The sequence below is a fragment of the Pimephales promelas genome, chromosome 22, assembly GCF_988280905.1.
Source record: "Pimephales promelas chromosome 22, fPimPro1.hap1.1, whole genome shotgun sequence".
NCBI classification, from domain to species: Eukaryota; Metazoa; Chordata; class Actinopteri; order Cypriniformes; family Leuciscidae; genus Pimephales; species Pimephales promelas.
This window is the reverse complement of record NC_142790.1, coordinates 17697464-17840006: the sequence shown is the minus strand read 5'-3', so window position 1 is coordinate 17840006 and position 142543 is coordinate 17697464. Positions and strand designations below refer to the sequence as shown.

General features: G+C 38.3%; 5 protein-coding genes across 6 annotated transcripts in view; 2 read left to right on the top strand and 3 right to left on the bottom strand.

Annotated features, from left to right (window-relative positions):
* cntnap2a (contactin associated protein 2a) overlaps positions 1 to 30709 on the top strand; it is a 349787-nt gene extending 319078 nt beyond the window's left edge. For both annotated transcript variants that reach the window (XM_039666809.2, XM_089125914.1), the window contains 7 exons: positions 1 to 78; positions 2639 to 2872; positions 5175 to 5308; positions 11244 to 11337; positions 26820 to 27050; positions 28626 to 28697; positions 28798 to 30709. The exon at positions 1 to 78 is cut by the window's left edge and continues 159 nt beyond it. In XM_039666809.2, the coding sequence (XP_039522743.2) occupies positions 1 to 78; positions 2639 to 2872; positions 5175 to 5308; positions 11244 to 11337; positions 26820 to 27050; positions 28626 to 28697; positions 28798 to 28997 (1043 nt within the window). In that variant the 3' untranslated portion in view covers positions 28998 to 30709. The remainder of the gene's footprint in view (positions 79 to 2638; positions 2873 to 5174; positions 5309 to 11243; positions 11338 to 26819; positions 27051 to 28625; positions 28698 to 28797) is intronic.
* A 9456-nt stretch (positions 30710 to 40165) lies between these two features.
* On the top strand, positions 40166 to 99615 carry cul1b (cullin 1b). Its single transcript, XM_039666805.2, has 22 exons — positions 40166 to 40278; positions 43240 to 43582; positions 46297 to 46474; positions 46867 to 47034; positions 47690 to 47740; positions 47848 to 47938; positions 48097 to 48260; positions 51355 to 51517; positions 51641 to 51771; positions 52008 to 52115; positions 52784 to 52890; positions 53256 to 53304; positions 57002 to 57133; positions 57712 to 57829; positions 57964 to 58040; positions 58156 to 58287; positions 58391 to 58483; positions 58726 to 58773; positions 98416 to 98498; positions 98651 to 98756; positions 98832 to 98945; positions 99028 to 99615. Exons 2-22 carry the CDS (start codon positions 43443 to 43445, stop codon positions 99106 to 99108), a joined length of 2334 nt encoding a protein of 777 aa, XP_039522739.2. The 5' UTR covers positions 40166 to 40278; positions 43240 to 43442; the 3' UTR covers positions 99109 to 99615.
* Positions 99616 to 99682: 67 nt separating this feature from the next.
* On the bottom strand, positions 99683 to 111535 carry ezh2 (enhancer of zeste 2 polycomb repressive complex 2 subunit). Its single transcript, XM_039666806.2, has 20 exons — positions 111166 to 111535; positions 109411 to 109534; positions 109095 to 109223; positions 108690 to 108809; positions 108491 to 108611; positions 108104 to 108283; positions 107660 to 107762; positions 107331 to 107494; positions 107133 to 107230; positions 106338 to 106569; positions 105944 to 106113; positions 105648 to 105742; positions 105478 to 105518; positions 105233 to 105358; positions 102504 to 102682; positions 101480 to 101575; positions 101310 to 101391; positions 101152 to 101232; positions 100991 to 101075; positions 99683 to 100889 (listed from the first exon to the last, which is right to left on the bottom strand). The coding sequence occupies exons 2-20, from the start codon at positions 109525 to 109527 to the stop codon at positions 100829 to 100831; spliced, it is 2280 nt and encodes a 759-aa protein (XP_039522740.1). The 5' UTR covers positions 109528 to 109534; positions 111166 to 111535; the 3' UTR covers positions 99683 to 100828.
* Positions 111536 to 113117: 1582 nt separating this feature from the next.
* On the bottom strand, positions 113118 to 118051 carry pdia4 (protein disulfide isomerase family A, member 4). The gene is made up of 10 exons (XM_039666804.2): positions 117732 to 118051; positions 117285 to 117450; positions 116997 to 117202; positions 116743 to 116881; positions 116421 to 116626; positions 116190 to 116345; positions 115937 to 116088; positions 114304 to 114460; positions 113971 to 114204; positions 113118 to 113745 (listed from the first exon to the last, which is right to left on the bottom strand). Exons 1-10 carry the CDS (start codon positions 117817 to 117819, stop codon positions 113330 to 113332), a joined length of 1920 nt encoding a protein of 639 aa, XP_039522738.1. The 5' UTR covers positions 117820 to 118051; the 3' UTR covers positions 113118 to 113329.
* A 210-nt stretch (positions 118052 to 118261) lies between these two features.
* Positions 118262 to 141570, bottom strand: pkd1l1 (polycystin 1 like 1, transient receptor potential channel interacting). Its single transcript, XM_089125428.1, is given in 51 exon segments — positions 118262 to 119169; positions 119259 to 119377; positions 119542 to 119688; positions 119801 to 119962; positions 120136 to 120348; positions 120439 to 120573; positions 120804 to 120944; positions 121039 to 121140; positions 121409 to 121643; positions 121734 to 121864; positions 122344 to 122427; positions 122525 to 122648; positions 122727 to 122837; positions 122917 to 123035; positions 123139 to 123300; positions 124032 to 124116; positions 124233 to 124365; positions 125280 to 125346; positions 125516 to 125635; positions 125760 to 125933; positions 127175 to 127391; positions 127487 to 127593; positions 127695 to 127902; positions 127993 to 128076; positions 128628 to 128823; positions 128994 to 129094; positions 129278 to 129429; positions 129509 to 129625; positions 129707 to 129952; positions 131212 to 131430; positions 131519 to 131575; positions 131818 to 132010; positions 132087 to 132210; positions 132327 to 132447; positions 132554 to 132696; positions 132830 to 132907; positions 133042 to 133218; positions 133315 to 133380; positions 133493 to 133550; positions 134652 to 135079; positions 135184 to 135347; positions 135434 to 135637; positions 135724 to 135905; positions 136313 to 136516; positions 137336 to 137468; positions 137931 to 138170; positions 138290 to 138458; positions 138562 to 138747; positions 138837 to 138995; positions 139169 to 139317; positions 141479 to 141570. Coding segments are annotated over 51 exon segments (7932 nt in total). The 3' UTR covers positions 118262 to 118775.
* Between the last annotated feature and the right edge of the window lie 973 nt (positions 141571 to 142543).

Here is a 142543-nt window from a genome sequence, read left to right as displayed (position 1 = left end):
GCAAGTGTATGGAGAAATACAACGGCTATTCCTGTGACTGCACCACCACCGCTTATGATGGGCCTTTCTGTACGAAAGGTCAGTATGCATTATGCAAATTATAACTTTTCTTTTAAAGTTTATACAACTTAACAAGCTATATGACATTGAACAACTTCTTCTGTAAACTTGTACATTACAGACTGAATGTGTCTGGACTAAAATTGGTTGGAATCTCTGAGAGCTACTCTTTGCATTTAAGCCCCGCCTCCCTCATTTGAATATAGTAATAGCATCGTTGACATGAACAAGCCTTTTCTGTAGTTCACGCTCTGAGTCAAGACCTCCATCAAACACTACATACCTTCCATTTAAAGATGGCGACTCGCTACAAGCTAGAGACTCGGATGGTTACCCTAGCTTTCAACATCTCCTTTCGGTTTAAATATGCATGGACCTTGTAATTGCAAGGTTTTAACTCACATTTCCATTTCACACATATTTACTTGTGCCATCTAGGGCATTGCAGTCAATATCGAATTCTCTCAGATTCTTGGCCTCTGGATCAGTGCAATTGCTCCCATCTGTGGCTCAATACTACACTTTCACTCCAGGAAAAGAAAACTCTTCTCTGGGCTGCTTCACTTTGATTCGTAGCCATGGATGTGATGCATTCTATATGCTATTTAGTGTTTTTTTTCTGGACTTCAATGGTAAGTTCACCCAAACACCCTAAAATTGTGTCTTCATTATCTCATCCTCAACACAAAAGATTAAATTTTTTCCATACAATGATACTCAACGTGGTTTAAGTGTTTTTTGGGCACCCTTAAATATTATTGTATTTATATTATTTTATGTTCCACAGATAAAATAAAATCGTATGGTACAATACCGAAGAAAAGATGTCACTACTTCTGTTTCATTGCGACCTAAAACCAGTAGTAGTACATTACGTAAAGTCCACTCCAGGGTCTATAAAGTTGTTGGTCCTCAGAACACATAACAGAACTGTAATTCTGTCATTCCTATTATCTGTACCATCTTTACCCTGTCCTTTCATGCTTCTGCTGTGTCGAGGCTTTTGTCCCAGTGGTACTAAAACATGATGCTTCTGTCTCTGTCGTATCTGAACCCTACAGTCCAGCCTGGAAGCAATGTAAAGGCCTCGCAGCAAATAATTAAACCAATCTATAGCCACTGCACTGATTTCCTTCCTGCTCCCAATACAGCATCTGTACAAAGCTCATTTGTACTTAGCGCTTTGTTCCCGGGGGTAAAACGGCTGAATGAGAGAATTCCATGAATAGCAGATAAACCCGCCTCCCCTCTGTGTACATGAGATATTCGGTGCGGGTGCACATTGTCATGTTCGTTCACTCTCTTTTTACCCTTGTGTGTATTTACTTCATTACCCATGTTGATTTCCCATGGTTCTCCCTGTTCCACCCCATATGCAACAAATCCTGCGTTGTTTATTCTGCCTGTGTGTAAGACAAATTTACACACACTTGCTCACATGTCCTAGCAGTCGGGTTAAACGATCCATGTAAGGACCTTTGTTCTCCCCCTCAAGTAAAAAGGTAATAGGAAAGTGTCCTCTTGGTTTTATAGCTGTTGAAGAAGCCCCTCATGAATACAAAACATGTCTGTAATGTCAGTTTCCTTGCCCTTTACTGCAGATTGCCATGCCAGACATCTGACTTACACATTCCCAGTGTACATTTATTGAATGATTTTTGCCTGAAGTATGGTGTGTTCCGGGTTAAACATCTTTTGTTGGTCCTCAAACAGCATTCCTGTAAAGAGTCTTAGTTTAAATAGTTTTAACTCTAGAACTAGGTATCACCTTACAATACAATTCATATTTGATATACTGGATATATACTGTATATATATATATATATATATATATATATATATAATGCCATTTGAAATTTTCTTCTTGAATGATGATTTTTATCAAACTTGTATATTTAAATTCAGTAATTTTACTTAAATAACAATTAATAGGTAATCATCATAGCCATTTAAGTGAAATCACTGAACTTAAATATACAAGCTTGATAAAAATGATCATTCTAGAAGAAAATTTCAAATGGCACTTAGAGGCTTTTGCATCTGAACTCTTCATATAGATATAGATATATATCACAATTGTAGTTTGTGTGCTTCACTTCACTTTTTCAGGCTTAGAATCCTTATGGTTAGGGTTAGGATAGGGTTAGGATATTGAATAGGTATGTATAAAGGTTTCCACAAAAAAATTACGCAGCACAACCATTTTCAATATTATTAATCATAATAAGAAATGTTTCCTAAGCACCAAATTAGCATATTACAATAATTTCTGAATCTAGTGACCGTAATACTGAAAATTCAGCTTTTGGAATACATTTTAAAATATATTCAAATAGAAAAGAGTTGTTTGAAATTGTAATAATATTTCACAATGTTACAGATTTACTTTTTCGACCCCAAACTTTTTTTAAGCAATGGTGTAATGTACATAAATTTAAAAAAGTATCAATACAGTATATAATTGTATTCGCTCAGCCATAATCCAAACTTTAATCTAACCCTCAAAAATGGTTGTTTATAAAATTGCTGTTCTAGGGCCAACAGTGTCAATATCAAAAAACACCTCATTTTTTTCCAGACGTTGGTGGATTCTTTGAGGCGGGAACACTGGTCAAGTATAATCTGGTACCTGAAGTGGTGGCTGCCGCCTCCAGCCTGGATGAGAAGAGCATAATCCACAACCTGCCCGTCGAGACCAACTTGACACGTGAAGACCTGACCTTCAGCTTTAGCACCTCTACTTCTCCCAGTCTTCTGGTCTATGTCAGCTCAAAGACCCAGGATTACATGGCCGTGGTGCTCCATCACAATGGTAAGACGTTGTTTGAGGCATTGTGAAGATCAGATGAACGGCTGAAATCTCATTGATCCAAAGACCCTTTTCACAGACTGTGATGGACGTTTCCACAGTTGTTATATATATATATATATATATATATATTTTTTTTTTTTTTTTTTTTTTGACATTTGACAGCAAATTTTGACATTAGCTCTCTTTTCTGGCCAATGTAATGAATCTCTCAATATTTTTTTTGCTCTTGTGGAAAGTCATGAGCCCCTTTCACACTGAGCATTGATCCCATAAAATTGCCTTAAAATTTCTAGAGTGCCTTCTGTGAGAATGCAAACACATCCCGGGATTGATTCTGGGATGTGGGCGTAGTAACATTGCTAGGATCAGTCCGAGAACGCGGCCTGTGTGGACAAAAGGCAGGACCAATGCCATAAGGGGTGTGTCATAGTGATGTGTAGTTGCAATGACATAGTTATCTTGCGACACTTTAAATACTGATTAACATTCACGTTTCACATTAACAAAGAAGAAAGTCTGTGTTCTTCATCCTGATGTCACATGTCTTCACGGGATCTTTCAATGCTATCTCATGACCAATTCGTACCAATTCGTACAAGTGAGTTAAAACTGGCTAATTTGTATGAATTCGTAAGATTTGTCTTAACCAGGGGTGTCCAAACTCAGGGGTCTGGGAGATAGGACTAAAAAAAAAAAACTTGAGCAACCCAGGAAAAACGGAAGTGCTGACAGGTATGGTTCAGGGGTTGGTCATTCGTACGAATTCAAATGAATTGGGCAACTCATAAAATATGTACGATTTAGCAAAAATCGTATAAATTCGTACAAGTGAGGTCGTATGAATTCTTACAAATAGCCAACTCATAAAATTCTTACGAATTGCCATGAGATCAGGTTGGATCTTTACAGGATGTGTGTGAACGCATGCACAGATTCTAGAAAATCACTGGCAGTGTGAATGAACCAAAATCATACGATCCCGGGACACATTATCAGTGTATTTTCCGGAATCTGTGTAAATAGGGGATCGTGGATTCGTTTCTTTTACTATGAGGGCAGATGGTGCAGAAATTATATTTGTTGTAGTTTTCCATTCACATCACCACCCTAATGTAGAAGTTACCCCACTATGACTTCTGCTTCTGATATCTCCGGAAATGTGAAAAGAGTCTATTGTACCACATGACTGTATATTCAAAATCAAATATATTCTGAATAGCTGTTATTTTACAGCACTGTTACTTTCAGTATGAACGGACAAATTGCGAACCTATTGCATCTTGGGATGGGCAACAATTAATCGCATCCAAAATAAAAGTTTGTGTTTACATAATATATTTGTGTAGTGTGTATAATTAATTTGTATATATAAATACCCACACATGCATGTATATATTTAAGAAATATGTGCATGTATATATTTTATATATATTTATTCACAATTAATATTATATATAAATATTTGATATATTAATAACACATTTTTCTTAAATATATACATGCATGTGTGGGTATTTATATATACAAATTAATCATACACACTACACACACATACTGTATATTATGTAATCACAAACTTTTAATTGGATGCGATTAATCGCGATTAATCGTTGCCCATCCCTAATTGCATCGCATCTGGTTAGTCTTTGCAGTTCATCATTAAGTATGGATGCTGATGCAATACACATGTCTGTATACTTGTTCCACAGCAGTTCTGAAACTGCTCTGTAATAATAAAGGAGAATTTATTGCAGCAGGCTGAATTGCTTTTTGAAGTGGAGGCACAACAGTAAAAGCTAATTATATGACAAATGGCAGAGCGCAGGCAATTACATCCCTGTTTGTTTGGCATAAGCACAACACTGTGATCCATGTTTTTTAGAGTTTAAAAGTAAAACGCATCTGGTGTTTAAAAAAAGACCCTTGTTCCCTTCAGGGACACGATTTCACATTAAACTCAATGACTCAGATGTACTGTTGTTTAATTTGTAGCACGGTATTTTCGTTAAACACCATCCCATAAAACCTAAGGTGGACACACAAGACTGGTGATGCTTATTCTTCGAGTTAAGTTGCCCTAAGCCCACATTGAATTTTACTCTGTAGCCTCTGAGCAAATGTATCTTGCTGGGCTGTGCTGTAACCCAAATGAGGTTCTGCTCTTCCCTGCTGCCTGTAGGGCCGTTGCACAGTGTGTGCAGTGTAGGTGAGTTATGTCAGGGAGTAGAAGTGATGTTTGAGCTCAACTAATGGTTGAGTTCTGGATAAACGTGGTCTTATTGTCTCATCCTGTTCCACTCAGGTACCCTGCAGCTGCGCTACAACTTGGGTGGTCTCAGAGAACCCTTCACCATTGACATTGACCAGAGGAACTTGGCCAATGGGCAGCCCCACACCGTCAACATCTCCCGGGTGGAGAGAGACATAGAAGTACAGGTGGGAAACACATGAGATATATATAAATATATAAATAATATGTAGCTTATACATATGAAGAGTTCAGATGCAAAAGCCTCTAAGTGCCATTTGAAATTTTCTTCTAGAATGATCATTTTAATCAAGCTTGTATATTTAAGTTCAGTGATTGCACTTAAATGGCAATGATAATTACCTATTAACTGTTATTTAAGTGAAATTACTGAACTTAAATATACAAGTTTGACAAAAAATCATCATTGAAGAAGAAAATTTCAAATGGCGTTTAGAGGCTTTTGCATCTGAACTCTTCATATATTAGGATTAGGTAAAAGTGGCAATTAAATTTGGAATTAAATTAAATATCATTATAACACAATTATATTTGTTATAATAAAATGAAAACAAATGCATAGCTTAAACAGTACATATAAATTAAAAGTTTCAAAATAATTTTGATTTAGAAACTATTATAAATCATTTGACTAAAAGCACATGCATAAAAATATTCAACTATATTATATTGATACTTTCATGTGTTTAATTAAATTATGAATAATACAGTTAGATATAATACAATACAGTTAGTTACAGGTAGATATAATTAAAATAATATTCATTATTCTTAGATTTGAATCAAAATTTAGTATTTAAGATTGTAGAATGATGCCTAAAATTGTTGCCTATAAAGGTTGCTTTTCTTAGTTTATGAACAGAACTGACATGTTAAATATGCGGGTATGTGACTGTGCCATGTCTGATGCCCAGGATGCACTGCATTGTCTCACAGGCCCAACTGCAGTACAGAAACAGGATAATTGAAAGCCTCTATTGATCCCTGAACTGAGACTCGGGGTGCACTGTAGTAGATTTCATTATATCCTAAATGGCGGGACACGCAGCATCTCGTGTGGTCGATAAGCAGGGTATTCAGCTAGATAAATATGATAAAGGACTGATCAAGATCACAGGAAGCATGAGCGCTTCCACCCCAGATCAGTAGCCGAGACCCTTCTCCCCCTTCACCATCCTTGTAAGACACGTGCCAAGAGAATAATATTGAATGACAAAGGTGCAAAGATCATGTCAGATATACTGACCTTGTCAGCAAAATTGTGGGCTTTGTTGTCTTGATGCTTTTCTCTCTCTGGTCAGGCTGTGTCTTTGGCTCCTGCTTTGTTCTGAGCTCCTAAATCAAATAATTAAATTCCTGCTGTCTGGACGGATGAGGCACAGCACAGATAAGCCCATGGGCATGAGGCTTAAAGATGGGCTGTAGCTCTCTTTAATTCTGCCTTATTTCTTGCGACATATCTCTGCCAAGCCGAGATCTTGCAGACCAGAGTTAGAAATCTGGCATGGGGTGAAATATATAGAGAGAAAGAGAAAACCATAGGCCTTTAACCCTGTCTTTATGGCCCACGGGAACCCCACTGACATTGCAGCAAATAGAAACCCAGAGCCATCCTTCACACAATGACCAATGTGTGTGAGGGGTTTATGTCACAAGGGGCAACTCTACTTTACTTTGTATGATACCTGTGTGTTGAATGTCCTTTAGCACTGCTTATGTGCGCGCACACACTGCATGACAACCAAGCAGATACTCTTATAAGGTAGATCACGTAGAAGTGTAAATTAAAGGCAGGGCTCCTACAGATAGCTGTTATATTTGTCTAAGTCCGATGAGTTATTTTTAATTAGCCCAGCAGGTGTATAAGGCCAGTTCCTCATAATTACAGATACTATGTCCTTTTGCTTTTGTTGGAAGTGACAATTAATATGAACTTGGGTGACATTTAATTCAAGTCCACTTGTCCACAAGCTTTTTCAACAATAACAATGTTTTTGTTTTGTTTGTGCAAAATCAAGATTTTGTTAAAATGTGTGTAAATATATTCACCGTTCGAAAGTTTAGGGTTGGTTAATTTATCTAATTAGTTAAAACTAACAAAATAACAGGGTTTTTTTCTTAAAATGTAGTTTATTCCTGTGGTGATTTAATAAGCTGTTTAATAACTTTTGTATATTAAAACTGATGTCCTGGCAAGATCCTTAATTAGTTTACTGGGTTTCGTAGCTAGAGAACGACGTTCTTGCCCGCCAGCCAGTACTTGTGATGTCACGTGCAAAGTATGAATATCACGCGTCTTTGTGTGGAAGTGTAAAAGAATGTTTTTTTTTTAAATATTTAACTTTATTGTATTAGCCTATTCAAAGCTGCAGTCTGTAGTTTTTCCTCTTTGTCGCCATCTCTGTTTGAAATCTGCAATTGATATTCGCAGAATTATCAACTTAGTTGTGCCTCGACACAGCACAGCGTGGATGAACACAATGTTTTGAGGAGAATGTGCGGCTGTCAGTCACCTCGCCCGTGTGTATACTGTCATTCGGAATCACAGATTCTACTTTTTGGAAGTATGACCAACATAAGAACTTTCACCCAAAAATGTCACCTGAACAAGTTTGAAACATCCACTTTTCAGATCGACTTCAGATTTCACATAGTTTTGAAGCAAATATTCTAGGCTATGTGATACAATTTTCAAAGGTCTTGTGAAGAAATAATTAGGATGGGTTTCATGACCTTATTTCAGTGACAATGTTTTTTAGTTTTTTCACAAACCACGCATAAACGTCATTATCTCAAAACTAAAAACTGTAAGTGTAATCAGACTCTAGCCATGAAAATGTCACAAGTATCAGAAAAAGTATAAATGTCAGACCATGTCAGAACACCTCCAGGGCCCAGAAAACACATCAGACCCCAGAGGGTTAAGAACTACATTTAATGTCTATTAGGGCTACCTGTAGTTCAGTACTCTGTAACTATGAATTAAGCGAACACGTGCGCTACCGTTACATAATTAAACCGTCTTCTGATCATATTCAATTATTTTTGATGAATCATATTTTAATCTTGCATTTTATATATTTTACCCACCTGTGCATTTTCCAGTAGAGCTTGCTTCAAAAGGAATATGAGATGAGAGACAGTAACAACTGTCCAGATGACCTTTCCTGACACCCACGCCTGTGATATTTCTTTTGAATGAAACATCACACCCTTTTTGAATCAGACAGCGAAAGGTCAAAACATAACTAAGAGAATAGCCATGTGGGCAAAGCAAACAGATGTACTTGATCTTTTAGAAGTTTTTGAAGATTTTTTTAAACCCCAAGGCAAACAAAAGAGCGAAATTTCATTTAGGGATGTATTATTCATTCAGTTTAATGAATACTTTGGGGCTTTCCACAATCCTGCCAGGTCAACTTGCTATCAAAGTAATGTGGTGTATCCTTCACTGCATTACTTTTTAATCCACCCTTTCACTATATCTGAAAATTCACAGGCTGGAAATCATTCATTTGAAACTGGTTTTAAAAAATTTAAATGTATGGGCATTTGTTGAGAAACTGCTCCGAGACTTGAGTGAAGATCCAAATTCAGCATTTGACCATCCAGAATCATAATCAAAACAGTGAACATGGTGTATACATATACAGTCAAACCAAAAATTATTCAGATATAAATTTTTTTACTTTTTTTACTATTGTCATTTTCCCCAAAAATTCTTCAGGGGACAGTGGACTACCAGTAAAATTTGGGACCAAAAATTATTCAGACATGTTGACCTGTCCTTGTTCTTGACCTGTTGAGTGTTTTTTATTTAATTGCTAATGCTAACTTTTTACACCACAGACTGAACAAAATTAAACATTGCTTGGTAATTGATTGACCTACATTGGTGTTTAAATTGTGTACTTAAATTTAACAGCTGACTATTTAACCTACTTTATTTGTTAGACAGTCATACAAAACAAAAGTATGGCCAAAATCAGTGAAATATCAACTGATTTTTTTTTTTTTTTTTTTACCATTTTCTAATTTATAGCGAATAAACTGTGATAATGAGAAATGTAAAAGGTGTCTGAATACATTTTGTTTTGACCTGTAGGCTGAAAAAAATATTATTTTTTCCTTGTTATATTGATTATTATGAATTGATTTAAGGAATACTTAGAAGGTTGATGTCTAACTTTAAAAAAAACTGAACGAGGAGGATGAGGATGGTAGTAAATGACAAAGTGTGTGTTTAAGGGTTCATTTATTATTTAATGATTCATTTCATTTAACTCTTTTTCAGGGGGAAAAACAGTTGATCGTTGCATGACATTGACAAGACGCCAGCAATAATTTAGGTTTTAAATGTTTCAAAATCATACATGAAGTAAATTGACCAGAAAATGCACCTTTCTGAAACTCATTTCATAGAATGACTTGTGTCTATTAACCTCTAACCATGCACCCGCACTATTTCCATCTTTTTATTCCTTTTCCTTCTATCTCCTGTATTTATTTGCTGTAAGTTATTTTCTCAGTGGGGTTGCAGATATAACCCAGGTTGTCGGACACCCCAGGGGACGTGGCTGTTGCCTCCCAGGCCGAGTGTCCCCTCTCTGGCTGTCTGCGGTGCAGGAGGGGCCCTGTCAGATAGGTGGCTTGTTGGATGGAGATTAATTATAGGCTCACAGCAGGACTAATTAGCGCTAGCCCTGTCAGAATGGGGCCACAGCACCACAGGGGACAGTTGCTTCTCGCTCTCTCTCTCTCTCAGAGTCATCTCTCCATCCCTGCTGCCCATTAGTTTTCAAGGTAAACAGGTTGAAAGCAATTTAATTTGGTCACATTATCCTGTCGACGAACAGCAACATACCCTCCCACATTAGCGACGGCAGAAACACAAGCCCACAAGGTCTTCTGAGATTCAGAAATACAATTGGATAAGGTCTGGAGACCATTGGTAGCGGTGAAGGAGGGGTTCCTTTGGTCGATTTACCCAGCAAGTGCACTTGGGTGGCGTCTGAATAAACATGCTTGCATTTATCAGTCCGCCACATTAGTGGAACAAATTAGAGCTGAAATATGTCAGACAAATGCTATTGTGTTGGAGCCTCGGTTTCTTTCTGGGAGCCTAATTTGTATTCACAGCACAGTGTAGCGATGAGAGCGCCACTTTCACAACACAGAGGAGGTTGAGAGACCATCCGTATCTTCAAGCACAAAAAAGTAATTTAGCAGATATAATTCTTTTTAATACCGGAGCTGAGATGCCTCATGCTAATTAGGAATGCCAGTGAATCAGCAGTAACGGGCTAATTAAAGCTGTCACCAAAGTGTGCGTGTGTGTGTGTGTGATTGCCTGCATTCAACAGTTGCAGCCGCATATCAGCAGTATAATCTTAGTTTGGACTAAGAAAAAAACGTAAAAAATCTAATCAAGCCAGGGTTATTATTGTTAACTAAAACTATTAGAACCATTTTTGTTAATTGAAATAAAATGGAATAAAACTTAAACTAAATGGAAATTAAACTAAATCAAAAGGTTGCTTTGGCAACTTACTGAAATAAGTTGAAGTTGAAGCACTAAAATGACTAAATAAATAAAATAATAAAAACTTAATAAATAAAAATGAAAAAGTAATATTATACAAGCAATATTATATGCACCTAACAGAATTACCAAACATTAAAAGAATAATTCCAATGAAAATTTAAGATTTAAAATTCAAAATATGAATAGAAACTTAGTATAATACTTAAATTTTGCTGAATTTGGCTGTTTATGAATCTATAAATATATGTGAATTCACCTTAAACTAATGCTGGTTCAAACCCTAAACTTTTTAAACAATACATGTACACAAATGTTTGAAATTTAATATCTATTTTATATAGTATATTATGTAAAATGTGTTACATTTTTGAATATGTAACAAATCAGAAAACTGTCTCCATATAATAAGTAACTGTTATTAAAATGAGTGAATTACTGAATGGTCAGTGATGTTCTTAGCCAATAGATGGCACCATAGCCCACTATAGGAAAAATGCATTAGCATTACACCACCAGCAGTACACATTTTCTCACCATATAACCTGTTTTTCTTTTAGCTGGATCATTATCCTCCTGTCACCTACACCCTGCCTGACGCCTCAGACACTCAGTTCACCCTGGTCAAGTCACTCTTCCTGGGGAAAGTCTTTGGTAAGTGTCCTCTGTTCCTTTGCAAACTTTCCCTCAGCCTTGGATTAACATGTAGCCTCAAAAAAATATTTGACCTTATTAAAAAATACATACTATTTGTGTGTTTGTTTGTAAGACAAGAGCATAGGTTCTAGTTTTTATAGTATTTATAGAATATTTGAGGAAAAACTCAAACGCTTGAAAATTCAAAAGGAAATGTGCTATTGTGAGACAAGTTGGTGCAGGCAGGCAGAATTTTTTTTAATCAAAAATCTGTATTGCCTCAGAACAGCCACTAGGTGGTGCTAATAGACAATTCTGTGAAAATATGATTTTGGTGCATGTACTGTATGGCTAATCTTTAAAAGCTTTGTTATGCTTGTTCACATAGATTTGTATTATACTAGTGCAGGAAAGGCATTACATTTTTATCATAAAATGCTCAGTGCAACAAATGATTGCAGATACATATTCCTATTGATTTTACAGTATTAGTTGGTTTTAATAAGAAATTATTCCAATACAAAATGTGTGGAAATTCACCATTGGTAGGATCTGAAGGAAATTATATTCCTGGTTTCCAGTGTACTAGGGATACAGAACGTCAGGTATATAATGTCCTTCTGCCATTCCACAGTGTCCTTGAATGCCCTCTAAACATGTCATTGGCTTTAAGTCTATCCTATAAAGGTGTTTTACCCAGAAGCTTTCTTCAATGAATACCGATGAGGCCCCATCCAGACCCCATTATGCTCAATTCAGCTCTGCCTGCTGACACGCGCACAAAAAGAGTAAAGTGACCTGCTGTTGTTACCAGGCAGTTCAGTCTGGCAATTACACCCACAACACAAACACCCAAAACCTTGTGGCATCATCTTTCTGCTTCGCTGCAGTTTTTTTTTTTAAATATATATATATATATATATATATATATATATATATATATATATTTATAATTAAAAAAAAATAAAACAATGGAAATGAAAAATCTGGTGGACTGTCCATCAGAAAACTTCTAATCTTCTTCCCGTCCGCAGACCCATGATCTCCAGGTCCTGACTCCCTGTCAGTCGTGTCTATCAGAGGATGCTGTCTTTCTGTTTATCAGTTCATGCTGAAATCATGAGCCGTCTGCCCACTACCTGCCTCATCAATGATTTATGGCTGGAGACCCTTTCACATGAATAAGCCACACTCTTTCTGCACATTCTGCTTAAGGCAATGTATGCGGTTGACCTGCTAACTGTTTGACATGGAATATTTAACTTGTCATATTCGGGAGAATCTGCTATGGTCCCATCATGGCATTGACATTTAGCTGTGGTCTGGAGTCTCTGGACCTGCATTATCTTCCCAGAATTAGTCCCAAATCATAGCTTGAAGTAGGTTTGTGTCCCAAAGGTGCCCAGGAGATTATGCTTTTCCTGGTAGATTTTTGTGCCCTCCCCACATTCCTCTCTCGCCTCCACTGAGTTGCAAGTGCATAAGTTTTGCATCTAATATATTGTGAAGAGAGTAGTAAAAGTCAAGGCATGAAATTTGAAAATACAGTCACTAATTCTGGTTATGCGAATGTGAATGAAATAATAAGTGCAATTGTGTACTGCAAGTTTGTGTCTATCATTGTATTTTAGTGAATGGCATTTTACACAATTGTGAGGCTACGTGCCAGCAGCTCTAAATTCAGAATACAGGTTTGTGACTATTGGCTGCCTGCAAGTGCAAATCTCAACATTCAACTTCAGATTTTGATATTAAAGGTTTTCACATCGGAGTTGTGAGTGTAAATTTTAGAGTACTAGCCTGTGAATATTTATTGGTTGTGTTGTGAACTTTTGCAGAGCGTTTCTGAATCTGTATTTGGTTGTATTTTGAGTACTTGGAGCATTTGGAGGTGTTATGATACTGATGAAGATGTGTTTCTACTTTCATGTGTATAGTCTGCATGTGATAATTCGAGTCTTCTCATCCTCCATGTCGGGAAAACAAATTTCATATCAAATTTTTGAGATGAATTTAGATCAAATGAAACACTATGAATTAAATGTTCATTCTAATTAGAGCAAGTGGGTGTTTCTCGGCAATGAGTATGTGGTTGATCTGGCAACCTCAGTCTTGCCTACATGCTCAGATTGAATAAAGACAGCTTGTTATACTAAACATGAACTCTTGACATGGAGACCTGAGAAAAAAATAAAGTTAGTTTGTGAACTTCATGAGCGCTGTGACAGGAATGGGCTGGCGACCTTCTGCAGTTGTTCGGGTGGTTGTTTACTCTAGGGTAACACTGCAGAGTGTTCAGTAAGATCAAGCCTGTACTGTACTGTATTTATGAATCAGGCTAAATGGACATTGAGCTGAGTGTGCTATCTGTGTCTCTGGACTGTTATTGTTATTGTGTGTTTTAGGGAATCAGAGCAGCATTAAGACTTGGGGGAAAGACAAAAGTATTTAAAATGGCTGAAGTATTTGTGTCTGCATTATTGTGTATTGCTTTTATTATCCAGATTTGTAATATTTAGGGCTATCAATCATATTATTTATTTGTGATCTAGGTTTCCACAAAAATATTAAGCAGCTGTTTTAAACATTGATAATAAGAAATGTTTCTTGAGCACAGAATCAGAATATAAGAATGATTTCTGAAAGATAATGTGACAATGAAGACTGGAGAAATTTTTATTTTGATTTTTTTTTTTTTATCATATGCATAAATGTGCTTGTTTTGATTAACCCAATAATGCTATAAATTTGTTTAGGTGGTCAGGCAGTGTGTCAGAGGAAGTGCTGAACTTTTTTCATGTGATATGCAGTTGGCAAAGATTTTGATGATACAGCAGTTTGAACTTTCGAGAAACCACTTGCAGTCTCCGTTTCTCTCTCTTTCTCTCTCTTGCTCTCCAATCCTTCCTGTCTTCTAGAGTCAGCCTATTAGTCTGATCAATCCCATTTTCTTAACTAGGAGACTGATCTGATCAATACTGAATCTTGCTATATTAAAGTCCTCTGTTAGAGGATGATTTTGAGTCGAGAAACAGCTTAAGTTTGGTTCAAACATTATTTTTATTATTGCTATCAGAACAAATGTTCTTTGCAAAACTCCTAACACTCCACACACATTAATAATATGTTAAATCATACTTCTTGTTGTGGAAATTACTTTTCTAAGCAGTTAGACTCACTTGGCAGATAATTAATCAGCCAAAGGAATCCAATCGATTTACATTGAAAAATTCTTGGTCCAGTGTCTATATGTGTTTTCATCACTTCTGTCTACCAGAAAGTCAAGCATAAATTTGTATCCCAGCATCATGCACTGCGACCGACATCCATCACATCATCACCCACTCAACACACTCATAGTTTAATTTGAATTTGCAGTAATTGCTGATAAGATAAGCTAATTAAATGACTGTGTGGTTTATGGCCATCTGAAACCACATTATACATTAGTATTCAGCTTTTCATCGCAGACTCCGCCTCCCACCGAGCTGTTGTAACAATCTTTTTAAATTTGTTACAAAATCTGTACCGATAAAGTGGTGTGGTTCACCAACCCCACCACGCTATCAGTCCTGGTGTAATCTCACAGGCGGCTTTGTCCTGGTTTTTTTCATCTGAGGGTTCTGAGTGGCCAGCGGAGCTGATGCGGCTGCTCTTTGTTCTCTCTGGGTGGCACTGCACCAGTGCTGCACTATAGCTCTGAAATACACTGAAGTTGTAGCTTAAATTATTAAAAGACAAAATATAGCTTAAATTATTTAAAGTAAGACAAAAAAAAGGTTTAAAATAAGCTAAAACAGCTAAAAATGCAGATGTAAGCTGAAATAAATTTCTTATTTAAAAAGATAGCTCACCCAAAACTGAAAATGTTGTCATCATTTACTCACCCTCAATTTGTTCCAAACCTGTATGAGTGTCTTTCTTCTGTTAAACACAAATGAAGATATTTAAAAGAAAGAATGTTGTCACATGTGACTGCAGCCATTGACTTTCATAGTAAAAAAAAATAAATCCTAAAAAAATCCTAATGGAACTTGAACGTAAGAAAGAAACTCGTATGGGTTGTAACAACTTGATGGAGAGTAAATAATGACAGAAATTTGTATTTTTGGCTGAACAGAGCTAACCATTTAAGTCATTTTTAAAAGTGTGATTTATAGACCCGGAAAAGTCTTAAAATGTAAATAAAAAAACACATGTAATATGTTATTGACTTTTCAAACTAGAAAGTTGGCAAAAGTGTAAACCATGAAAAACATTTAACTTATTTTAATTAAAAGTAATTAAAAAATAAAAGTTTTAATGATAAGCTTTGTCAGAACTATCTGAAATTGTCTTTGACAATGAGGGACCTTGGAGTCAAAAAGACTGAGAACCACTGCTCTGAAGAAGTCTGAACGTTCCTCAGATGTTTTAGATGCAGGAGTTGATGTGAAATTTGAGATTGAGATTCAACAAGAAAGATTCAGAGGAAAAGAAAGAAGACCATTTTTAGAGGGAATGTAGGACGCCTTTGAAGTATTGACAGGCTCATATTGCAGGATAATGATGAAAAAATGCTTGAAGCAGGAAAGGAAAAACTCCTTGGAGAAAACGATGCAAGTATGATGCATTTCATTTGACAGGTTTTGTAACTTATGCACCCCATCCGCTCTTAATGTCATTCACCCCTCAAAGGAGATAAATTACTTGCTATTATTAGCTATTATAATATGATGAGAGACATCCGATTGGTTAAAATCCCAGAATAATCACTGAAGCTCAGTTGTATCGCTTCGTGTTAAATGGGTTTGCCATGATTCAGCAGGTTTGCACGGGTTGTTTTCAAAGCGAGCATTGCAGGTGGGAGGTAGACTCAAAAAATCCTTTTGTCAGCCGTCACTGAAGGTTATGTGCTTTTTTTCCCTGGATGTCTCCTCTAACAGAATGAGGAGACATAGTTTTTTTCTCGTGGCAGTTTTTCAGTGTAAATCTGCAGGCACCTTGAAAAGATGCAAATGTTTCAGAAGATTTGATCTCTAGCTGTATTTGTTTTAGAGCATTGTTGTGTAGAAGATTTTTATCTTTGCAATTCCCAACAGCATTTACACACTGAATTTCTTTAGGCCTCTTCAGATAGAAATAGTTTTTCCTTGAGGAGGGTAAATGTCTTTCACGGATGCACTTTGAGATTTTAAGAATTTCGAAAATGCAAATTACATTTTACATTTTAAATTAAGAATTCATGTGACTGAATTGACAAAAACAAAAGATTCACATTTCTGCTTTTACAGTGTGAATTAGATTGTAAATCCTGCAGGAGAGAACAAATGATTCCCTCGAGTCTGTTTTGACACAGTCATTAAGTACCAATTATGAAAAGCCCCCTCAAGTCTGGCGATTTAAGACGTGAGTAATGTACAGATTTATAGCAGGCTACACCCTCGAGGGCTGATTTACATTAGAAAAGCGCACAAAAGATTTAATTCAGATGACTGATGGTCTTTTAATATTCCCTGAAGACTAAACACTTCCACGTGTTTACTGTGTGTATCACATACAGCTGACCATACTGAGTGTGTAGTATGCAGACAATTATTACAACAGGCAGTCATTTAGACTTGTTTATCTGTTTAAAAAATGAAATATGCATTTAGAATAGGACTCTTATACTGGAAATGTATCAGCCCAGTGGAACAAAAGGTTTAAAGTCGGCGTGAAACGAAAGTCGAGATTGTCATTTTTTCCTTGTCGTGGCGTATGTAGGGCAGGGCTTGATTTCGTCCTTCGGGAATTGATTGGATCGTTGGAGGTTTTGGCGTTGCAAACAAAATGGAGGCAGATTTGAATGCGATTCTCTGAGAGGCGGTTCACCGATAGCCGCACCCTCATCGGCTCTGGCCGCACCCTTTCGCCATTCTATGTGACCGAAATACAAGAGAGGTTGTTTCAATGGGGGAGGGAAGGGTAATGTATTTGATTAAAGATTATAAGTGCACATGAATTTTTAAAAAATAATGAAGTGCACAGAGAAATCATTTATAAAAAGCACTACAACATTACATATAAAAAGAAGATTTGTCAAATTTGATTTCATCCCGACTTTAATATTACAGTGCCCCTATTATCCTGTTTAACTTATTTATTTATTTATTTTTTTTGGAAGTCTCCTATGAAAGGTTTACATGTAGGTCAAAAATGCATTCCAGATCCCCCAATCTCTCAAAGAATCTGAAAAATGATTGTTCCAAGATTTAGCCTCTCTAAAAGCCTCCTTTCCAGTCTAATCTGTTCTGATTGGTCAGATGGCCTAGTCTGTTGTGATTGGTCTACCCCTTTATACTGCATGTTGGAAACAAATGCCTATTACCATATCTGAATTTCAGCTCCAGAGGCTTCCTCAGCACTTGATAAACAGTAACAATGGTGTCGGTTTTTCCGTATCATTTCCAGTGCGAATCCTCATCATTTTGAAGTGCATCCAAAGTGGATTCTCAGTGCTGAAAACATCTTCTCAACATGCCAACAGCACTAACCAAACTCTTCCAGTCTCAGCTACAACTAGTTTTGGCGTGGGTTATAGACGTTGTTTTCGGCAGCCAATGAAGACCATAGGCTAATATTATGCAAATTTGTTGGATTGTTATGCAAGTATGTTACAGGAAGTGAGACTGGAATTGCTGACGGCTCGCTTCACGAATCAATTCTTTCTTTTAGGAGATGACAACCTTATTTATAGTTCACTTTGATGTTTAAAACTTTACGGACATTTTACATTTACAAAGAGCTAAATTAAACAAAGGTAATTTTCTGAACTTTTAGGGGAACTTTCCAACTGAATTAAATAAATATTGCATTCAATAATATTATTTGAATATAAATGATATGTTGAGTATATTATTTGAATATTTTAAAAATATATATATATTATAGTACGTTTGACAGACAGAGCCAATAGAGCAAGTGTTTTCTTCAACTAAATTTAGTCTTAAGTCTTATAGCAGAATAGTCGTTTGGACTAGAAAGCATGATGTCATCTCAGTGTAATGAAAACAAAATCATGTTACATTACACTGAACAGACTTGCATGACATCTTGATGTAGTCCGCCTGGTCTCCATCAATGCCTTGTTGAGCAGATGGATGATGTCATTGGCTGTGAACATTATTACTCAGCTCTGGGCGCAGTCATCGTCCAGGGTGGGTGCATGACAGTGGAGTTTGACTCCAGATCCAGACCATGGTGGAATCCATTTTCCAGGTGTTGTTGAAGCAGGATATCAATGAGTGCGGAACAGGAGAGGGACTGCAGTCTGTGATCACACAGCCCCAGCTGCAGACGTACACACACACACACAGGCAGGGCATCCGCATTCTGAAGAGAAACACATTGAGAGAGAAGGAGGCTGGTATTTTGGAAGAAGTGAGAAACACCTGATAGCAAACGCTGATCTGGCAGGTAATGTTTATTTTTTTGTACTGCAGCATAAGGAGGTGGACTGTGTTAGTTTTCAAGGGTGAAGGACGCTGTACATCTGTTTGTGTGTTATGTGTGCTTATGTCTTCCAGTGAATCATGCACATTAGTCTTTAATGTATTTCTTTACCTTATATTGTAATAGTGTATTATTGTTTGGTTAATAATTTGCTGGGCAATTTTTCTGCATTGCTGGAATGTGTGTGTGGTGCAGGTAGTGTAAGGTGGTGTTTTCCCTTTCCAAGGGTGGATGATGGAAGAACCAGTAGAAACACAAGGGGGTTATTTCACAAAATGTGTGTAATTTTTCTATTTCAGCACAAAAACCTGCATCTTATCCATGCAATCCAGTTAAAAAAAAAAAATGGTTATTTATGCACTGAAATAATGTTGTGCTGCAAGTATATACACTCTAAAAAATGCTGGGTTGTTTCAAATATGGACAAACCCAAATGTTAAAAATGTAATTTAAAAAAAAATTCTGTTGAAAGTGAAAGTTTAAGTTGGCTTAAAATTTTAAATTACATTTTTAACCCAACATTTGGGTTTGTCCATATTTGACCCAAATTTGGAGTATATATATATATATATATATATATATATATATATATATATATATATATAAAGAGTTCAGATGCAAAAGCCTCTAAATGCCATTTGAAATTTTCTTCTTTAATGATGATTTTTATCAAACTTGTATATTTAAGTTCAGTAATTTCACTTAAATAACAATTAATAGGTAATTATCATTGCCATTTAAGTGAAATCACTGAACTTAAATATACAAGCTTGATAAAAATTATCATTCTAGAAGAAAATTTCAAATGGCACTTAGAGGCTTTTGCATCTGAGCTCTTCATATATATATATATATATATATATATATATATATATATATATATATATATATATATATATATATATATATATATATATAAAATTTAAGCTTACATTTATTTTTTTATATTAATTAGTTTGTCTGCACAACTGTTTTGAACTGCTGCTCAAGCACATTTCCTTTCTATTTACATAAATAATTTCCCCTTATAGACCTGATGAAATTAACCTTACATTAATTGTCCCTGCTAAAAGTGCCAGTTATGATTTTTAAGAGCCAGTTTAGGTACCTTGGCTGCAATGGGTGGAACGATGCTGTACAGTCCTGAAACAAAGTTTGTTGTAATGGGCAGTAAAGACAGCAGCCCCTTACGGATGACTGCTGTCACATATAAAAAAAAAAACACAATATACATTTTGAGAGCTAGGCCTAAGAGACCGGTGCGTCGCTCATCAGTAATCACGTCACCAGCTTCGTGCCATCCTCCCACAGCCCTCGACCTCGTCCTGCTCGCAGACAGTCCCAGACCAGTAAAGTATGCCGGATTGCAGTAGTCTGCTGTATACTAGTAGGGGGAATTGCTTTGTGCAAACTGCGTTTAGCATTTTTTGCATTATTATTTGATTTTCATTATTCCTTTAGTGAAAATAGCTGTGTGTTTCCTGAGGAATCTGCCTTTGCTGTATGTATTTCAGAGGATTCTCTCTGATCCTCTTGTCACGTGACGGCCGACAGGTGTTGTTCTATCCAAATCTGTTAGCACATGGTGCATCATGCAGCAAGATCTGAAGATTGGCCCCTCCCTTTTATCTCACCCAGTCTTTACAACAAGGCTATATAGAGCAAACAATATTTGTGTGAGCGATAAAAACAGGTAAAAATAAATGTTCTGCCATCATATGCATTGACAGTGTCTCATTATAATTCACATTATCACTTTGCTTTGGGTCCAGCACCTCCCACCTCCTCCTCTCTCACATGCTACATCAGCTTCCATTTGTTACCATGGAAACCCTTTCATCCCACCCTTTCTCCTATCTTCCAACCCATCCATCAAAAGACAGTCTTCAATCCCTCGTTTGCACCCTCTTTCCCTGTCTCTCCCCCGCAATAATGGCCCCACCAGGATAGCAGTGTTTACTTTAATGTCTCATAAATAATTCATCATGTCTCTCAGCAGCTCATAGACAAAAGAGCTGTTAAAATGATTGTATAGCTGTTCAAATAACAGTTTTACTGCATTGTTCTACACACTTCTCACCATAAAATGGTGTTTTAAAGTGATGTACTGTATTGTGTTGAGTTGGCTTGTGGAATACAGTATCAGTTGTTTCTGTTGAGCCTTACAATTTGATCAAGTATGTTTCAAGCCTATCTCGTGTACGTTTCCTACACTGAACTGGGTTATAAAACAGGAACAAGCTGATGGCAACAGGTGTGGGTGCATTGCAGCATCTAGTTGATGCTTATATATTATTTAAAAATATATATATGATATATGCTGGACCTGTTGTTGAGTAGCCTACATTTACCTGTTGACACGTTGTCACAAGCACCCATAAGACTTGAGGGAGGCACGATGCGTGAGAGAGGCAGAGACGATAAATAAGAAAACACCACAGCAGGTGTCAATTTAGTTAGTGTTGTAAGAAATACAGTGTGATTTTTGTGGATGGAGATCTGGCAGCAACAGCCCATTTTTCCTCTTGGGTGATCGATTCACGGATAGCTTTCCCTGCGCATGAAATCCCCCACATGCCAGCCAACCAATGAGAATGCGGGATAATGATGACAATACTGTACATAACAACAGAGCATGGGCGCCAAAGCTGCACTAGATCTGTTTACCCGACATCCTGGCAGATTTGAAGAAAATATCCATCGTTTGGCGAATAAATAAATGATGGACGGCAACGCATTCTCATCCTAGGGTGTCATCTAACTGACACTTTTGACCATGCGTCTAAATCCGATGGACATGGCAACCTTTAGCGTCAGTTAGATGATGCGGGTAGGTTTAGGTCTGAGGTAGGGTTAGGGTTCGACCACTAGGAGGCGTGTCTCATATTGACGCTAAAGAGTGCCATGTGCATCGGATGTTGACGCATGGTCAAAAGTGTCAGTTAGATAACGCCTTGGGATGAGAACGAGTGGATGGTTATGTATCTATCACCAAAATGTTATTATGTTAGCTTTATGGTAACCTCAAATAAGGGAATTTATAGTAATTTAAAGGGCCCTATCACTTAGCGATGCAAGTGTTTTTTGCTAGTTTCAGCCCGACGCAGTTATCTTTTTCACGTCCTGCACCACATTGTTTAAATAGCTAATGCATTTGCGCCCATTTGGTTCACCCATGGGCATACTGGTCTGAAAATGAGGTGTGTTCAGGTGCATTGTTGTCATGTTTCTATTTTAAGGCAACTAGACTGCAGTATGTCTTTGTTATTTAAAGGGCGCTTTAGTAATATAATATGAGCCTATAGGCCCTATAGGTCCACAACGCACGTACGCTTGCTTATTACACAGGACACGCAGCATCACTCAAAAATGCCAAATATTACAAATAGAAGGATTACAATGTAAAAGATTATTATTGTACATAAAGATATGGTGGAATCGGGCTTGTCCCGTAGATGGTCTGCTTGCGCTCTTTAACCTCACGCGTGAGGAGATCCGTTTCCTCAGTCTTGTAAATAGCGAATTCGCCATGGCTTTTAAAGGAAATGGGAGATGAGAAATTGGTTGGGTTTACCTTTTGATTGGGTAATTTCACCTATTACTCACAACCCTTTTAGACCATGTTCTGCATGCGCCGACCATTTTCCCCTTCGTTAAACTAGAAAAAGTGGATTCAGACACGCCCTAAGTGCACTTGCGTCCTGCGCTTTAGACCATGCAATTAGATGCAATTGTTAAAATAGGGCCCATAGTGTTAATACTAATCCACGAATGGTTTGGGTATGCATAGCATTTGCAGCTTATATGCCCCTGATATGGATCATATTTTTTAGTTGTGGATGCTTTTGTTTACCTGACATATATGTTATTGTTCACTCCACACAAACACACTTAATGCCATCCGGTGTTGCTTTAGTACAGAGCTGGGTGGGGGACACACAAACACTGGCAGGTCACACCTTCATATCAGACAGATCTTGACCTTGAATCTAATTAGCCTGAATCTTTTTTCTCTGCACAACACTGCATGCACCATGCATCCTCTAAGATCAACAGGAAACAGATGAAATCATCTGCTTTTATTTATCACAAGAAGATAAACAACAGGATTTTGGTGCTTAGAAGCAGGCCATGATGAAATTTTTGTCTAAATTGTAAAAATCCATGTTTGTTTGTTCTTGTAACTATGACTGGGGAGTAAAGTTTGTGGTGTTGAGAAACAAAGAATCTGCAGTGTTCCTCCTCCCTCTTAATGTGCACTGGAGGAAAGCAGAACTGTGTCTGATTCAAGCCATCTGCTTGCAGTATAAAACAATTCATCAATGGGGTTAAAACCCTGCAATTGAAAGTCTGGTTTGCACAAAACAAGGGGTAATGCAAGTGCAAATACTGCAGCACGTCCCTAATAATCAGAGCATCATGAAGAGCTAGGAGGAAATCTCCAGAGCTTTCCACCTGAATTTGCTGCAACAATCAGTCAATTCTCATAAATATTCCAGCCACGTTTCACGCCTCTGAGGAGCCAATACAGCAGAATGTGTTATTATATTTCATACAACAAACATGAACCTGAATAGTCAACGGTTTTATGTTCTCTGCAGTAACCATGTTTTTGAAAATATTTGCAAGGCAGATTTTGGATCTTTATGTGACGAGAATAATAATGTTTTAATTGCCATGTAATTTTTTTTCACGCAAATAATGAAATTACTCTCTCTCTCTCTCTCTCTCTCTCTCTCTCTCTCTCATTTCATATTCTAGTCATTTAAAGCAAAGGCTTTAACAGAATTTAATGAGATAATTCACGTCAGAGATGTACGGTCTCTACAGCACTGTTGTTTCTTATTAGCCCAGTCGTTTCAAATTGAAAAACAGATCATTGACACTGAAGCGGATCATATTTTGTGTATTGGTATTCACAGGCATCTTGTGGAAAATTAACAAATGTTCCCTCTGCCTTGTGCCTGCAAGAACCTGAGATTGAGACTAGTATTCACGAGGATGTTATCACATTTCCTTGCTTTCTACTGAGCACTGAGGTACAAGATTGAGTTTAATTGTATGAGGAGGCTGCATGAGGGGGGAAATCCCATTTTAGGACTTTGAAACCAACTGGCCCATTATTTCTGGATGTAACAAATGTTTGTTGACTTATAGCACATGAACACAGAACTTAGATTCTTTTTTAAAGATTTTCATCTTGCAGCCTTCATCATATTACAGTACAAATTATATAAATGTAATTTTAGAGCATTCTGGGAAATTGTTTGTGAATTAAAAGATCTGATGCATTAAAGTCTTTATATTTAATTAAAGCAACGCTAAGTAGGATTTTTTAACTTTTACCTCCAAAATCATAGATAGATAGATCTATCTTCTTACTGACTCAAAGTTTTGAATTGTAGTGTCCGTATTGTATGTTCTAAACTTTGACTGAACATTGATTACATAAATATAATAAATAATAACTCAATAAAAAAATGCACTTGTGCATCTTGTTTTTTAGTGGAAATCAGTTGCATAATTTTGATTGTGATTTGACATTGACTTTGACATGAAACCAAAGATGCAATAGTCTTTTGTGACATATAAATGAATCTGCTTCTGGAATGAGGAAAATGTAGGGTGGGGATTTGATTCCGACTTTTAGGAATTGATTAGATAGGAAGTTGCAAACTATTTGGACAAAGAATGGCAGCTTGTAGTCAGTTGTGGAGGATATTTAGTCCAACCCTCCACAGATACATACAGTAAAGAGAAGAGATGTCGTTTCAAGAGGGAGGGGAGGTTAACATTTTTGATTAAAGATTACAAGGGTATATATATGATTTTTTATATGATGTGCACAGCTCACTTTTAATAAGCACTGCAACATTCTGAACAGAAAAATAAGATTCACAGCGACTTTAAAAGGAATTCTCACTATAATGGCACACAATCTTGAACCACTGGTATACTTTTGATATGCAAGCACTGTACCAGCTGTATAAAATGTTTTACTGTGATGTTCTGAATTAAGAAAAAAAAAAACATCATCCCTAAGGGGTGTTGATGCACAACACAGCAAGCTTGTTTTGTTTTTATCAATTGTTCTCATTGTGTGTTTTCTATGTAGAGAGCGTGTGTACTTTACCTGTGGCTGTGGTGAGAGAGTGCTGAATTTAGCTGCACACACACCGCAGATGCTTTGAAGAGGTTTTGTCTGTAATGCAGCAGTTAGACATGGCTCTTTTGTCTGTGTTTGGTGCAAGGCAAATCTCTGCTAAACTTTGAAGGTACCAGGATGTCAGTGTGCCTGCAGACAGCAACAAAAAAAGAAGGGGGAGAGAATAGAGTAGAACTGTAATTTTAAGTGTTTTAATTTTATGTCAGGATTACTCGTAGAGTATAAAGATTGGCTTTTGACCCTTGAGCAGTAATCAAGGTTCATGGGGTAGTTCTGTCATCATTTTCTCACTCTCATGTCGTTGCAAACCTGTTTGATTATCTTTCTTTTTTGGAGCATAAATGAAGATATTTTGAAGAATGTTGGTCGATCTTTTCAAAAACGGCACAAAGTGCAATTAGAATAATTCACATTCACAGTAAGTTAGCGTCCTATAAATGGAGCTAATCTCATCAACAGTGTTCCACACATTCAGGGTGAAATTGTTTGGCCAGAACTGTGTAAAGGTATGGGTCTTACTTTTGCCCATGGAGTTATTTTATCGATCAGCAGAGCTAAAGCGATTCCAGTATTCTGAACCGAAGCAATGGTGCAGACAATACTGATTTTAGACCGAAAGTTTAGCCTGTAAGGCGGGCAACTATAAATGTAGATGGGGAGGCCCAGCCTGCTAGACCAATCCCATGCCAGCACTATGGCATCAACTATCCATCTGGATAGGCTCTGTTTCGATGCATCTAGTCCCTTAGCACGTCCGCTGAACGAAACGAAGAGTTGCTCAGTCTTTCTGAAAACAGACGAGCAAGACACATCAGCTCTTAATGCCCTGATGAGCAAAGGAAGCTCGCATCCTTTTCTCATTGTAAACCGGCAGGGCAGACAGGGAAATAACCTGAGCCCTGAACGGTGTGTTGAGGGATTTAGTCACGTATATCTACGTCTTGGTTAGAGTATGACTTTCGAGTCATTTGGCCCAAATTCCAAACACGTCGCGCTTACTGAGTGCGCCATGCGCTTCACTTAAGCAAGAGCCATCAGAAACACTATCTTGAACGACTGATGTTTCATGTCAAATGAATTGGCTCGAACGAGCACTTTTCATGGCTTCCAAAACCGTGGAAAGGTTCCACATGGAGACTGAGGGGGGTCTGGGAGGATTCAGCCTCTTATCTCCTTTAAGGTAGCGGATGACCAGATGGCTCTTCCCCAGTTACTGGCCAGTCGTGGGTTTTGTAAACGCTATGGACGTCGGTAGATGAGGTTATGGGATCCTAACTCTACCCCAGACCTAAACCTACCCCTAAACCCAACCCATCACCTAACTGACGTTAAAGGTAAAGCGTCAGTTGTATGACAGCCCGGGATCGCCATCTACCGACGTTTAAGGGGGCTCTAAAAAGGCGGATATTGACGTATGGTCAAAAGACGTCCCAAGACGTCAGTTATATGACTTCTTGAGATAAGACTGTGTTAAAATATTCACTATAGTGACACGTAAACATTGTTTGCATTTAAAATGTTTAAAATCCCATTGAAAGTTAATGGCGTGAATGAGGAGAAATATTTGTAATGCAAGTGTAAATGATATACACACTACAGATACAGTTGTCCCCTCAAGGTTTTATTTTAGAATGCCATTGTAACGCAGATCTCTTGTGTATGTACATTATACATGAAGAGGCATTGATCTTATCCTTTTATTGCAATGAAATGGAATACATTTCCCGGAACAAGGCCTGGATCAGTTTTCTGCAGTTATCTTGAATTTCAGACTGTCTGTCATTTTGAACATTTAGATGCTGATTATTTTCTTGCTCTTAGTCTAACTTTAGATGCTTATCTGTATCTCTTCTTCCCGCAGAAACTGGTTACATCGATCCGGTGCTTATAGAAAAATACAACACACCCGGGTTTGTGGGTTGCCTGTCCAGAGTCCAGTTCAACAGCATTGCTCCTCTGAAAGCTGCGCTCAGGTCCCGTGGTTCTGCACCCGTCTCACACCAGGGTAAACTGGTGGAATCCAACTGCGGAGCATCACCCCTCACTATCCCACCCATGTCTGCTGCAACCGACCCTTGGCACCTAGATGCAGGTGAACACGCTTAAACTACCCAAATAATACTGCGAAAGCAAATCCTCTTGAGGACTGAGGCTTGAATTGATAAAGTAAAACCGATGCCATTGTTACTGTTCGTATCACTGTTTATAAGTCAGTCCTTCCAGAAAAACGCGTAGTTTTTTTGTGATTATGTGGCCTGTTTTCTTTAAAAATGCGATGGTTATGCAGGATATTTATGCGATGAAATTGCAGGAACTTGCAAAAATGGTGGGAAAAAAATTTGGCTGATTATGCAGTATAATCGCATTTTTCTGTAGGGACTGATAAGTGCTGAGGAAGCCTCCGGAGCTGAATTTCGGATATGGTAATTGTAATTCATTACAATTTTATTTATTTTTCAGTACGTGCTGTAAACCCAATCACAATAGAATGGTCCATTCTGACCAATCAGAGCAGAGCAGACTCAAAAAGGAGACTGAATCGCTTATAGAACGGTTTCAGACACTTTGAAAAGAGGAGTGTACATTCACATACATTTTTTTGCTCACCAGTAACTGTGGTTAGTGGTTTCCTAAGTTACTGACACTCAGCATTTTCACTGGCCACAATTTTTACATTGATACCATGGGGAAAACTGCTATATAGATATTTTTAAATTATAATTTGGAAGCAGGTACATTATATTAGGCTGCTGTCACTTTAAGACCTCATACTGTTACACTTGTGTTCTTTTTTTCAACTGTTTATGTTCACTTAAAACATAACTGACTGTGTTCATATAAACACTCACAAAGACTGGCATTTTGACATTATTTTGTGTGTATTTTTAACTGTTTAAGTGCAATAAGAAACAAAAAAAATACATTTAATACTGAGAGGAATGGAGTGATTGCGTTACACGCAACTGCTAAATTCCACTTGCAGTTGGCAGGTTTTAATGGCAAGCCCTGGTCGTAATGTATATGATAAGAAAATTAAAATGTTTTTTTTTTTTTTTTACCTTGAATGCATGTAAACTTATTGTAGGAGACTTCCAAAACATATTTAGGAACCTTTAAAATAGCATAATTGGGGAACTTTAAAATCTTTAAAAGAATCAGAAATCTCTCAGTCCTTTATATAGTCCATTATTTCCCAGGAATGGCGTAAAACCACTTGCCGTTTCTTTTCCAATTCTATTTTATTGATTGCAGCTCCTCCACAGTGAAGCATTGACCTCAGTGATAAGATTTGTCCACTTTCAGCCTTTTAACTGCTACTGTTATTGTATTGCTTTCAGTTTGACTTCAAAATTAAACAAAATACTGAACAAAAGTTCAATATATTAGCATATTTCCAACTTAAATAAACAGGTTACAGGCCTAACTGCTACTGCTCGGTGCCATTCTGTAAAAAGGCCAATGGCCAGTTAGTGGACAAAATGGCTTCTGTAAAGACCAATATGACTAATATAATTTTCATTTTTGGGTGGAGTGTCCCTTTAACTATCCATTTTTCAAATGCAGAGCCTAAATGTAAAAATCTGGAAAATAAACGTGCGCATTTAAATATCCAATATGGACCAATGCCGATAAATTTAAACTTATTAAGTTTTTGATGATCTCCTAGGTGCTGATTTCCCCTTCAATGAGGAAAGAGTGATACCGGATGGAGTTAATAGGAATTCAGCTATAATAGGAGGTGAGATGTCAACATATTCATATCTAATTCAGATGAACAATTGCTCCTTTGAAGTTATCTGTTCTTAAATGCATTAACCGTAAATGCATTCTCTTTGCAGGTATCATTGCAGTGGTGATCTTCACTATTCTGTGCACTCTGGTGTTTCTGATTCGGTACATGTTCCGCCATAAAGGCACTTACCACACCAACGAGGCCAAGGGGGGAGAGTCGTCCGAGTCAGCTGACGCCGCCATTATCGGCACCGAGCCCAATTTCACAGAGACCATCGACGAAAGCAAGAAGGAATGGTTCATCTAACGGGGGTGTACAAACTCTTTCAGAATCTTTTTTTGAGTATCAGAACTAATGTTTTTGGATCAAGCTCATCACCAGTTTGAGAAACTGTCCTGTACATAGCGACTGGCTTGTCTCTTTCTATTGTGTTTTGGCAAACGTCTTTTAAGTGTGTAATCTCTGGATCACATCTTAATAAATCATTTCACCATGTGTTCTTTTTTACATACAGAAACATTTATTTGCCAAAAATCCTTTTATGAAATGTTGAATCATTTGCTTAATCTTACAAAAGTCCTTGTGTGGAAAATGTTTTAGACAGACTGTAAATGTTAAATGCTCTATATGAATTCGCAGCACAAACGACAGAGATTTAATTTTAAGATGACATTAGATTGTATATCATCAGTGTTTCAGTGAGGGGAAGAAAATCAAGGCATGCACCAAGAATTATGTCAAATCGACACTGTCTATATGTAGCCTTCTGCATACTCATTTATTTCCTGTGGAAGCCTTCAGTTTATTGTTCTTTGCCAAACACCTCCCAGTCTTAAGCATTTGTTTTGCTGAAGGCATGTTTCAATGGCATAAAGATGTTATTTTGAGAGATCGTTTTGTCTGTGTGTCATTTAAATCACTAGCACAGTGACATCTATCTGGCAGATTAACACCCACATTTGTATTATTAGTGTTTGTCATTGTAGACGAAGAAGGTGGGACCACTGACACCCGATTAAATGACTTAATTCAAGGTGCCTTTAGGATTCAATCAGCTGTCAATGTAGATGTTACTTTATCTGGTTAAAGAAGAATCCCAACAAATAAATCGTCTATTTGTATTTATTGATATATTTGTCTGAGCGGAAATCAGACACAATGTTCATGAGTTTAGAAGTGTTCGGAATGCCATTGTTATATAAATGTTCTGAATGGAACATTTTATTTTTTAATTATTGCATTGTGCATTTTGTCAAATTATGTTGTCAAAAGCAATGTTTTTTATTTTTCATTTTCAAGTGTCATTTACTTTTTAAATAAAAAGTTCATTTACATTTACATACAGATTATCCATTCTCACAGATTGATTTTAGAAAGCCGATGTTGCTCACCCTCAGATTTATTTGTGATAAATATCAAGATTTAGCATTATGACGAATCTGCCATGTATTTGAATAATTCCAAAGCACTTCAGTCTCTGATCTGAATAGTTCATTATAATTATCTCAAACTAAATTTTAATGTTGTCTCATCAGCTCTCATATTCATGTGGTTTTGCAAACAGTGAATATGCTTCTTATAATTTAGAATAATACTACAGTGTTATTCTTTATGGAAGGTTTTCTTTGTAATGACATATGTTTGGAAGTGTGCTCTGAGTTCGCAATCACATCTCAGAATATAACCACAAGTTACCTTTCGGAGAGGACAATGAGGGATTGAAGATTCACGAGAATGTATGAGTCATAATATTTCACACTTTCATAATCTAAAATCAAAATCTTCACCCTTCATTTACATTGAAAATTTACATTTTGTTTTGTACACTTTTAGTCAGTTAACTTTCAGAATAAATTAAATATATGAATATATTTTTATGAGGATATTTTGTAGTTGATCTAGCCTTTGTTTGTGTCTCATCTTTATGTGTATTAGGGGAAGCCTGAATGTTCAAAATGTCCTGAAGATCTGAGAAGAAAAAAAAATGTACTTGAATGTTCCTTGTAGTGTAGAAAGAACGCTTTGATTGGTTTAATTTTCATAATATGACTCCTTTTCATTTACAGTATTATTCTTTATACATTTTGAGTTTGTTTTGTGAGGGTGATTTTTGTCTCTTTTCATGTTAGGAGGTCTCTTGTAAAAAAAAATTAAATAATAATAATAATGTTTTTTTTTTTTATTATTATTATTATTCAGCTCAGTTCTGCTGCCTCTCATGTGGCACATGTAGGCCTTTTTTGTTCAATGTAAATATAGGGTTTTTTTTACCACAACAATTCAAAAAGGCATTTTATTGTTTATGAGTAAGTATACAAGTGAAAGTGTAAACAATATAATATATTTACTCATCTGTATCTCATATTATTATTGCATTTTGCTTGTGTGTTTAATTTGTTTTAACGGCAGCATGACCACTGTATGTGAAATTGTACATACTGTACTTTAAACTATTGTGCAATATCACAATTGTATTTACTCCTGGAGGCATATTTTTTACCTTTTGTTATGATGTTGACAAGTCAGGAATGAATAGTAAAATACTTTTTATATTTAGAGCAACTCAGTTCTCGACTGGCTGTTTAGCGTAAGATATTTGTACTGACCTCTTTTCATCCATCTCATTATTGTGTGAGGCCTGATTGCAAAATATGAGAATTCCTCATAAATGTGGCTATTCTTATGGGAAAGGAATAAAAAGAAGTACCTAACAAATTTTTGTCATGTAGTTTATTTAATTCCAAATTCATAACGGAAGGGACCTGTGTTGTGACTAAATATTTTAATGGAAAACCCTGGGGGGTTATTTAAGTTGTCTTTCTGTCCCTATCAAGCAATAACCTATCAGACATCCTATTTTGCATAATTTGATACAACTATTTTATAAATAGGGCCTCCTAAGAAGGCATACTCATCTGAAACTAAAGACAGATTGCTGGGTGAGGATGTTACCTGTATATAAAATTAAAGTCCATATAGGAACTAGGGGTCTCTTATGTTGACACGTTGTGATATGACCCTTATTAAAATGGAATTTAGTCGAGAAACAGACCCTACCTGGTAAGATTAATTAATTTACACGTTTTGTGTACCTTTTGGAAGCACATAGGACAGATATTGAACATGTATAGCAACAGATATTGATTGGAAATTATTTGAATTGGTGGCCATTTTAGGCTTAAAATAACACAGTCTCATCCCAAGAAGTCATTTCACTGACGTCTTGGGACGTCTTTTGACCATACGTCAATATCCGCCTTTTTAGGGCCCCCTAAACGTCGGTGGATGACGATCCCTGTAACAATAACCATTGCAAATTAGGTTTATTGGCTAAACTGACTAAGCTGTTTGCAATGAACAAATCAAACAAAAGTAGGCTAATTTAAATATGTTTCACGTGCTTTCCCCAAATTCAAATAAAAATTCAACTTTTAAGGACTATTCACTGAAAAGTTTTCAGACTGCAATCTAAAAATGATTGAAACCCCTGAAAAGAATCCCTCACAACAGCACAAATCTGCAAAACAGCACAAAACAGGTGTTGTCTTACACAGCATTGTGCAACTAATCAAGAGCTTCATTATTTCACACACTCAAAATTGACAATTTTATTTTGACATTGATTTAATAATAATTAAAAAATATAGATGTCAGATTCATCTGAAAGGTAAAATTATTCTATGACTTACATACAGGCATATTCATATTTTCCCATATTTTTTTTTTCAATTTTAATTGAAGATTTGTCACAACATAGGCTATGCAAATTGAACAATTTTACTCAACTAACAGTTTTTAATGAAAATGAATATGTCTGAAACACATTAAATTCATGGACATATAAATAATAACCCCATTAATTACAATATTAGGCTACATTTTAAAATAATAATGAACAGCAGATCTAAAAACATTACCCAGTCCACAAATCCCTCATTTACACATGCATGAAGGTTTGATATTCAACCTAATCTCATATAGATCACTATTTTCCAGATACACCAGATTAGATGAGCTAAAACAGTTTTGACTAACTACATCTCAGAAATGTTTATCTTTTACTGAGATTTTTTTGTCATGTGGTCAGGACTCATGTGGTCAGGACTCTGGTCAGAAAAATATTTTATCAGGTATTTTTAAAGTTAAAAAATATTCTTATCCTATTTCATTATCCAGACATGAGACCTTCGAAAAATGGTACAGACAACGGAGAGCCCTGGAGTCAAAAAAAAAGTTGAGAACACGAAAGAACTAGCTCAAGTGAACACTGGAGATCGCGGTATCTCTCTATATACACTAGAGGTCGCTGTATTTCTGAGCTGTGGTTTATGACGCTTCACTCGTTCTACGTACCGATTTCCCATCCCAATAATCTCCAGCTACAGAGAGAGACGGACAGCACAGACCTCAACCTTACAGCTCAACATTTCAAACGGGTAAGAATAAGTAGGCCTACATGTCAGCCGCTTGGTTTTAAGGATAATATAAATCTAGTAGGAGGGTTTTTGTCTGAACACGTGAACGTTTAGGCAAAAGCTTAACCACGCTAAAGAGTTTGAATAATATGTTGTTAGTTGTTTGCCACTCGTTAAATTTGCATTTATGTTTCTTAAATATTCACCTCAACGTTACTTTACCTGAGACCTGAAGCTAGCCAGCATTGATTTCATGCAAAACTGTATTGAATGATTTAATGAGAACTGTAACACTCTTTTACCTTAAATTACATTTTTGTTCTTTCACTTGACTACTCTGGAAACATATGAAAAGCTTATGTTCTAGTGTTGCCAATTTACCTTACTACTTCTCTTTGGTTTAATGTAATTTGAACCTTTTGTTTCACTTTACCAAGGGACATGGTAAGGAGACAAGCAAGGGACATTTAGTTTGCTGTTAATATGCTACAAATATCCCACGGTGAATGTGGGGCATTAGATCAGAGAGTCCCACAAGCAGAGATTGATAGAGATACACAGCATATATACATACATTCATGATGAGGAGACCCTTTTGAATTCTATGGTTTTAAGTCAGGACATAAATATCTGGTATTACCAGGTCTTAAAATTAGGTAAACACAACCTCAGATGAACAACACACAACACATTTTCACTGTGACTGTATCATTATTTATTTAACAAAAATAAAGCCAAAATGGAGAAGCCATGTGAAACCAACTAAATTCACCCAATGATTCAGTTATTTTTAGAGACACTTTTAGCACCAATAACCTGAAGTAATAATTTTCTGTATGACAAGCTCTGCTCTCACATTGTTTTGGAGTCTCACATTGGATTTTGGCCCGCACTTCTTTACAATGTTGCTTAATTTATTTGAGTTTTCTAGCTATTTTTTTATGCATAACTCTCTGATGTTCCCGGCACAGATTTTCAATAGGGTTGAGGTCTGGATTTTGATTGGGCCATCCAACCACAGTGCTTGACAGTTGGTATGAGGTGTTTGTGCTGAAATGCTGTGTTTAGTTTTCTTTTTGCCAAACATGGCGCTGTGCATTATAGCCAAACATTTCCACTTTGGTCTTGTCTTCTTGACATTGTTCCAGAAGTCGTGAGGTTTGTTTAGATGCAACTTTGCAAATCTAAGCCATGCTACCATGTTCTGTTTAGGAAGAGGCAGCTTTCTCCTGACAGCCCTTCCCAACATGTCATATTTGTCCCATCTCTTTCTAATTCTACTGTCATGAACTTAAACATTTAACATGGTAATTGAGGCCTGTGGAGTCTGATGTGTAGTTCTTGGGTGTTTTTCAGATTTCTCTGAGCATTGCATCTTGGGGTGAATTTGCTGGAACTTCCACTCCTGGGAAGATTGGCAACTGTCTTGAGTGTTTTTCCACTTGTCTTCCTCACTGTGTACAATGATGGATTTCAATTATTTGGAAATGGAAGTATAACAATTCCCAGATTGATGGCAGCAACAATTGCTTCTCTAGATCATTGTTGATGTCCTTGGCATTGCGTTAACGTCACATACACCTGCATGCTCATGATCAGTCAATCAAAGGCATTTGATTAGCAGCGTCTGACTGTTACTTACCCTCTTCATTCCTATGAAAGCAGTAAGGTACTTAGTTTTTCTCCAATAGCTTCTCCATCTTGGCCTAGTTTTCATTTTATAAATAATGACATGGTGTAATATGTCGTGTGTTGTTGTTGCTCATCTGAGGTTGTATTTACTTAATTTAAAGGGCTGCCAAGGACCAGATGATTTTTTTATTATGTCCTGATATGTAAAACCATATAATTCAATAGAGTGCCCTTTCTTTTTCACATGACTGTATAATATGTGACAGATCTCCACTCGGTTTGTTTGAGTGTAGTAGGTTAAATGAGCAAGGGAGCATTAAAAGCAGAGTCCTGACCTCTTCAACTGTATCTCTTATATGCTGGGTTGATCCTGACGGTGTGACGCTACTCATTCTTGTTTACTGTATATCTCCTGCAGTAAAACCAGAGGAGGTCCTTTATTGCTTGAGAAACTAATTTGGTATTTGTTCACTCACAGATACTTTGTGGTTGGAAGCTGCAGTAACCCTGAATCATCCTGTCAGCTTTCTTAACAGGAAGCATTGCTCAGAAGCAACCTGATTTTGATTCAAATCAGCACAAAGGTCCAGCAAATGCATAATGCCACGATCAAATGAACTTCCTGAAGAGTTCAAAGAAAGGGTGATTTTTCATTACAAGGCAGGTAAGGGGTACAAATCCATTTCGAAGATTATGGGACTGCACAGATCCACAATCAGATCTATAATCTGCAAATGGAAAACGCATGGAACAGTAATGAATCTTCCAAGGAGTGGTCGACCAACTAAAATCTCTCCGCGGACGCAACGCAAAATCATTCAGGAAGTCACCAAAAACCCTGAAATCACATCTAAAGAGCTGCAGGCTTCTCTTGCTTTAGCTAAAGTCAAAGTTCATGATTCCACAATCAGAAGAAGACTGGACACAATCAGGCATCGTGAGAGAGTATCAAGGGGAAAACTGCAGAAAAAGAAGAAAATAAATACTCAACTCATGTTTGAGAAGAAGCTACAGGAAGACTCTCAAGTTTTTGAGGAAAGTCCTGGAAAGACAGAAGAGGCAGAAGTGGAAGTTTCTGTTTAATAAAGGTCCCATTGTGTCTGGCAAAAACATGTTGCCCGCAGTCTTACTCCTATTCTAGGCCTTTTTTATTTACTTGTATTTCCTTCTTGCACCATATTTGTTTTACTTATTGCTGTATCAGGCATGAATATATATTTTTATATAATATATTGAGGGGGTCACTCATTGAAGAGAGTAAAAAGAATATATTTGTGCAATAATATATTTGTACAATCATATGTTTTCCATTGTATGAGGCTAGATAGCAAAATAAGAGAATTCCTCATAAATATAACTATTATGAACAAATATTTTAAAAAAGAAATTAAAAAAACATGCGTATAAAATGTTTGTCATGTCATTAATTTGGGTTATGACTGGGTTGGGTCCTGAAATATTGGATTATCTGTATAAAAGTGTAAATGGGGAGGAAGGGGAAACATAAATTTGAAGTATATTAATGCATATTTAATGCCTTCCTAAATGGTATTTGAGGCAACTGTAAAGACTAAGTCTATCCCACAAAGCTTTGTTTTCATCCACGTTAAATTTGATATGGCTTCTAACCTGACAAAGGTCTATTGGATGTAGACCTTCCAGTAGTTCCCTATGCTCCCTGACTGGACATATTTTGATATCTCTTGAGATTGATTTTACAAAACAGGCTGACTGTCTGTACTGTCAATTAAACTGTGCAAGACTAATGTATTATTAATTTAAAATGTCATTAACATTGTTATTCACCTGTTACAATGTTTGGTTATTCTATGATTCTAACTAGCTGTTAGCTTGCATTGCTAATGTATCAACACAAATATCTAGCCTGCGTGTTTAACATTCCCTCCGGGAGGTTAGCGGGTACCTGTTGATGGCCCATGCATGTAGGGACCACAGCTCTGGGCGAGGATGCCAAATCGAGCCCTTTGTTTGAGAGAGGAGGTCTTTCCTCATCGGTATTGGCCATGGGGCAGTGCTTGTCAGCTGCATCAGAACTGGGAACCAAGCCTGATTTTTCCATAGTGGGGCCACAAGTGGCACTAAGCATTCGTTATCCCTGATTCGTTCTAATACCTAAGGCAGGAACGAGATGGAGGAAAGGCATAGAGAGGGCAGCGGAGCCAGACGTAGGCCAGCGCATCCCTGCTCTTGGAGAAAAATTTTGGACAGTGAGCATTTTCTTGGGACGCAAACAGGTCTACCTGCGCTCTGCTGAATGTCTCCTACAGCAGTAGGACCGTCTACGGGTGCAGAGACCATTCTCTTACTAGAACATTGTTTCTGGACAATGGACAGTCTGTCTGGTCCCAAATTCAATGGGCTGCTCTCAAATTGTGCTGATCCCAGACCAGAAGGCATCCTGTCAGTCTGTAAAGGTTTCGGGACCTGCCACCACCCTGGCGATTTATGTAGGCCACCATTGACATGTTGTCTGAGCGGACCAAGACATGATGATTTTTTATCAGCGCATTGTCGACTGCCATCATTTCCAGACAGTTTATAGAAACTTCTCCTGACCATTGGGCAAAGAACGGTCTACCCTCGAGGCAGCGCTCCCCATCCCGAGGTGGAGGCGTCCGTGGACACCACCTTCACACTCGAGGAAGTGCCCTTGTTTACACCTGACTGGTACCAGTCGATTGCTCTCCAAGGTTTCAGAGCTGTGACGCATTTCTGATCGACCTTGAGGTGAAACAGACCGGAAGCCCATACTCTAGGTGGTACTCACGCTTTTAGCCATAACTGCAGCGGGCGCATGCGAAGCAGACCCAACTAGAGTACTGATGATGCTGAGGCCATAAGACCTGGCATTATCTGAAACCTTTTGAGCAGTACTATAGTGCCGCAACGGAAGGATTTCGTGATGCGCTGAATGTTCAGTCTGCGCTCTGGCGACAGTTGCGCTGTAATAGACGAGTCCAACTAGTCCAGTTCTGTGCCCAAAAAGATATTCTCTGACTGGGAGACATGCCAACGTTTCGCCCAATTGACTTTGAGACCTAGATTCTCGAGATGTTCGAGTAATAATGGTCCTGTGTTTTATGAGCTCTGAGTGTGATCGAGCTAGAATCAGCCAATCGTCTTAGTTCAAAACTCGCATGCCCCGAAGTTTCAGGAGTGCGAGAGCCGCATCCATGTACATTGTAAATGTACAGGCTGCTTGGGACAAAGTGAAAGGTAGGAGAGTGTATTAATATACCTGGCCCTCGAAGGCGAATCTCAAGAATTGCCTGTGACGTGACGCTATTTGTATTTGGAAATATGCGTCCTTCAGATCTATTGATATAAACCAGTCCTCTTGGCAAATCTGTGTGAGGATTTTCCTGGTTGTGAGCATTCTGAACTGGCGTTTCACAAGCACTTTGATCAGCTATCTTCGATCTAGAATGGGTTTGAGACTCCCTTCGCCCAGAGCGTGCAACATGACATCATGACTTTTGCGTAAACATATACGCCACTTTCGAGTCAGGTAGCGTGTTATCTCTACGCATTTTGAGCTATCCGCGTGTATGCGTATATGTCTACGCCATTAACGTCCGTGTCATTCCGCGGGTCCGTACACGCAGTCAAATCTCCAGTCATGTATGCCATTAACCCCAGTGACGGTTAAGTTTAGGGATGGGGTTGAGGTAAGTCATATCTTTTTTTTACCTAGGATGGAAAGGGAACAGTCATGAAAGCCATTAACCCCAGTGACGGTTAGGTTTAGGGACGGGGTTGAGGTAACTCATATATTTATAACGTTAAGTCAACGGCGTTCATAAACACGCTGAAAGGCGATTATGCGTCTTGATAGCACGCCAAAAATGGAAATACGAATTGGCGTGTCATACACACGCTACTTCAGGAGATCAGTCTGGAGCGTGAAACAAAGGCTCTATGGTCCCTTTTGTTTAAAAGTTTCGCTATTTTGGAAGCTACTTTGGTTTTTACCGTAGTTTCATCCCGTGTCGTGTATCTTATTTAGATTCTTATCCATAACGTTTGATCCTTAACCAAAAAGTCTGGTATGGACTACAGAGCTATTTCAAAGTTGATGGGACTTCCCTGATCCATAATCCACAAATGGATAGGATACGTCTCGGAACAGTGATGAATATTTCCAGGAGTGGTCGACCAACTAAAATCTCTCCAACAGAATGTAAAATCATAAAGTAACACAAAGTAACCCGATATAATGGCCAAAGAACAAGCCTTCAGCATCCCAACAGTCAAAGAGTGGAGCCTGCAAATTTTTTGTGGAATTACTTTGAGGTCAGAGTGCAAATTACAGGGGTGTTTGAGGGGGTTTGACCACCCAAAAGAAGGCTTGATCCCAGGACAATGATGGTGGAAGGGGGTTGGGTGTCAAAGAAAATAGTCTACCCATAATATGAAGCCTTATGTAAATATAAAGATACATTTATATCTCTGACTGGTTTTAAGTTGTAAATTTGGCCACTCCTAAAATGGGGCATACCATTAATATTAGCAGTGGAATTAAATGTGCATTTATTGCATGGGCAAAGATCGTAATCTGATGTGCATTTATTGTATGGGCAAAGATCGTATGTGTTTAAAATGCATATACACAGTTCAGTAGAATGATAACATTTGCCCTCTTTAATGCGGTTAAACTTGATGTATGAAGCAAACTGTTTTCTGAAATTGTCCCAAACAGTTTTTGTCTATCTGTCAATCAATTGCGTGTGAAAGTTGCGTTCAATATCAAAATATATCGTGTTTTTACAATGCCCTTTCTGACCCCTCTGAAGGCCTTCTTTATTTTGTGCTAAATATAATTTTGGAGCAGTCTCATTGTATGAGACTCATCTGTAAAATAAGTAAAATGTTCATAAATATTATTATTCCTATAAAAAAGAAATATATATAGTTATGACTGGTTGGGATATTGAAAATTGGATTATATTTTCTGGTCATAAAAAAAATAATTTTATGGCTTTTGAATAATGTGAGGCAAGCACTATTATGTTGTAACAGTAGAATTGTGTGTAATGTTAAGAAGTGGGTGAATACCATGGTGAATGCCATACTATAAATAACAATTATTTAAATCACTGGATACTGAGGGCATGAAAAGACTCTGTATTATCAAAGTTCACAATATATTCCATTCATTGCACCATTACCATACTAAATGAAACCGTTTCACAAAAGTGCCATCCAGTAGGACACAAAAAAACACGTATGAAGGGGATAAAAAGGCAGCTATTGAATAGTCGAGTTGTTTAAAGAATAAATAACAAAGACGTACGTTAATATACATCAATAAAATTGGTAAAATGTAATAGATCATGCTTGGTCGAGTGTGAATATGGACGCTTGAGTCCTGAAGTGAGTGAACACTAGAGGTCGCTGTATTTCTCGGAGATGTGGCGTATGACGCTTCACTTGCTCTAATACGGAATTCCCTATCATCTCCAGTCAGAAACAGCATAAGGCCTCAACCTCATACACCTCGACGTTAGAAACGGGTACAGGTAAGACTAAATATCTTTAAATACATGTCAGCTGCTCCGGCTTGGCGGCACATATAATTACAGAAGGAAGACAAACGTTTTGTGGTATTCAAACGACTTAATGCTTAGAGGCCATTTTACATCAATATCTCAAAAGCTTCGCCGTATTGCCCCATTAGGTTAATACCAAGTGTTGTTTGCCTTTTTTCTAGGTTATATCTTAATGTCATTCGTTTATCTGGCATTAATATGTCTTAATATTTCTCCTACGCGTCAGTTTACCAGTATAACGTTACCTGAAAGCTAGCGAGTTGCTACCTAGCATTGCTAATGTGTTGATACTGTTCTCAAAACAGACATGAAATTAAAACATTGTATATTTAGGATGTTAACATGCTATTAGTAAGGTGTTCTTGGCGGCAGATAAATGCTGAGACCGTCTGAAGTGTGAACAGTGAGTTCACGTTATACACATTCACATGAATTCTGCTGTCTCTCAGATGTCTAAGCTATTTAAATTGCATTGTTTGGCCAAAACAAAAGTGACCAAGAATGGCTTTATTTTGATTTTGAACCCATAGTTTCCTAAACTTCATATGCCAGCGGTTGGTAAGTTTACTAATGACCTCAATAAATGGGTTTTCTAGAGATTACCTTAAGAATCATGCTAAAATTGGCATGCTTTGGCAAAGGAGTCCTCAGATGCCAAAAAAATATTAATTATTTTACAATAGGGAGGATTAAACTGTCATGACAACGATGTAGATTTGTGTGGACATTTTGCCTGATGACTATGCCGCAAAATAGTATAATATGTTCAAGCTTATGATGAATAAGCTGACTGGGGAAGAAAAGTATTTGTATTTGTTGTACTTTTGGTTTGAATCTGTCAATGTGATCCAAAAACCCACAGTTGATGAACCTTTAATGAACAGTCAGCCAAAAATTTAAATTGTCATCATTTTCTCACCCTCATGTCATCCCAAAACTCTATGAATTTCTTATGTGAACACGACAAAATGTATTGCTAATGATCATTATAACTTTTGGTTACCAGTATTCTTCCAAACATCTCATTTTGTGTTCCACAGAAGAAAGTAATATAAATGTGTGTCATCACATTAAGGTGTACAATTGATGACAGATTTTTTTTTATTTTTATTTTTTTATTTTTTGCATTAAATATCCATTTAATGCACATTGTGATTTTCTTTTACCTTAATGGACTCCTAGGCCCTTCTCTGACTGTAATTGTTGAAACTTTGACAACCTACAGATCCTGTCCAACTGATGAATGTGGGTCAGAGAGTCTTGCTTTGGCTGATCTAATAAGATTAAATGTGACCAGGCTCAAGCAGTTTGACGTTCACAAACTGTTTTCCCACAATGATCAATCAAAGCGCTTGAGTTTATTTAATACAGTGCCTTAAAGAGCTAATCGGGTGCAAAATTTACTTTTATATGGTGTTTGCATATAAATGTGTCTTTGACACAACCATCATACAATGAAAAATATCCATTCACTCCTTTTTTTTTAATCCTCAAAAAGCCTTAAGTAAATGCTCTCAATAATCAAGCTGTTTAGATTTTCTGAGCAAAATGATGTCATATTACTCATGCTCCACCCGCAACCATTAACGGACTGTCCCGTATTGCCATATTTCTGCCCTCACCTTTTTGTATACTGTCCACCAAGGCAGCGCATTGTGTCTTGTGTCGACACCCCCCATGGAAGGGAGGGCTTGAGTGAGCAGTTGCTCATTATCAATTAAAGAGACATTCACCAAAAAACGGGTCACTGTGAACAGAGCTGTTTTGATGCGGTAAAAAGGGTATTGTTTTAGACAACAATCGAGGAATTTTAACCAAAGTATGTTACAAACTTTACATGAAGACCCTAAAGAATCATACCAACTTGTATAAAATGAGCATCCGATGACCCCTTTTAAAAGTACTAAAAAAATTATGGGTAATAATGAATGAATCATTATTGCTATTAATAGCAATCCCACCTACTGAGGCTGAAAGAAGAGTTTTTACGCAGCATATATCATAAATCTGTGTTCATTTATGAGTTTTTAGTGTGTTAAATAGGTGAGGGATCATAAAAAGTCAGTGTCCTCTTCAACAGCTGCGCGTCTTATATATGTCACCATAAGCTGGGCTGATCCTAACGGTGTGACGCCACTCCATCTTGTTTATGTCCCCTGTTGTAAAACCTCTCAATCTCTGGGTCAGTGATTTAGCAGGGCTGGGCCAGTTGTGGGACTTTGCCTCTCTTAATGTACAGAAGTTACACAGAAGATGAAAAAAATAATAATTTAGCAGATACTTGAGCATTTACAACTAAACTTGACTGTGATATGTGTCTGAATCCTAACAGAATAATAATAATCCTAATTATATCACTCAAGAGATGTATTTATTGAGAATATTAGCTGTCCTTCTGGCTATAGAAACAACTGTCTGTACACAAGAAGCCCTAGAAAGAACGATGTGGGAAATGCTATTAATAACCCAGCTAAACCCAATCCTGTTGGTCACATGTTCTGATGCACCAACCCTCGGTCACTCTTGCCTCTAAAATGTGGCGTCTCGAACGTCATAACATGTAAACAATGACCAGCAAAACTTATATCCTCTGCACCACAACACACAGTAGACATGCTGCTAAATATAACCCTGACCCAATGCTTGTCCCTTCACATGAGCTCCGCTTAGTATGATGCTTAGTCCTATAAGTCACAGGTGTGTTAGGTTTGCTTTTTCTCTGAAATATGCATCTATAAAAGTTAATTTTATTTAGAAAACTTGAATGAATTCTTTTTTGGTTCTTGCTTTTGTTTTGTTTTTTCCCTATAGAATAATTGCTAGTTCTGCCCTATTGTTAACACCTGTTGTCGTTACATCTGCTTTACGTTGTACCATTTTAAAATAAGTGTGATTTATTAGATTTCAAACCTGATTTGTTTGCTCTCACAGATACCCTACGGAAGTGTTTGGACGGTGCTGTAACCCTAGACCAGCCTGCAGCACCATCTGTTAAGTGAAGCGGTACTCATCCCTGAACTGATCCTGTCTGAATGCCCTCCAGCATGGTGGACTTCATGTGAAGACGCGGTGTTCTGGAGCAGAACGAGGAGAAGAGAGGATTTATCTGACACGAGCAGACCGGCACAGAGACAATGTCATCCAACAGGGGCCAGAACACCCACGGGCTCAAACAGATTGGGCTGGACCAGATCTGGGATGACCTGAGAGCAGGAATACAGCAGGTCTATACACGCCAGAGCATGGCTAAGTCACGCTACATGGAACTCTATACGTATCTTACCAGGCACTGCGGGGTGAATGGGGATTAATGGGGGCAGTAGCTGTGGCCAGCACACTGAAAGTCTTTGTCTTGTTAGGTGTGGTACAATATGTGTGAATTTTGCACTTGAAATGAGAATAAGTACAGCAATTTTTTTCTCACTATTTGGGTAAGCGCTGAAGGTGGAATTTATAGGTTTAGCTCAGGCTCTTAAGATGCAGTCATATTTACCATTGTTCGAAAAAGTTTTGTGGGCGAAATTGTCATAATGGCTGGAATAGCCACAAGATCGGGAGTTTGTTTGAAGGCAAAAGAGTTCCCAGTGTAGATTTCTCTCTTGGTATAGTAGAGCTGCAAGATTAATTGTTAAATGATTGTGATCTTCATTCAATCATCCACTCAATCTCATTCCTAAATGACAACGATTCACCTCTATCAAAATCACAGTGGAACGTTCAGATCTGCGTTTGCCCTACCGCTGACCCAGAGAGAGCAGTTGTCATGTATAGTATGACACCGCTTCACTGTTTTTTTAACCACACGTTATCGTTATTTCTGTTACAAATGTTCATATTATCACAGAAGAACTGAGTTTATAGTTCGGTTAAAAACACTGATGTCTACAGAAGCGATCAAAATAGAGTAAATCACCTTTAAAAAGAAACATTGTTCTTCAAATAATTATTGTATCGATTAAATCTTTTTAAGTGACTTAAAAAATGTATTAGTCATTCAATAATTTATTTAAGAGATTAGTTTAAAAAAACACTGATTCATCCAGTAATGGAACAAGTGGAGTAATAGTAAGTGAGCCATTTGAATAATTTATTCAAACCGATTTTTTTCTTTTAATTAGGCCTGGTTGTTCATAGCACCAAATTTCTTTGTGGTGGGAAAGGGTGAATCAAAAAATCAATGTAAAATCAAAGTACATGGCATTATTACTTTTATTGAATGCATCTCACTGCTAATGAGTGTTCCATTCAGTTTGTGTCGGGGAAATTAAAACTTACAAGGGCCTCTTTCCGCTTTCAAATTAGCAGTTTTGCATTTCACCCACTAGTGCCACATCAGCCACAGAGGCGTAATTGCGCCGAGTTTCATCTGCCACCCACTGATGTCATTCTCTACATCTTCAGTAATGTCTTTTATTTGTCTGCGTTTAGCCCTGTGTGCTAACAAAAAAAAACTTTCTGCTGTTTTTTTCTTTAGCGCTGCTGAGAATCTGAGTCTCTCAGCATGTAGGTTTGTAGTATCAAAGTGATGGATCTCATGGTTGGTGATAAAGGTGTGAAACTTAGCACCCAGAAAAACAAACATGCACACACTCAAACGAAATTGTTCTGGTAATCACTGTTTATGTGGTTATGACCTTTAAGTGAATGCACTAAGCTAATGAGACGCAACAGCTTCCAATAAATGCACACCCATGTAGAGGACTTTTAATATCGTTGACTTATTTCTGTACAAGATGCATAAAAGCTTCTCTAGCATGGCTTCTTGCGTGTCAGGGTAGATCATGATTCATGTCTAGGAATGTCTATTAAAACAGAAGTTTTCTCAAAGCTATGAGGACTGAGACTGAAGGTACTCTCTCATTCTTGTTTAATATTGAGAGGTGACCTTTGAATTTGAAACAGGTCGGTTTAAGCTTCTTGGAAATAGTACAAGTTCCTTTAAAAGATTTATTCTTCCCCATTTATAATTTCTTGCATGATTATTTTAAAGAGGACATGTTATCCTATTTTAAAAGGTCATTATTTTGTTTATTTGGCGTTCTAGAAGATGCTTTTATATAAAACCAAGCGGAAACCTTCCGGTCTCTCTTGAATCCAACATGGAAGTGTCTTAAACTGTAATTCATCGACTGGCCACTAGGACAGGCTCCAAAAGAGTCAATCCCATAAAAACCCATGTTATTTTGCCCAAGTTTACAGCCTAGTAGAAAAAGTGGTTTTGGATTTTTTTTCACAGTCTATGTGTAAAACACATTTTCACATATATTGTACATTATTGCAATTCCTATTGCATCTGTTTTCAGAAGGTTGTGCTTTTGTATTGAAACACACTGCGACATGATGATGACGCTACAGTTCACTGAGGCCTCAGCCTCTTTCTTTGCGTTTCTATTATTTTGGTTGGGGCATTATGTTAATCTAGTTAAAATTGTGAAATGCTTGCAGAAGTAATATCTGGATGTCGGATCAAGGTGTTCTAGGCAGATCTGGAGCAAGGTTCTTAGTTAGCTATATAGATCTCTTATGATGAAGACTATGAGCTTTGAACTGAAGGTCTAATGCATGTTCAAACAGATACTTTACACACTAACAGAATAGGGAAAACATTAAAAAGCATCATATGACACCACAAACTGTTAAGGAAAAAGTGGGTTTTTTCACCGGAAAATAGGTTTGAAGTTGAACTACGTCTGAATTTCATGCTAAGCAAACTGTTTATCGTATTCTTTTCGTATTTGCTTCAGACGTGTTCTAGAAACAGTCACAGAAGTAAACTCTAAGTGTGTAAGAGACATATCTGGCACTCTTAATCCACAGTATGTAGTCATTGTTATACCCTTATACAGCTACAAAGACAAAGCAACTTGGAGGCTGACATTGAAAGCATCATTATTATGGAACGGCATCCTGTCAGTGTAAAGATTGTTGTAATATCTGTCTGTCATTGTTTTCTCATTTGCTATCTTAAGACTTTAACCTACTGTTCAGACATGTGTATAACTACTGTACCAGCGTGCACCAGTCCAACCAGGCCAGGGGTGCTGGCATCCCCCCCTCCAAACCCTCCAAGAAAACTCCCACACCTGGTGGGGCTCAGTTTGTTGGACTAGAACTCTACAAAAGACTGAAAGAGTTTCTGAGGAGCTACCTGACAAACCTTCTCAAGGTAATGGCCTACACCGTGTTTATGTCTGGGATGCATGGTACATTAGGGATCATATTGATGTTGGTCAATTCTAAAATAAAGTTTGTCTTTGATCTTAATTGAAAGAGGATAACTTGAAGGCTTATTTAATTTTAATACTATACGTCTCTTTGTATGCCTTGTTAGAAAAATATTAAACCGTACAGTAAACTATTGTAGTGTTTTATGCCTAAATTTCCTTGCAGAATGTTGGAATTCTATTTGTTTATTTTGGAATTGTAATTTTTTTTTAATGACAGACAATATCTATTTACATTGACTACTGGCACTAGAATGGATAGCAGTTTGAGTTATTGTCAGTTCTCCAGACATCTTCCTGACTTCTCGCTCCTCCATCTGTGTGTGTCTGGCAGGATGGAGAGGACCTGATGGATGAGAGCGTTCTGAAGTTCTACACACAGCAGTGGGAGGACTATCGCTTCTCCAGTAAAGTATTAAACGGGATCTGTGCTTACCTCAACAGACACTGGGTGCGCCGAGAGTGTGATGAGGGACGGAAAGGAATTTATGAAATCTACTCTGTAAGAGAAACATCACATGCCCCCTGCCTGACTGATAGATTCCTGTTTTACATTTACACAATTGTTCATAAGAGTTGGAATAATGACTACACTACATTGTAGTAAGCTATATTTATTGCTCATAATAGTCAATATATGCATTTACCTGTGATCACACAAGATGTAATTAACATTCGCCTCAAGAATTTGTGAGAGATTTGATTACAGAACTTCTCTTGACTTCTCTAACTTGTCAGAACTTCTCTTGTCACTTTACAAATGAGCTTGACTTATTGGCACTAAATCTTGCATTTCTTGTTCTTGTGCATGTATGTCTATGCCTACTGTGGGTCTACTGTGATGTATTCCAGTGATTTAAACTTATTACCTAAGTAGGCTAAACTTTCTTTTCAGTCCTGAACTATAATGAAATAATTCTCTTGGAAAATTTTATATAATTCAGTTTTGTTTTATGGTTGATTGTTGTTTTATTACTTCGATTTTTTTAAAAATATATATTATTATTAATTATTAGTAGTAATAGTATAAAATCCAAATTATTTATTAAATAGTCTTTTATAGTGCAGTTGTAATAAAAAAAGTTAACTTTCTTAAAGCAGTATTCATCTCATGCCTCATTGCATTGAGAAACAGTAATAAAATGTCTATTTTACAGCTTGCTTTGGTCACTTGGAGAGAGTGTTTATTTAGACCTCTTAACAAGCAGGTGAGTCATCTGTTTATATTCTTCATTTATTGGTAATGTTTAATTGTGTGCTTGTGTGTAAATGAGTATATGCATATTTATATACCCCTGTGTTTTGTTTGATATAGGTGACAAACGCTGTGTTAAAACTCATTGAGAAGGAGAGACATGGTGAGACTATTAACACCCGACTCATCAGTGGAGTGGTGCAGTCCTATGGTGAGTGGGGCAGTGCTACATTTGTCCTATTGTCTCTCACAAAACTTGAGACAGATGTCCTGTAAGGATCTGTGCGAGTCATGTACAGTAAGTGGAATAACCCCAGTGCTGTCTGGAACTTTTAACCATTACGTTGTGATTTGGTTTGTCTCTTCCAGTCGAGTTGGGCTTGAATGAAGATGATGCATTTGTGAAGGGGCCGACATTATCAGTTTACAAGGAGTACTTTGAAACACAGTTTTTGGCAGACACCGAGCGCTTCTATACACGGGAAAGCACCGAGTTCCTCCAGCAAAACCCTGTTACTGAATACATGAAAAAGGTAAGCTAGTGACAATATCATGTGTGAATACAGTCAAGCTTGAATTTATTATCCACTCCCCTGGCAAATTCTGACTTAGTTACTTTTATTTAACCAGCAAGTGTTTTCTTGATTAGAAATGACACAGGCGTCTTATAGAAGATAAGATGATGTACAAGAGGCATCATTGTGGAAAAAGTTATTACTCATCTTTTATTTACATTTGAACAAAATGTGACATGTCAAAAATGATTCATACCCTTTGCAAACTGTCACATGGGGAAATCCAAGCTGTTCTAAAGCATCATAATTACCCTGATTCATTGGGAACAGCTGTTTTAATCAAGACAAAGGAGCTCACTGAGGATCTGTGGGCTGCTCACAAGTCAGGAAAGGGCTTTAAGACCATTTCTAAATGTTTTGGAGTTCCAGTGGCTACAGTGCAAAGTATTATTATTAGTTCCACTCTATGAAAAAGGATGTTGTTGGAAGCCAAAGGTGAGTAGTGAGAGAGGTAAAAAAGTCTCCCAAGTATCACCACCAAGGCCATCCTGATGAATCAACATCTCAAGGCAGACAGTCCAACAGACACTGCACACCACTGGGCTCAACGGACGCAGACCAAGGAAGACACCACTTCTCCAGATAAGGCACACAAAAGCCCACTTGGCCTTTGCAAATACTTATCTGGACAAAGAAGGGCTCGTTCTTCGTACGTTGCTTAAAACATCCGAGATCAAATGAGACATCTAAGATGATATCATCGTGCTAATCATGATCCGGCTAATTGGGTTCTTCGAACACTCCTGTTGCTTATGATTAGTATCGCTGAATTGAGTTATCTTTCTCGCGTTGGTTTAAAAGGGGACATGTATCGATAGCAGAAACAATGATCAGCAACGCTGCTGTTGGCTGTTCAGCATGGCCAAAGAACATGCCCAGTTTTTCTCCCAAGCAGAGCAAGCGCTTTTAATGGAAGGTTATCCCGAATATCCGTCTTTAATTAAAACGCCAGGAACACCTCAAAGTGTGCAAAAGCCAGGAGAGAGTGCTGGCAAAAGTAGAAGACAAATTAAATGCGTTTGTGGTGGCCATGTTAGATGTTTTAATAACTTATTATTATTTTATTTTTATTTTCATAATTGCTTTGTTCATTGTAATGTCGAGTCACCACACTGTAATAATGGACATGGTGAAAGTGAAGTACAAAAATATTCTACTTAATGGTAATTTTACTAGGCCTTATAGGCCTACTAGTCTCTTTTAAAAAGGCACTGTTAAATAAATGATTGTCTGTTTATAAAAGCAACCAAGAAAAAGGCTGAGAAAAAAAAATAATGGTTCTCCAGCACCCTGGCAGAAGAGCTGACCCTTGGGTTGAATGTGAATTGCCCCGTTGTCCACATGTACAGAAAGTCCTACAGAAGAGCCTTTTATTTTAGGCTTAATTAAACATTTTTTTTCTTTTTCTGATGTTGGCAATGTTGTGTAATATGGCACATGCAATGTCAGAGGCCCTGTCAGGTGCAACCCTTAGGCTTTTCAGACCCTGAAATCTTCCCTTTAGTTGGCCAAAGCTCATTTCATTGTGTGCCCTTGTCCTAGAGCTGCATTGTATGGAGACAGGAACTGTGACATTGCATGTGCTATATTACACAACATTGCCAACATCAGAAAAAGAAAAAAAAAATCTTTAATTAAGCCTAAAATAAAAGACAAGACAAATTTTGCAAAATTCTAAAAGCCCCCTTTCTGCTCACAAAATCCCTTCATTGAGGCCTTGATGGTAACATGTGTGCAGTCTACAGTGTATAGCACCAATCACGTAAATTAAGCCTGAGGGACTGTGATTCATAATCAGCATGGTCATCATGATTACAATATCTTCATTAAAAATTATAATATACCCTAAGTTGTCAAAAAAAAAAAAATTAAGAGCGCTAGGTAAACTTGCGAATGACACGACAGAAAGCTTATCAAGTTCTTCGCATCTCCAATAGTGTAAAGGAAGAAATAATTTTAAGGCAATGCAAACATTTTGTGCTGTTGTTGAAGCCTGACATCGAATCGAACATTAATGTGCATTTCCAACAAAATAATAATGTTAATGTTAACATTAATGTTAAATGACACCCTCACGACGATCGTTTCATGAGAAAAGAATAAATAAATCTCAGAAATTAGGCTACACTATCGCGCTGCGCTAAAGGACTTCCCGTATCAGTCGCGATCTAATCCTGTTTACATAAAATAAGACTGCTCGCGAGCAGGTTCAAGCTGACAAACCTGTTGCTATGGCAGCAAGTCCAGGATGAGCTTCATAGAACCAAACAATCCAAGATCATGGCAAATCGCCAACAATCAAATCCAGCTAACTGAGTTAGCGACGTACGAAGAACGAGCCCCTGGTCTTCTGTTTTAGGGTCAGATGAAACAAAAATTGAATCGTTTGACCACAATGACGTAGCCTTCATTTGGCGTAAGAAAAAAGGAGAAGCCTTCAACCCTAAGAACACCATCCCCACTGTCAATCATGATGGTGGGAACCTAATGTTTTTGGGGTTTTTCAGAGGGTGGGCTAGGGAACCTAATCACAGTAAACGGCACCATGAAAAAGGAGCAATACATCACAATTCTCAACAACAACATCAGGAAGTCTGCAGAGAAAGAAATTTCACTACGACAACGACCCAAAACACAGCAAAAGTGGTGAAGAAATGGTTTAGCAGACAAAAACATTAACATTTTGCAGTGGCCCAGCCAGAGTCCTGACTTAAATCCCATTGAGAATCTGTGGAGGGAGCTAAAGATTAGGATGATGGCAAGGAGACCCGTGGAGACATGCAAAAAGCTGTTCAGCAATTATAGCAAGCGTTTGATTGCTGTAATGGCCGATACAGGCTTTTCTATTGATTATTAAGACATGACATGAATTCTGGACATGCCATTTTTTTTTTTTCAAATGTAAATAAAAGATGAGTAATAATTCTTTCCACAAGTAATGCCTCTTGTACATCGTCTTATTGTCTTCGTTGGAGGGGATTATGATAGAATATTTAAGCATACATTTCTTCTAGAGTTAAAACTGTATGATTGTGTGTGTTCATGTGTGCAGGCAGAAGCACGGTTACTGGAGGAGCAGCGGCGGGTACAGGTTTATCTCCACGAAAGCACACAAGACGAGCTGGCTCGCAAGTGTGAACAGGTCCTCATCGAGAAACACCTGGAGATCTTTCACACGGAGTTCCAGAACCTTCTAGATGCAGATAAGAATGAAGGTTAGCCAGTGCTGCAATTTCACCTTTTGGAGGAAATACATTCTGACATTTCATTTTGAAAAAGCGAACATTTAAATTGACACATTTAGTTTGACAGTCAATACACTTTGTTTATATTTGCAGATCTCGGCCGGATGTACAACCTTGTTTCTCGGATCACAGATGGATTGGGCGAGCTCAAGAAACTCTTGGAGTCCCACATTCATAATCAAGGACTGGCAGCCATAGAGAAATGTGGAGATTCAGCACTCAATGTAAGTCCTGGTGTTGCAGCATAAAACACAGTGATGGAGTGGGCGATAAATTTGGTCTTCAGCTGCAACTATGGATAGTAATTCCAAATTTGATTGATTAAATTGATTTTCTGAAAATGTGCCAAACCTGTTGGAACCTTTGCTTTATGTGAGCCCTAGGGTCTTTGTTCATGTTTTCCAGTTACTCTGGTCTTTTTAACAACTTAATTTGATCACAGTTTGAACATGTTTTCCAGGATCCTAAAATCTACGTGCAAACTATCTTGAATGTTCACAAGAAATACAATGCCCTAGTCATGTCTGCGTTCAATAATGATGCTGGGTTTGTGGCGGCACTCGATAAGGTTTGTGATCTACAGTACTGTGCAAAAGTCTTAGGCATGTTGGTATTTTCAACAAAAATAATGGTTTTAAGGCAGTTATTTATATACTTAGCTGTAGTTTGCCAGTAGGAAATATCAGTTTACATTTCTAAACTATTCCCTTTGCCATTAATTGTTATAATGCGGTTAGATTTTTGTATGCACGAGGAGTCTTACAACAGCCGGAGCTTCACACGATCTGAACTCGCCATCATTGATTCTGTTTGTGATTACATGAAGACGAAAAAATCCAGAAGAATTGTGGAAAAGCTCACTTTACAGCATTTTTAGAAGTGCCTAAAGCCTTTCACTGTACTGTAGCTATGCAGGTAGGTTTCTTCTGGATTTAGTCTGACTCTGTGTTTTACTGTTTCTTTATGTAATAATCACAAACTAGAGATGATAGACTTGAGATGAGATCTGCGTGTGGATCAGACCGGCTATTGTCAGATTCCTTGTACATACAAAAATCTCACTGGATTATTACAATTAATGACAAAAGGAATGTTCGGAAATGTAAACTGAAATTTCCTTCTGACAAAAAAAAAAAATATAAATAAATGGCTAAAAAAAAATATTATTATTTTTTTAGTTATAGAGTTTATTTACAGCTCTGGTGTAACTTTCACTCTGTGATCTGTGCTCTTCAGGCCTGCGGAAGATTTATTAATAATAATGCGGTAACAAAGATGGCACAGTCCTCCAGCAAATCCCCTGAGCTTCTGGCCAGATACTGTGACTCCTTACTGAAGAAGAGGTGAATTCTCTCATTCATGTTCATGTCATACATTTGTCAGCCAGAAATGACAATGAAATCCAGTGAAAGTCTGTTCACACATCAGTTTATGTTTTAGTATTTGAGGCTTGACTCTTTAAATCCAGTATTCTAGCAGACTTATTTAAAAAAATATATTCTTTAGGATTGACAAAATATGTCAAGAAAGAAAAGTACATTAGCAAGGTTCTATGTGTGAAACTCCACAACATATTCTAGTGCATGGACTCAAAAGATGAAATTTAACATGCAAACAGTCTAGGAAAGGTTGTTTGCGCTTAGGATTCTGCAGTTGCAGGTGTGTACATATACCACAGATGATTTAACTGAGCGTGTGTTTCGTTTAGTTCAAAGAACCCAGAAGAGGCTGAGCTAGAGGATACTCTCAACCAAGTGGTAAGTTTCCCTGTCCTCCACAGAAATTTAGTAAAGTTTAGTGCATTAACAGGGCTTCCGCGGGGCATTAAAAAGCAATAAAAGTCCTTAAATGGATTTTGCTAAAATGAAGGCCTTAAAAGCCATTAAAAATTATCAAATTTGATTCTAAGAGGTATTAAATGTTTTATATTTTTGAAGATAAATTTATATAATTTTTTTTTAATATAGCCTTCATAATTAATTATTTGTATTTGCTTTCGCAAAATGTGTACGTTCGTGTGATAAATATGCGGAACTAGTTTGGTAATTGCTTTCGGCCGGAGCAAAAGTGCCGTGATGCGGAGATGACTGTTGTACATTGGTGGACTGGTCTGAACCTTGAAAAAATGGAAAAGTGCAAATTCCTGCCAAAGTGGCTGAAAAACAAAACTTTTAAGACATGGTTGCAGCCCGTTAGTGGTAAAAATGATGAAGGATTTTGCGGCGTTTGTAAAAAAAAGCATTTAAAGTTGAGGACAATGGGAATCAGTGCCGTAAACCCCCATATGCAGTGTGACGGCCACAAATCGGCGTTAGATTCAAATATTTATTAGATTTAAAAGATTTATTGTGTTTAATTTGTCTTTTAATGAGATTGAATATGTTGCTATATATGTATCCTTATGTGAGAATAGACACAACTTTTACACGCATGTACTTTAATGGTCCATTAGCAGAACTTTTGCCAAGCATGTCAGAGGTTTTGGGTTCTTTTCTTTTTTTTTATAAATTTATTTATAAACTTTTTCAAAGCATTAACAGAGAGCATTAACATTAAGCAGATACAATTAAAGTTAAAGCTTTTCCCCCCATAATAACCTGTTCCACCAAAATAATATAACAATACATTAAATACAAGTTAAGACAACAATAGTAACACAACAATAAAAAAAAAAAGATATATATACAGACATAGCCAATAATGGAATTCTGAAATATTCGTGGTCCATACATAATTATAAAACAAAACCCTAATTGACAATCATATTTAGAGGTTTTGAGTTCTAATCCGCACTAAGAAGTATATTTTTATCCTCATCAAAACCGATTGTTTATTCGTGGTTGTATATCAGGCACTGACATGTTTGTCTGCATTATGTTTTGTTTTACCGTAACAAAAAGAGAGTCTCGCAAAAGAGAGAAGTAGTGTTGTGCACAAGCCACTCATTTTGGTCTTTTGTCATGCACTCTCACCACACATTATATTTCTCAAGCTGAAAATTATTTATAATATATTGAATATGCCGCAGCGCCCCAAATGTCTCTGTTCTCGCCGCTCTCACAATGGAACCAGCAGGAATCAAGCAGCTCCCCAGCAGTTCTTAGTCGAGCTTGCCACTTATCAGCCAAACAAAAAAAAGAAAGGGTCCACACAATAGCCAATCAAAAAATAGCACTGTTGTATTAATTTTACAAAAAATTCACAACTTGTTTGACACAATGACAACATGACTGATGTTGGAGAATGTTTCCCAGATAATTAGCATCAGTTTTTCATGAGTGTCTGTAACTTGGCCAACAGTTTTACAGCCTGTTCACAAAACCTGTCAGAACAAGTAGTCTAGGCCTTGTCATATTTTCGTTATTACACAATGACTGACATATTGTCACATTATAAACATTTCTCTCTCCAAATAGGCTTAATAATTTTATAAGCACTAAATAAGTTAGTGTATTTGTTAGTTTATTTACATGTTAGTTAGTGTACTTGTATAAGTTAGTGATTTTGAATTTCATAGTCGATGTTATAGATCACTTTTAAAATCATGTCATATTTAATAATTATATCCAGGCCACGGATCTGTCTTTCAAAGATGTCAGATAAAGCAATTAAGCATCCTCTCATTCGCCCTGAGAGGAAAGCCCCCTAAAAAGGCCAGGTTAGAGGTTGCCGGCCCAGAGAAGGTGGCGAAAAGGGTAGGCCCATTAGAGGAGGAGACAGGTAGAAGAGGAAGAGAATAAATACTGTGTGTTTGGTTGAATTGTCAGTGTGCAATGTGTCAAATATTCTCTTTTGCAAGTGTGAACAATTATTATTAACAACAACAACAAAAACACTAATAATAATATTACTAATGAAACACCACCATTCCTGCGACCCGTCCTATATGCCGCGGGATGTTTAAAAAATGGTGGGGACACAATCGACATGTCCCACCTGAAAATTACACTGGGTGTTCCAGAAAAAAAGAAAAAATATATTTTTAATATATACGTGGTTTGTCAAGGGTCGTATATGGCATTAAAACATTTTAAAATGGCATTAAATTTAGATAAATTTAATTTTGAAGATACCTGTAGAAACCCTGATTAAGGATCTGGACTTGGAGCAAACATCAATACCTGGTTTCACAGACAAGGCCCAAACTAAAATGCCTTTATGAGCTGGTTTAACTGAAAGAAACTTGCACTTACAAGCACTTGCACTTGCACTTCTTATATGTCACATTGTCATATGATGCACACCAATAATGTTCTTTTTTCTAAGGCAGATTTATAGAAGGTACGTAAATGTCCTAATTTAACTAAGGCCTAATCCTGGCTTAATCTAAACTCTGTCTGTGAATTTTAATGGGTTAGTTAAATTTGAATTGAATTCTTAAAACTGAATGAATTAAATCAATATCTTTTTATTCCAATTTATACCAATTCCTTTACAACAAAACATTGTTTTTGTCAAATAAAGTTTTTAAAAAAAATACGTTTTTATTTATTTTTTATTATTATTATATATTGTAATATTTCTCCTATAATTTCTTTAAGTTATACCAAATGTTTATTATGATGGTTTATAGTGAAGTCCTTTTGATTTTGTGCCACCATTATTTATATAGCGCTTTTTTCAATACAGATTGTATCAAAGCAGCTTCACAGTGATAACATGAAAATATATATTCTATTTGATGATAGATTTCTTCCTTCGTTTTAATTATGAAATGCTGGTAAAGTGAACTTTCAGCGCAGCACTGGAATGGCGTTCATGTGTAGTGCGTGAGACGCTGAAAACACTGAGCATCATGTGTGCTAGATGCAGAACATGACGGCGACTTTTCACGCTTTAATAATCACACTAGTCCATCACTCAGTTTGATCAATTGTCCCGCCCTTATTTTGATATATTAATTAAAATCCTACCAAATTCCGTAACATTCCCTATACAGAAATTTCCATGTTTATGTTTGAATTCTGCAAATCTGTCTGTTTTTCTGCATCACATAAATAATTACCTAGGTAATAAGGACCTAGTTAATCTGTGACAAAGACTGTTCTGAATGGAACACTAAAGTATTGAATACAGCACAGCAATACTGTTCTGCATTATAAAAACTGGAGTACAAGGTATAATAAAAAGTAGTTCAAGGTATGCTGCAAATGTTTAGTATTTTCTCTGTGTGCAATTATCATCTTGAATATGGTTATTTGAATTTGCAGTCTATTATCAAATTTATTTTTCTTTTTACATTGTGCATAATCCAAATGTCAGTCTGATCAAATAACGAGTCAAGGAAGAGATCATGGTTGATTTAATGCTTTTGTTCATTACGCTGGAAATAGTAGAGTGCATTGCATGCTCTGAGTCTGCACAGTATGCATGCCATTTGGTATTATGCACAAATTGTTGAATATAAGTCAATTCATGTAACTGACAAGATTCTCCAACATCCTTTCTCATCAGATGGTGGTTTTCAAGTATATTGAGGATAAAGACGTGTTCCAGAAGTTCTATGCCAAGATGCTGGCCAAAAGACTGGTGCACCAGAACAGTGCCAGCGACGATGCCGAGGCCAGTATGATCTCCAAACTGAAGGTCTGTGCACTTGTTTTGTGAAGAAGATGCTTTTCCTTCTAGGGCTGGGTATTGACACAAATTTCATGTTTCGATTTTGATTTACAAGCTTGCGATTCGATTGAATTCTGATTTCGATTCCATATTGATTAATTGGGCTATGTATCAGGTACAGTCCATGGCAAACTAATAAAAAGGGGCATTTTAATCAAATTCATTTAATTTTTTGAAGTGCTTTGCGCAAAAAGATAATCTACTACTTTATTTATGAAAATATTGACCTGCAATCCAGTAGACTAGAGGAAGCACCATGATGCATGTGTGTTGTTGAATCAAGACCGGTTTTTGTCAAAATGTTTTTTATTGTTTGAATTTCATAATAAAATCAACAGATTTTGAGAGCTGAGACTTGTTAATTTGAAAAGTAACAAAGCACAAAGGTTATTGTGATTTATTGGATGGGAGGCGGGCTATAACGTTTTCATTCGACAACTGAAAGCCACATAGACTAAAAGATTGATTCTTAGGATTTATGAATCGATGTCAGTTTTTTTGAGAGGAGTTTTTTTTTTTTTTCTTCTTTTTCTGCCCATCCTTAGCAAGCATGTGGTTTTGAGTACACTTCCAAACTCCAGCGCATGTTCCAGGACATCGGTGTCAGCAAAGACTTGAATGAGCAATTCAAAAAGCACCTTTCCAACTCTGAGCCTTTGGACTGTAAGTGCTCAACCTGGCTTTACATCGATTCCGCATGTTTGTTTGTGTTTGGAGTGTTTTTATAATATAACCTGCATGTTATTACTGATGAATAAAAATGCAAATGAAAGACTCCGGCTCCATCTGTCTCGTAGTGGATTTCAGTATCCAGGTTCTGAGCTCTGGCTCATGGCCGTTCCAGCAGTCTTGCACATTCGCTTTACCATCTGAGGTGAGACACTCAGACGCTTAACCGTGTAATTTTCTAAGCCCTTCCACGAGCTGAGAACAATGTGTGATTACACTTCCATTTGATGATAGTTTTTCAACGGCTTTGTTTTTCACAGTTGGAGCGGAGTTACCAAAGATTTACAGCTTTTTACGGAAGCAGACACAGCGGCCGGAAGTTGACGTGGCTTTACCATCTATCCAAAGGAGAGCTGGTCACCAACTGCTTCAAGAACAGATACACTCTGCAGGTTTGTTCCTTCTTCATGGCTGTATCATGCCAACGTTTGCTGGGACTCATTAAGAAGGTTTTAGGACTCAGTGTCATACACGTGTTTATGCATGGGTCCGCAGGCCTCCACCTTCCAGATGGCCATCCTGCTCCAGTTCAACACAGAGAACAGCTACACCGTCCAACAACTGGCTGACAGCACACAGATCAAAACAGTGAGTCCAGGGCCATTGCTTTAGACAAACTATAACAAGTCTTATATCAATAAATATACATTGTTTTTTCCATTACATTTTAAATTCATACTTTAATCCACTTGAATTATCAGTCTAAATATCCCTCGGAACACTTTAAAAGTAAAGTTATTTTATACAATTGTTGTATAGGTGAGCCAAGTTTTATTATTATTAATAAAGTCTTTAAAATGTAATCTTTTTCTTCTTTTTGCATTTCACAGGATATTTTGATTCAGGTCTTACAAATCCTCTTGAAATCAAAGTTGCTGGTAAGTGTTGACAACTGGTTGCTTATAGCGGTGTTTCTCAATCATTTTCATGCGAGACTTTAGGCCGTCCCGAAATTCCACCGTCCGCGAACCCACTATTTTTATAATGGGATAAATGCTACGTGGGATCTCAATATCTCAGTTTAGGAAGGGTCTAGAGACCCCATTTTTGCACTCAGGTCTAAGTCTCATAGCCCTCTATCAGAATCCAGAGTTTCAAGAAGATCAGAGAAATTCAAAATTTTGGCCCCCCAAAAAACTAAAAGGGGTACCACTGTCGTTTTTTTTTTTGGGCGAAAAATTAAGTTTCTCCAATCTTCCCAAAACATTGGATTCTGATAGAGGGCCATGAGACTTAGACCGGAGTGCAAAAATGGAGGCTCTAGACCCTTCCAGAGCTGAGATATCGAAACTCAAAAATTCGGCCCGAAAAAAAAACGACAGTGGTACCCCTTACGTATTTTTTTTTTCGGGCGAAAAATTAAGTTTCTCCAATCTTCCCAAAACTCTGGATTCTCATAGAGGGCCATGAGACTTAGACCTGAGTGCAAAAATGGAAGCTCTAGCCCCTTCCAGAGCTGAGATATCGAAACTCAAAAATTCGGCCCGAAAAAAACGACAGTGGTACCCCTTACGTTTTTTTTTTTCGGGCGAAAAATTAAGTTTCTCCAATCTTCTCAAAACTCTGGATTCTGATAGAGGGCCATGAGACTTAGACCTGAGAGCAAAAATGGAGGCTCTAGCCCCTTCCAGAGCTGAGATATCGAAACTCAAAAATTCGGCCCGAAAAAAAAACGACAGTGGTACCCCTTACGTTTTTTTTTGTCGGGCGAAAAATTTAGTTTCTCCAATCTTCTCAAAACTCTGGATTCTGATAGAGGGCCATGAGACTTAGACCTGAGTGCAAAAATGGAGGCTTTAGCCCCTTCCAGAGCTGAGATATCGAAACTCAAAAATTCGGCCCGAAAAAGACCCGACAGTGGTACCCCTTACGTTTTTTTTTTCGGGCGAAAAATTAAGTATCTCCAATCTTCGGATTCTGATAGAGGGCCATGAGACTTAGACCTGAGTGCAAAAATGGAGGCTCTAGCCCCTTCCAGAGCTGAGATATCAAAACTCAAAAATTCGGCCCGAAAAAAAAACGACAGTGGTACCCCTTACGTTTGTTTTTTTTTCGGGCGAAAAATTAAGTTTCTCCAATCTTCCCAAAACTCTGGATTCTGATAGAGGGCCATGAGACTTAGACCTGAGTGCAAAAATGGAAGCTCTAGCCCCTTCCAGAGCTGATATATCGAAACTCAAAAATTCGGCCCGAAAAAAAAACGACAGTGGTACCCCTTACGTTTTTTGTTTTTTTTCGGGCGAAAAATTAAGTTTCTCCAATCTTCTCAAAACTCTGGATTCTGATAGAGGGCCATGAGACTTAGACCTGAGAGCAAAAATGGAGGCTCTAGCCCCTTCCAGAGATGAGATATCGAAATTCAAAAATTCGGCCCGAAAAAAAAACGACAGTGGTACCCCTTACGTTTTTTTTTTTCGGGCGAAAAATTAAGTTTCTCCAATCTTCCCAAAACTCTGGATTCTCATAGAGGGCCATGAGACTTAGACCTGAGTGCAAAAATGGAAGCTCTAGCCCCTTCCAGAGCTGAGATATCGAAACTCAAAAATTCGGCCCGAAAAAAACGACAGTGGTACCCCTTACGTTTTTTTTTTTTCGGGCGAAAAATTAAGTTTCTCCAATCTTCTCAAAACTCTGGATTCTGATAGAGGGCCATGAGACTTAGACCTGAGAGCAAAAATGGAGGCTCTAGCCCCTTCCAGAGCTGAGATATCGAAACTCAAAAATTCGGCCCGAAAAAAAAACGACAGTGGTACCCCTTACGTTTTTTTTTGTCGGGCGAAAAATTTAGTTTCTCCAATCTTCTCAAAACTCTGGATTCTGATGGAGGGCCATGAGACTTAGACCTGAGTGCAAAAATGGAGGCTTTAGCCCCTTCCAGAGCTGAGATATCGAAACTCAAAAATTCGGCCCGAAAAAGACCCGACAGTGGTACCCCTTACGTTTTTTTTTTTCGGGCGAAAAATTAAGTATCTCCAATCTTCGGATTCTGATAGAGGGCCATGAGACTTAGACCTGAGTGCAAAAATGGAGGCTCTAGCCCCTTCCAGAGCTGAGATATCGAAACTCAAAAATTCGGCCCGAAAAAAAACCGACAGTGGTACCCCTTACGGTTTTTTTTTTTTCGGGCGAAAAATTAAGTTTCTCCAATCTTCTCAAAACTCTGGATTCTGATAGAGGGCCATGAGACTTAGACCTGAGTGTAAAAATGGAGGCACTAGCCCCTTCCAGAGCTGAGATATCGAAACTCAAAAATTCGGCCCGAAAAAAAAACGACAGTGGTACCCCTTACGTTTTTTTTTTGGGGCGAAAAAATTACGTTTCTCGAATCTTCCCAAAACTCTGGATTCTGATAGAGGGCCATGAGACTTAGACCTGAGTGCAAAAATGGAGGCTCTAGCCCCTTCCAGAGCTGAGATATCGAAACTCAAAAATTCGGCCCGAAAAAAAAACGACAGTGGTACCCCTTACCACTGTCCTTAAAATTAAGTTTCTCCAATCTTCCCAAAACTCTGGATTCTGATAGAGGGCCATGAGAACTTAGACCTGAGTGCAAAAATGGAAGCTCTAGCCCCTTCCAGAGCTGAGATATCAAAACTAAAAAATTTGGCCCGAAAAGAAAAAAACTACAGTGGTACCCCTTATGTTTTTTTTTTTTGTCGGGCGAAAAATTAAGTTTCTCCAATCTTCTCAAAACTCTGGATTCTGATAGAGGGCCATGAGACTTAGACCTGAGTGCAAAAATGGAGGCGCTAGCCCCTTCCAGAGCTGAGATATCGAAACTCAGGTCTAAGTCTCATGGCCCTCTATCAGAATCCAGAGTTTTGAGAAGATTGAAGAAACTTAATTTTTCGCCCGAAAAAAAAAAAAACGTAAGGGTGTCGTTTTTTTTTTTCGGGCCGAATTTTTGAGTTTCGATATCTCAGCTCTGGAAGGGACTAGAGCCTCCATTTTTGCACTCAGGTCTAAGTCTCATGGCCCTCTATCAGAATCCAGAGTTTTGAGAAGATTGGAGAAACTTAATTTTTCGCCTGAAAAAAAAAAACGTAAGGGGTACCACTGTCGTGTTTTTTTTTCGGGCCAAATTTTTGAGTTTTGATATCTCAGCTCTGGAAGGGGCTAGAGCCTCCATTTTTGCTCTCAGGTCTAAGTCTCATGGCCCTCTATCAGAATCCAGAGTTTTGAGAAGATTGGAGAAACTTAATTTTTCGCCCGAAAAAAAAAAACGTAAGGGGTACCACTGTCGTTTTTTTTTTGGGCCGAATCTTTGAGTTTCGATATCTCAGCTCTGGAAGGGGCTAGAGCCTCCATTTTTGCACTCAGGTCTAAGTCTCATGGCCCTCTATCAGAATTTGGGAAGATTGGAGAAACTTAATTTTTCGCCCCCAAAAAAAAACGTAAGGGGTACCACTGTCGTTTTTTTTTTCGGGCCGAATTTTTGAGTTTCGATATCTCAGCTCTGGAAGGGCTAGAACCTCCATTTTTGCACTCAGGTCTAAGTCTCATGGCCCTCTATCAGAATTTGGGAAGATTGGAGAAACTTAATTTTTCGCCCAAAAAAAAAACGTAAGGGGTACCACTGTCGTTTTTTTTTTCGGGCCGAATTTTTGAGTTTCGATATCTCAGCTCTGGAAGGGGCTAGAGCCTCCATTTTTGCACTCAGGTCTAAGTCTCATGGCCCTCTATCAGAATTTGGGAAGATTGGAGAAACTTAATTTTTCGCCCCAAAAAAAAACGTAAGGGGTACCACTGTCTTTTTTTTTTTTCGGGCCGAATTTTTGAGTTTCGATATCTCAGCTCTGGAAGGGGCTAGAGCCTCCATTTTTGCACTCAGGTCTAAGTCTCATGGCCCTCTATCAGAATTTGGGAAGATTGGAGAAACTTAATTTTTCGCCCAAAAAAAAAAACGTAAGGGTGTCGGTTTTTTTTTTTCGGGCCGAATTTTTGAGTTTCGATATCTCAGCTCTGGAAGGGACTAGAGCCTCCATTTTTGCACTCAGGTCTAAGTCTCATGGCCCTCTATCAGAATCCAGAGTTTTGAGAAGATTGGAGAAACTTAATTTTTCGCCTGAAAAAAAAAAAACGTAAGGGGTACCACTGTCGTGTTTTTTTTTCGGGCCAAATTTTTGAGTTTCGATATCTCAGCTCTGGAAGGGGCTAGAGCCTCCATTTTTGCTCTCAGGTCTAAGTCTCATGGCCCTCTATCAGAATCCAGAGTTTTGAGAAGATTGGAGAAACTTAATTTTTCGCCCGAAAAAAAAAAACGTAAGGGGTACCACTGTCGTTTTTTTTTTGGGCCGAATCTTTGAGTTTCGATATCTCAGCTCTGGAAGGGGCTAGAGCCTCCATTTTTGCACTCAGGTCTAAGTCTCATGGCCCTCTATCAGAATTTGGGAAGATTGGAGAAACTTAATTTTTCGCCCCCAAAAAAAAACGTAAGGGGTACCACTGTCGTTTTTTTTTTCGGGCCGAATTTTTGAGTTTCGATATCTCAGCTCTGGAAGGGCTAGAACCTCCATTTTTGCACTCAGGTCTAAGTCTCATGGCCCTCTATCAGAATTTGGGAAGATTGGAGAAACTTAATTTTTCGCCCAAAAAAAAAAACGTAAGGGGTACCACTGTCGTTTTTTTTTTCGGGCCGAATTTTTGAGTTTCGATATCTCAGCTCTGGAAGGGGCTAGAGCCTCCATTTTTGCACTCAGGTCTAAGTCTCATGGCCCTCTATCAGAATTTGGGAAGATTGGAGAAACTTAATTTTTCGCCCCAAAAAAAAACGTAAGGGGTACCACTGTCTTTTTTTTTTCGGGCCGAATTTTTGAGTTTCGATATCTCAGCTCTGGAAGGGGCTAGAGCCTCCATTTTTGCACTCAGGTCTAAGTCTCATGGCCCTCTATCAGAATTTGGGAAGATTGGAGAAACTTAATTTTTCGCCCAAAAAAAAAAACGTAAGGGGTACCACTGTCGTTTTTTTTTCGGGCCGAATTTTTGAGTTTCGATATCTCAGCTCTGGAAGGGGCTAGAGCCTCCATTTTTGCACTCAGGTCTAAGTCTCATGGCCCTCTATCAGAATTTGGGAAGATTGGATAAACTTAATTTTTCGCCCAAAAAAAAAAAACGTAAGGGGTACCACTGTCGTTTTTTTTTCGGGCCGAATTTTTGAGTTTCGATATCTCAGCTCTGGAAGGGGCTAGAGCCTCCATTTTTGCACTCAGGTCTAAGTCTCATGGCCCTCTATCAGAATTTGGGAAGATTGGAGAAACTTAATTTTTCGCCCAAAAAAAAAAACGTAAGGGGTACCACTGTCGTTTTTTTTTCGGGCCGAATTTTTGAGTTTCGATATCTCAGCTCTGGAAGGGGCTAGAGCCTCCATTTTTGTACTCAGGTCTAAGTCTCATGGCCCTCTATCAGAATTTGGGAAGATTGGAGAAACTTAATTTTTCGCCCAAAAAAAAAACGTAAGGGGTACCACTGTCGTTTTTTTTTTCGGGCCGAATTTTTGAGTTTCGATATCTCAGCTCTGGAAGGGGCTAGAGCCTCCATTTTTGCACTCAGGTCTAAGTCTCATGGCCCTCTATCAGAATTTGGGAAGATTGGAGAAACTTAATTTTTCGCCCAAAAAAAAAACGTAAGGGGTACCACTGTCGTTTTTTTTTCGGGCCGAATTTTTGAGTTTCGATATCTCAGCTCTGGAAGGGGCTAGAGCCTCCATTTTTGCACTCAGGTCTAAGTCTCATGGCCCTCTATCAGAATTTGGGAAGACTGGAGAAACTTAATTTTTCGCCCAAAAAAAATACGTAAGGGGTACCACTGTCGTTTTTTTTTCGGGCCGAATTTTTGAGTTTCGATATCTCAGCTCTGGAAGGGGCTAGAGCCTCCATTTTTGCACTCAGGTCTAAGTCTCATGGCCCTCTATCAGAATTTGGGAAGATTGGAGAAACTTAATTTTTCGCCCAAAAAAAAAAACGTAAGGGGTACCACTGTCGTTTTTTTTTCGGGCCGAATTTTTGAGTTTCGATATCTCAGCTCTGGAAGGGGCTAGAGCCTCCATTTTTGCACTCAGGTCTACGTCTCATGGCCCTCTATCAGAATTTGGGAAGATTGGAGAAACTTAATTTTTCGCCCAAAAAAAAAAAACGTAAGGGGTACCACTGTTGTTGTTTTTTCGGGCCGAATTTTTGAGTTTCGATATCTCAGCTCTGGAAGGGGCTAGAGCCTCCATTTTTGCACTCAGGTCTACGTCTCATGGCCCTCTATCAGAATTTGGGAAGATTGGAGAAACTTAATTTTTCGCCCAAAAAAAAAACGTAAGGGGTACCACTGTCGTTTTTTTTTCGGGCCGAATTTTTGAGTTTCGATATCTCAGCTCTGGAAGGGGCTAGAGCCTCCATTTTTGCACTCAGGTCTACGTCTCATGGCCCTCTATCAGAATTTGGGAAGATTGGAGAAACTTAATTTTTCGCCCCAAAAAAAAAACGTAAGGGGTACCACTGTCGTTTTTTTTTCGGGCCGAATTTTTGAGTTTCGATATCTCAGCTCTGGAAGGGGCTAGAGCCTCCATTTTTGCACTCAGGTCTAAGTCTCATGGCCCTCTATCAGAATTTGGGAAGATTGGAGAAACTTAATTTTTCGCCCAAAAAAAAAAACGTAAGGGGTACCACTGTCGTTTTTTTTTCGGGCCGAATTTTTGAGTTTCGATATCTCAGCTCTGGAAGGGGTTAGAGCCTCCATTTTTGCACTCAGGTCTAAGTCTCATGGCCCTCTATCAGAATTTGGGAAGATTGGAGAAACTTAATTTTTCGCCCAAAAAAAAAACGTAAGGGGTACCACTGTCGTTTTTTTTTTTTTTGGGGCCGAATTTTTGAGTTTCGATATCTCAGCTCTGGAAGGGGCTAGAGCCTCCATTTTTGCACTCAGGTCTAAGTCTCATGGCCCTCTATCAGAATTTGGGAAGATTGGAGAAACTTAATTTTTCGCCCAAAAAAAAAAAACGTAAGGGGTACCACTGTCGTTTTTTTTTCGGGCCGAATTTTTGAGTTTCGATATCTCAGCTCTGGAAGGGGCTAGAGCCTCCATTTTTGCACTCAGGTCTAAGTCTCATGGCCCTCTATCAGAATTTGGGAAGATTGGAGAAACTTAATTTTTCGCCCAAAAAAAAAACGTAAGGGGTACCACTGTCGTTTTTTTTTCGGGCCGAATTTTTGAGTTTCGATATCTCAGCTCTGGAAGGGGCTAGAGCCTCCATTTTTGCACTCAGGTCTAAGTCTCATGGCCCTCTATCAGAATTTGGGAAGACTGGAGAGACTTAATTTTTCGCCCAAAAAAAAAACGTAAGGGGTACCACTGTCGTTGTTTTTTCGGGCCGAATTTTTGAATTTCGATATCTCAGCTCTGGAAGGGGCTAGAGCCTCCATTTTTGCACTCAGGTCTAAGTCTCATGGCCCTCTATCAGAATTTGGGAAGATTGGAGAAACTTAATTTTTCGCCCCAAAAAAAAAACGTAAGGGGTACCACTGTCGTTTTTTTTTCGGGCCGAATTTTTGAGTTTCGATATCTCAGCTCTGGAAGGGGCTAGAGCCTCCATTTTTGCACTCAGGTCTAAGTCTCATGGCCCTCTATCAGAATTTGGGAATATTGGAGAAACTTAATTTTTCGCCCAAAAAAAAAACGTAAGGGGTACCACTGTCGTTTTTTTTTCGGGCCGAATTTTTGAGTTTCGATATCTCAGCTCTGGAAGGGGTTAGAGCCTCCATTTTTGCACTCAGGTCTAAGTCTCATGGCCCTCTATCAGAATTTGGGAAGATTGGAGAAACTTAATTTTTCGCCCAAAAAAAAAAACGTAAGGGGTACCACTGTCGTTTTTTTTTTTTGGGGCCGAATTTTTGAGTTTCGATATCTCAGCTCTGGAAGGGGCTAGAGCCTCCATTTTTGCACTCAGGTCTAAGTCTCATGGCCCTCTATCAGAATTTGGGAAGATTGGAGAAACTTAATTTTTCGCCCAAAAAAAAAAAACGTTAGGGGTACCACTGTCGTTTTTTTTTTGGGCCGAATTTTTGAGTTTCGATATCTCAGCTCTGGAAGGGGCTAGAGCCTCCATTTTTGCACTCAGGTCTAAGTCTCATGGCCCTCTATCAGAATTTGGGAAGATTGGAGAAACTTAATTTTTCGCCCAAAAAAAAAACGTAAGGGGTACCACTGTCGTTTTTTTTTCGGGCCGAATTTTTGAGTTTCGATATCTCAGCTCTGGAAGGGGTTAGAGCCTCCATTTTTGCACTCAGGTCTAAGTCTCATGGCCCTCTATCAGAATTTGGGAAGATTGGAGAAACTTAATTTTTCGCCCAAAAAAAAAAACGTAAGGGGTACCACTGTCGTTTTTTTTTTTTTGGGGCCGAATTTTTGAGTTTCGATATCTCAGCTCTGGAAGGGGCTAGAGCCTCCATTTTTGCACTCAGGTCTAAGTCTCATGGCCCTCTATCAGAATTTGGGAAGATTGGAGAAACTTAATTTTTCGCCCAAAAAAAAAAACGTAAGGGGTACCACTGTCGTTTTTTTTTCGGGCCGAATTTTTGAGTTTCGATATCTCAGCTCTGGAAGGGGCTAGAGCCTCCATTTTTGTACTCAGGTCTAAGTCTCATGGCCCTCTATCAGAATTTGGGAAGATTGGAGAAACTTAATTTTTCGCCCAAAAAAAAAACGTAAGGGGTACCACTGTCGTTTTTTTTTTTCGGGCCGAATTTTTGAGTTTCGATATCTCAGCTCTGGAAGGGGCTAGAGCCTCCATTTTTGCACTCAGGTCTAAGTCTCATGGCCCTCTATCAGAATTTGGGAAGATTGGAGAAACTTAATTTTTCGCCCAAAAAAAAAACGTAAGGGGTACCACTGTCGTTTTTTTTTTCGGGCCGAATTTTTGAGTTTCGATATCTCAGCTCTGGAAGGGGCTAGAGCCTCCATTTTTGCACTCAGGTCTAAGTCTCATGGCCCTCTATCAGAATTTGGGAAGACTGGAGAAACTTAATTTTTCGCCCAAAAAAAATACGTAAGGGGTACCACTGTCGTTTTTTTTTTCGGGCCGAATTTTTGAGTTTCGATATCTCAGCTCTGGAAGGGGCTAGAGCCTCCATTTTTGCACTCAGGTCTAAGTCTCATGGCCCTCTATCAGAATTTGGGAAGATTGGAGAAACTTAATTTTTCGCCCAAAAAAAAAAAACGTAAGGGGTACCACTGTCGTTTTTTTTTCGGGCCGAATTTTTGAGTTTCGATATCTCAGCTCTGGAAGGGGCTAGAGCCTCCATTTTTGCACTCAGGTCTACGTCTCATGGCCCTCTATCAGAATTTGGGAAGATTGGAGAAACTTAATTTTTCGCCCAAAAAAAAAAAACGTAAGGGGTACCACTGTTGTTGTTTTTTCGGGCCGAATTTTTGAGTTTCGATATCTCAGCTCTGGAAGGGGCTAGAGCCTCCATTTTTGCACTCAGGTCTACGTCTCATGGCCCTCTATCAGAATTTGGGAAGATTGGAGAAACTTAATTTTTCGCGCAAAAAAAAAACGTAAGGGGTACCACTGTCGTTTTTTTTTCGGGCCGAATTTTTGAGTTTCGATATCTCAGCTCTGGAAGGGGCTAGAGCCTCCATTTTTGCACTCAGGTCTACGTCTCAGGGCCCTCTATCAGAATTTGGGAAGATTGGAGAAACTTAATTTTTCGCCCCAAAAAAAAAACGTAAGGGGTACCACTGTCGTTTTTTTTTCGGGCCGAATTTTTGAGTTTCGATATCTCAGCTCTGGAAGGGGCTAGAGCCTCCATTTTTGCACTCAGGTCTAAGTCTCATGGCCCTCTATCAGAATTTGGGAAGATTGGAGAAACTTAATTTTTCGCCCAAAAAAAAAAACGTAAGGGGTACCACTGTCGTTTTTTTTTCGGGCCGAATTTTTGAGTTTCGATATCTCAGCTCTGGAAGGGGCTAGAGCCTCCATTTTTGCACTCAGGTCTAAGTCTCATGGCCCTCTATCAGAATTTGGGAAGATTGGAGAAACTTAATTTTTCGCCCAAAAAAAAAAACGTAAGGGGTACCACTGTCGTTTTTTTTTTCGGGCCGAATTTTTGAGTTTCGATATCTCAGCTCTGGAAGGGGCTAGAGCCTCCATTTTTGTACTCAGGTCTAAGTCTCATGGCCCTCTATCAGAATTTGGGAAGATTGGAGAAACTTAATTTTTCGCCCAAAAAAAAAACGTAAGGGGTACCACTGTCGTTTTTTTTTTTCGGGCCGAATTTTTGAGTTTCGATATCTCAGCTATGGAAGGGGCTAGAGCCTCCATTTTTGCACTCAGGTCTAAGTCTCATGGCCCTCTATCAGAATTTGGGAAGATTGGAGAAACTTAATTTTTCGCCCAAAAAAAAAACGTAAGGGGTACCACTGTCGTTTTTTTTTCGGGCCGAATTTTTGAGTTTCGATATCTCAGCTCTGGAAGGGGCTAGAGCCTCCATTTTTGCACTCAGGTCTAAGTCTCATGGCCCTCTATCAGAATTTGGGAAGACTGGAGAAACTTAATTTTTCGCCCAAAAAAAAAACGTAAGGGGTACCACTGTCGTTTTTTTTTTCGGGCCGAATTTTTGAGTTTCGATATCTCAGCTCTGGAAGGGGCTAGAGCCTCCATTTTTGCACTCAGGTCTAAGTCTCATGGCCCTCTATCAGAATTTGGGAAGATTGGAGAAACTTAATTTTTCGCCCAAAAAAAAAAACGTAAGGGGTACCACTGTCGTTTTTTTTTCGGGCCGAATTTTTGAGTTTCGATATCTCAGCTCTGGAAGGGGCTAGAGCCTCCATTTTTGCACTCAGGTCTACGTCTCATGGCCCTCTATCAGAATTTGGGAAGATTGGAGAAACTTAATTTTTCACCCAAAAAAAAAAAACCGTAAGGGGTACCACTGTTGTTGTTTTTTCGGGCCGAATTTTTGAGTTTCGATATCTCAGCTCTGGAAGGGGCTAGAGCCTCCATTTTTGCACTCAGGTCTAAGTCTCATGGCCCTCTATCAGAATTTGGGAAGATTGGAGAAACTTAATTTTTCGCCCAAAAAAAAACGTAAGGGGTACCACTGTCGTTTTTTTTTTTCGGGCCGAATTTTTGAGTTTCGATATCTCAGCTCTGGAAGGGGTTAGAGCCTCCATTTTTGCACTCAGGTCTAAGTCTCATGGCCCTCTATCAGAATTTGGGAAGATTGGAGAAACTTAATTTTTCGCCCAAAAAAAAAAACGTAAGGGGTACCACTGTCGTTTTTTTTTTTTCGGGCCGAATTTTTGAGTTTCGATATCTCAGCTCTGGAAGGGGCTAGAGCCTCCATTTTTGCACTCAGGTCTAAGTCTCATGGCCCTCTATCAGAATTTGGGAAGATTGGAGAAACTTAATTTTTCGCCCAAAAAAAAAAACGTAAGGGGTACCACTGTCGTTTTTTTTTCGGGCCGAATTTTTGAGTTTCGATATCTCAGCTCTGGAAGGGGCTAGAGCCTCCATTTTTGCACTCAGGTCTAAGTCTCATGGCCCTCTATCAGAATTTGGGAAGACTGGAGAAACTTAATTTTTCGCCCAAAAAAAATACGTAAGGGGTACCACTGTCGTTTTTTTTTCGGGCCGAATTTTTGAGTTTCGATATCTCAGCTCTGGAAGGGGCTAGAGCCTCCATTTTTGCACTCAGGTCTAAGTCTCATGGCCCTCTATCAGAATTTGGGAAGATTGGAGAAACTTAATTTTTCGCCCAAAAAAAAAAACGTAAGGGGTACCACTGTCGTTTTTTTTTCGGGCCGAATTTTTGAGTTTCGATATCTCAGCTCTGGAAGGGGCTAGAGCCTCCATTTTTGCACTCAGGTCTACGTCTCATGGCCCTCTATCAGAATTTGGGAAGATTGGAGAAACTTAATTTTTCGCCCAAAAAAAAAAAACGTAAGGGGTACCACTGTTGTTGTTTTTTCGGGCCGAATTTTTGAGTTTCGATATCTCAGCTCTGGAAGGGGCTAGAGCCTCCATTTTTGCACTCAGGTCTACGTCTCATGGCCCTCTATCAGAATTTGGGAAGATTGGAGAAACTTAATTTTTCGCCCAAAAAAAAAACGTAAGGGGTACCACTGTCGTTTTTTTTTCGGGCCGAATTTTTGAGTTTCGATATCTCAGCTCTGGAAGGGGCTAGAGCCTCCATTTTTGCACTCAGGTCTACGTCTCATGGCCCTCTATCAGAATTTGGGAAGATTGGAGAAACTTAATTTTTCGCCCCAAAAAAAAAACGTAAGGGGTACCACTGTCGTTTTTTTTTCGGGCCGAATTTTTGAGTTTCGATATCTCAGCTCTGGAAGGGGCTAGAGCCTCCATTTTTGCACTCAGGTCTAAGTCTCATGGCCCTCTATCAGAATTTGGGAAGATTGGAGAAACTTAATTTTTCGCCCAAAAAAAAAAACGTAAGGGGTACCACTGTCGTTTTTTTTTCGGGCCGAATTTTTGAGTTTCGATATCTCAGCTCTGGAAGGGGTTAGAGCCTCCATTTTTGCACTCAGGTCTAAGTCTCATGGCCCTCTATCAGAATTTGGGAAGATTGGAGAAACTTAATTTTTCGCCCAAAAAAAAAACGTAAGGGGTACCACTGTCGTTTTTTTTTTTTTTGGGGCCGAATTTTTGAGTTTCGATATCTCAGCTCTGGAAGGGGCTAGAGCCTCCATTTTTGCACTCAGGTCTAAGTCTCATGGCCCTCTATCAGAATTTGGGAAGATTGGAGAAACTTAATTTTTCGCCCAAAAAAAAAAAACGTAAGGGGTACCACTGTCGTTTTTTTTTCGGGCCGAATTTTTGAGTTTCGATATCTCAGCTCTGGAAGGGGCTAGAGCCTCCATTTTTGCACTCAGGTCTAAGTCTCATGGCCCTCTATCAGAATTTGGGAAGATTGGAGAAACTTAATTTTTCGCCCAAAAAAAAAACGTAAGGGGTACCACTGTCGTTTTTTTTTCGGGCCGAATTTTTGAGTTTCGATATCTCAGCTCTGGAAGGGGCTAGAGCCTCCATTTTTGCACTCAGGTCTAAGTCTCATGGCCCTCTATCAGAATTTGGGAAGACTGGAGAGACTTAATTTTTCGCCCAAAAAAAAAACGTAAGGGGTACCACTGTCGTTGTTTTTTCGGGCCGAATTTTTGAGTTTCGATATCTCAGCTCTGGAAGGGGCTAGAGCCTCCATTTTTGCACTCAGGTCTAAGTCTCATGGCCCTCTATCAGAATTTGGGAAGATTGGAGAAACTTAATTTTTCGCCCCAAAAAAAAAACGTAAGGGGTACCACTGTCGTTTTTTTTTCGGGCCGAATTTTTGAGTTTCGATATCTCAGCTCTGGAAGGGGCTAGAGCCTCCATTTTTGCACTCAGGTCTAAGTCTCATGGCCCTCTATCAGAATTTGGGAATATTGGAGAAACTTAATTTTTCGCCCAAAAAAAAAACGTAAGGGGTACCACTGTCGTTTTTTTTTCGGGCCGAATTTTTGAGTTTCGATATCTCAGCTCTGGAAGGGGTTAGAGCCTCCATTTTTGCACTCAGGTCTAAGTCTCATGGCCCTCTATCAGAATTTGGGAAGATTGGAGAAACTTAATTTTTCGCCCAAAAAAAAAAACGTAAGGGGTACCACTGTCGTTTTTTTTTTTTGGGGCCGAATTTTTGAGTTTCGATATCTCAGCTCTGGAAGGGGCTAGAGCCTCCATTTTTGCACTCAGGTCTAAGTCTCATGGCCCTCTATCAGAATTTGGGAAGATTGGAGAAACTTAATTTTTCGCCCAAAAAAAAAAAACGTTAGGGGTACCACTGTCGTTTTTTTTTTGGGCCGAATTTTTGAGTTTCGATATCTCAGCTCTGGAAGGGGCTAGAGCCTCCATTTTTGCACTCAGGTCTAAGTCTCATGGCCCTCTATCAGAATTTGGGAAGATTGGAGAAACTTAATTTTTCGCCCAAAAAAAAAACGTAAGGGGTACCACTGTCGTTTTTTTTTCGGGCCGAATTTTTGAGTTTCGATATCTCAGCTCTGGAAGGGGTTAGAGCCTCCATTTTTGCACTCAGGTCTAAGTCTCATGGCCCTCTATCAGAATTTGGGAAGATTGGAGAAACTTAATTTTTCGCCCAAAAAAAAAAACGTAAGGGGTACCACTGTCGTTTTTTTTTTTTTGGGGCCGAATTTTTGAGTTTCGATATCTCAGCTCTGGAAGGGGCTAGAGCCTCCATTTTTGCACTCAGGTCTAAGTCTCATGGCCCTCTATCAGAATTTGGGAAGATTGGAGAAACTTAATTTTTCGCCCAAAAAAAAAAACGTAAGGGGTACCACTGTCGTTTTTTTTTCGGGCCGAATTTTTGAGTTTCGATATCTCAGCTCTGGAAGGGGCTAGAGCCTCCATTTTTGTACTCAGGTCTAAGTCTCATGGCCCTCTATCAGAATTTGGGAAGATTGGAGAAACTTAATTTTTCGCCCAAAAAAAAAACGTAAGGGGTACCACTGTCGTTTTTTTTTTTCGGGCCGAATTTTTGAGTTTCGATATCTCAGCTCTGGAAGGGGCTAGAGCCTCCATTTTTGCACTCAGGTCTAAGTCTCATGGCCCTCTATCAGAATTTGGGAAGATTGGAGAAACTTAATTTTTCGCCCAAAAAAAAAACGTAAGGGGTACCACTGTCGTTTTTTTTTTCGGGCCGAATTTTTGAGTTTCGATATCTCAGCTCTGGAAGGGGCTAGAGCCTCCATTTTTGCACTCAGGTCTAAGTCTCATGGCCCTCTATCAGAATTTGGGAAGACTGGAGAAACTTAATTTTTCGCCCAAAAAAAATACGTAAGGGGTACCACTGTCGTTTTTTTTTTCGGGCCGAATTTTTGAGTTTCGATATCTCAGCTCTGGAAGGGGCTAGAGCCTCCATTTTTGCACTCAGGTCTAAGTCTCATGGCCCTCTATCAGAATTTGGGAAGATTGGAGAAACTTAATTTTTCGCCCAAAAAAAAAAAACGTAAGGGGTACCACTGTCGTTTTTTTTTCGGGCCGAATTTTTGAGTTTCGATATCTCAGCTCTGGAAGGGGCTAGAGCCTCCATTTTTGCACTCAGGTCTACGTCTCATGGCCCTCTATCAGAATTTGGGAAGATTGGAGAAACTTAATTTTTCGCCCAAAAAAAAAAAACGTAAGGGGTACCACTGTTGTTGTTTTTTCGGGCCGAATTTTTGAGTTTCGATATCTCAGCTCTGGAAGGGGCTAGAGCCTCCATTTTTGCACTCAGGTCTACGTCTCATGGCCCTCTATCAGAATTTGGGAAGATTGGAGAAACTTAATTTTTCGCGCAAAAAAAAAACGTAAGGGGTACCACTGTCGTTTTTTTTTCGGGCCGAATTTTTGAGTTTCGATATCTCAGCTCTGGAAGGGGCTAGAGCCTCCATTTTTGCACTCAGGTCTACGTCTCAGGGCCCTCTATCAGAATTTGGGAAGATTGGAGAAACTTAATTTTTCGCCCCAAAAAAAAAACGTAAGGTGTACCACTGTCGTTTTTTTTTCGGGCCGAATTTTTGAGTTTCGATATCTCAGCTCTGGAAGGGGCTAGAGCCTCCATTTTTGCACTCAGGTCTAAGTCTCATGGCCCTCTATCAGAATTTGGGAAGATTGGAGAAACTTAATTTTTCGCCCAAAAAAAAAAACGTAAGGGGTACCACTGTCGTTTTTTTTTCGGGCCGAATTTTTGAGTTTCGATATCTCAGCTCTGGAAGGGGCTAGAGCCTCCATTTTTGCACTCAGGTCTAAGTCTCATGGCCCTCTATCAGAATTTGGGAAGATTGGAGAAACTTAATTTTTCGCCCAAAAAAAAAAACGTAAGGGGTACCACTGTCGTTTTTTTTTTCGGGCCGAATTTTTGAGTTTCGATATCTCAGCTCTGGAAGGGGCTAGAGCCTCCATTTTTGTACTCAGGTCTAAGTCTCATGGCCCTCTATCAGAATTTGGGAAGATTGGAGAAACTTAATTTTTCGCCCAAAAAAAAAACGTAAGGGGTACCACTGTCGTTTTTTTTTTTCGGGCCGAATTTTTGAGTTTCGATATCTCAGCTATGGAAGGGGCTAGAGCCTCCATTTTTGCACTCAGGTCTAAGTCTCATGGCCCTCTATCAGAATTTGGGAAGATTGGAGAAACTTAATTTTTCGCCCAAAAAAAAAACGTAAGGGGTACCACTGTCGTTTTTTTTTCGGGCCGAATTTTTGAGTTTCGATATCTCAGCTCTGGAAGGGGCTAGAGCCTCCATTTTTGCACTCAGGTCTAAGTCTCATGGCCCTCTATCAGAATTTGGGAAGACTGGAGAAACTTAATTTTTCGCCCAAAAAAAAAACGTAAGGGGTACCACTGTCGTTTTTTTTTTCGGGCCGAATTTTTGAGTTTCGATATCTCAGCTCTGGAAGGGGCTAGAGCCTCCATTTTTGCACTCAGGTCTAAGTCTCATGGCCCTCTATCAGAATTTGGGAAGATTGGAGAAACTTAATTTTTCGCCCAAAAAAAAAAACGTAAGGGGTACCACTGTCGTTTTTTTTTCGGGCCGAATTTTTGAGTTTCGATATCTCAGCTCTGGAAGGGGCTAGAGCCTCCATTTTTGCACTCAGGTCTACGTCTCATGGCCCTCTATCAGAATTTGGGAAGATTGGAGAAACTTAATTTTTCACCCAAAAAAAAAAAACCGTAAGGGGTACCACTGTTGTTGTTTTTTCGGGCCGAATTTTTGAGTTTCGATATCTCAGCTCTGGAAGGGGCTAGAGCCTCCATTTTTGCACTCAGGTCTAAGTCTCATGGCCCTCTATCAGAATTTGGGAAGATTGGAGAAACTTAATTTTTCGCCCAAAAAAAAACGTAAGGGGTACCACTGTCGTTTTTTTTTTCGGGCCGAATTTTTGAGTTTCGATATCTCAGCTCTGGAAGGGGTTAGAGCCTCCATTTTTGCACTCAGGTCTAAGTCTCATGGCCCTCTATCAGAATTTGGGAAGATTGGAGAAACTTAATTTTTCGCCCAAAAAAAAAAACGTAAGGGGTACCACTGTCGTTTTTTTTTTTTCGGGCCGAATTTTTGAGTTTCGATATCTCAGCTCTGGAAGGGGCTAGAGCCTCCATTTTTGCACTCAGGTCTAAGTCTCATGGCCCTCTATCAGAATTTGGGAAGATTGGAGAAACTTAATTTTTCGCCCCAAAAAAAAACGTAAGGGGTACCACTGTCGTTTTTTTTTCGGGCCGAATTTTTGAGTTTCGATATCTCAGCTCTGGAAGGGGCTAGAGCCTCCATTTTTGCACTCAGGTCTAAGTCTCATGGCCCTCTATCAGAATTTGGGAAGATTGGAGAAACTTAATTTTTCGCCCAAAAAAAAAAACGTAAGGGGTACCACTGTCGTTTTTTTTTCGGGCTGAATTTTTGAGTTTCGATATCTCAGCTCTGGAAGGGGCTAGAGCCTCCATTTTTGCACTCAGGTCTAAGTCTCATGGCCCTCTATCAGAATTTGGGAAGATTGGAGAAACTTAATTTTTCGCCCAAAAAAAAAACGTAAGGGGTACCACTGTCGTTTTTTTTTCGGGCCGAATTTTTGAGTTTCGATATCTCAGCTCTGGAAGGGGCTAGAGCCTCCATTTTTGCACTCAGGTCTAAGTCTCATGGCCCTCTATCAGAATTTGGGAAGATTGGAGAAACTTAATTTTTCGCCCAAAAAAAAAACGTAAGGGGTACCACTGTCGTTTTTTTTTCGGGCCGAATTTTTGAGTTTCGATATCTCAGCTCTGGAAGGGGCTAGAGCCTCCATTTTTGCACTCAGGTCTAAGTCTCATGGCCCTCTATCAGAATTTGAGAAGATTGGAGAAACTTAATTTTTCGCCCAAAAAAAAAAACGTAAGGGGTACCACTGTCGTTTTTTTTTCGGGCCGAATTTTTGAGTTTCGATATCTCAGCTCTGGAAGGGGCTAGAGCCTCCATTTTTGCACTCAGGTCTAAGTCTCATGGCCCTCTATCAGAATTTGGGAAGATTGGAGAAACTTAATTTTTCGCCCAAAAAAAAAAACGTAAGGGGTACCACTGTCGTTTTTTTTTCGGGCCGAATTTTTGAGTTTCGATATCTCAGCTCTGGAAGGGGCTAGAGCCTCCATTTTTGCACTCAGGTCTAAGTCTCATGGCCCTCTATCAGAATTTGGGAAGATTGGAGAAACTTAATTTTTCGCCCAAAAAAAAAAACGTAAGGGGTACCACTGTCGTTTTTTTTTTTCGGGCCGAATTTTTGAGTTTCGATATCTCAGCTCTGGAAGGGGCTAGAGCCTCCATTTTTGCACTCAGGTCTAAGTCTCATGGCCCTCTATCAGAATTTGGGAAGATTGGAGAAACTTAATTTTTCGCCCAAAAAAAAAACGTAAGGGGTACCACTGTCGTTTTTTTTTCGGGCCGAATTTTTGAGTTTCGATATCTCAGCTCTGGAAGGGGCTAGAGCCTCCATTTTTGCACTCAGGTCTAAGTCTCATGGCCCTCTATCAGAATTTGGGAAGATTGGAGAAACTTAATTTTTCGCCCAAAAAAAAAAACGTAAGGGGTACCACTGTCGTTTTTTTTTCGGGCCCAATTTTTGAGTTTCGATATCTCAGCTCTGGAAGGGGCTAGAGCCTCCATTTTTGCACTCAGGTCTAAGTCTCATGGCCCTCTATCAGAATTTGGGAAGATTGGAGAAACTTAATTTTTCGCCCAAAAAAAAAACGTAAGGGGTACCACTGTCGTTTTTTTTTCGGGCCGAATTTTTGAGTTTCGATATCTCAGCTCTGGAAGAGGCTAGAGCCTCCATTTTTGCACTCAGGTCTAAGTCTCATGGCCCTCTATCAGAATTTGGGAAGATTGGAGAAACTTAATTTTTCGCCCAAAAAAAAAAACGTAAGGGGTACCACTGTCGTTTTTTTTTTCGGGCCGAATTTTTGAGTTTCGATATCTCAGCTCTGGAAGGGGCTAGAGCCTCCATTTTTGTACTCAGGTCTAAGTCTCATGGCCCTCTATCAGAATTTGGGAAGATTGGAGAAACTTAATTTTTCGCCCAAAAAAAAAACGTAAGGGGTACCACTGTCGTTTTTTTTTTTCGGGCCGAATTTTTGAGTTTCGATATCTCAGCTATGGAAGGGGCTAGAGCCTCCATTTTTGCACTCAGGTCTAAGTCTCATGGCCCTCTATCAGAATTTGGGAAGATTGGAGAAACTTAATTTTTCGCCCAAAAAAAAAACGTAAGGGGTACCACTGTCGTTTTTTTTTCGGGCCGAATTTTTGAGTTTCGATATCTCAGCTCTGGAAGGGGCTAGAGCCTCCATTTTTGCACTCAGGTCTACGTCTCATGGCCCTCTATCAGAATTTGGGAAGATTGGAGAAACTTAATTTTTCACCCAAAAAAAAAAAACGTAAGGGGTACCACTGTCGTTTTTTTTTCGGGCCGAATTTTTGAGTTTCGATATCTCAGCTCTGGAAGGGGCTAGAGCCTCCATTTTTGCACTCAGGTCTAAGTCTCATGGCCCTCTATCAGAATTTGGGAAGATTGGAGAAACTTAATTTTTCGCCCAAAAAAAAAAACGTAAGGGGTACCACTGTCGTTTTTTTTTCGGGCCGAATTTTTGAGTTTCGATATCTCAGCTCTGGAAGGGGCTAGAGCCTCCATTTTTGCACTCAGGTCTAAGTCTCATGGCCCTCTATCAGAATTTGGGAAGATTGGAGAAACTTAATTGTTCGCCCAAAAAAAAAAACGTAAGGGGTACCACTGTCGTTTTTTTTTCGGGCCGAATTTTTGAGTTTCGATATCTCAGCTCTGGAAGGGGCTAGAGCCTCCATTTTTGCACTCAGGTCTAAGTCTCATGGCCCTCTATCAGAATTTGGGAAGATTGGAGAAACTTAATTTTTCGCCCAAAAAAAAAACGTAAGGGGTACCACTGTCGTTTTTTTTTCGGGCCGAATTTTTGAGTTTCGATATCTCAGCTCTGGAAGGGGCTAGAGCCTCCATTTTTGCACTCAGGTCTAAGTCTCATGGCCCTCTATCAGAATTTGGGAAGATTGGAGAAACTTAATTTTTCGCCCAAAAAAAAAAACGTAAGGGGTACCACTGTCGTTTTTTTTTCGGGCCGAATTTTTGAGTTTCGATATCTCAGCTCTGGAAGGGGCTAGAGCCTCCATTTTTGCACTCAGGTCTAAGTCTCATGGCCCTCTATCAGAATTTGGGAAGATTGGAGAAACTTAATTTTTCGCCCAAAAAAAAAACGTAAGGGGTACCACTGTCGTTTTTTTTTCGGGCCGAATTTTTGAGTTTCGATATCTCAGCTCTGGAAGGGGCTAGAGCCTCCATTTTTGCACTCAGGTCTAAGTCTCATGGCCCTCTATCAGAATTTGGGAAGATTGGAGAAACTTAATTTTTCGCCCAAAAAAAAAAACGTAAGGGGTACCACTGTCGTTTTTTTTTCGGGCCGAATTTTTGAGTTTCGATATCTCAGCTCTGGAAGGGGCTAGAGCCTCCATTTTTGCACTCAGGTCTAAGTCTCATGGCCCTCTATCAGAATTTGGGAAGATTGGAGAAACTTAATTTTTCGCCCAAAAAAAAAAACGTAAGGGGTACCACTGTCGTTTTTTTTTCGAGCCGAATTTTTGAGTTTCGATATCTCAGCTCTGGAAGGGGCTAGAGCCTCCATTTTTGCACTCAGGTCTAAGTCTCATGGCCCTCTATCAGAATTTGGGAAGACTGGAGAAACTTAATTTTTCGCCCAAAAAAAAAACGTAAGGGGTACCACTGTCGTTTTTTTTTTCGGGCCGAATTTTTGAGTTTCGATATCTCAGCTCTGGAAGGGGCTAGAGCCTCCGTTTTTGCACTCAGGTCTAAGTCTCATGGCCCTCTATCAGAATTTGGGAAGATTGGAGAAACTTAATTTTTCGCCCAAAAAAAAAACGTAAGGGGTACCACTGTCGTTTTTTTTTCGGGCCGAATTTTTGAGTTTCGATATCTCAGCTCTGGAAGGGGCTAGAGCCTCCATTTTTGCACTCAGGTCTAAGTCTCATGGCCCTCTATCAGAATTTGGGAAGATTGGAGAAACTTAATTTTTCGCCCAAAAAAAAAAACGTAAGGGGTACCACTGTCGTGTTTTTTTTCGGGCCGAATTTTTGAGTTTCGATATCTCAGCTCTGGAAGGGGCTAGAGCCTCCATTTTTGCACTCAGGTCTAAGTCTCATGGCCCTCTATCAGAATTTGGGAAGATTGGAGAAACTTAATTTTTCGCCCAAAAAAAAAAACGTAAGGGGTACCACTGTCGTTTTTTTTTTCGGGCCGAATTTTTGAGTTTCGATATCTCAGCTCTGGAAGGGGCTAGAGCCTCCATTTTTGCACTCAGGTCTAAGTCTCATGGCCCTCTATCAGAATTTGGGAAGATTGGAGAAACTTAATTTTTCGCCCAAAAAAAAAAAACGTAAGGGGTACCACTGTCGTTTTTTTTTCGGGCCGAATTTTTGAGTTTCGATATCTCAGCTCTGGAAGGGGCTAGAGCCTCCATTTTTGCACTCAGGTCTAAGTCTCATGGCCCTCTATCAGAATTTGGGAAGATTGGAGAAACTTAATTTTTCGCCCAAAAAAAAAACGTAAGGGGTACCACTGTCGTTTTTTTTTCGGGCCGAATTTTTGAGTTTCGATATCTCAGCTCTGGAAGGGGCTAGAGCCTCCATTTTTGCACTCAGGTCTAAGTCTCATGGCCCTCTATCAGAATTTGGGAAGATTGGAGAAACTTAATTTTTCGCCCAAAAAAAAAAACGTAAGGGGTACCACTGTCGTTTTTTTTTTTCGGGCCGAATTTTTGAGTTTCGATATCTCAGCTATGGAAGGGGCTAGAGCCTCCATTTTTGCACTCAGGTCTAAGTCTCATGGCCCTCTATCAGAATTTGGGAAGATTGGAGAAACTTAATTTTTCGCCCAAAAAAAAAACGTAAGGGGTACCACTGTCGTTTTTTTTTCGGGCCGAATTTTTGAGTTTCGATATCTCAGCTCTGGAAGGGGCTAGAGCCTCCATTTTTGCACTCAGGTCTAAGTCTCATGGCCCTCTATCAGAATTTGGGAAGACTGGAGAAACTTAATTTTTCGCCCAAAAAAAAAACGTAAGGGGTACCACTGTCGTTTTTTTTTTCGGGCCGAATTTTTGAGTTTCGATATCTCAGCTCTGGAAGGGGCTAGAGCCTCCATTTTTGCACTCAGGTCTAAGTCTCATGGCCCTCTATCAGAATTTGGGAAGATTGGAGAAACTTAATTTTTCGCCCAAAAAAAAAAAACGTAAGGGGTACCACTGTCGTTTTTTTTTCGGGCCGAATTTTTGAGTTTCGATATCTCAGCTCTGGAAGGGGCTAGAGCCTCCATTTTTGCACTCAGGTCTACGTCTCATGGCCCTCTATCAGAATTTGGGAAGATTGGAGAAACTTAATTTTTCACCCAAAAAAAAAAACGTAAGGGGTACCACTGTCGTTTTTTTTTCGGGCCGAATTTTTGAGTTTCGATATCTCAGCTCTGGAAGGGGCTAGAGCCTCCATTTTTGCACTCAGGTCTAAGTCTCATGGCCCTCTATCAGAATTTGGGAAGATTGGAGAAACTTAATTTTTCGCCCAAAAAAAAAAACGTAAGGGGTACCACTGTCGTTTTTTTTTCGGGCCGAATTTTTGAGTTTCGATATCTCAGCTCTGGAAGGGGCTAGAGCCTCCATTTTTGCACTCAGGTCTAAGTCTCATGGCCCTCTATCAGAATTTGGGAAGATTGGAGAAACTTAATTGTTCGCCCAAAAAAAAAAACGTAAGGGGTACCACTGTCGTTTTTTTTTCGGGCCGAATTTTTGAGTTTCGATATCTCAGCTCTGGAAGGGGCTAGAGCCTCCATTTTTGCACTCAGGTCTAAGTCTCATGGCCCTCTATCAGAATTTGGGAAGATTGGAGAAACTTAATTTTTCGCCCAAAAAAAAACGTAAGGGGTACCACTGTCGTTTTTTTTTCGGGCCGAATTTTTGAGTTTCGATATCTCAGCTCTGGAAGGGGCTAGAGCCTCCATTTTTGCACTCAGGTCTAAGTCTCATGGCCCTCTATCAGAATTTGGGAAGATTGGAGAAACTTAATTTTTCGCCCAAAAAAAAAACGTAAGGGGTACCACTGTCGTTTTTTTTTTCGGGCGAAAAATTAAGTTTCTCCAATCTTCCCAAATTCTGATAGAGGGCCATGAGACGTAGACCTGAGTGCAAAAATGGAGGCTCTAGCCCCTTCCAGAGCTGAGATATCGAAACTCAAAAATTCGGCCCGAAAAAAAAACGACAGTGGTACCCCTTACGTTTTTTTTTTGGGCGAAAAATTAAGTTTCTCCAATCTTCCCAAATTCTGATAGAGGGCCATGAGACTTAGACCTGAGTGCAAAAATGGAGGCTCTAGCCCCTTCCAGAGCTGAGATATCGAAACTCAAAAATTCGGCCCGAAAAAAAAAACGACAGTGGTACCCCTTACGTTTTTTTTTTTTGGGCGAAAAATTAAGTTTCTCCAGTCTTCCCAAATTCTGATAGAGGGCCATGAGACTTAGACCTGAGTGCAAAAATGGAGGCTCTAGCCCCTTCCAGAGCTGAGATATCGAAACTCAAAAATTCGGCCCGAAAAAAAAACGACAGTGGTACCCCTTACGTTTTTTTTTTGGGCGAAAAATTAAGTTTCTCCAATCTTCCCAAATTCTGATAGAGGGCCATGAGACTTAGACCTGAGTGCAAAAATGGAGGCTCTAGCCCCTTCCAGAGCTGAGATATCGAAACTCAAAAATTCGGCCCGAAAAAAAAACGACAGTGGTACCCCTTACGTTTTTTTTTTTTGGGCGAAAAATTAAGTTTCTCCAATCTTCCCAAATTCTGATAGAGGGCCATGAGACGTAGACCTGAGTGCAAAAATGGAGGCTCTAGCCCCTTCCAGAGCTGAGATATCGAAACTCAAAAATTCGGCCCGAAAAAAAAACGACAGTGGTACCCCTTACGTTTTTTTTTGGGCGAAAAATTAAGTTTCTCCAATCTTCCCAAATTCTGATAGAGGGCCATGAGACTTAGACCTGAGTGCAAAAATGGAGGCTCTAGCCCCTTCCAGAGCTGAGATATCGAAACTCAAAAATTCGGCCCGAAAAAACAACAGTGGTACCCCTTACGTTTTTTTTTTTTGGGCGAAAAATTAAGTTTCTCCAATCTTCCCAAATTCTGATAGAGGGCCATGAGACGTAGACCTGAGTGCAAAAATGGAGGCTCTAGCCCCTTCCAGAGCTGAGATATCGAAACTCAAAAATTCGGCCCGAAAAAAAAACGACAGTGGTACCCCTTACGTTTTTTTTTTGGGCGAAAAATTAAGTTTCTCCAGTCTTCCCAAATTCTGATAGAGGGCCATGAGACTTAGACCTGAGTGCAAAAATGGAGGCTCTAGCCCCTTCCAGAGCTGAGATATCGAAACTCAAAAATTCGGCCCGAAAAAAAAACGACAGTGGTACCCCTTACGTTTTTTTTTTTTGGGCGAAAAATTAAGTTTCTCCAATCTTCCCAAATTCTGATAGAGGGCCATGAGACTTAGACCTGAGTGCAAAAATGGAGGCTCTAGCCCCTTCCAGAGCTGAGATATCGAAACTCAAAAATTCGGCCCGAAAAAAAAACGACAGTGGTACCCCTTACGTTTTTTTTTTTCGGCGAAAAATTAAGTTTCTCCAATCTTCCCAAATTCTGATAGAGGGCCATGAGACTTAGACCTGAGTGCAAAAATGGAGGCTCTAGCCCCTTCCAGAGCTGAGATATCGAAACTCAAAAATTCGGCCCCAAAAAAAAAAAACGACAGTGGTACCCCTTACGTTTTTTTTTTTGGGCGAAAAATTAAGTTTCTCCAATCTTCCCAAATTCTGATAGAGGGCCATGAGACTTAAACCTGAGTAAAAAAAATGGAGGCTCTAGACCCTTCCAGAGCTGAGATGTCAAAACTCAAAAAAATCGACCCGAAAAAAAAAAACGACAGTGGTACCCCTTACGTTTTTTTTTTTTGGGCGAAAAATTAAGTTTCTCCAATCTTCCCAAAACTCTGGATTCTGATAGAGGGCCATGAGACTTAGACCTGAGAGCAAAAATGGAGGCTCTAGACCCTTCCAGAGTTGAGATATCGAAACTCAAAAATTCGGCCCGAAAAAAAAACGACAGTGGTACCCCTTACGTTTTTTTTTTTTTTCGGGCGAAAAATTAAGTTTCTCCAATCTTCCCAAAACTCTGGATTCTGATAGAGGGCCATGAGACTTAGACCTGAGTGCAAAAATGGAGGCTCTAGCCCCTTCCAGAGCTGAGATATCGAAACTCAAAAATTCGGCCCGAAAAAAAAACGACAGTGGTACCCCTTACATTTTTTTTTTTGGGCGAAAAATTAAGTTTCTCCAATCTTCTCAAAACTCTGGATTCTGATAGAGGGCCATGAGACTTAGACCTGAGTGCAAAAATTGAGGCTCTAGCCCCTTCCAGAGCTGAGATATCGAAACTCAAATATTCGGCCCGAAAAAAAAACGACAGTGGTACCCCTTACGTTTTTTTTTTTTGGGCGAAAAATTAAGTTTCTCCAATCTTCCCAAAACTCTGGATTCTGATAGAGGGCCATGAGACTTAGACCTGAGAGCAAAAATGGAGGCTCTAGCCCCTTCCAGAGCTGAGATATCGAAATTCAAAAATTCGGCCCGAAAAAAAAACGACAGTGGTACCCCTTACGTTTTTGTTTTTTTTTCGGGCGAAAAATTAAGTTTCTCCAATCTTCGGATTCTAATAGAGGGCCATGAGACTTAGACCTGAGAGCAAAAATGGAGGCTCTAGCCCCTTCCAGAGCTGAGATATCGAAACTCAAAAATTCGGCCCGAAAAAAAAACGACAGTGGTACCCCTTACGTTTTTTTTTTCGGGCGAAAAATTAAGTTTCTTCAATCTTCTCAAAACTCTGGATTCTGATAGAGGGCCATGAGACTTAAACCTGAGTAAAAAAATGGAGGCTCTACGTTTTTTTTTTTTAGGCGATAAATTAAGTTTCTCGAATCTTCCCAAAACTCTGGATTCTGATAGAGGGCCATGAGACTTAGACCTGAGTGCAAAAATGGAGGCTCTAGCCCCTTCCAGAGCTGAGATATCGAAAATCAAAAATTCGGCCCGAAAAAAAAACGACAGTGGTACCCCTTACGTTTTTTTTTTGGGGCGAAAAATTAAGTTTCTCGAATCTTCCCAAAACTCTGGATTATGATAGAGGGCCATGAGACTTAGACCTGAGTGCAAAAATGGAGGCTCTAGCCCCTTCCAGAGCTGAGATATCGAAAATCAAAAATTCGGCCCGAAAAAAAAACGACAGTGGTACCCCTTACGTTTTTTTTTTTTCGGGCGAAAAATTAAGTTTCTCCAATCTTCGGATTCTGATAGAGGGCCATGAGACTTAGACCTGCGTGCAAAAATGGAGGCTCTAGCCCCTTCCAGAGCTGAGATATCGAAAATCAAAAATTCGGCCCGAAAAAAAAAACGACAGTGGTACCCCTTACGTTTTTTTTTTTTTAGGTGAAAAATTAAGTTTCTCGAATCTTCCCAAAACTCTGGATTCTGATAGAGGGCCATGAGACTTAGACCTGAGTGCAAAAATGGAGGCTCTAGCCCCTTCCAGAGCTGAGATATCGAAACTCAAAAATTCGGCCCGAAAAAAAAACGACAGTGGTACCCCTTACGTTTTTTTTTTTTGGGCGAAAAATTAAGTTTCTCCAATCTTCCCAAAACTCTGGATTCTGATAGAGGGCCATGAGACTTAGACCTGAGAGCAAAAATGGAGGCTCTAGTCCCTTCCAGAGCTGAGATATCAAAATTCAAAAATTCGGCCCGAAAAAAAAACGACAGTGGTACCCCTTACGTTTTGTTTTTTTTTCGGGCGAAAAATTAAGTTTCTCCAATCTTCGGATTCTGATAGAGGGCCATGAGACTTAGACCTGAGTGCAAAAATGGAGGCTCTAGCCCCTTCCAGAGCTGAGATATCGAAACTCAAAAATTCGGCCCGAAAAAAAAACGACAGTGGTACCCCTTACGTTTTTTTTTTTCGGGCGAAAAATTAAGTTTCTTCAATCTTCTCAAAACTCTGGATTCTGATAGAGGGCCATGAGACTTAAACCTGAGTAAAAAAATGGAGGCTCTAGACCCTTCCAGAGCTGAGATGTCGAAACTCAAAAAAATCGACCCGAAAAAAAAACGACAGTGGTACCCCTTACGTTTTTGTTTTTTTTTTTCGGGCGAAAAATTAAGTTTCTCCAATCTTTCCAAAACTCTGGATTCTGATAGAGGGCCATGAGACTTAGACCCGAGTGCAAAAATAGAGGCTCTAGCCCCTTCCAGAGCTGAGATATCGAAACTCAAAAATTCGGCCCGAAAAAAAAACGACAGTGGTACCCCTTACGTTTTTTTTTTTCGGGCGAAAAATTAAGTTTCTCGAATCTTCCCAAAACTCTGGATTCTGATAGAGGGCCATGAGACTTAGACCTGAGTGCAAAAATGGAGGCTCTAGCCCCTTCCAGAGCTGAGATATCGAAAATCAAAAATTCGGCCCGAAAAAAAAAACGACAGTGGTACCCCTTACGTTTTTTTTTTTTGGGGCAGAAAAATTAAGTTTATCCAATCTTCCCAAAACTCTGGATTCTGATAGAGGGCCATTAGACTTAAACCTGAGTAAAAAAATGGAGGCTCTAGACCCTTCCAGAGCTGAGATGTCGAAACTCAAAAAAATAGACCCGAAAAAAAAAAACGACAGTGGTACCCCTAAGGTTTTTTTTTTTTTTTTCGGGCGAAAAATTAAGTTTCTCCAATCTTCGGATTCTGATAGAGGGCCATGAGACTTAGACCTGAGTGCAAAAATGGAGGCTCTAGCCCCTTCCAGAGCTGAGATATCGAAACTCAAAAATTCGGCCCGAAAAAAAAACGACAGTGGTACCCCTTACGTTTTTTTTTTTTGGGGCGAAAAAGTTAAGTTTCTCCAATCTTCCCAAAACTTTGGATTCTGATAGAGGGCCATGAGACTTAGACCTGAGTGCAAAAATGGAGGCTCTAGACCCTTCCAGAGCTGAGATATCGAAACTCAAAAATTCGGCCCGAAAAAAAAACGACAGTGGTACCCCTTACGTTTTTTTTTTTTGGGCGAAAAATTAAGTTTCTCCAATCTTCCCAAAACTCTGGATTCTGATAGAGGGCCATGAGACTTAGACCTGAGAGCAAAAATGGAGGCTCTAGCCCCTTCCAGAGCTGAGATATCGAAATTCAAAAATTCGGCCCGAAAAAAAAACGACAGTGGTACCCCTTACGTTTTTTTTTTTCGGGCGAAAAATTAAGTTTCTCCAATCTTCGGATTCTGATAGAGGGCCATGAGACTTAGACCTGAGTGCAAAAATGGAGGCTCTAGCCCCTTCCAGAGCTGAGATATTGAAACTCAAAAATTCGGCCCGAAAAAAAAAACGACAGTGGTACCCCTTACGTTTTTTTTTTTTAGGCAAAAAATTAAGTTTCTCGAATCTTCCCAAAACTCTGGATTCTGATAGAGGGCCATGAGACTTAGACCTGAGTGCAAAAATGGAGGCTCTAGCCCCTTCCAGAGCTGAGATATCGAAACTCAAAAATTCGGCCCGAAAAAAAAACGACAGTGGTACCCCTTACGTTTTTTTTTTTTTTTGGGGCGAAAAAGTTAAGTTTCTCCAATCTTCCCAAAACTTTGGATTCTGATAGAGGGCCATGAGACTTAGACCTGAGTGCAAAAATGGAGGCTCTAGACCCTTCCAGAGCTGAGTTATCGAAACTCAAAAATTCGGCCCGAAAAAAAAATGACAGTGGCACCCCTTACGTTTTTTTTTTTTGGGCGAAAAATTAAGTTTCTCCAATCTTCCCAAAACTCTGGATTCTGATAGAGGGCCATGAGACTTAGACCTGAGAGCAAAAATGGAGGCTCTAGCCCCTTCCAGAGCTGAGATATCGAAATTCAAAAATTCGGCCCGAAAAAAAAACGACAGTGGTACCCCTTACGTTTTTTTTTTTTGGGCGAAAAATTAAGTTTCTCCAATCTTCCCAAAACTCTGGATTCTGATAGAGGGCCATGAGACTTAGACCTGAGAGCAAAAATGGAGGCTCTAGACCCTTCCAGAGTTGAGATATCGAAACTCAAAAATTCGGCCCGAAAAAAAAACGACAGTGGTACCCCTTACGTTTTTTTTTTTTTCGGGCGAAAAATTAAGTTTCTCCAATCTTCCCAAAACTCTGGATTCTGATAGAGGGCCATGAGACTTAGACCTGAGTGCAAAAATGGAGGCTCTAGCCCCTTCCAGAGCTGAGATATCGAAACTCAAATATTCGGCCCGAAAAAAAAACGACAGTGGTACCCCTTACGTTTTTTTTTTTGGGCGAAAAATTAAGTTTCTCCAATCTTCTCAAAACTCTGGATTCTGATAGAGGGCCATGAGACTTAGACCTGAGTGCAAAAATTGAGGCTCTAGCCCCTTCCAGAGCTGAGATATCGAAACTCAAATATTCGGCCCGAAAAAAAAACGACAGTGGTACCCCTTACGTTTTTTTTTTTTGGGCGAAAAATTAAGTTTCTCCAATCTTCCCAAAACTCTGGATTCTGATAGAGGGCCATGAGACTTAGACCTGAGAGCAAAAATGGAGGCTCTAGCCCCTTCCAGAGCTGAGATATCGAAATTCAAAAATTCGGCCCGAAAAAAAAACGACAGTGGTACCCCTTACGTTTTTGTTTTTTTTCGGGCGAAAAATTAAGTTTCTCCAATCTTCGGATTCTGATAGAGGGCCATGAGACTTAGACCTGAGAGCAAAAATGGAGGCTCTAGCCCCTTCCAGAGCTGAGATATCGAAACTCAAAAATTCGGCCCGAAAAAAAAACGACAGTGGTACCCCTTACGTTTTTTTTTTCGGGCGAAAAATTAAGTTTCTTCAATCTTCTCAAAACTCTGGATTCTGATAGAGGGCCATGAGACTTAAACCTGAGTAAAAAAATGGAGGCTCTACGTTTTTTTTTTTTAGGCGATAAATTAAGTTTCTCGAATCTTCCCAAAACTCTGGATTCTGATAGAGGGCCATGAGACTTAGACCTGAGTGCAAAAATGGAGGCTCTAGCCCCTTCCAGAGCTGAGATATCGAAAATCAAAAATTCGGCCCGAAAAAAAAACGACAGTGGTACCCCTTACGTTTTTTTTTGGGGGCGAAAAATTAAGTTTCTCGAATCTTCCCAAAACTCTGGATTATGATAGAGGGCCATGAGACTTAGACCTGAGTGCAAAAATGGAGGCTCTAGCCCCTTCCAGAGCTGAGATATCGAAAATCAAAAATTCGGCCCGAAAAAAAAACGACAGTGGTACCCCTTACGTTTTTTTTTTTTCGGGCGAAAAATTAAGTTTCTCCAATCTTCGGATTCTGATAGAGGGCCATGAGACTTAGACCTGCGTGCAAAAATGGAGGCTCTAGCCCCTTCCAGAGCTGAGATATCGAAAATCAAAAATTCGGCCCGAAAAAAAAAACGACAGTGGTACCCCTTACGTTTTTTTTTTTTTAGGTGAAAAATTAAGTTTCTCGAATCTTCCCAAAACTCTGGATTCTGATAGAGGGCCATGAGACTTAGACCTGAGTGCAAAAATGGAGGCTCTAGCCCCTTCCAGAGCTGAGATATCGAAACTCAAAAATTCGGCCCGAAAAAAAAACGACAGTGGTACCCCTTACGTTTTTTTTTTTTGGGCGAAAAATTAAGTTTCTCCAATCTTCCCAAAACTCTGGATTCTGATAGAGGGCCATGAGACTTAGACCTGAGAGCAAAAATGGAGGCTCTAGTCCCTTCCAGAGCTGAGATATCAAAATTCAAAAATTCGGCCCGAAAAAAAAACGACAGTGGTACCCCTTACGTTTTGTTTTTTTTTCGGGCGAAAAATTAAGTTTCTCCAATCTTCGGATTCTGATAGAGGGCCATGAGACTTAGACCTGAGTGCAAAAATGGAGGCTCTAGCCCCTTCCAGAGCTGAGATATCGAAACTCAAAAATTCGGCCCGAAAAAAAAACGACAGTGGTACCCCTTACGTTTTTTTTTTCGGGCGAAAAATTAAGTTTCTTCAATCTTCTCAAAACTCTGGATTCTGATAGAGGGCCATGAGACTTAAACCTGAGTAAAAAAATGGAGGCTCTAGACCCTTCCAGAGCTGAGATGTCGAAACTCAAAAAAATCGACCCGAAAAAAAAACGACAGTGGTACCCCTTACGTTTTTTTTTTTTTTTCGGGCGAAAAATTAAGTTTCTCCAATCTTTCCAAAACTCTGGATTCTGATAGAGGGCCATGAGACTTAGACCAGAGTGCAAAAATAGAGGCTCTAGCCCCTTCCAGAGCTGAGATATCGAAACTCAAAAATTCGGCCCGAAAAAAAAACGACAGTGGTACCCCTTACGTTTTTTTTTTTCGGGCGAAAAATTAAGTTTCTCGAATCTTCCCAAAACTCTGGATTCTGATAGAGGGCCATGAGACTTAGACCTGAGTGCAAAAATGGAGGCTCTAGCCCCTTCCAGAGCTGAGATATCGAAAATCAAAAATTCGGCCCGAAAAAAAAACGACAGTGGTACCCCTTACTTTTTTTTTTTTTTGGGGCGAAAAATTAAGTTTATCCAATCTTCCCAAAACTCTGGATTCTGATAGAGGGCCATTAGACTTAAACCTGAGTAAAAAAATGGAGGCTCTAGACCCTTCCAGAGCTGAGATGTCGAAACTCAAAAAAATAGACCCGAAAAAAAAAAACGACAGTGGTACCCCTTACGTTTTTTTTTTTTTTTCGGGCGAAAAATTAAGTTTCTCCAATCTTCGGATTCTGATAGAGGGCCATGAGACTTAGACCTGAGTGCAAAAATGGAGGCTCTAGCCCCTTCCAGAGCTGAGATATCGAAACTCAAAAATTCGGCCCGAAAAAAAAACGACAGTGGTACCCCTTACGTTTTTTTTTTTCGGGCGAAAAATTAAGTTTCTTCAATCTTCTCAAAACTCTGGATTCTGATAGAGGGCCATGAGACTTAAACCTGAGTAAAAAAAATGGAGGCTCTAGACCCTTCCAGAGCTGAGATGTCAAAACTCAAAAAAATCGACCCGAAAAAAAAAAACGACAGTGGTACCCCTTACGTTTTTTTTTTTTTTGGGCGAAAAATTAAGTTTCTCCAATCTTCCCAAAACTCTGGATTCTGATAGAGGGCCATGAGACTTAGACCTGAGAGCAAAAATGGAGGCTCTAGACCCTTCCAGAGTTGAGATATCGAAACTCAAAAATTCGGCCCGAAAAAAAAACGACAGTGGTACCCCTTACGTTTTTTTTTTTTGGGCGAAAAATTAAGTTTCTCCAATCTTCCCAAAACTCTGGATTCTGATAGAGGGCCATGAGACTTAGACCTGAGAGCAAAAATGGAGGCTCTAGACCCTTCCAGAGTTGAGATATCGAAACTCAAAAATTCGGCCCGAAAAAAAAACGACAGTGGTACCCCTTACGTTTTTTTTTTTTTTCGGGCGAAAAATTAAGTTTCTCCAATCTTCCCAAAACTCTGGATTCTGATAGAGGGCCATGAGACTTAGACCTGAGTGCAAAAATGGAGGCTCTAGCCCCTTCCAGAGCTGAGATATCGAAACTCAAAAATTCGGCCCGAAAAAAAAACGACAGTGGTACCCCTTACGTTTTTTTTTTTTGGGCGAAAAATTAAGTTTCTCCAATCTTCCCAAAACTCTGGATTCTGATAGAGGGCCATGAGACTTAGACCTGAGAGCAAAAATGGAGGCTCTAGTCCCTTCCAGAGCTGAGATATCAAAATTCAAAAATTCGGCCCGAAAAAAAAACGACAGTGGTACCCCTTACGTTTTGTTTTTTTTTCGGGCGAAAAATTAAGTTTCTCCAATCTTCGGATTCTGATAGAGGGCCATGAGACTTAGACCTGAGTGCAAAAATGGAGGCTCTAGCCCCTTCCAGAGCTGAGATATCGAAACTCAAAAATTCGGCCCGAAAAAAAAACGACAGTGGTACCCCTTACGTTTTTTTTTTCGGGCGAAAAATTAAGTTTCTTCAATCTTCTCAAAACTCTGGATTCTGATAGAGGGCCATGAGACTTAAACCTGAGTAAAAAAATGGAGGCTCTAGACCCTTCCAGAGCTGAGATGTCGAAACTCAAAAAAATCGACCCGAAAAAAAAACGACAGTGGTACCCCTTACGTTTTTTTTTTTTTTTTCGGGCGAAAAATTAAGTTTCTCCAATCTTTCCAAAACTCTGGATTCTGATAGAGGGCCATGAGACTTAGACCAGAGTGCAAAAATAGAGGCTCTAGCCCCTTCCAGAGCTGAGATATCGAAACTCAAAAATTCGGCCCGAAAAAAAAACGACAGTGGTACCCCTTACGTTTTTTTTTTTCGGGCGAAAAATTAAGTTTCTCGAATCTTCCCAAAACTCTGGATTCTGATAGAGGGCCATGAGACTTAGACCTGAGTGCAAAAATGGAGGCTCTAGCCCCTTCCAGAGCTGAGATATCGAAAATCAAAAATTCGGCCTGAAAAAAAAACGACAGTGGTACCCCTTACGTTTTTTTTTTTTGGGGCGAAAAATTAAGTTTATCCAATCTTCCCAAAACTCTGGATTCTGATAGAGGGCCATTAGACTTAAACCTGAGTAAAAAAATGGAGGCTCTAGACCCTTCCAGAGCTGAGATGTCGAAACTCAAAAAAATAGACCCGAAAAAAAAAAACGACAGTGGTACCCCTTACGTTTTTTTTTTTTTTTCGGGCGAAAAATTAAGTTTCTCCAATCTTCGGATTCTGATAGAGGGCCATGAGACTTAGACCTGAGTGCAAAAATGGAGGCTCTAGCCCCTTCCAGAGCTGAGATATCGAAACTCAAAAATTCGGCCCGAAAAAAAAACGACAGTGGTACCCCTTACGTTTTTTTTTTTCGGGCGAAAAATTAAGTTTCTTCAATCTTCTCAAAACTCTGGATTCTGATAGAGGGCCATGAGACTTAAACCTGAGTAAAAAAAATGGAGGCTCTAGACCCTTCCAGAGCTGAGATGTCAAAACTCAAAAAAATCGACCCGAAAAAAAAAAACGACAGTGGTACCCCTTACGTTTTTTTTTTTTGGGCGAAAAATTAAGTTTCTCCAATCTTCCCAAAACTCTGGATTCTGATAGAGGGCCATGAGACTTAGACCTGAGAGCAAAAATGGAGGCTCTAGACCCTTCCAGAGTTGAGATATCGAAACTCAAAAATTCGGCCCGAAAAAAAAACGACAGTGGTACCCCTTACGTTTTTTTTTTTTGGGCGAAAAATTAAGTTTCTCCAATCTTCCCAAAACTCTGGATTCTGATAGAGGGCCATGAGACTTAGACCTGAGAGCAAAAATGGAGGCTCTAGACCCTTCCAGAGTTGAGATATCGAAACTCAAAAATTCGGCCCGAAAAAAAAACGACAGTGGTACCCCTTACGTTTTTTTTTTTTTTCGGGCGAAAAATTAAGTTTCTCCAATCTTCCCAAAACTCTGGATTCTGATAGAGGGCCATGAGACTTAGACCTGAGTGCAAAAATGGAGGCTCTAGCCCCTTCCAGAGCTGAGATATCGAAACTCAAAAATTCGGCCCGAAAAAAAAACGACAGTGGTACCCCTTACGTTTTTTTTTTTGGGCGAAAAATTAAGTTTCTCCAATCTTCTCAAAACTCTGGATTCTGATAGAGGGCCATGAGACTTAGACCTGAGTGCAAAAATTGAGGCTCTAGCCCCTTCCAGAGCTGAGATATCGAAACTCAAATATTCGGCCCGAAAAAAAAACGACAGTGGTACCCCTTACGTTTTTTTTTTTTGGGCGAAAAATTAAGTTTCTCCAATCTTCCCAAAACTCTGGATTCTGATAGAGGGCCATGAGACTTAGACCTGAGAGCAAAAATGGAGGCTCTAGCCCCTTCCAGAGCTGAGATATCGAAATTCAAAAATTCGGCCCGAAAAAAAAACGACAGTGGTACCCCTTACGTTTTTGTTTTTTTTCGGGCGAAAAATTAAGTTTCTCCAATCTTCGGATTCTGATAGAGGGCCATGAGACTTAGACCTGAGAGCAAAAATGGAGGCTCTAGCCCCTTCCAGAGCTGAGATATCGAAACTCAAAAATTCGGCCCGAAAAAAAAACGACAGTGGTACCCCTTACGTTTTTTTTTTCGGGCGAAAAATTAAGTTTCTTCAATCTTCTCAAAACTCTGGATTCTGATAGAGGGCCATGAGACTTAAACCTGAGTAAAAAAATGGAGGCTCTACGTTTTTTTTTTTTAGGCGATAAATTAAGTTTCTCGAATCTTCCCAAAACTCTGGATTCTGATAGAGGGCCATGAGACTTAGACCTGAGTGCAAAAATGGAGGCTCTAGCCCCTTCCAGAGCTGAGATATCGAAAATCAAAAATTCGGCCCGAAAAAAAAACGACAGTGGTACCCCTTACGTTTTTTTTTTGGGGCGAAAAATTAAGTTTCTCGAATCTTCCCAAAACTCTGGATTATGATAGAGGGCCATGAGACTTAGACCTGAGTGCAAAAATGGAGGCTCTAGCCCCTTCCAGAGCTGAGATATCGAAAATCAAAAATTCGGCCCGAAAAAAAAACGACAGTGGTACCCCTTACGTTTTTTTTTTTTCGGGCGAAAAATTAAGTTTCTCCAATCTTCGGATTCTGATAGAGGGCCATGAGACTTAGACCTGCGTGCAAAACGGAGGCTCTAGCCCCTTCCAGAGCTGAGATATCGAAAATCAAAAATTCGGCCCGAAAAAAAAAACGACAGTGGTACCCCTTACGTTTTTTTTTTTTTAGGTGAAAAATTAAGTTTCTCGAATCTTCCCAAAACTCTGGATTCTGATAGAGGGCCATGAGACTTAGACCTGAGTGCAAAAATGGAGGCTCTAGCCCCTTCCAGAGCTGAGATATCGAAACTCAAAAATTCGGCCCGAAAAAAAAACGACAGTGGTACCCCTTATGTTTTTTTTTTTTTGGGCGAAAAATTAAGTTTCTCCAATCTTCCCAAAACTCTGGATTCTGATAGAGGGCCATGAGACTTAGACCTGAGAGCAAAAATGGAGGCTCTAGTCCCTTCCAGAGCTGAGATATCAAAATTCAAAAATTCGGCCCGAAAAACAAAACGACAGTGGTACCCCTTACGTTTTGTTTTTTTTTCGGGCGAAAAATTAAGTTTCTCCAATCTTCGGATTCTGATAGAGGGCCATGAGACTTAGACCTGAGTGCAAAAATGGAGGCTCTAGCCCCTTCCAGAGCTGAGATATCGAAACTCAAAAATTCGGCCCGAAAAAAAAACGACAGTGGTACCCCTTACGTTTTTTTTTTTCGGGCGAAAAATTAAGTTTCTTCAATCTTCTCAAAACTCTGGATTCTGATAGAGGGCCATGAGACTTAAACCTGAGTAAAAAAATGGAGGCTCTAGACCCTTCCAGAGCTGAGATGTCGAAACTCAAAAAAATCGACCCGAAAAAAAAACGACAGTGGTACCCCTTACGTTTTTGTTTTTTTTTTTCGGGCGAAAAATTAAGTTTCTCCAATCTTTCCAAAACTCTGGATTCTGATAGAGGGCCATGAGACTTAGACCCGAGTGCAAAAATAGAGGCTCTAGCCCCTTCCAGAGCTGAGATATCGAAACTCAAAAATTCGGCCCGAAAAAAAAACGACAGTGGTACCCCTTACGTTTTTTTTTTTCGGGCGAAAAATTAAGTTTCTCGAATCTTCCCAAAACTCTGGATTCTGATAGAGGGCCATGAGACTTAGACCTGAGTGCAAAAATGGAGGCTCTAGCCCCTTCCAGAGCTGAGATATCGAAAATCAAAAATTCGGCCCGAAAAAAAAACGACAGTGGTACCCCTTACGTTTTTTTTTTGGGGGGCGAAAAATTAAGTTTATCCAATCTTCCCAAAACTCTGGATTCTGATAGAGGGCCATTAGACTTAAACCTGAGTAAAAAAATTAAGGCTCTATACCCTTCCAGAGCTGAGATGTCGAAACTCAAAAAAATAGACCCGAAAAAAAAAACGACAGTGGTACCCCTTACGTTTTTTTTTTTTTTTTCGGGCGAAAAATTAAGTTTCTCCAATCTTCGGATTCTGATAGAGGGCCATGAGACTTAGACCTGAGTGCAAAAATGGAGGCTCTAGCCCCTTCCAGAGCTGAGATATCGAAACTCAAAAATTCGGCCCGAAAAAAAAACGACAGTGGTACCCCTTACGTTTTTTTTTTTTTGGGGCGAAAAAGTTAAGTTTCTCCAATCTTCCCAAAACTTTGGATTCTGATAGAGGGCCATGAGACTTAGACCTGAGTGCAAAAATGGAGGCTCTAGACCCTTCCAGAGCTGAGATATCGAAACTCAAAAATTCTGCCCGAAAAAAAAACGACAGTGGTACCCCTTACGTTTTTTTTTTTTGGGCGAAAAATTAAGTTTCTCCAATCTTCCCAAAACTCTGGATTCTGATAGAGGGCCATGAGACTTAGACCTGAGAGCAAAAATGGAGGCTCTAGCCCCTTCCAGAGCTGAGATATCGAAATTCAAAAATTCGGCCCGAAAAAAAAACGACAGTGGTACCCCTTACGTTTTTTTTTTTCGGGCGAAAAATTAAGTTTCTCCAATCTTCGGATTCTGATAGAGGGCCATGAGACTTAGACCTGAGTGCAAAAATGGAGGCTCTAGCCCCTTCCAGAGCTGAGATATCGAAACTCAAAAATTCGGCCCGAAAAAAAAAACGACAGTGGTACCCCTTACGTTTTTTTTTTTTAGGCAAAAAATTAAGTTTCTCGAATCTTCCCAAAACTCTGGATTCTGATAGAGGGCCATGAGACTTAGACCTGAGTGCAAAAATGGAGGCTCTAGCCCCTACCAGAGCTGAGATATCGAAACTCAAAAATTCGGCCCGAAAAAAAAACGACAGTGGTACCCCTTACGGTTTTTTTTTTCGGGCGAAAAATTAAGTTTCTTCAATCTTCTCAAAACTCTGGATTCTGATAGAGGGCCATGAGACTTAAACCTGAGTAAAAAAAATGGAGGCTCTAGACCCTTCCAGAGCTGAGATGTCAAAACTCAAAAAAATCGACCCGAAAAAAAAAACGACAGTGGTACCCCTTACGGTTTTTTTTTTTTTTCGGGCGAAAAATTAAGTTTCTCCAATCTTCCCAAAACTCTGGATTCTGATAGAGGGCCATGAGACTTAGACCTGAGTGCAAAAATGGAGGCTCTAGCCCCTTCCAGAGCTGAGATATCGAAAATCAAAAATTCGGCCCGAAAAAAAAACGACAGTGGTACCCCTTACGTTTTTTTTTTTTTGGGGCGAAAAATTAAGTTTATCCAATCTTCCCAAAACTCTGGATTCTGATAGAGGGCCATGAGACTTAGACCTGAGTGCAAAAATGTAGGCTCTAGCCCCTTCCAGAGCTGAGATATTGAAACTCAAAAATTCGGCCCGAAAAAAAAACGACAGTGGTACCCCTTACGTTTTTTTTTTTTGGGCGAAAAATTAAGTTTCTCCAATCTTCCCAAATTCTGATAGAGGGCCATGAGACTTAGACCTGAGTGCAAAAATGGAGGCTCTAGCCCCTTCCAGAGCTGAGATATCGAAACTCAAAAATTCGGCCCGAAAAAAAAAACGACAGTGGTACCCCTTACGGTTTTTTTTCGGGCGAAAAATTAAGTTTCTCCAATCTTCTCAAAACTCTGGATTCTGATAGAGGGCCATGAGACTTAGACCTGAGTGCAAAAATGGAGGCTCTAGCCCCTTCCAGAGCTGAGATATCGAAACTCAAAAATTCGACCCAAAAAAAAAACGACAGTGGTACCCCTTTCGTTTTTGTTTTTTTCGGGCGAAAAATTAAGTTTCTCCAATCTTTTTTTCTGAGTGCAAAATTGGAGTCTCTAGACCCTTCCAGAGCTGAGATATTGAGATCCCACATAGCATTTATGCCATTATAAAAATAGTGGGTTTGTGGACACGTGGTTTTTAAGCTCAGCTTTCAAAATTTTGGGATGAAAACTATTTTACTGCACTCAGGGAGGCCCCCTGAGTCTGTGGCACCAAGGGCCGTCCCGAAATTCCACCGTCCGCGAACCCACTATTTTTATAATGGGATAAATGCTATGTGGGATCTCAATATCTCAGCTCAGGAAGGGTCTAGAGACTCCATTTTTGCACTCAGGTCTCAGTTTAATGGCCCTCTATCAGAATCCAGAGTTTCAAGAAGATCAGAGAAACTCAAAATTTCGACCCAAAAAACTGTCGTTTTTTTTTTTCAGGGGGCGAAATTTTGAATGTTATTTTACTTAAATGTCTGTTTTATTGTAACCATATATTTAAAATGATTTATGAAATCTAAATATTATTTAGACTTACAATTTTTTTTCTTTTAATATACATATATTTTGTTTTTGTAGGTCTTGGAGGATGAGAATGCAAACATCGATGAAATGGATTTCAAGCCTGATACATTAATCAAACTTTTCTTGGGCTATAAGAAGTAAATGCCCTTCTGCATTTTCTTAGTTTCATGTTTGATCCGTATAGTATAAAACGAATTGACTTTCAGTAACTTTTGAAAACTGTATTCGTACATGTATACAAAAATGTAAATGTTGCACATTTGTTGATCTACACTGTCACTGTGCGCAGTAAAAAGTTACGGGTGAATATCAATGTGCCAATGAAGACAGAGCAGAAACAAGAGCAGGAGACAACACATAAGAACATTGAGGAAGACAGGAAGCTCCTCATACAGGTATTCAACACACCCTAGAAGTTCAAATCAAACTTTCTTTTCATTCTACATGTTGTTTTGTGTTCTTGTGTGCAGGCTGCTATCGTGAGAATCATGAAGATGAGAAAACTTTTAAAGCACCAGCAACTTTTGGCAGAAGTGCTGAACCAACTTTCCTCAAGATTCAAACCTCGTGTTCCTGTCATCAAGGTAATGGACTGTAGCACTCTGCAATCCTGACTGCTTATTAAATATTCATTATAAAAATTAAAATGTGTCTTTTTTTTTTCAGAAATGCATTGACATTTTGATAGAGAAGGAATACCTGGAACGTGTGGATGGGGAAAAAGACACTTACAGTTACTTGGCATAAAAATGTCCTCTGAAGTTTGTTGTCCTTTAGATATTTGTCTGATGTTTTAAGGAATATCAGGGGGCACAGAGAATTCTCTTTCCAAGATCTCATGACCTTGTTGGACAATTTGACACTGGAGTTTTCCCTTTAAAACCAGACTGCTAAAGTGGCCAGTCTTTGTCTTTAAGCCCTTAAGCTGCTCAGGATTGCCATTTACTTTTTAATGTGTAAATACTGGACATTGAACTATACTCATAGTGGGACCCAGGGTCAGGGTTGCATGCTATTGCCTATCATTGTGAAAGGACAAAACGCTGATTAATTTAATTGTAATTCCAATGACTTTTGGAAAACTGACAGATTGGTTTCAGACAGAAATACCTATAACTAAGAAGAATACTGTTCAGCAGCACTGACTATAATCATGTCTGGCTGGCTGGTTAGTTGCATTACCAGCCATGAGAGCACCATTTGTATAGTGCAATTCATTTTATAAATGTCATGAATAAACTTAATTTTTCTTTATGCTTTCTCATTGCTAGGTCTTGTTCATCTTTTGTGCTTGGGTTAATGCTTGAATAGTACAGCAAACAATTGTTTTCAATGTTTATTTCATCACGTTTAACAAGTCCCTGTAAACAATTAAACAGCACCTTGTAATTGGAGGCAAAAGCATAGAGATGGAGTGGTCAAAACCCCTCAGGGAAGAAGAGTATAACAAGAGTGGCTCGACAAAGGAGAACTATTAATTGAATAGAGCTAAACAAATCTAGCTCCTAAGAAATAACTCCAATAATCACAGCAATAAAACAATAGCCATCAATAAATTATAAAACTTGTTTACACAAAATAAATAGGGACATTAAACTTCTGGAGTCAAGCCTGGTATTATTGCTTTGATTTTACAGTATCCCACGTTCAGAAAAAAAAGTGATTGTTTTTTCACGAAACCCGGGACAAAAACAGCACCTTAATTTAATCTCCTTACATTTAGTGATGTCTAAAGTACATAGCTGCAACTGTGTCTGGATAAACCTTATAAAACACATACAGTGAGGAATGAAGCATTACCTGATTCCAACTCCATTTGAAACCTTTGTTCATGCATACAACAATTTGAGTACACCATTCAACAACATTAAGAAATCTAATTCCAGAAACTATTCAGTGTTCTTTAAACACATGAAGGCACCGCAAAAATATGATACTGAGTCTACCCTTTCCTTACACCGCATGTTTCATCTTCACAGAAACAGCGCATTGGCACCATGTAATAAACCTCTGCAGCATGATTCTGGAGATATCTACATGCAAAACAGTGACAGTGGCTTTGGTTTCCATAAAGACCAAACCTCAAAACTGAGCAGGGGATTGTGTGGTATAAATAGGTTTTGGATTATAAACATACAACCGGTTTGAATGTAAAATTTGGCCCAAAGATATTGTCAAAATAACTTAGGAAAAAAAAGAAGGAAAAAACTACAATCTAGATACAAAACTATACATAATAAAACGGCTCTCTAATAAAACCAGCTGTAAACAAGACAGAATGTTCAAGTCGCTATCAGAAAGTGTCTCCCAGAGTAAGCCTGTTGGTCAAGTGAAAGAAAGAAAAGTCAAAGGAAACTGTTAAACCCTTTTCAATTAGATGCCCTTGTCCTATAAAACTGTATTGGAAATGCATGTGGAGAGAGAATTCCTGAAGAGTTAAGGCATTTGTTCAAGGAGGTAGATGGCTTTATGGAATTTCCGATTCACGTTCTATACCCACATATTTCAGAGCGTCAGCTTGACTGTATCTGAAAGGGATGCGAAAACATTTGGGTAAATTTTATAAATTGCTCCTGAACAAAGAATTCAATCCTGAACAATCCTGTGATTGTTTTGTTTTGTTTTTTACCTGTAGTCAAAGAACAGTTCCTCTCCAGTCTGTATGGCTCTCTTAGCAAATATGCCAATCCTGTGATCCCCATTAACCATCATCACTGTGGGGACAGAGAGGAACACACCCCGTCACATTTTACACTCTATATCTTCCTAGCATAATATCAAGTGATTTACCTTTTGCATAGCAATTGGGGTTCACAGAGTGGTTGGCAAACCTGATCTTGTTTCCTTTCCTAGTTGCATCAACAACAAAGTCTGTGGGTGAAAAGTTGGCAGGTTGTCAGCCAGTGAGAGGCATGTGAACAGCCAATGTTTGCGAGGAGGTTAGTTACCATTGTTAAGGTTAAACAGGAAGCTGCACATGTATTTGTCATAGACCTTGCCTCTACGGTCTGCTTCATCCTGGGAGATGATCTAGCAGGTAAAAATAGAAGGAAACAGTAATATTAACAAATAAATAAAAAAAGAAATAGACATATACATGTATATATAAACATCTCACCTCCCCACAGTACTCTGAGATGAACTCGTTCTTCTGAACCGGCTCTTTGATGAAGATTCCCCATCCGGCCACATCAGACGGAGCCAGTAGCAAGTGCTAATAAAGCCAGCATAAATAAAGAAAAGTGAGTTTATCAACTAAACAGTCTAGCAACAGATTATTACCGTTTTTTTTTTAATTGCTAAACGACTGAGCACAACTGGAGCTACATGTGTAAAACTCTAACTACATTCTGCACAGCAGGAGTTCATGTGGACCAAACTCTAGTTTGTAGTCATTGTAATTAAAACTCTATGCACTTATCCCATGACTTTAACCACAATCTGCACAGCACTGTGGATTTACAGCACTTTGTTCAAATGCAAACACACTACCACACATTCAAAACAGAATAGATTTCAGCCTTGTGCCTTTCGCACACTGCTGATTGCTGGAAGGCTGGAAACCTGTGGCCTGATGAGAGAGAGGAAGGAACAGCCATTCAATTATTTGTTAAAATTACAGTATGTACTTTTTTTTCTCATTACTGTAATTGCGTAAATGACTACAGACTATTGAAGCAAACTGCTAATTTTCATTTACCTTAAATCTAAAAATGTTGTAAAAATGTAAATAAATCATGTGAAAGAATGTTACTCTTTTCTTTGAAGAAAATATTACTTTGTATGAAATTGTTGAAACTGTAAAGATGAAAAGTTTGTATTTCCTGTATTGGTGTTTGATGATACTGTTTTTACTCTGTGTTGTGAGTGACAGTGTGTTATCTCAGTGAGGGTTGTGCATAGTGTTTGGCTGCATTGTTTTGAGGCATGTGTTAAAAGTTGTGTTGCTTGGAATGAGTTTTGCAGGTGATGTGAACTGTTTAGCTCAGGAGACTGTTAGTAGTGCAGACTGTAGTTAGAGTTTTACACATGTAGCTCCAGTTGTGCTCACTGTCATTTAGCAATTGAAAAAAAACTGACTTTGTTTAAATTTGAGGATAATGACAATCATCTTCATGCTGATGTGTCAGAATAAAACAAACTTTTTTTGCTCCTCTCTGGATGCTGCAGTTCTTGCAGGAGACGTTTTTACTGTCCCAGTGTTCAGCTGCCCCACAGGTGAGGCACAGGTCTGGGTCACACTCTCTTACGGCCAGGTAACACGGGCACTGCTTGGTGTTACACTGGGCCTTACAACGGCAACCTGGAAACCGGTTCTGACCTACAGAGACAAAAAAAAAAAAAACTCCTGACTCCAGATATGACAGTTTCAAACGTAACATAGCTGTTATAAAAGGAAACACAGAAATATATTTTAAAAAATAAAGTACGTATATATATGCACACACATTTATATTTATTATATGAACACATAATACCCTTAGCTTTTATATAAAAGCTATATATTTACATTCAGTGCCAATCATTCAAACTCAAGAGCTCTGCTGAAAAACAACTGATTTAAAGTCGGTAAAAATGAAAATGATTTCAACTTAGAATAAGAAACCTTTACTACACTGTATTTTCTCTTTCCAAGCCCAAACCACAGATTATTTTCCAGTGTTTCTGTGTAAACCCGGTGTCACAATGTGCATCCTTGAGCTGGATAACTGGTGTCGGTCTGTATTTGTTAGGAATGCTCCAATCAGGATTTTTGCAGCTGTTACTGCTAGCTTTTTTGTTTTCCCAGATATAGTATTATTGTTGTAATTGTTCTTTTAATTAAGAAATCAAATAAACAAGAATAACAAATATTAATTTTTACAATGAACATTTTAATAGGCCAATAAAAACCACTTCCGCAAGATACTATCCATATTAGGATACTTTTATTTAAAAAGCCTACAGGACTTTAAAACTGAACATAATTGCAGGCTGTCAATCAATGCAGTTACATTGTTAAGTCAGCAGGAGATGGCAAGAAGGGACAGTCTTTATGAGCGAGTCATGGTTTTTTTTCACCCAAAAATGTCAATTCTGTCAGCAATTACACACCCTCGTGTTGTTCCAACCCCGTAAGACTTTCGTTCATCTCTGGAAAACAAATCAAGATATTTTTGATTAAATCTGAGAGCTGGATCACTTCTCCATAGGCTTCTTGAGGGATTGAAACTGGCCGGCCAAAAAGTTATGATAGATATCGTTAAAATTGTCCGAGTGACTACAGTGGCTCAAGCTTAAGTTTATCAAGCGACAAGAATACTTTTTGTGCCCAAAAAAAACTAACAAAAATAAAGACTTTATTCTATTATTCATTCCCTTCTCTGTTGGCCTCAAGATTTCATGTAATGAAACTACGCAAAGCTTCTAGGTTGCACGTCACACACATGCTCACTTTTGGCCGACAGCTGGTCGTGTGTGATGTAGGGCCCTATGAAATCCGTTTTATTTTTTGGGAATTAGTTTTTTTTACCCTTGACTGTTATTTTAGTTGTAAAAATAGTATGCTTTTAAAGTTAATGATTAAAATGTATTAAAAAATACAAATAAATTAGGAATGACCTTAAATTTATTGAGGTAATAATACAGACATTTACTCAGGAGCCTTTTCAGGACAAATACTGCATGATGCAACATAACACTGTACTCTTCAAGTAACAACAAAATATGGTTATGAGCTTTAAACTGTAATATAAATTATATTAGTTTATATAAGTTTAAATAAAGTCACACTCTGTCTCTCACAGAGTTCGCTTTGCTTTTGTCCAGTCCGGCGCCTCATAGACAGACACGGTGTGCACGTTGTGTGTGTGAGAGAGACGCATTAATGAGAGCGGGGAAATACAACTGAAAGAATACGCTGCGTGTTTTAAATAGTGTTAAAAACCGAAACACAGTATGTGGCGGCGATTTAGTCAATCTGTGGGAAACACTGCATAAGTCACGTGCGAACTGCTCGGCACTGACGGCTCATATTGTAGAGTTTCTTACCTTTTAGCCGACGAAAGCAGAGCCACTTCGCCATGCTTTCATTGATTTGATTTCTTCATTGGAGCTGAAATGAAGGGTTGAGGGGTTTGTGTCACCCAGATTTGCTTCCCCTGGTCTGAATTTTCACCAGACATGCATTCATCTCCCACACAAAAACAGAATATCAAACCAAATATGTAAAAACCCACGAAATTCCGCGTTAACACTAGATTCCGCATTAATTGGCCAATTCCGCGATTCCGTCCGTGATTCCGTTGGGAAATCATAGGGCCCTAGTGATGCGCGTGATGTACAACCTAGAAGCTTTGCGTAGTTTCACATGAGGGTGAGTAATTACTGACAGAATTTTCCTTTTTGGGGGAACTAACCCTTTAAACCGTGCCTTCAGCTACTACGCTTACAAATTCATGAATGAAACAAGTTGTCGAAATTAACTTTGAGCACTACATTAGAAGGCTCAACCGACGAGCGTCGCATCACCTAGATAACACTGAAGCTGATGTTTCACTTCATACAGATCAATGGTAATGGCATTCAATGCATTGAACAGCGCTGACTTCAATCATGGAAAACCCCCTTAAACGTAAAATACTTGATACTACGACAAAGATATCGCTTTCTTGTTCTGACAACTGATGGCAAACTGTTTTTTTTTTTTTGGGGGGGGGGGGGGGGGGTTCACAAATATGGCTTGATCTGAAGGAGGAAAGACGAGGTTAACCACACGCTCAGTTTCCCTGTTCCCCTGGTTTGTGAGATCGGCCAAATTTAGTGACCACCAATTAATTCATAAAATGTTGGCCAATCCTGATCGGAGCAGCCCTAGTGTATGTATACTCACATTCCGAGCTACACTGGCAGAACTTCTCACAGAAGTTTTGGGCGGTGACACAAGGGCAAGAACTGTCACACGGCTGGCGCGGATGATCACATGGCTGGTAGTTGTACACATGATTGGACGAGCCATCTGAGAGCATAAATTTCACATAAAAATGCATACTTGCATTCTTACTAAATTTTCACAATAGTGAGCGCAATCTTGCCTTCTAAATGTATGAGCTGGCCTTTCACAGTAAAGAAACAAACCTTTCTTTAGTTGAATTTTCCGACAATGAGTGGCCCACAACCTAGAAGAACCCAAGAAAGCAACAGGGTTTTTACATGATTGAAATGCACCAATGATATTGGAGATACTGAAAGTGAAACACAAAATGAAGGGTAGTCAGACTCTTACAAGTATCACTTTAAAGACATACCTGTGTTTCCTCTTCTTCTTCCTTTGAGGAGTGTTTTCATCTACCGCAGGTGCACGTGCAATGATGCTAGATTCTTTAACCCTGAATTCATAAACCTATCAAGTCCCAAAACAGGAACAACTCTCAAAACAAGAATTCAAAGCACTGTTCTTTTAATTATAGTTTGTGGTAATGTGTAATTTCCAGCTCCTCAAAATAATTCCACAGCAAATGTGTAGTTGATTAGCATTAAACAATATTATTAACACTGCAATATAAAATATAACATCAAAACCCATCTTCTCAGGTGCACATACCTGTCTACAAGTCTTTGTGCTAATGAGTCTGGCGATAGCGCAGAAGTTGTCATAGTAAGTGCCGATGAGCACTCTGAAGAGAGAGGCCTCAGCGCCACTCCAATCCACATTCTCGGGAGGCTCTGAGCTCAACTTCAACTTCACTGGAGTCTGACAGCGAGAGTTTGCCTCTGTATAACAATAAAACAAAATAAATGATTAAGTGGAAATAAAATATAATCTGAACAGAATAACAGAAAAAAATTAATCAAATACAATTTCATGGCTCCAAAAAACAAATATAAAATCATTTGTGGGCATTACTGATTATGTGACATTATTAGTATGATGGTTGACAACACCCAATCAAATACACCATCGATGTGATTACATATCACAGACTCTTGATCACTACCTGAGGAGCTTGTGGTCTCATCCTTTTTGTCATCATCGTCTTTATCATTACAATCGTTTCCATCTGCCCCTCCTTCTCGGTCGCTGTCTGTGTCTTTAGTCTCAGTGTTAACTGTCGGGGTGCTGGGTCTGCTGTTCGGGAGTCTTCCTCTCCGTCTGCCTACAGTACGCTTAGAAGGGGTCTTAGCACGCTCAGCAACCACCCCTGCTGGGTACTCTGCAACCATGCCATCCTGAGGAGAGAGGTATGCCATTGCGAGTGTTAATCAGAGTTAACAGTCAGATATATGCAACACTGTTTGTTAAATAAGTCAAGGTATTTCTTCCAAAAAGTAATTTTGTCTTACCCTGATTCACTATAGTAAGCGTTTATATTTTAGTCCTGTCGAAATCGTTTTCACAAAAAACTGCGTAAATGCGCCACTCACCCTGGCATGTCTTGGCAGCGCAGAGATGACGTTTTTATTAGTCAACAGGTGAGTAAAGTATTTTATTGAACAGATAAATTACCATATGTAGCCATCCAACAGAGTTTATTGTGAAGCATTTTCTTAAGCAGTCATGCAGAGCCAAAGCACAACCAAAATAATGTTCGGTCCCACTTTATATTAAGTGGCTTTATGTGCAGTACTATGTACTTATTTTTCGATCCAAGTACAATGCACATTAGTGTTCATGTTCTATTGTAAAACACTTTTGGTGCTATTGAGGTGTGATATGGATGAGGCATATTTATTCAAAAGTTGTAAGCATTTTTGTAAATGCTAAAAACTTCTCCAAAAAGAAATGCACTTGCCTGAACCATATACATATAGCAATAAATGCCACAAGGTTTGCTGTCCACCAGATTCTCCATGTTCTTACGCTTGTAAGTGTTTGGAGTTGCATGAAAAGCTGTAAATCAGAAGAGATCATTAAAAAATGCCATCTTTGCACAGAAAAAGGGCTAATCTGATTGTATAGGTCCAAGGACAGAATTTGCTTCATTGCTTACGGTGAAGGAAACAGTCGTATTTGAAGCAACGCCTGCAGAAGAGTGTATGGAAGGAGTGCAGACTCTGCTCTCTTTGCACTGATTTTGCATTTGGTCCGTCGATGTTGGGGGTACATTCAGGAGGAAGCGCCCCTGGGAGTTGCTGCTCCGTGAGTTCTTTATATCTGCAAAAAATATATAGTATCTCAAATTAAAATGATCACAAACCATCATACTTAAAAATAATAATAATAATAATGTGAGATGGATTTTATCTAAATATTAATTTTATTTATTAAAAATAACTTTTTGAAAGCAAGCTTCCTTGCAGGAGTTGTTTCCTGACATACTTTTCTTTCAGTTCTTCAGTTGAACCTTTATCAGGAAACATGGAAGAAATGGCTTCAAAGATTTTATCAGCGGGAAACTTTTTTGATCCATCATTGTTGTGACCTGTTGCATAAAATATGAAAGCAGAAAGTTAAAGAATGAATTGTATAGTAAAACGTTACACTATAGATAGATATTATAACATGTAGTGTCATGTAATAAAATGTATTGAACAGGAAAACTATCTGCTGTACCAAAAAAAAAAAATATATATATATATATATAAAAATGCTACAATGCATTTAACAATGTTTATGTGCACTTCAATAAATCTTTGAGAGCATGTTTTAAAATTAAATAATTACAATTTGTGGAGCATAAAACATTTTTTAACTTCTTAGAATCAGTATCAAAACTTAGACTTTTTACATAATTTACACTAAAAATCATTAAAATTTTCTTACTCTCAGAAATCAATAGGTCCTGGTGAGAGTCTTCAGTGTCATCTTTTCCATCACAAAGGTCCATCTTCTCAAACTTGCAATCATGCTGATCCTCCTCTTCATCATCTTCCTCATTATCACTGTACTGATTAAGTGCATTCACTAGCTCCACAAATATCTCATCATTTATGAAGCCACACTCTACACACAAAGCAAAACAAAGGACAAAAAAAAAATCAATACCCTTTTTCAAGCGAACTTGTGGTCTATTATAGTGGTCTATTACGCAGAGTTTTCAAAAAAAAAAAAAAACCTTCAGAGTTTTGTAGTTTTCAACTGCGTAAATAACAGCTTTGCTATTAATATATTATTAAAGAGATAGTTCCCCCAAAAAAAGAGATCCCTAACCTCTATCTCCATGAACTTTTCCATCATAATTTTTAATAAGTTCTTCAATGAATGTGCCATCTTGATCAAGGATTTCATCACCCATGTAAGGGATGTTGTGCAATACCGTCTCATCTTCAACCTTAAACAGAATACAAGATTAAAAGCCTGTATTTTATTGCTTTAAATTTCTGCAAATACACAAGGAATTTGGTTTTACCATAAAGTTTTGTTGGAGTGGAGACCATGAGTACATGATGGGCACAGAGGCCACAGCGTTCAGCGTTTTGAGAGGAATGACTTGTCTGGAGAACTCTGAGAAACCACTGTCAACAGTGCACTGAAAAATGATTCAGTAGTGTTAGATCTCAATGACAGTCACTATTTATAACACACCTTTATGTTTTTGAAAGGTAACATTAAAAAGTCATTTACCAAGACATTTGCAGAATTAACAATTTACAATAAACACCATTTAATTTGAAAAAAACAAAACCCCATGGCAAAAAGCAGAGACAAATGAGACAGAAAGAAAAAATAAATGACATTGAGGAAAATGTCAAAAGCATGAATGGCATTTAAACACACACTTCAAGAAAATCTGAATTAGAGAATTCGTACTAACCTCTCTGGTCCCACGCAAGGAGCTCACAGGTGTCATTATATGAACAGGTTGTATCCGCCTCAGTTTCCATTCCTGGTTCAATATGTCTGTACGCTCCAATATCTTCTGTCTGTTGGAGCTGAACATGCTCTGTACAATAAGAAAATAAATGTCAATGTGAGAACCTCTAGTAGGAAGGCAATGTTTCCAACATTGTGGTTATTTTATACATAATAACAGTGCATTTGCACTGTCCACATCACGTGACACCTAAAAGCCTGACCAACACCAGACTATACAAGCAGCTTAATCTCTGCTGCATAAGCCCATGCATCACCTTGACCTCGTCTGCCCTCCTGAAACGTTTGAGCTGTCGCAGACGCATGTACTCAGACTTCACTCGCCGCCTCCAGCAAACAGGACCCTTCTCCGATTTCCTCCCAGTTAATCCCATGGCTTCCCTATAGACATACATATGGTTTTAGATTTCATTGTAGGCACACTATAGAAACATACAACATGGAGGTTAGGTGGTTTAACAGAAAATTATAGCTATTAAATGTATACCAATGAATTATAGACACACATACTGCAATTCTCTTGCTAAATGAGACTGAAATAACTGGAAAGTTATTACATATGATTATGATATTTAATTAATATCAATGGTTTCTCTTAGCCTGTGCTCAGATTTGCCGGGATAAAAGACTGCAATCAAGCCATTTCAAAATGAACTCAACGATTTCTCATAAAATCTTTCCAAGAAATTATCTAAATAATAGATCTTAGTCAGGGTAGCGGCATATTTATTTTTGGGGGGGATATAAGAACAGTGTGTTCAATGTTGTTTACAAAAGATACTGAATACTAACTGGCAGCCAATAAAAACAAGACTAAGGTCTATGCTGAACAAAAATATTGAGAGTTATGTACTCTTACTATAGCAATGGAATTATTAGTGTCTCCTAATTTAGGCTATTTCTCGTAAAGTATTTTGGGTTAACTGAAACATAAAGCTCCTTAAAGCCTCCTGAGCAATCAAAGAACACAATTTTCCTCTAAGATCCACAGAGTAAAACCAACTCTATTTACTGTAGAGATTATCTAACATGCTGCAGATAGGTAGGCAGGCTGAAAATGTAACCGAGCAGCTGAGCCACAGCTGCGCCATGTAGTGGCGTGCAAGACAGTGACAGTTTTACAAGTTTTCCCAATCTTATGTAGCAAGATGAGAAATGTGAGGGAACAGCCCTTTTTATCCATGAATAAACTTCACATGAAACGTTCTGCAACAGCATTAGGGTACACCATTATTCCCAAAACCGGGATTTGTTTTATCCGGGGTGTTGGTGTGACAGGTGTATGAGCGCAATAGCGCCCCTGCTGGTGTAATAAACCTACTGAAGTGACGTCTACTTTGAAACTGAAACAAACCTTATAGCACGCTTCAAAGCAATGTTTAATCAAAAAACTTAACGAAATCAGTAGGTCTTGTTATAACAATTACGAAATGACACCGATGAATCAATAGAATGCTTACAATGCTAAAGCGATGCTAAAGGAATAACTTAGTTCAACCATAAATCTGTCCTCACTTACTCACCCTCATTGTCGTCTAAACCTGCTAGCCTATGACTTTTTTTCTTCTCAGTTAACGTTACACACATGTTAAGCAGAATGATAATCTTAGTCACCATTCACTCCCATTGCATCTTTTCCCCCATACAATGAAAGTAAGTGGTGACTAATGTTACATCCCACTTCTGTTTCCTTCTACGGAAGAAAGCAAGTCACACAAGGCTTGTTACAAAGTGAGTGTTAGTAAATGACGGATTTTTTCATTTTTGACTGAATTATCCCATAAACTTCATTATGACATGATAGTAGAGTATAACACAGTTTGACGACTAACTGTCTGTAATCAAAACTAACACAACTGTTGGCAAGTGTTTCAATTAAAAGTGCTTTAAAGTCGCTAACTGGTTAACGTTAGCTGGGCTGCCTCAACCAGAAACTAAATCATGTGATTCCACAAACACAGAGACAAGCGTCTGTCTCTTAACTGTTTTCTTCAAGAACCTAAGTTAGTTACCTGAAGGAGGAGACCAGTCCACATCCAAACAAACGACTTTTTCCGTCAGTCTGTCGGCGCCGTCCCTGAGTGAAGATGAGCGGTTAACTGAGCTAGCTAACTCAGCTAGCTCGCGGTAGAGGGTCCTTTCACCTCCGCGCGTCCGCGTTACCAATACCGGCGAGCCTCGATAAACAAAAGACAGGCGTTTAATTCGCCTTTAGCTTCTCTCGCATCTATTTCGCCAGACGTTTTTCCTTCTCTTTAGTGTGACAGGCTGTAAGCGAATTTGTAATGTATGTATTTCTTTTATATTTCCGTTTCTGTAAGTATTCAAATCCGCTCAGTATGTCGTTTACACTCAGAATTCGCTGCCCACCTCGCGCACTGCAGAATCAATGAGCGCCAAACAGATGAGCCAATCAGAACAAGCCATGTTCGAGCTGCTCACTGTTACCAGTTTTGACTGGTTAGATCCTATCAGGGACTGGGCGAATCGGATGCGTGACTGCAGTGGGGGACATGCTAAGAAGTTCTCTTTGTTCTTCAGTTTGAATTTCAAAATCTATTTCAACGAAATACAGTTTTGTAAAACTACTAAATCGGTGCGCAATGTGGCATTGTCAGTCTTCGGGGTTTTTTTTGTAATTGCCGCGAATAACGTCAGCAAAGAACAGCATATGTTAATGTGTTTGCTAGTATAATGCAAAGATTTCCGCTTTTTGTTACTTTCTTCTGGTACAGACAGAAGAACAAGCACGATGTAGTTGTGGCACATACTGGAAGAAAACAGTTCCATGTGGTCAGTAAGTCGATATAGTCAACATGTCATTCTATTTTCGACTTCCTGTGAGACTGTTTGGACTTGGCTGGGTCAACCGGTTCATTAATAAGTACCACCCACACCAAACGGGGGAAATGCCATCATCACAATAGTGATGGGCAGTCCGAATCACCTCCCCGTGCCGGTTCTTTTGGACATTTCGAAAAACGATGCAGACTATACATCATCACATGGTCCCTGACTCCACACCATGCCACAATATGTTATTTTAAAAAGTCCAAAGACATATTGTAGTTGAACACGTTCTACGTGGACAGATGAAACAAAAACAAAAAAAGGCTTTTTGGCAGCAAACACTTAATGGTTTGGTTCATACCAAAAAAAGCACCCGGTGTGTAAAATGAAATACTCTGCTGTATGTTTAATGCTGCAGACCTATTTTTTCTGCCAGAGATCCTGGACATCTTGTTCAAATATGGTATCATGGAAAATCAAAACATGACAGACTTTGCTTGAAATTTGCTTTCAAAACAAAAATGGGTCACATGAGCACAAATCCAAGCATCTGCAATGGCCATCCTAGTCCCTGACCTGAACCCTATAGAAAATGTGTGAGCTGAATTGGATAGAAGCCCAACATGGATCTGGAAATCTGAAGGATCTGGAGAGATTGTATGGAGGAATGGTTTCTGATCTCTTGTCCGGTGTTCTCCAAACTCATCAGGCATTATAGGAAAAGAGTCAGAGCTGTTATCTTGGAAAAAGGAGGTTGCAAAAAGTATTTTATAAAAGGGGGCAAATAATTTTTCAAGTGAGATCGCAAATAATCGTTTCAAGTGAGAATGCCATTTTGCCAACGGTTTATGAGCACTACTCATTTATAGCACATTATCACCATTTAAGCTTTTAAAATTATACTACAATCTCCAGGCTTAGAGTCCCAGACACCAATGTTTCAATGATTCATCAAACATGAAATTCATACTGGGCGACATGGAGACAAAGGTTAGATTTGTAAATTTTCAGTACTACAGCAAACCATGAGTGTACTGTTCTCAAGCATCTGAGGGAACGTTTGGACTTGCACATTGACATGTGACATCTCAAGATTTAACAACCAGATGAGCTTAAGAAGGCTGTTCATCAAGAATGAGTATACAACCACAGCATATTTATGACAACCACTCCATTTACATTTTTACATTATTTTATTTAAAAGACTTGGGAGAAATAAACAGTGCTTAGTTTGGAATGAAAATACTGAATGTTTTGATGCCAGAAACAAAAGAAAGTACAAAAACAAATCAAAACATTCTCTTTTCTGAAGGTCTCCAAACCCCCAGAATAATTCCATTCTCAGGGAACTGCATTTATATAAAGTTCATGGTTTCTAGAAATCTCTTAGAGCTCATCTTTTGTGTGTGATAACTTTGTGGCTTGTTTTTCCACAAATTTACTTAATTCCTCCAAGTCCCTTTTGCCACCTTCAAATTTGACTGGGCTCTGCTTGTTGTTGCTGGGAGCAAAGTAGATTGTAGGGAAGCCCTCTACTTTATAACTGTCGTGGGGCACATCATTAGCAGTGGCATCCATTTTGGCAATGACAAGATTCTTCTCGTTCTTGTATTTCTTTCCAAGAGCTGTGTAATCTGGATCCAGCTTTTTACAGTGGCCACACCATGGTGCATAGAACTCTATAAGGACATCTTTCTTTGAATCCATGACAATGTCATCAAAAGTCTTGCCGACCACAACCTTCACTGGTCCTTTGTTGCTCTTGGGAACAGGCTGAGACTTCACAATAGGTTTCAGCTTACCTGTCAGAGAAGAAAAAGAGATGCAGTCATCGATTTGAACTTTGTGGCAACAAAAGTAGTGCTCAACATCAATGCAAGACTGTCACTCTTACATTTGCATTCTTAGAAAAACCTCTTACAATACTGGCTTAAGATTTAACTCAATATTTCAACAATCATTCTTATTAAGCCTTAAGTTTTGCAACCATGTCAATTTCATAAGGAATACATAAACCAATAACTTACCTTTTTTGAAGGCCATGATAAAGCTTCGAAGCACATCAGAATCAAATTCTTCTGGCTCCATGGCATATTTCTTCCCTCCCTCACCAAGAATTCCAACATTCACCTCCTCCCCACTTTCACTGAGTCCAAGGCTCTTCAGTTCATCAGCATAGTCTTCCTCATCCGCAATAGCAAATGTGTACTCTGGGAAGTCGTTTGCTACTTCAAGCACTTTGCTCCTCCAAAATTGTGTGGCTGGGTGGAAATCATTTGTGTGTCAGTAGTGAACAAAAGCATTTGCATTGCACGCTACAGGTATGATCTTAATTCCCTTTACACAGCTTTGCTACATACCAACTCTGTAGTCAAAACTGAAGTCCACTCCATAATAAACAATCACAAGAGGTCGAGTGGCGTATCTCTTTGCTTCGTTCGTCTGTTTTCTGTGTCCAACCAAAGGTAGTATGTGTTTCTTGAAGAATTCTTGAATTTCTGAAGCGGGTGTGGAGTCCTTTAGGTAAGAAAAAAAAAATTATATTTTAGGGAATTGAATTGCAGTTTGTCACATTTACCATAGTTCACAAAATTCAGTCATTAAATGGGAATACACACAAATAGGAATTTTAACTTGAGGGTGACAGCCTTCCCCACACAGATTTCGCCACATGGGCCAACAGAAAATGGTTTGGTTTGAAAGTAACTTCTTACCGGTTTTTGCCCACCTTACCGGTAATGTTACCGCACCTTAAATGAATGGTAATGTTCTAATAATGTTAATTCACCCAAAAATTTTAATTCTGTCAGTAATCATTTTCCCTCATGTTGTTCCAAACCGTAAGACTTTTGTTAATCTTCGGAACACAAATTAAGATATAAATTAAGAAAGGGAGGCTTACTGCGCTACTGAAAAATGCCAAAATGATCCGGTGCAACCAGGGCAGGACAAGATCAGAGTCCTTGAGGACTCTGATGAAGATGTAGTTCTACATCGAAACGTTAGTCAATTGTTGCACCTTTAATAAATTTGCTCTTAGAAGATCTGTGCACCGGTGTTTCTCCCGTTCTGACAAATTAAGATATTTTTGATTAAATCTGAGAGCTGGATCACTCTTCCATAGGCTTCTTAAAGGATTGAAACTGGCCGGCCCAAAAGTTACGAAAGACATCATTAAAATAGTCAAAATAGTGACTACAGTGGCTCAATCTTAAAGGGACAATGTTTACTTTATGTATTTTATTATTTAAAATCAATATTTGTATTCATAAATGTCCTCAATGGTGTACAGGTAACAATTATCTGACTTATCCTCGTAAACAAAAAAATGTATCTTTATATACATGGGAAGGGTAAGTCCACAGAGGCTTCCATGTAGTTCCGCCATCTTGAAAAACTATAATAGTAGGGACAGAAAGTACTAGGCCAGCGCATTTCCAAAACGTGTTTTCGTTCAGAGCCAGCGTGACGTGACTGAAAGCAGAAAAAGCAGAGAAGCAGAGCAATGAGAGGCACAAAGCTTCTGTGTCGCACATCACACGTAGGCTCATTGGCCGACACTGGTCATGTGTGTGAGATGCATGTGACGTACAACCTAGAAGCTTTGCGTAGTTTCATTACATGAAATCTCGAGGCCAACAGAGAAGGGAATGAATAGTTGAACAAAGTCTTCATTTTTGCGCACAAAAAGTATTCTCGTCGCTTGATAAACTTAAGATTAAGCCACTGTAGTCACTCGGACAATTTTAACGATGTCTTTAATAACTTTCGATACCTTAAGAAGCCTATGGAGGAGTGATCCAACTCTCAGATTTAATTAAAACCATCTTAATTTGTGTTCCGAAGATGAACAAAAGTCTTACGGAGTTGGAACAACATGAGGGCGAGTAATAACAGACAGAATTTTCATTTTTGGGTGAACTAACCCTTTAACAATAGTGCCATGCTTGGTTTGCAAAGATCTCACAGAAACATTAAAGATGCAGAACTTACTTTAATTGTTAATGAATAAGATGTTGGCTCATATTTAGACCTAAACTTCTCTGGATGGAGCATGACTACTTCACCAGGTGAAGCCTTGAGGAAGTTTGCAACTTCATTGTTGAACGTATGCATAAATTTGTAGTCATCTCTCAGAGAGTTACCTGCAGCAAAAGACAACAAGAAGTTAAGGAAAAAATTAAAAGTAAAGATTAAATCTTAAATCCATTTGAGAAGGAAGACTTTCAGACAGCATAATACACACATGCTTCTTGATAGATCTCATATGCTGCATCTTCACTGGAGAAAACGCCTACAATAACAGCATCATCGCCATCTCTGAGGATCTCCTGAACCTGTTTCAGTGTCTGCACCTGCTTTGATGGAGGACCCGCCTGGTCGGACATATAATCAACAATACCTAGAAGAAAAAGAATGAAGAGACTGAAATTCCCAACGATTCACCAAGTCACCAAGACAACGGGTGAATGCCTACCGAACTTCTCCCGTGGACCATTGTAATCGAAAGCTTTGCCCTTTCTGAAGATTTTAAGGGTTGGGTAGCCAGAAACAGCAAACCGCGTCGCTAAATCACTCTCTGTAGTGGCATCTACTTTAGCCAGTGGAATAGGAGGACTGCGATTGCTGAGCTCTTTAGCAGCCTTCTCATACTCAGGAGCGAGTCTCTTACAGTGGCCACACCTGTTTGAATTTAAACATTGTATTCTCAAAAAGACACAGTGATGGTTTAGAAAGAAGGCAAAGAGGTTGCATGCCGAGGTAATAAATAAGCTGCATGGGACTCTAAATATACAAACCAAGGTGCATAGAACTCCACCAGAATGATTTCAGCATTGTTCACCACATCATCAAAATTATCCTTAGTCAAGACAAGGGTGGCCTCTGGAGGAGGTTTCCAGTCTGGTTGGGCAACTTCTTTAACTCGTTCCACGATGGCTGGAAAAATGAAAGTTAAACCATGCTTGATTAACAATACGCAAGGAAAGTAACTGAATTCAAATAATAATAATAATAATAAAAATCTATTTAAATGAAGTTTAAGTGCACTCACCATGCTCACTTCTGTCCCCATCATAGTCCACCGGCTCCCCTTTTTTGAGTATTTTGATGGTGGGATATCCAGACACTTCAAACCTACTGCCCAGAGCACTAGCCTTAGTGGCATCAACCTTTGCCACAGGAATAGGTGGGTCATTCTCCTTTAGTGTCTGAGCGATCTTCTCATACTCTGGAGCAAACTGTTTGCAATGGCCACACCTGGAAAAGTACAATATTTACATGACCAAGGTCTTTGACAGGCAATGACGCGTCTCCTACTGATGTGAAGGTCAGAACTTACCACGGTGCATAGAACTCCACCAGTACTGTGTCTTTGCCTTCCATAAAGGTTTCAAAGTTTTCATCGGTCAGCACCAGCACCCCATTCTCCTCCTTCACTTCAGTATCATCTGCCTCATCATCGTCATCGTCGTCGTCATCTACGTCTCCTAGATCTTCAGCTGAATCTAAAATATTTAACAAATATGAAATGGATTAAGCTAGATCAATATTTCCTATTTTTCCTTGATACTTTTCTTAGGTTTTTTTTCTAAGTCTTTGTTGAGTTGCAACATTAAAATTAAAAAAATAAAATAAATAAAATGTGTATGGTCTCCACAACAGTCCAACATGCTATGTGTTGCCCTGAAGTACAATAATACATCTTGCTAGCAAATGCAACGGCTTTGAATATCTCAAAATACTCACAAGACTTTTAGATATTAACATCCTGCAAGAGATATCTTACCATCTTTGGCATCTTCTTCGCACCGGCTTGGTAATATGAAGTGTGTCACTCCAAGCAGCACAATCAATAGAAATGATATCTTCTTCATGATCTGGAATATTCTTGCCTCCTTTAGTTAGCTTGGCGGCTTAAACCGAGGTGCATACACTGCTAACGGAAGTTAAAGGAATAAATACTGTGATAGTTATGATACTGCTTGCATGAAATGCTTTTTGCTCAGCTCATCACAAATCTCGCATTTTTCCCTCAATGCTATTTTATCACTTCGCTTCGCTTCCCCACACCTTTACTTGAACTTGTCTGACTTGCCACGCTCTGATTGGTTGGCAGCGCAAAGACTTGGCCAATCATCGAACGCCACTAAAGTCCGCAGCTCATGCACGTTCGAAACTGCAATTGGGTGGTCTGTCATGGACTACAATCTGATTGGATGTTAAATGAAAGGGAAAGGACGAGATCCAGGAAGTGTAACCAGGATCAAGTTATGCAGTTTCTCTGAATATGGTTATACATGCATGTTTTTGAGCAAAGTTAAGTTTTCAGTTGAAGTTATTTACCGTACTTCCTGTGTAGTAATACAGTAAACGAGACAAAAAGGGTAGACATGTAAAAGTTTTATTCACTAAAATGTTATGTAGAAATGTAAATTAACAAAAGAAAGTTTGATTTGATTATCTTAAAGAAAATTGTAAAACAAAACAGACTGATCAATCATTATGGCTAACTCACAAGGGAAGGGCCTCCCTCAGGAATTTCACTATTATGCTCCAAAATTGAATTTACAACTTTTTAAGAAAATGATTCAACTATTAATAAACAAGTCACAGTTGTCCAATTTGTCAAACAAGCCATGTCCTTGTGGTAGTAATGCTTTAGCCTTTACCCATTTAACTTAATCAAATATCAAGTTTGAGGTATTGTGTAAACAATGTAGTTCAAAGAACAAAACATGCAAGTTTTAATAAAGTAACATTTTAGAGGAAACTTATATGGCTTGAAAATGCTTGTACAAAGTACAAACTAAACAGCTATTTTTTTCTCTTGTTACATACATTGTTTAATGTAACCTGGAATAACCGTTTGCTCTTCTACAGAATTGTCCATTCCCTCGATTGACTGTCCAGCTGCCTTGGCATGCGCTGGATGAACTTTGTGCCTTTGCACCTGTGTGATGATTTGAGTCTTGAGGGCATCATTATGCTCATCTGCCACTCTGCTTGGATTTGATTTAGAGGACACTATGTCCTTCCACTCAGCTGGTGCACAATGGATCTGCTTGCCTGAAGAATGAATGTGTCCCTGTCCAATCTCTTCTGACTCTCTGACAGGATCTTTGAGGTGTTTTTTGAAATTTCTCAGCCCTCTAGAAAGGCTCTTCTCCTGCGTTCTTCCTCTGCCTTGGTGTACGTACTGAGCCATTCTGTGTTCTAGTGGTAGTCTTGAAGTGAATTAATTAGTGAATTACATTGTTTGATTTTTTATTGTACATCATCCATCTACTGTATTTGACTTAGAGATCAAGTCTACCTGTGAGTGTTTTCCTTATATGACAACAATGAGTCACTGCTCATATCCAGGAATTCTTTGTGTTTCTTCCCCAATCTCTGTGGCTGACTATTCACACAGTTTCCATCAAAAGTTATACTCTATACAAAACAACAGTATGCAATTTAATAAATATAATACCAACTTTAACATGTAATGATATTAATAAACATTATATACAACGTGCACATGCAAGCCTCATACAAATGTGTTTGCACAGTGCAGTGTGAATAATGTGAGTACACTGCAAAAGTAAAATAATCACCTCTGAGTCTGAGTAGTAAACATGGTCAGAAAGTGGGAAAGAAAAATGTTCTTTTGCAGGCAGGGTGTTGTGGAGACTGTCTGTCATGGTGCAGAGATGAAACAACAGCTCATCCATGAGATCCTCAAACTCTGTTAAGTAAAAGCTCTGTGGAAAGAAATGCAGATTTATCTTTAAACAATTGTAAAATCTCAACAATGATGCTGACAATAGTGTTTACATATTAGAAACTGTATTAATGATTGCAGGAAGTGCTTACATTAGTATGGACATGATGGTCAGTTTGCTTGGGACTGGCTTTTCCAATGATGAGTAAAGCCATATCTTTGACATTATAGATCATCTCAAAGAGAGTCAGTAAATGTTTTCTTTTTTTAGTTGTCTTTGTTTGTTTCACAAAAATGGTAAGGGTGGCAATTACCTGAAGGGGGATATCAAAGTAATATCAAATCAAGACAAATTATGTCAACCAGTCTAGGAGGTATAGTTTCAATATGAAAATAAACACTTTAAATTAAACTGAGATATAACTGCACTTAAAAATACACTGTTTATCATTCATAAATAATACATATTTGATATTCCAATACATACCATAGCATTCAGTGGAATCATAGTGCAAAATATAGCTCCAAAATAAAGTGTTGTTGGGACTTGGGTTTGGAGGTTAATGTCACTAAAGTGGCTCAAGCTAAAGAAATGAGTGAAGAGCAAATGAGCAGATCTAGTGATACCAGTAAATGGGAATGAATAAAAGATCAAGTTGCGGAGACCAGAGACGGCCACAGCGACAATAACACCAGGTGCCTAAATAGAAATAAAGAAAGTAATTTAAGGGAAGTAGCTACCAGAGTAAACTGATTTTAACATATTGTGTTATGTAAATCAATAGGCTACCAGTAACCAAAGCAGGTTGGAGAAGATCAGATTCCAGGTAGACACAGCTGCCGCTACTGCTTTGTTTAGTCGTAGTAAGGACACACATTTCAGAAGAAGCAAGTTCACAACAGCACCAAGGAGTGATTGAGAAAGCTGTGAATTATAAATATGTTCATATTTAAAATGATCTGTTTGCCAGTGAATACCATTTGCTAAATTCAGAACACTTTCAGCAAGTCTGAACAATTTTAGCTCACTTTGAGCCATGTCACTGCATGCAGTGCCACTTTTTCTCTTTTTTTTGTGGATTATACACATTATGGCATATTCACATAGTGGGATACTAGGAATATAGTATAATGAATTAAACTGATATGTCTTACCTGTTCACAAAAGAAGATGGGACTTAGATCAACAGGTAATGTAAAATCCACCTTCTGAAGGAAGTCAATCCTCTCTGTTTTTAGCATAAAGTTGTACACAGAGCAGATATATCGTATAAGACTGCAGATGATAACTGTCACCTATGTATATAAAAAAATATAGTAATTAGCAGAGTAAAGTCCTTAAAAATAGATAGTATGATGTCGAAGTGTATTAGACAGAGTGTAATGTCACCTCTAGCCAGCTCCTAATGTTTCTCCAGTAAAACCATCCTCTTTGAGTCATAACATATATTTGCCAATACATATGAAGCAGAATAAATGAAAAGAAAAGAAGCTAGAAGTAAAATGACACAGAGGAAAAATATTAAGTTAAATATAATAATATATATATATAATAATATATATATATATATATATATATATATATATATATATATATATACATACATATATATATATATATATATATATATATATGTATGAAATATAAAATTGTGTAATATTATAATGGGATTGTATACATATTCTATACTCACAATATCACATTTAACCTCCACATTAAACTTAATGTTAATGTGTCTGAGCTGTAATTAGATGCTCACCTCACAGGTCATAACAGTGTAGTCAAGGGCAGCTGGGAAATGGTAGAGTCTAGTGGACTGAACACTTGCTGAGGGTATCAGAGCTCCTGTTGAGGTTTGCTCTACTAGAACGGTGACTGACGTGAAGAGGTTACTGGGCCCGTTGTACAGGAGAAATTGGACCATCACAATCTGGGTGAATGGTGTCATCCAGCTGGTATCCAGAAGCTTTTTAAATGACTGGATTGCTTTGAACCTATTTTAGCAATGAAATACATATGCTTAAAATAAAAGATTATATATTAAAATTACAGTTCACATAAAAGATTATTAATTAACAGTTTACCTTGTTTTTCCCAGGTTCACACTCACTTTTTCTCCCTCATAACACCCACGTTTCCCACAAAGTAAGTCTCTGTTTGCCACAGATTGGTTATCAGAGGATTTCATATTGTTCTTGCCCAACAAATTCAAGATCTGTTCATAGAGAAAACACACTGGAATAATTCAGTTGATTTTTTTTTTTCTTTCAAAAAAAGTATTTTATGCTCACCAAGGCTGCACTTTTTGATGAAAAAGATTGTAGCAATATTATTACAATTTAAAATCAATATGTTATATAATAATTATTTTAAATGACATTAAAATATGATTTATTTCTGTGATGGCAAAGCTGAATTTTCAGCATGGTTTTGTAAGACTGGAGTAATAGCTGCTGAAAATTCAGCTTTCCATCACATGAATAAATTAATAAATTCAAGTAAAAAAAAGTTATTTTAAATTGAAATAATATTTCACAATATCATCAAATACATGTAACCTTTTTGAGCATAGAGACTTCTTTCAAAAACAAAAAAACCTAATAAAACTTTTGATCTGCAGTGTATGTCAATTGTGTATTTATCTTATAGGTATTCACATTAAAGGAGTGAGCGTTGTGAGCGTTGGTGATTTACCTGGCATGATGAGTTATATGTGCTCTTGATCTTTCTAATAACTGGACTCCCAATTAAAGAGAAAGCACCTCGGAAATCTCCTGTCTGATAAAGCAACACATACGCAGTATTATTCTTTGTGAAGCCACTTAAATCCTGTTTCAAATAGCTACAGATGTCAAATAAATAATTTAAAAAGTACTTCATTTTCTATTCCTTTCTCATAGCAGTTGGCATTGTCATATAGTCTCTCAAGGAAAATGGTTGTTGTCCATTTCCACCAATCGGCATGTTTTTGGATGGAGTAAAATGAATTTTGCGGACCCCTGTTTATATGAAAATACCATTAGCACTTGAGAATTTTATGAGAAGTAATGTGGTTAAATGATAATGTCTGTATTTACATTGTGAAATGAGTTTTGATAGCCTGATTCAAATGGTACTTGTCATCGGTAGACTTTCCATAAGTGACAAATAGAATCGTCCACAGCATTATTAGGTGTAACATCAAATCCCTGTTGAAGTAAAAGTGATTTTTTTTTAGATTAAAGGTTTAGAAAAAATTAATTATTGAGGTTGATTAAATAGTAAGACCTTGTGGTTTTGTGAAGGAGAGTCTGTTTCTTTATCTGGCCTCTCACACACTTCAACTCTCTTGAATTGGGTGGCCGCACTAGACGCAGATATCTGGCTCTCTGACGGGCAGCGAGCACCTGCTCATCAAACATAATACAGAGTGCTTGGTAAACTTGATTATTATTCATCTAAAGTTCTCTTTCAATTTCATGCAATCAAAACATGTTTACATGATTTTACCCTTTCAAAATGGGACTGCTGGTATTTGCTAACCATGACATCCTCAATGGTTTGGTCCTTGAGTTTCAATAACTCAGTGACAGGCTCAGTTACACTTAGATTGTGGAACCAGTTCGACCTCTTTCGATGTAGCAGAGACACTGCGATAGCAATTATTAGTATCTGTATGAGGAAATAAACATTTAAAACAGGTTTCGCTTCATATAGAATTTTTAAGGGCGTTTTTAGACCTGTAGATCGTTTGCTTTGTTCCAAAACAGGGACTTGATTTGTTACAATGTTGCATTTTCTTGTTGGTTCAATTCACTTTCACAAGGCAACATTTCAAAGCATACAAAATTTCACAATATATTAAAATTAAGAGATGCTCTTTGGTTTTCAACTGCCATAACTAATGTACACACTCACAGAATCAGACACTGCTGCCTTTTATATATAACACATTTCCAGTTATGAAATATATCATCACTTGGTTCATTTGTCTGTTGGGTCGAATGACTCTCTGACCGCAACCAAACCACTCCGAGTTAGTTATCAATCGGGCAGAGACTTCTTCAGTCAATCTCGTAACGATTTTTTTTGTGCAGATCTGGGTGCGATTGCTGTGTTCATAAATCATCCAAGTGGGTGCTGCAGTGGTGGTTGAGGAGAGATCTTCTGATACGATTGTAAATCAGAAGGGTGTATACATATGAAAGTGCTATATAAATGACTCATATATATACATACCTAAACAAAACCAAGTGAGAAAACGCACCAGATTCTGAAACAAACGCTTCAAATGAGCCAGGTCTGAAAACACCCTAGATCCAAGAACAGAACGTGGGCCAAATATTAAATTGAAACCATGTACAGCTACCCTACACAGTGAGTGCGGGATCAAGATGATTTACCATTGCTGGATGCAGTACAAAGCCACAGCAGACAAGAGAAAAGAACACAGAATGAGCCCACAGAAGAGTCTTTGTTTTGCTGAATCTGTAGGGTAACAAATTTAAATCCTAATTTTCATATATTTGGGAAACAAATATTGTGACAACGACATATAGTAACAGAATATCCAACAGAATATAGTAGTGCAAAGGATCACCCACTTTACTCCAAGAGTTCCCGTGATGGTGACACATGTAAGAGAGAGAGTCAAGCAGAGGGTCCAGCCCACATAATAACACCAGGATTGAAGACTTCGGATTCTACCACCACAAAACTGCCGATTCTCTGGGATATCTTTGTATAAAACCAAAAAAACAAAAAAAAAAAAACAACAACATGAATAGAGTAAAGGAGAAAAATATTGAAAGCAGTCTGTTATGCTCATCAAGGCTGCATTTATTTGCTCAAGAATGCAGTAAAAACTGTAATATTGTGAAATATTATTACAATTTAAAATAACTATTTATTTCTGTGCTGGAAAAGCTAAATTTTCAGCATCATTACTCCAGTCTTCAGTGTAACGCAATCCTTCAGAAATCATATTAATATGCTGATTTGCTGCTCTATTTATTATTATCAATATTGTTGTGCTGCCTAATATTTTTGTTAAAACCCACACACAGGATTCTTTGATGAATAGAAAGTTCAACAGTTGTTTTGAAATAGAAATATTTTTAACATTATATATGTATGTCTTTTTCTTTAAAAAAAAATCCTACTGACTTCAAACTTATTTAAAAAACATTTATATTATTTATTATTTATATTATTTATTATTTATATTATAATATATATATATATATATATATATATATATATATATATATATATGTTAAATAAGTATTATTTCTAAGATGGTGTCAGGGTCGTCTTGTAGTTTTGACGTAGACAAAGAATTTGACGGTTTCCAATCCTGAGTACCATACTGCAGGACAAACCATTTCATTGTCTTTAGTAATGTAGACTAAAATAATTTAAGTGTATTCAGCTGAGAATACAAAGCACATTTAACTGATCTGTACATTACACCTTACTCTTTTTTCTAAGAGCTGCGAGTCCAGTGGGAAAATGTATTCCATGACAGATATGATTCAAATGTACAATCATTCATTAGAAAAGCATCATGGTTATCTGTGAAACAGACACACCAATAGAAAGTGTTTTGCATTAAACTATATGGAATAATGAGTGGAGTGACACAAACATACCTTCTACAGGGCACACATCAGGCACCTTGACCTTATAATGCTCTCCAGACACACTATGGGACATGGTCTAAAATGGACACAGAAAAAAATCTGTAGCGTATAAAAACAATAACTAAATATATTTATCATACATAATAAATATAGTTGTCAGAATTTATGCATCCAGTAGATTAAAAATTTAACTGTGTGACAAGAAGAAACTGAGGGACAATTTCAGGCAGCCTGGGAATTCTGACCTTGCCGACACGGAACACCAGGGACACCAGACCCCCCACCGGCATCACAGCAAGAGCACTGCACAGGCCTGTTACCATGGAAACCGGTGAAACATCAATAAGGCCCAGCTCTAAAAAGCACTGCCCATTGGTGTAGAGAAAAAAAGACGATATGTCTCAATATTGTGAAAATGAAACAAACAAAATCACACAAATGTTGACAGTATTTGTTGACATGCATTGATTTCTATGTTGAACTGAACACCTGTTCTTTCAAAAGATTTATGAGCATGGCGCTGACACACATGTAGCCCTGCAGGAGCAGCAGACACACACTCCAACGCTGAGTGTGTGTGTGAGAGCTGAAAGACGGACGGCTGTACACAGACAGCCATGGATGGAAGTCCTCCAAGTATTCTGTGAGTTTCAGATATAGAAACTTTCTCAAATACATAGAGGAAAAACACAAGATTTTTGTTAGATTGCATACAGACATATTCAAAGAAAAAACACATCATCATTGTATAGATATGACAAATTATAGCATTAATTGAATATGTTTTTTTATTTTTATTTAGTTATTTAGATTTTCTCCATTTACAGATAATATATCAAACAATATACAAATACCACTGATTGATAACATATCATGTACTTATAACTCTTAATATGTATATGACTTCCATGTCTCTTGTTAATAAACAGATCCATGACAATACAGAGGAGGAAAAAGAGCTTCATCATAACATAAGAATAAAAGGAAGGAGAAAATAAAATAATAGCAGAAATACCTACAGTATACAATGTATTGTGCCAAAAAAAAAATTAAACTTAACATATAGTTTAGTCTTAAAGTTTTAAACAATATTTAAGGAAAACATAAGTACATATATAGGCATATATAATATTATATGGGAAAGAAAATTTTAAATTTAATACAAAATAAAAATTATATGGGCAAGTTTTTACATTGCTTAACTCATCAAACTAATTTAAGCAATGTTCATTATATATATATATATATATATATATATATATATATATATATATATATATATATATATATATATATAAAATGCAAGTCAACTCATTTTTTAAAGTCACTTTAATGTAAAGTAACACTTAAACATCCAAGTTGATTAGATTTAAAAATGTACTTTTATTTTACAGTGTAGTGCAAAAATTTCAGCTTTTCAGACAGAAATGATTATTAAATTCATAAACAAACGTAACAAAGATGAAAACATTTTTAAAGAGTGTTATTTAAATAATGTGTTTAAATATGAAGGCTGCAATCAAATTAAATAGACAAAGATGTTCTTTACTAAAAGGAACTGTCCACCCAAAATGAAAATCCTTTACTAACAATATATTTTTATATGTTTGAATGTTGGTTACAAAACCGTTTCTGTTCCCATTAACTTCTATTGTATGGACAAAAAAATACAACAGAAGTAAATGAGATTCAAAATGCTTGGTTACCAACATTCTTTAGAATATCTTCATTTGTGTTCTGCAGAAGAAAGAAAGTCATACAGGCTTGGTAAGACAAGAGGGAGAGTAAATAATCACAGAATTTTCATTTTGGGGTGAACTATCCCTTTATAATAACACTGAACAGACACAAAAAAACCTATAGAAATATTTAAGCTGCATATCATTAACAACATGGGGGATCACCTGTTTAAATGTCAGCCCGCATTCAGAAGCAGATAAACTCCTCTCCACCCTTCCATCTCCCTCATCCACTGCCAGCCAACACTGGCCCAGGAAGAACGAGCTGGACCCCTGCACCAGGTCTTTTACCAGCACATGGCTCAGGTACCAGCTAGGAGATGAACCTCTATTATCATGCCAAAGATGCACCTTCCATATCCGACCCAGACTCACTGGGGAGCTAAATAGTGAAAGTTAAATAAAATGGTCAAAAATGTAACAATTTAGGTTTAAGTTAATGGCTGCATTGTATCAATAACAATAAATGGCATTTACCTCAGAATAAAAGTGTTCCTTGAGTTACATGTGAAGAGTTTGGAGTCAGAGCTGCTGAGTTCCCTTGTTTGAGAGACACCATCATCTCCATATAGAACAATGTAAACCTGACAACATTGTACAAATAGAGATTCAGAAATCAACTGTAATGTATAATGCATGCAACTTTGCACACATTGTATCCAGCAATGGTCACAAGGATTAATACCTTTGCTGTCATTCTGGTTCTAGATCTAAAGCCTGTATCGATGGTGACCGCATAGAGGAATCTGTCCGAGGGATTGTTTTCTGGAAGCAGGAATGAGCCTGTAGCTTTCTGAATGGAAACATCAGCCTTTTTACACAAGACCAACACCAACACATAGAGACCCACGAATATTACTGACAAAATGATCAGTGTGTAGTTGGTTTTGGAGCTGCAAGACAGGAAGAGAACATCTAAGTGTAAGTTAAAAAGCAACAATATTCAGATCTGATCAATTTGGAGAGGGGTATTGCAGGTGTACTGGATAAACTGTGAAACATCTGTAGAGTTGAAGCTGCTTATGATGTTCTCATGTGATACTACAAATGATGCCAGGTGGTTGTAACTGAAAAAAAAAGGATCATCAGACACATTTTTAGTTTTATTAGTATATGGAGCCACATAATATTGGCCTACAGAACAAATGATTGTCACAATAATAGATTTTAAGAGATGCTATTAAGAATTCATTGTAACAAACCTATTTGTAAGGCCCAGAGAGAAGGACATAAATAGTTGAAATAAAGTCGTTTTTTTTTTTTTTTTTTTTTGCACGCAAAAAGTGTCGTCGCTCGATAAAGTTAAGATTGAGCCACTGTAGTCACTCGGACTATTTTAACGATATCATGTCTTTCCTAACTTTTCGAGGCCGTCAAGTTTCAATCCCTCAAGAAGCCTATGGACTAGTATGGAGGAGTCAGATTTCATCAAAACTATCTTAATTCGTGTTTCGAAGATAAACGAATGTCTTACGGGGTTGGAACAACATGAGGGTGAGTAAATACTGACAGAATTTTCATTTTTGGGTGAACTAAACCTTTAACTAGAAAATATCAAAATACTTTAACCTATTTTTTGTCTTACCACTAGATGGAGCATTTATTGTATGATTCATACCTGCAGTAGATCTTGTCTGGGGAAACACCACCATGAGAAAAACAACCCCTGGGCTTCCTCTGTTTCACACCATCCCAGGAAAGACACTCCACAGTCTCGATGCTAAGTGTGTAGTTCACAGCTTTGGCAATGTACTTGTTGCAAGGGCTTTTATTATAGTCTGCATTGAGAAGCATCAGGTAGACAGCACCAGTAGCTGGATATAAAAATAAATAAATAAATAAATAAATAAATAAATTATACATATACATACTAATGATGGCAGTAATGTTTAACATATATAATTAATCTATATAAAATCTTTTTTTTTAACATTTAATTTGTACATATTTAAATGTTGTACCAAAAACAAATGTTTAATCAAACCATGCAAATAGGATTGAGGGAGGAAGATGTGAGCTGTCTGTCCTTTCCAGTGATATATTTTCTGTTCGTTGTACTTATTAGGTGTTGGCTGCTCGTACACTCTGTGAACAGATGTTATATTTCACATAATGGTTGACAACATTGTAAAAAAAATGGTTTCTGCCATACATTTGTAAGCACAATCAACTTGGATATTTAAGTCATTTCAATTGTAAATTGTAAAAAATCATGAAAATATATTTTTTACAGCGTATAAGATCACTGAAATGCAACAATGTCGTCACCTAAGCAGCAGCTGAATAGGAAAGGGGCGTTCAGCTGGCCTGTTAAACTGCACAGTGATCTGCAGGGCTCTCTGAAGGGTCAGTGACGTCATGTTGAACTGATGACTGTTCACCTGACTGTGCAGAAGAGTGAACTCTGTATGTCTGCTCTGCTGGAACAAGCAGAAACACAATTCAGGGTAACCAAATATAGAGGAAACTATTTGTAATCAAGCAGTAAAAAATATCTACTTTCGTCTCCTCTTTTCTCTGAAACTCAATGGTAACTGGTGTAGATAGATGTCTGACTTTGATTTCCTTCCTAGTGGTGCAGTTATAGAGTCGAATGTCTGCTGTCTCTCCGCTGAACTGTAACATTACATCAGAGTGTAATTTGCTTCACAGGTCAAAGCAAGTTTTCAGAAATTCGGCCATGCATTTATAGTGTACCTGCATGTCTCTGGAGCAGCGATATGGGTTGTGCCTGTACACTGTGAGCCAGGTAATGATGCAGGGCTTCTGCTGGCTGTTGCTACTCCATTGCTGAAATTGCATCTTGAGAAAATCAGTGAGGTGGAACGTAGTGAGGCCAAATGTTTTCACCATAGAATAAGACTCGCCATCCTTCCAGGCTAACACTTCCATAAAAGTAGTGTTCACATTGTACTGCAAGATATTGCTGGATAGCATGCACTCCTGCAATCAAAATGTACAGGGTTAATATCGCAGAATCTCAGAAGAGATCTGTTTATCCCACGTTGATAATGAAAATTTAAATAGTGCATGGTTACATTGAAATCTACAGTGACTAAAATAACATATTACAGTTTACGACACAGACAAAGGTGTAATAATCAGATCAAATTAACAGATCCCATGGTAGATTAAACAAATTAGAAGATGTATTTCAGAGGACTTAAAGGGATACTCCACTTTTTTTGGAAATAGGCTCATTTTACAACTCCCCCAGAGTTAAACAGTTGAGTTTTACTGTTTTCGAATCCATTCAGCCGATATTCTGATATTTAGAAGACTATCAGTAACCAAACATTTTCTGGTCTCATTGACTATGGAAGAGACTGTCTGGTTACTGATAGTCTTCTAAATATCAGAAAATCGGCTGAATGGATTTGAAAACGGTAAAACTCAACTGTTTAACTCCGAGGGAGTTGTAAAATAAGCCTATTTCCAAAAAAAAGTGGAGTATCCCTTTAACCCATGCAGCGAACAAAAATACAGGTAACACTTTATTTCACAGTGACATTGTTACATGTAGTTAACTATACAATTATGCATAATTACATGCAACTAACCCTAAAACCATGGACTGTAAACAAACCAAACCCTAATCCTAACCCTATAGTGAGTACAAGTACATGTAGTAACTTAATATTACTCAGTACTTAAATGTAATTAATTACACTGTGACAAAGATATCTTGAAATAAAGTGTAACCAAAATATGTTCTAAGAACGTTTCCTAATGTTCCCATTCAAAACATCCAGTTTTTTTAAATGAATTTAAAAAAAATCTTGGTTATGAGAAAAATAAGAAAACATTTAATTTTATAATTTTGCAAACATTATGGGAATGTTGAATGTTGTCTGAACACTCTGAATCAAGAAGTAATTATTTAACAATGTCTTACGAACATCCAAATAAAACGTTTCAGAAAAAAAACGCACCATATTAATGATGAATCAATAATGGTTTTGTGTTGAGGTATTAAAAACATTATTTAAAACCAGACAACTTTCAACAAACATTCTATAAACATGACAGGAAGAACATTTGTTCACAATTTTGAGAGAGTGTAGCCAGAACATTAGCCGAAGTACCGAGAACTTTCCCTGTTAGCTGGGAATTCATTAAAATTATGAAGAAAAAAAATATGTTAATATTATGTCATTTTGAAAACTAACACATCAACTTTGCATCAGGGTTGCCTCTCTTACCAGTACTAAATTCGTAATGGTGTAAAGCCCTTTGTTTGTGAGTTGGTGTCCTGGTCTGGACAAAAGCACTGGAGCCTCCAACACACCAGACAAGAGAGATACCAGTGCATTCACCATCCCAATGTCCAATATATGGCCTTCTGGAAGCTTGGACTCACGTAAAAGGGATGGGATGTCGTGAACATGCCGGATTACTTCTTTGGCACTGTGAAATGTCACCTAAATCAGATATGAAATAATTAGCTAAATGTATAAAACATTATAAATAAAACCATTGAAAATAAATCCAAGCTTGGGTTATACTCACTTGACTAGAGATTCTTATCAAATCAGTAAGACTGTAAATGATTTCAAATAAATCTCCCTAAAAAACAAGAACAGAGTTAAATGAGGGTTTTTTTTTTTTTGTAAAAATGTCAGAGAATCTTAGTCTACACTCTAAAAAATGCTGGGTTGTTTTAACCCAACTTTGGGTCAAATATGGACTAACCCAGCCGTTGGGTTAAATTTTTACATTACATTTTTAACCCAACATTTCGGGTTTGTCCATATTTGACCCAAAATTGGGTTAAAACAACCCAGCATTTTTTAGAGTGTAGGTAAGACCTTGTCAGTGATGGACAGCTGACAGGCCGCTGAAACAAGGGCGGTGTGTGTGAGTGTCAGATGCTCGACAGAAGACTCCGGGTCTAGACTCAAGCGTTTCAGCACCGTGATCAAAAGAGAGATGTAGTTGAGGATGTCTCGGTTGCTTCCAATCTTACTCAGACCGGTTAGGTTACCGATTCCGTACATGTACCTGAAAGAAGGAATAAAAGTCATTTAAAATCCTAATACGTCAGGTAAAGGTGTGAGTATTAATGAGTTGTCCGCACAGTTCTTGTTCAGCGCTGGGATGGGAGGATGAGTCTCTCTGAAAGCTTGAATGAACAGTCACTGTCACAGGACATAGTTTGGTCGCTGCTCCAAATCTGTTCTTTATTTCAATATAGACTGTGACTGTGGAAAAAAAGAGGTGTTCTGAGAATGAGAATAGAGACGTGGCTTGATCGTGTGAGATCTTAATAATGTAAACGTGAAATGACCTTGTCTACTTAAATATGGATTCTTTGTACCTTTGTAATTGTCATTAGGATCTCCACTAGGAAGATTGAAGTAATGTTGGAAATCCCTGCCTTCATAAAGAAGTTTCCTTTCAGTGTTTCCAACACTAAAACTGTACTGATACAAGAGATCCTATACAGAAACATACTTACATCAAGATCAGATCAAAGAGAAAATGAATGTTGAACAAAATACAAAATATGATTATGACGAAAGGAGCACAAGGAAAAACACAGACCTCTTTTCCAGAGGAGCAGAAGACGCTGAAATGAGTGTGGATTTCAGAGCCTGTGCTGGGCTGCACTTGGCAGCTAAATCCCTCCGGAACAGCTTGTGTGTGGAAGAACAGCTGGCTTTTCCCTTGTAGGCGCTCCTCAGAACCTGACAAGGTGAGAAAAAAGGAGTAAAAAGATGCAAATAGCATTCGGCCAAAGAAAATACAAACATTTAATGCATTGTTTATTCATTTGTAAAGTTTTCATTTTGAATTTCCAAAAAGAGATGAAAAACTCACTTGCAGACACTTCGAGCATATAAAGACTCTTTGGTTCAAGCATGAAGGGTTTAAATGTGACGGCCGCAGAAGATAATCCTAAAGGAAAAAGAAGACAGAGAACTAAAGGATCTTTTTACAATTCATATGTAAAATGAGTTGTCAACTTAGTTTTATAGAAATGTATATGTAATTCAGAAGGTTTTGTGGGCGCTGTGAGTGCTCTCACATACCTGTGAGAGTGTAAGACTCAAACACAGACTCAGGAATGAGCTGGCGGTCCAGATCCAGCAGGGTCTTCTCAGAAACCGCAGGGCCAAACAGGTTGGGGTCCACCAGATTATCACCCTCATTGTCATAAGAGTGAGGGAATGATCCTTCATTCCAACTAAATCCCATTGAATTGGTCCCTTTCACACACAGAGACACACAGATAAACACACTACAACATTTAAATACTAGAAATCATTATTGCTCTTTTGATGCAGAGCATTAAAAACATGTACCTGTAGGTCTGCCAACTGGAACACCAGGATCAGCCTCTTCAATTCCAAAACTATAGTAATCATACTCTAAACAGCACCAAAACTATCATATGAGCATCAATCATATTATTCAGTGCTAAAATAAAAAATTTAATTTCAGGATGTAAAGTCGTTTGTTTACTTATTAAGAGTAAAATACCTGGTAGCGAGGGATGATCACCTGATACTGTCTCGTAAATGTCTGTGTAAATCATGTCCTCAGTACGCCAGTCTGCAAATGTATTTCACAAAGTTATAACATTTATTCAATTTTATTGTATTCATATTATTATTACATTTGATTATTATAATATTATTACTATTACTACTACTAATAGTAATACTCATTGATATCATTATTATTAGGTTACCTTAATACTCTCATTGAGTTAGATAACTGATCTATTAAATAGCATGAGCTCTTCGTATTGTAAAAATGATTGTTAATGTCCAAATTATCCAAAAACAATCTACCACCAGAGGGCGTCTAATCTCATTTCATTGCAATAGAAATCGTGATAAACAACAGCTCTGTACAGAGCTAATTTTGTTTCAAGCCATAAAAGCAAAAGCTTTATTATAATAGGGAACCAAATTCAAGTTTGAAAACTTTTACATAATTCATTATTTGACATGATTCTGACTTTAAAGGAGTAGTTCACTTAAAAAAAAAAAACTTTTGCTGATAATTTACTCACCCCCATGTCATCCAAGATGTCTACGTCTTTCTTTCTTCAGTCGAAAAGAAATTAAGGTTTTTGATGAAAACATTCCAGGATTTTCTCCAAATAATGGACTTCAGTGGGAACCAAACGTTCAAGGTCCAAATGAGAGTTTAAAAGGGCTTTAAAAGACACCAGACGATGAACAAAGGTCTTATCTAGGACCCTTCGAGTCATGACTCGAAAAAAGATTTGTTCATTTTGATGAACAAGTTTGAACAGGAGAGTCAGGAACACTAATCAAAGAACAGAGCAAGGCGAGCATTTGTGCTTATAAAACTTGAACTTTTTTATTTATTTTTGAAATGACCAATCGTTTCGCTAGATAAGACCCTTATTCATCGTCTGGTGTCGTTTAAAGCCCTTTGAATCTACACTGAAACTCTCATTTGGACCTTGAACCGTTTGGTTCCCAATGAAGGAGAAAATCCTGGAATGTTTTCATCAAAAACCTTATTTCTTTTTCGACTGATCAAAGAAAGACGTGGACATCTTGGATGACATGGGGGTGAGTAAATTATCAGGAAAAGTTTTTTTTTTAAAAGTGAACTACTCCTTGAAGACATGGTCGATCATTCTCACCACAGTAGCCTACACAGTATTGAGATCACATCAGTCAGTCAATGACACCTTACCTGGGGCTGGTAAGGGCCCATGAAACTCCCACTGACCCCCAGACGACTCTGTTTCCCCAGGGAAGGAAGGAAAGAAGGGTGTGTGCGAAGGTTTGATAGTTGGAAATCCAGGACGGTGGTAATGGTTTGTGCTGGGACTTTCAATCAGCGTGCGTACATTAACGTTATGGTGTTTCGTGTGCAACATTGAAGTCAGTGTATCTTGTGTAACTGGGGCTGTAAGGTCAATAACTTTAGATAAAAGATAAGGAGCCAAAGATATGCCTATATCTGGACCGGTGGGATCAGTAAAATGGGCTGGAGTGTAGGGTGTCACAGTAGGCAGGGAGAAATGTAAGCTCTCCTCCATTTTAGAGGGCAAACTTAGATCCATACTACTGCAGAATGGAACTGAAAGAAAAGGCAAGCGCAAACAGTTTCAAATTTATCAAAAACACAAACTAAAATGTCATGGTAAATATTAGACGATTGTCTTTCTGAATGACTGTACTTACCCCCTGTAACAGCTTTGCTTGAGGCATTAACAATGTAAAGTTTCCAGTGATAGGTGACATTTGTAGCATTGAAACCACAATCATCACAGAGAGCAGAAACAGAAAACTGATCATTCCAGTTCACTGAATATCCTTTGCAATCTTTACAAGACATATGAATGTTGCTGCCGAGAATAAAGAAAATATGATTCATTAAATGCATGATATACATTACTTTTATTTTATTTTCATTTATCCACTTAAATCCCACCTGGCACGTTTTGATGTTACAGTGATGAACATCTCAGAAGAAGAAGACTGATGGCCTCTGTACACGGTAAGAGTGAATTTAAGCAGGTCAAAGTCAGGTTTCAAGGCAAGAGCGGGAAATACAAGAACCGCTGAAGTGGTCACGATGTTCCTGTTGAAACAGCTGCTCTCTTCTGTGTTTACTGGCCTGCATGACCAGCTGTAACTAAAACAGAAACAAAAATCAACATTTCAGATGTGATCAATGCAAAAATGACAGAATGTAATCGATAAACAAGCACATTCACGTACCTTAAAGTATTATTGGGGAAATCTGGGTCGTGTGACTTTCGCCCATCTAGAGTAACAATAATGCCGCTTTTTCGATTGATGAAAATATTTGTGGCTTCGCTGATGACACTGACAGGATGACTGCGCAACACTTCAATTAAAACACTGTAGTTGCTGTACACCACACTACCGGATACCTGGACCTTTGTGATGACAACAACTCTTGTTAGTATTTCCTTAAGTCAATATATCTTTTTAAATGTAGAGGAGTTAGACTGAAACAAGTGAAAGCAGACAGCTACATTAAGAAGCACAACTGTTTTCAACAATGATAATAATCAGATATGTTTCTTGAACACCAAATCAGCATATCAGAATGATTTCTGGATCATGTGACACTGAAGACTAGAGTAATGGTCCTGAAAATTCAGTTTTGCCGTCACAGGAATAAACTGGATTTTAATTTAAATTGTAATAATATTTCTGTACAATATTTACAGTTTAGACTGTATTTTTGATCAAATAAATGCAGCTTTGCATGGGAACATAAGAGACTGTAGTATTTGAATCTGAGCTCTAGCAAAACAGAAAAGTGACAAAAGGACATTACCTTTGCAATAGCTTTGTATGTGTCATAATGAAGGAGGTATTTCGGAAGATCAATATACTGCCGTGTCGTGTCTATGTGTGGGAGGAGCAGTTGTCGTCCGCTCATGTCGTGTATAGTCCATCTATACAGGAGACCTCTGGAGACATTACACTGAATCTGAGACTCAAACGTCACAGCAAGATGGACATTTTGATTCCGCCACACCTAGAAGTATGCAAGCAAAATCTATTAAGTATACACACTGCTGGTCAAAAGTTTGGAATAGTTATGTTTTTTTTTTAAGTTTTTAAAAGAAGAAGTCTCTAATGCTCACCAAGGATGATTAAAAATACAGTAAAGCAGTACTATTGTGAAACATTATTACAATTTAAAAGAACTTTTTATTATAATATATTTTATAATGTATTATAATAAATAAAAAATAATTTATCCAGTCTTCTGTGTCAAATCATTCTAATATACTCAAGTATTGGTGCTCAATTATAATTAATGGAACTTGTTACAAATTTTTTAAACTTTCTGCTGCTAAATATATTTGTAGAAACCATGATATTTTTTTTTCAGAATACTTTGATGAATAGACAGTTTAATGAACAGCATTTATTTGAAATCCAAATCTTTTGTAAATTATAAATGTTTTTAATGTCTAATGTCCCTGCTAAATAAAATCATAATTTCTTTATTTTGTAGCCAACGTTTGAATGGTAGTACATCACAGGTTTCCACAAAAATATTAAGCAGTAAAATTGATAATAATAAGAAATGCTTCTTGATCAGCAAATCAGCATTTTAGAAAGATTTCTGAAGGATCATGTGACACTGACGACTAAAATGATGCTGAAAATTCATTTAATAGCATTACTGCTTTTACTGTATTTTTGATCAAATAAGTGCCGTCTTGGCGAGACTTTAATTACTCCAAACTTTTCACCGGCAGTGTACAGATACCTTTTTGTTAGTGATGTCTCCTAGTATAACTGTTAGAATATAGTTGTCTAATAGTGGCATATAGAGAACTTGTACCTGTATTTTATTTGGGCCCATGTTTTTCACCGGAGGAGGCTGACATGATTCTTCAACGACAAAGATGTGTCCTGTTAAAGAGGCTGAGCTCACTAGGTTGAACATAATAACCTCTAATATGTACTCTCCAGTTCTACAGAAAAATAAAAACATTCACATTTACAATTACAATTACAATACATCAAGTAAAATTAAAATTAATTAATAATCAAAATGATCCAAAAAAAAATTATGAAAAAGGGAAAAAACAATTCCAAACATGGGATAATGACTTCATACATTATAATATTCCAAAAGATTTCTATTTCAAATAACTGTTTTCAAAATTGATTATAATAAAAAACATTTCAGATTAGAATAATTTCTGAAGGATCATGTGACACTGAAGACTGGAGTAATGATGTTGAAAATTCAGCTTTGACATCACATGTATACACTGCATTTTAAAATATATTCAAAACAGGTTTTTTAAATGGTAATAATATTTCACAGCAATACGGTCTTTAATGTATTTTGATTAAATAAATGCAACTTTGGTGAGCATAAGAAAAATCTGCTATTTACTGTATATACACCAGAACGATGCAATTTCTACCTGTTAAAGACATGATGCTCAGTGCGTGATCCGTCTCGCTCTGTTCCATCTCCAAAATTCCAAAGATAGGAGACATCAGTTCCTGAGCTGATCCGGCAGGTGAAGTTTACAGAAAGATTTGATAAAACTGAGGGACTGTACAGAAGCCTGTTGGGCTGAACAGCTTTCTGAATCACAACAGGATAAATATCTGAGCTGATGGATGTGAGACCATTAGACACACTGACGATGACATTGTATCTGAAAAAAGATAGATAGATATAGATTAGATAAAATACTAATTCAGTAAAATCTGTATGAAGCATGTCTTTTGTAACTGAAACCTATGAAAATAGATTTAAAAAAACAAACAAAAGTACTTGTTTGGGAGGCGATATCTCTTTTTGAAGATTCTGGATGTTGTTTTTATTTCAGGTCCATCCTCAAATCTCCAATGAAAGTATAGAGGATTCAGCACTTCTGTCACTGCTACAAATTTGATGTCTGTCTGTGTTGCATATGCCCGTTTCTCCGAAAAAATCCAAACAGCTGGAAAGAACATCACACATCCAAAAGCAGAAAAAAACATAAGATAGTGTTTTAGGTTTACAACGGAGTAACTTTTCTTTATGAATGGACCTCACACACACACCTGGCTTGGGTTTGGTTGAGGCTTTATCCTGCTGCTTGTCCTCTGTGTCTGTGGGCAGAGGGGCACAGGAAGGGATATCCCGACCTCTTTTGGACAACATGAGATTCAAGTACTTAGTCCCAGAGGGACATGCTCTAATCTGCCAGCTGGTAGAATGAGTATAGATACTGTTCGTCATGGTCACATCTAAAAACACAAAGACATATGGTGGTCACAAAAGCTTACTCTGTTTTATTCTTCCCATATATGTAGCTATTACTGTCCAGTAAACATACTTAAATGGTACAATCCAGCAGCAGGTAATATTGCATCTATGTAGCAGGTGAAGCATCCATTGGCCATAAGAGACATATTATGCCAGCTCTGAGGACCAGAGTTCCCATTAAATGTAATGAAAACCATGGAAATGTTTTCTTTGCTCAGATCTGGTATGACTATAAATATAATCAAATATACAAGGGATTACTTTGCATTGCTTGGATGTTTTTTGAGAAAAGAAAATTGAATCTTGTGTTCAGTTTAATTGAAATAAATGTAATTGAAAGCACAATTGAATTCCAAGAAACTTAAATTGCACAAGGGTTGCTATGGCAAGACTGACAATAACCTGAGACTTCCAGGAGGAGGGGCTTTCCAATCTGCACCCTGTCAATCAAAGCAGCTCCAGTGACACCATGAACAGAAGGCCCTCTGCTGCTGTACACTGCCAACCGGCCCGTCTCATTCCCATAAGGGACAAACTCAGAGGAGAAGCATCTGTGGGCAAATCAAAACCAGACATGCTTCTCAATTCAAAACACCAAAACACTGAAACTTATCTGCAGGTAGTGAGTCAAACTCACAATCAAAATAATGTATATGTAGATACTGGCTTTTTTCTTGGATGGTCTGAACTAGATGCATTGTGGAAGTCAAACTCTCGAATATTCTTGTGATTAACTGATACAACACATTGAAGGAAAATAGCATCACAGAGATTACCAACTTCTGATTATAGTTTGTCCTATAGCTTGGCCCACATATTATTTCACTGTTGTTTAACAATAAAAGATATCAATGAAATCCATCCAAAATGCAACTTTGCATAAACTTTTTTTTTATTGCTGCATAAAGCAGAACATTTTAGGCTAATTCCATCTTTAAAATTCATTTGAAAATGCATTGTATTTAAGGAGTAAGGCTATAACATTGTAGATTTTCTGTTTAGTTTTTTTTTTTTTTTTTAATAATTTGCATTGTAGCTATTATATATTTATGTTGTAACTATTTGTGATATTTTAATTAATTTAATATTTTTTGTCAAGCATTCATGTATGTAACTTCTATATAAGTTTTATAGCCTTGATAATTTTTTTTAGTTAAATAAAATAATGATAATTTGGATATTATCATATTTAGATTTATACTATTTCATTATTCACATTTTAAGTTACATGACAAAATATTTTGCAGTGCTATTCACTTAGTTACTATAAAGTAGGCTTAAGTTTAGGCGTAAGTTTAGTATAAAAAAGGACTCTTACCCTTCACTGAAACATGGTTTGGAACATAGAGGACGCTTTGAATCTTGATGGTTTTCCAATGAACTACAGTTGTTAAATCCAAGGTACACTTGAACAGCTGTAAAAAGTGTCATTTGATATTATAAACAAATCTTCGAGTTTCATCAAAGCCTTATTTGTCACGTTATCAGAGTACATACCATATCCCGAGATTCCTTTAACATTCATGAGAGCAAAAATAAGTAAACAAAATACGGTCCGACAGAACAGAAACATCTTATCAACTGGAATGTCTCTCGCCGTTATCGCGAACGATTTCTTTGTCTTGTTTAAGTGTCAGAGAACAGGTGAAAAGGAGGCGTGTCTGTTCTTGATTGACACTTGCCGTTCCAATGATCGATTGCATTCTCATACCTTCAGTCAAGGATCCCTAATTACTGCACACACACACACACACACACACACACACACACACACACACACACACACACACACACACACACACACACACACACACAAAATAAATAAAATAAAATAAAAAAAATTAAAAAAAATTCTCATTGTAATGAATTTATCCCATTTTATGATATTGTGATTTTTTTATTTACAATATTTGTATTTTTATTTAATTTTATTTAAATTGCATAGCTATTTAAAATTCTAAAAGAAATATCTGATCACAATCTGTTTAGCAGGCATTTAAAGGGACCGGGGAACTTCATCATTAATCATTTGCATAGTTTTTGTTAAAATCCTCAGCTTGAGGGTGCTGACCATTAAGATAGATCTCGTTCTGTTCTACTTTTGATTCCCTGGAAGGGTTTTCAAAAGTGAGCATTGCACCTTCACAATGCTAATGCAGCTTCACGCAAAGAACAATGAATGCAAGTTTCACACGGGATAAACAACGCCTTGTCTATATTCACGTATACATGCTCTTATTCAAACTGGAAAACGAATAGAATGTGGAGAGAATCTCTAATCTCTAATAGAATCTCTAAATAATCTAAACTTTTGTTCATGTGATGAAACTGCTGGAGATGAGATACTCGGATAAATGACGAAACAAGCACATGCATAATGTTTTTCTCTTCTCAGACCGTGAAGTAATTGCTAAAATATTTGTATTATGAAATAGAAATTGTGTAGGCAGGCTGTTAATACTTGTGGTCCATTTCAGAGGGAAAAACCTATGTTTGTTTACTCCTTTTTAAGACAGAGGATGTGAGAATGTGAGATTAATGCATGTGTAGAGTCTCACAAAGTCTGACTGATCACATGCCAGTGATGTTTTTGGCTTCAAAGACTTTTCCGATTCCACGTCAGGATTATTGAGAGGCATTTATAGGTGAGGCATGAACACATTGTTAGTGACCCACAACATAACGACAAGTGCTGACCAAACCAACGGTTACATCCCCTGAGAAAACAGAGCCTGCCACTTCATGTGTCCATGTTTCACAGTGATGAATGAGAGCTGAAGTGGACCATTGACTGCAGGGGTCATTGACGCCCAAGGGCACAATGGATGACGAGGTTGAATAAAAACTAGCTTCCACTGAGAGTAATCTCTCGTCCTATATAGTCCACATTAAATAAGATGTGTTTTTGGGTGTGTGGGTGAATCGCGCCCCCTTGTGTGTTAGGCTACTTATACGACAAACAAATCGACAGAATAGACTGAGCACATTTCTTCTTAACTTATCTTTTGTTGTTTTAAATAATTTCCAATTAGAAAACCCTCCCAGTTAATTTATAAAACTAGGCTAACTCAAAATGTGTATGCCTATAGGGCTTAGCCTAGGCTACTACTTAAAAGGCCTAGGCCTCAGAATTAATTAATATTTTGGTGGCTATTTATAGGATTAAGTTCAAAATAAATGAATAAAGCAAACATTTATTAAAAATTATAATACGTTGATTTAAGTCAAATAAAACATGGTCGAACTGTTTCAACAATTAGCCAAAAATCAACCAAAAACTATTACAAAAAAACAGTTCACTCCGTGTTGCCAACAAAGTGAACTGAGATGTTTTATAGAAAATATATTAGGTACAAGAACGCAAAGACATGAGCATATCTGTTTCATGCAGATTAATCCCCAACATATTTATATGACGTTGGCCAAGGAAAATATAATATATTTGTTTGACAATTAACTTTAATTAGGCTGATATTAGCTTTATTAACGGGTGTGAATGTTCGTTTAAGTCTCTATCAACGTTTCAATGGGCACAAGAAGGCCTAATAATAAGAGTTGGATAATTTTGCATTAAGCCTAATTATAAATAGCCTACTGTTTAGTCAAGAAAGTGTATTAAAAAAAACAATAATCTGAGTAGCCTACATCCTCATGTCATAGTGTCAAATGCAAGAGGCATAAAGACAAACTTGTAGTGTCGGGTTTGCACTGAATCTGCTTGCAGTCTGCGTGCACTGCACACGAAGGTTTGTGGGTTCTCATTTAAAAGCCTCAAGC

What these genes read in the sequence shown, in the direction of transcription:
- cul1b (XM_039666805.2), top strand. Translation starts at nt 43,443, where the DNA reads ATGTCATCCAACAGGGGCCAGAACACCCACGGGCTCAAACAGATTGGG. An exon ending in ACCTGACAAACCTTCTCAAG is followed by an intron (nt 46,475 to 46,866) that starts GTAATGGCCTAC and finishes TGTGTCTGGCAG; the next exon opens with GATGGAGAGGACCTGATGGA. An exon ending in AGGATACTCTCAACCAAGTG is followed by an intron (nt 53,305 to 57,001) that starts GTAAGTTTCCCT and finishes CTTTCTCATCAG; the next exon opens with ATGGTGGTTTTCAAGTATAT.
- ezh2 (XM_039666806.2), bottom strand. Translation starts at nt 109,527, where the DNA reads ATGGGATTAACTGGGAGGAAATCGGAGAAGGGTCCTGTTTGCTGGAGG. An exon ending in CACTCCAACAAAACTTTATG is followed by an intron (nt 108,612 to 108,689) that starts GTAAAACCAAAT and finishes ATTCTGTTTAAG; the next exon opens with GTTGAAGATGAGACGGTATT. An exon ending in AAGAAGAAGAGGAAACACAG is followed by an intron (nt 105,519 to 105,647) that starts GTATGTCTTTAA and finishes GGGTTCTTCTAG; the next exon opens with GTTGTGGGCCACTCATTGTC.
- pdia4 (XM_039666804.2), bottom strand. Translation starts at nt 117,819, where the DNA reads ATGAAGAAGATATCATTTCTATTGATTGTGCTGCTTGGAGTGACACAC. An exon ending in GTGGAGTTCTATGCACCGTG is followed by an intron (nt 117,203 to 117,284) that starts GTAAGTTCTGAC and finishes GTACTTTTCCAG; the next exon opens with GTGTGGCCATTGCAAACAGT. An exon ending in CTTATTCATTAACAATTAAA is followed by an intron (nt 114,461 to 115,936) that starts GTAAGTTCTGCA and finishes TCTTACCTAAAG; the next exon opens with GACTCCACACCCGCTTCAGA.